At 45.6% G+C, this 144,179-nt stretch overlaps 1 long non-coding RNA gene across 1 annotated transcript; it reads right to left on the bottom strand.

Annotated features, from left to right (window-relative positions):
* Positions 1-80,967: 80,967 nt before the first annotated feature.
* Positions 80,968-143,118, bottom strand: LOC144500000 (uncharacterized). The gene is made up of 3 exons (XR_013498912.1): positions 142,986-143,118; positions 82,218-82,296; positions 80,968-81,191 (listed from the first exon to the last, which is right to left on the bottom strand). It is a non-coding gene; the product is annotated as an uncharacterized LOC144500000 (long non-coding RNA).
* Positions 143,119-144,179: the final 1,061 nt, after the last annotated feature.

Here is a 144,179-nt window from a genome sequence, read left to right as displayed (position 1 = left end):
ATCAGAAGTTCGAGTCTCACCCCTGGACTTGATGGCCAAGGAAGGCGCATTCATAACACGGCCAAACTGGGTGAGTATCAATCTGCAAAATCCTTCCACCACGCCAATAACTTGCGGTAAGACTGGGAGGAATTCTGGGTCAGCCATACATAGAACATAGAACATAGAACATTACAGCGCAGAACAGGCCCTTCGGCCCACGATGTTGCACCGACCAGTTAAAAAAAAAAAAAACTGTGACCCTCCAACCTAAACCAATTTCTTTTCGTCCATGAACCTATCTACGGATCTCTTAAACGCCCCCAAACTAGGCGCATTTACAACTGATGCTGGCAGGGCATTCCAATCCCTCACCACCCTCTGGGTAAAGAACCTACCCCTGACATCGGTTCTATAACTACCCCCCCTCAATTTAAAGCCATGCCCCCTCGTGCTGGATTTCTCCATCAGAGGAAAAAGGCTATCACTATCCACCCTATCTAAACCTCTAATCATCTTATATGTTTCAATAAGATCCCCTCTTAGCCGCCGCCTTTCCAGCGAAATACGGTAGAAAGGAAATTAAAACCTTGACCTTCACTGTTATATTTGTAATACTTGTTGCAGGATATAAGAATAGAAAGTGATGGCACATGGGTTTTGCGTGTAACAACAGAACAGGTTATTGGGTAGCTGTTTACTCCACAGTGGCTGGGTGTAGACTGAGTAAAGTCTGCAAAATAGCCAATGACATCATGGACTGACCATGTGACCAAACCCTTAAAGGGACCATGCAACAACAATAACTCTAATAAAGAACAATCACTATTCATATCTCCAGACTATAACCAGTATGTAAAAGTGCATGTTGCCACAGCAACTCGGACTCTTCCTTGGGAGAGAGGGGGGCGGGGGGGCAGTTGGTTGATGTCCTGTGTGGATCAGATTGATGCCAACAGAACAGGGTTCAATCCCCATTCTGGCTGGGAAGGTTTGGGATCTGCCACTGCTGTGGTGAAGATTGCAATGCTGTGGGTCAGAACAGTCTTTAGGAAGAAGAAAGAAGAATACAGAACTTGAGTATCACTGAAAAGAGACATGTTGTTGAAGCTTTTCATCTTGCACTCATCAGAACTGATGCAAGAATACAAATTTCAAAGGGAACACCAATGGATAAAACTCAGAACACAGTATCTATCATTAGATATAACTCCACAATTGGACAGCACTTGCTGAACAATCCCAAATGTTTTAGGAATTACACTAACAATCAAGATTATTAGTTGGGCTTGCAATGTAGTTCAATTATGCTTGCTAGAAGCTTCATATATTCAAAAGCAAGGACCTATCCTCTGCAGGCAAAAGGAACATGTACAGCATTGCACCTTTATTGAATTAAACAAAAGCAAGAGGGACAATGGTGCCCTCTCCACGGCAATGCCTAAGCCAATCAGAGCCAACCTGCCAACCAAATCAGCACCCCTTTCTCATACAGTATAAACTTTTGCTCCTTTTAAAATTTGGCATTCTTGTGTCTGTCCTGATGAGTGCAAGACTAAAAGCTTGAACAGCATGTCTCCTTTTTTAGCAAGTCACTCTTGATGTGCAGAGAATATCTGCTCAGTGTTTCCTCCAGTTGAGGAGAGGGCTGCGGGTGATGGTTGGCGCAAGGGCACCTTAACTTTATTTAACTTGAAGCTACGAAAGCTCATGGGGTCAGGAGTCATTTAAAAAAAAATTCATTTGTGGGACATGGGCGTCACTGGCTGGCCAGCATTTATTGCCCATCCCTACTTGCCCTTGAGAAGGTGGTGGTGAGCTGCCTTCTTGAATCGCTGCAGTCCATGTTCTGTGGGTTGACCCACAAGGCCGTTAGGAAGGAAATTCCAGGATTTTGACCCAGCGACAGTGAAGGAACGGCGATATATTTTCAAGTCAGGATGGTGAGTGGCTTGGAGGGGAACTTGCAGGTGGTGGTGTTCCCATGTATATGCTGCCCTTGTCCTTTGAGATAGAAGTTGTCATGGGTTTGGAAGGTGCTGTCTAAGGATCTTTGGGGAATTGCTATAGTGCATCTTGTAGCTAGTACACACTGCTGCTACTGAGCATCGGTGGTGGGGGGAGTGGATGTTTGTGGATATGGTGCCAATCAAGCGAGCCTCTTTGTCCTGGATGGTGTCAAGCTTCTTCAGTGTTGTTGGAGCTGCACCCATCCAGGCAAGTAGGGAGTATTCCATTACATGCCTGACTTCTGCCTTGTGGATGGTGGATAGGCCTTGGGGAGTCAGGAGGTGAGTCATTCGCCGCAATATTTCTAGCCTCTGATCTGCTCTTGTAGCCACCGTGGTGAGTCCAGTTGAGTTTCTGGTCAATGGTAGCCACAAGGATGTTGACAGTGGGGGATTCAGTGTTGCTAATACCATTGAAAGGCAAGGGGCGGTGGTTAGATGGTTATTGGTGATGGTTATTGTCTGGCATTGTGGGACAATGCCACATTACTGTATAGCACTGTGACCACTTCTGGGAGCTCATACCCAGGGATAGTGATGAAGAAATCTAGTTAGTTGGCTGATGGATATGATGATGTACACATGATTACATCAGACGGTTCTTTGGCTTGTCTGAGGGACACCTTCCCTTGATGCAAATGAGGGAGAATTCGATCATTAAGGTTGAACCATGTTGGATCGGACTCATATTCAGGTTAGGTGAGTGGGGGGGAGGGAGGGGTGGGTAACAAATTATTTTCTTTGAAGCAGGGTTTTTATTGACAGTTTTATGATAAATTCCTCATGGTGTCCCGCATATATATTCAATTCAACCTCATAACATGCCATGGTGAGATTTGAAATCATAACCTTAGGCCTGCTAAATGGGCGGCAGGGATTAATTTTATATGGCCCTTAACCTTAATCTTCTTCAAGTGGATGTGATTCGTTCGTGAACTCAAGGCAGGATTTAGACTATGCGACAGTCAATGGAGAATACATAGTCGTGACTTGTACCATGGTGAATTTTCCCCTCTCAAATCAGGCTCTTTGAGAGCCATGATTGCATTCCTGAGTTGATGCGGCCAAGCTCAGCATAGAATGTGAGTTAAACCCTCACGCCTTCCTACTCAATGCTGCAATGTGTGGTGTATTTAATCACTGAGACATTCGGGTGGGGGGCATCCCATAAATGCAGGAACCTAATCACCATTTCACTCAGAACTCAAAAATTCTGAAGCTTTCTTGAAGATTCAAGTGAGAGAATGTTACTGTTGGCTCTTCTCATCTTCTAGAAATTTCATTAATTTGTTTCTGAATCTCTCGTAATCTTCCTTCCCGCCCACCTGTGCATGCCACCCTGCACCATCGCGCCCCGGGGCCTTCCCCTCTCAACACCGCACCCCTCTCCCGCCGCCACAGGACTATCCTGTGGCTTCCATGGGACACCCTCTGCCGAATCCCCCTTCATTCCTCTACTCAGTGCATCGTAGATTGTGAACAGTGGTGGAAAATAGTTCAGGGAAATAGTTTTAATTGGTTAATTGGGGTGGCACAGTGGCACAGTGGTTAGCACTGCTGCCTCACAGAGCCAGGGACTCGGGTTCAATTCCAGCCCCGGGTCACTGTCTGCATGGAGTTTGCACATTCTCCTCGTGCGTGCGTGGGTTTCCTCCAGGTGCTCCGGTTTCCTCCCACAGCCCAAAGATGTGCAGGTTAGGTTGATTTAGGCCGTGCTAAATTGACCCTTAGTGTCAGGGGGACTAGCTAGGGTAAATACATGGGGTTACAGGGACAGGGCCCGAGTGGGATATTTTTTGGTGCAGGCTCAATGGGCTGAATGGCCTCCTTCTGCATTGTCAGGATTCTGTGAAATACCAGCACTATCTCAATGGGCTGGCTAAAGTTCCTTGAGAAAACACCGCAGAAGATAGGTTTGTGATCAGAAAAGCTCAAGCAAGTTGACGTACATTGAACTCTTATAATGTGATGTTTGGGTACCATCCAAAATCCAAGTTATAACAAAGGATGTATTATAATCCAGATCTCCTTTTTTGTATATATCTGGCTTCTCCTCTTGCCAAGTCTATTGAGACATGACTTATCATTGTCCGTGGTGTATTTTGACTAATTTAGTTCCTCAAATCTCTGTCTGCTTCATAGACTTTCCATTCTGCTATTTGTAATTGCTTAATTTAGATACTGTTTTGAAAGAGAAAATGATAACCAGGGTGTTACTCATGCTCTTTGGTGTAGGTGGAAGGGTTCTCAGAAGTTAGAGAACAGTTCAGCCGGCTTCATCAAAACAATGTTACTTGAAGTGTTCTGTTCAGTGGAAAATCATTCCATTTTTAACCATGTTAAAATTGAGAGGGAAATAATTCCGTGGCACCAGAACTTCCACCTACCACTTTGACCTGGCACCTGACCTTGGAAGAAGGAGGATCATTTAAATTGCCATGTTTGCTGGTAGAATCAGAGTACCCACCCAGTATTGCCCCTGGAAGAGAGGTAGCCTATTACATTGGGGGAGGGGAAATAAGGCATCTTGGCCATAAGACCTCAGGCTGATAGAACCTACCTGGGGTGACACAGTGGCTAGCCTCACAGTGCCAGGCACCCAGGTTCAACTCCAGCCTTGGGTCACTGTGTGTGGAGTTTGCATATTCTCCCTGTGTCTGCTCCGGTTTCCTCCCACACTCCAAGATGTGCGGGTTAGGTTGACTGGCCATGCTAAATTGCCCCTTAGTGTCAGGGGGATTAGCAGGGTAAAGACGTAGGGTTACGGGAATAGGGTGAGATTGTGGTCAGTGCAGGCTCGATGGACCAAATGGTCTCCTTCTGCACTGGAAGGATTCTATATTTTGGTCAATTGTCGAACAGTAATGCCCCAACTTGAATGGAAATCAATCCTATTGAATGATGACCAGTGAATTTCCAGCAAAGTCCTCTCTTCCAACACACACAACCGCTACTTCTAAAGTTTCCAAAGATCTATCCTTGCTCAACATTCCCACCCTCTTCCTTGTCTACATGCTGCCGATTGCTCACAGTTTCCACACATGCACCGCCACTCTCCTGCTTTACCCATGCACACATCTCTCAAACTCATCATTAATTTGGTGCTTCGAGACTGCTTGTCCAACATTCTGGGGCAGGGGGGGAAGGGGAGAGAAACCAGACTTTAGGATCATGATGCACAATGAACCCATGCCTGCGCATTGCGATGCAGGTTGCTAGTAGCAGCATTAAGCCCAGCGGTAACCGTGCTGCTTAGCTACACACCTCAGCAGGTGGCCCAAGTTCATGTGAGACTATTCTAGGTCATTCAGCCCATCAAATTCATGTCAGCTCTCTGCAGGAGCAAGTCAGCTGGTCCCATCCCTCATTGCCCTGTAAGGTAAAGTGTGGCACTGTTGGTGAATGGGGGACTGGGGTTGTGTTCACAGGAACCATAGTCACATTCATGAGAGCAGATGACACAAAAATAGGTGGGACAGTAAGTTGAAATGAGGAAATAAGAACCTTACAAATGGATATAGATAGGATAGGAGAGTGGGCCAAAATGTGGCAGATGGGGTTTAACATGGATAAATGTGAGGTCATGCATTTTGGTCGGAAAAATGGGAAGGCGACTTATTGTTTAAATGGGGAGAGACTTTGGGATGATCCTCGTTCATGAGTCACAGTAAACTAGCATGCAGGTCCAGCAGATAATAAAGAAAGTGAATGGAATGTTGGCATTTATAGCTAAGAATAAAATATAAAGGTAAGGATGTATTGTTGCAACTTTACAAGACATTGGCGAGGCTGCACCAGGAGTATTGTGCATAGTCGAGTGAGGCAATCACAGACAGCAAAACTGGAAAGGGGGTGTGTTGGTTACCACTCCCCATCATTATGCTCTTCCTCTTGCCCCCCCACCCCCCCATATTCTCCTCCTCCTCTCTCTCCTCCCTCTCCCAGCCGTATCCCATGTAATAGGGACTGTGCTCTCATGATGGTGAGATCCTGCAGGATACAGCAGACCACAATCAATCATGACACATTTCAGGCAACTCCAGGATGGTCCAGGCAGCAGAATATGACCTGCATTCATCTGTACCATGTGCTGAGCCTGGGCCACACACTGTCTGCTCATTAAGGGAACAGAACCCTCTACAGCTGTGGTATAAGTCTATATTTAGGTGTGATACCCACAAAGTCATATGTGTGCAATGGATCCTGCACTTTAGGGAAGCTCATGCTCTTGGCAAAGCCATGTGCAAGCTGGCCTCCATCTCTCCTGGGCGGCATGGTGGCACAGTGGTTAGCACTGCTGCCTCACGGCACCAGGGATCTGGGTTCGATTCCCGGCTTGGGTCACTGTGTGGAGACATTCTCCCCGTGTCTGCGTGGGTTTCCTCCGGGTGCTCTGGATTCCTCCCATAATCCAAAGATGTGCAGATTAGTTTGATTATCCATGCTAAATTAGTGTCAGGGGGATTAGAAGGATAAATATATGGGATTACGGGGATAGGACCTGGCTGGAATTGTTGGTACAGGCTCGATGGGCCAAATGGCCTCCTTCTGCACTGTAGATTCTGTGATCCAGTTGGAAAGAGAGAATTACATTCACCTAGCACCTTCCATAACCCACAGAATGGCCCGCAGTGCTTGTTTTTATGGGCATGGGCGTCACTGGCTGGCCAGCGTTTATTGCCCATCCCTTGTTATCTAGGGCAGTTGAGAGCCACATTGCCATGGCTCTGGAGTCACATGTAGGCCCGACCAGGTAAGGACAGCAGATTTCCTTCCCTAAAGGACATTAGTGAACCAGATGGGTTTTTCTGGTGATCAACAATGGTTTCATGGTCATCAGTAGATCCTTAATTCCAGATATTTTTTATTGAATTCAAATTCCACCATCTACCGTGGTGGAATTTGAACCCGAGTCCTCAGAACATTAGCTGTGTTTCTGGATTAACAGTCTAGCGATAATACCACTAGGCCATTGCCTCCCCTCAAGCCAATTAAGTGCTTTTGAAGTGTAGTCATTGTTGTAATGCAAGAAACACCATAGCTGATTTGTACACAGTAAGGACCCACAAAACATCTGTGTGTTAATAACCCGATGATCTGTTTGTTTGTGACTCCGATTGAAAGGTAAAATAATAGCAAGAATGCCGTGTACTTTCCTGGCAAAAAGAGTATCAGTGATCAACCCTGTGTTGCTGTAATCAGTGATTTGGGTGAATTTAGTGATGCCACTTGCTCGAGGTTGGAATGATTTCAAAGTGAAGAGATTCATGGTGGCTGTCACCTTCACAGCCACTGGCAGTGCCATCCTTGCCCAGACCTGTGGCACCTGTTGTGCCTGTAACAGCTGACAGATTTCTATGAGCACCTCCTTCATAAAATAGAAATGATGCACATACAGTTATTGAGGTAAGAAAAATGTTCCCTGAAGTCCCAAGGTGGGTAACGCAACCTACTGATAACCCTTCGCTCTCCCCTCCTCTGCCTTCTATGAGCAACTTATCCTTTTCTCTTTTGTTCCTGCTTAATTTTCCTTCCTCTCTGCAGGTCAAGAGGGCGTTGTAACCATAGCACCCATGGTCGGGATCAAATGGTCTGATCCAGACTCTTTAAGTTTATTTATTAGTGTCACAAGTAGGCTTACATTAACACTGCAAAGGAGTTACTGTGAAAATCCCCTAGTCGCCTCACTCCAGTGCCTGTTCGGATACACTGAGGGAGAATTTAGCATGGCCAATGCACCTAACCAGCATGTCTTTCGGACTGTGGAAGGAAACCAGAGAACCTGGAGGAAACCTACAGGGGGACACGGGGAGAACATGCATACTCCACACAGACAGTGACCCAAGCCGGGAATTGAACCCAGGTCCCTGGCGCTGTGAGGCAGCAGTTCTAACCACTGTGCCACCGTGCCACCCTAAAGTGAAAACCAAGGCTATGTCTAAGTCTATCACTCCCTGTCAACTTCATCAACATTAAACAGCAGTAGGAAACTCACAGCACATCAACACGTTCCCACGCACCCCAGACATTCTCTCTTCCACCTTCTTCCATCAGGAAAAAGATACAAAAGTCTGAGGTCACATACCAACCTACTCAAGAGCAGCTTCTTCTCTGCTGCCATCAGACTTTTGAGTGGACCAACCTTATATTAAGCTGATCTGTTGCTACACCCTAGCTATGACTGTAACACTACATTCTGCACTCTCTCCTTTCCTTCTCTATGAATGTATGCTTTGTCTGTATAGAGCACAAGAAACGATGCTTTTCACTGTATATTAATATGTGTGACAATAATAAATCAAATCAAATCAAATGAAAACAAACCTGGACTGGGCCAGTAGAAACCAACTAGAAATTAAATTGAAAGGACTTGATGATCCCTTTAAAAGAGAGCAATAACTGGGGGTCTTCCCTGCTGCTGAACGCATGGTGGGCTCTGTGTGTTTAAGAGAGAGCTTAACTAGAACTGTGAGGTCCAAAATGGCAGCTCTGGCACTAAGTCATCATTCTGTGCCAACTGGCATCACCATCTGCCTTTTCTGCACAACCCCAGCGCTGCCACTAATGCCCGTGCTAATGCCATTCCAAAATAGCGTCCAGTAATTGTTGTGCGGGAAGCGTGCGCATGCAGCTCAAACACCGTTCTGATACTAAAAACAGCACCCATAGCACTGAAACTACGATGTCATATTTTGTGGCCAGTAAATTATTAAACTTGAGTTGTGCTGAATATCATTTGCCTGCTATTTTCCACACTAATCTTACTTTTTCAATATTTTCCCATGATTTCCATCTATTATGTATTAATATGTTGCAAATATATGCACTTTTTGTTTGCAACACCTTACCATGGCTGTTAATTCCTACTGATCTATATATTCTATCATTAAATTTTTGTGTGCACAACTATTTCTTTCATCTCTTGTTGTTGCTAATTTTAGGATCAAGCTGACCTTACACCATTGGGTTGTTGTGATCTGATGAATGAAAGGGGAAGCAGACTCAATAGAAACTTTCAGAAGGGAATTGAAGCACATACATGAAACACATACATGAAACACATACACATATATGAAACACATACACATACATGAAATGCATACACATGCTCATACATGAAATGCATACCCATACATGAAACGCATACATAAAACACAAACACATATATGAAACACACACACATACCTGAAACATGCATACATGAAATGCATTCACATAAATGAAATGCATGCACATACATGAAATGCAGACATGTGTGAAACACATACGCATACATGAAACATGCATATATGAAATGCATACACATACACATACATGAAATGCATACACATGTATAAAATACATATATTATATACATGGAAAGAAACCATTTGCAGTGCTATGGGAAAGTGCAGGCGAGTGGAACCAATTAGCACATTATTTCAAAAAGTAGGCAAAGGTGTGATAAGCTGAATGGCGTTCTGTGCTGTATGAATTTGATTCATATATCAATTACTAGAGTTTTAAAATTTGAATACGTATCAGCTGGATTCAAAAGCACCAAATATTATGCACATTACGAAAGTTGTATCCATGGCATTTTTTTTGAATGCATGGATTGACTCTTCCCCCGAGCTAATATCAAAGATAACTGAACTTCCGTCCTTACAATATTTGAATCATGTTAGGCCATGGGCAAAGCTATCGAATATAACTAGTTTTAACTCTATGTATTGTGACTGAATCGCTGCCAAGCTAACCCAATACAAACATCTTGTTGCTGTTGATTATTATGTAATATAGGGGAATAGAATATACTGAATATAGTTATCAGGTTATTCAAGATTGCAACCAGAGACACAACCAACTTCCATAGAACCTCTACAGTGCAGAAGAGGCCATTCGGCCCACCAAGCCTGCACCGATTCCTAATCCTTATTTAGATCCATTACGTATTGCTCATACGTGATTGTTATCCCTCTGTTCATCTCCTATTCATATGACTATCAAGATATATCTTGAACTTTGCAAATGGGCCTGCTTCTACCACTTCCACTGGCAGTGTACTCCAGACACCCAACACCTTCTATGTGAAAAACATTCCCCGCATGTCACCTGTAAACTTTCCCCTTCTCACCTTAAACTGCGCCCTCTTGTAGTTGACCTTTCCACCCTGAGAAAGAGCCTCTGACTATCCACCCTATCTATGCCTCTTATAATTTTGTAAACCTCTATCAGGTCGCCCCTCAGCCTCTGTCTTTTCAGTGAATCTGAGTTTATCCAACCTCTCTTCATACCTAATCCCCCCTAACCTGCACAGCTTTGGACACTAAGGGGCAATTTAGCATGGCCAATCCACCTAACATGTACATCTTTGGAGTGTGGGAGGAAACCTGAGCACCCGGAGGAAACCCACGCAGACACGGGGAGAACGTGAAAACTCCACACATCCGAGGCCGGAATTGAACCTGGGTCCTTGGTGCTGTGAGGCAGCAGCGCTAACCACTCACCCTGAATATGAGTATTACATCAGTGCAAACTGGTCTTAACCTTTCAGAAGGATAGCATGGGATAGATTTCAAGATAAACAATGAGAGATTTACCCTTAGATTGAGTTTTCTGGCAGGGAACTGAAGGTGTTAACTTTAGATTTATTCAAGATACAGTCAGATAGTAAATCTGACCACCAGGAAGTGCAGCTGGGCGAGTTTCCCAAGTCTTCTGTTGGAAGCATTAAATTCAAGTGCCACATGTTGATAATGGTAACTGTTGCACTAATTACTGGTCTGTTGTCTTCATGATTGTGCTGCCTCCACTCAGCTTGGTCAAACGTCCGGAGCTTGCTGCTTCAGGGAACTGCGCTTCCATTTTCTACAATATTTACTTTTCAATTGACCTCAAGCCTTTGGGGGTTTAGAATCCCTCCCTGGCAACTCCAAAAAAAAGTGAGAAAATTGAAATGGTTTTTAATATTCAAATTTACAAGTGGCAGCAAGATGCAGAAGACTAAGGGCCCTATTTTACCATTTTGATTCTAAGTGCTGGGCGGACTTGAAACTGGGAGTGTTTCAGATCCGACTTTTAGACCCGTTCTCAGGCGCCCCCATACGCATTCTGCCTGAAAAAATATCAGCAATTCCGAATCACGGGGTTTAAGGGGCCTGAAATCCTGCAGCTCCGATCGGCGCCTCCAACTGCGCATGCACAGGAAGAAAAAATGATAGAATGCAGCTCCCCTGCCACATCCCTCCTGGGCCAGATAATGCCTCCCCCTGGCCCCCACAGACATTGCCCCATCCCCACAATATTACTGACCCCCTTATCCCCCACTCCGCCGCCACCCAGACCGATGGCAAGCCCCTCCCCCAATGATCTCAGGCAGAGTGGCAGCGGATCGCCCCCCCCCCTCACCCCCCCACCACCGATCTCAAGCAGAGAGCCGTTGGACGCTTGACACTTACCTCCTCACTAACTGGAGCGTCCGAATCAGACTTTTGTGGAGCATGTCTGTTTTCGTGCCAATTCTGGATGGGTGAACGCGGTGGTATAAGGGGAAGTACTGGTAAAGTTGGGCGTTCAGGCTATTAAGTCAATTTAAATGCATGCAAATGCATTTAAAATGGCCGTCGCGTCCGTTTTGGGCACGGTCCCGATCGCGGCCATTTTTGGGCCTTGGTAAAGGGGGGACCAGCACGGAGGTGGGCGTGGATCGCGCTACTCACCTCACGCCCAATTTTACCAAGTTTTCACACCTGAAAACGGGCACAACGCAATGGTAAAATCCGGCCCTAAAAAGGTCTGCAAGGTTTCTGTTGGACGGGTGAGCTAAGACAGGCTGACTGAGTTTCTCCCACTCAGATGCCAGCAAATTTACCAGGAACTGCGTCCATCCCTTGCCGCACTCTCATATCTCACAACCAGTACTGAACTTACTGAGCAGCAGAACAGGATGATGATAAACACTGCAAAGGATTTTCTGATGGGAAGTTGGCATGCCCTGTTTTGCCCGCTGCCTGATAGGGCTGCTGCTGACGTAAGCAGATGTTTCTGGGGTCAGGCAGAAGTGAATGCCTTTTCCAGACTTTCGATTGGGCTCCCACCCTCAGAAGGGAGTCTGGGTGGGAGGACTGACCATATCAGTGAGAGCGGCCAGGATGTCTGATGGAGCAGCTGATGAGGAATCCAGATGTTTACATCTGTGGACTTTTAACCAGATATGTTGCTGCTCAGGCTGACATGAACGATAGGAAAATGACAAATTTGGAGCAAATCATAAATAAGAAAAACATTGCAGTCAAAACATTTAATAGATAGGAAACTATATTAAAAAAACAGCAGAGAAAGAGGCCATTCAACCCATCGTGTATATGTCAGCCGCAAAGGATTTATCCAGTCTAATCCTGATTTCCAGCTCTTGTTCCATGATTCTGTAGGTTACGATACTTCAAGTACTGGCACGGTGGCACAGTAGTTAGCACTGCTGCCTCACAGTGCCAGGGGCCCGGATTTGATTCCAGCCTCAGGTCACTGTCAGTGCAGGGTTTGAACTTTCCCCCCATGTCAGCATGGGTTTCCTCTGGGTGGTCGGGTTTCCTATCACAATCCAAAGGTGTGCAGGTTATGTGGATTGGCCATGCTAAATTGACCCTAGTGTCAGGGGGGGTTAGCAGGGTAAATGTGTGGGGTTACGGGAATAGGGCCTGGGTGGGACTATGGTCAGTGCAGACTCGATGGGCTGAATGGTTTCCTTCTGCACTGTATGATTCTATTCTATGAATCTATGAAACTGGTTCTGCATCAAACTGGGCTTCACGGGCATAAACTGGTTCCAATCTGGAGCTGTGTTGGAGGTGACTGCAAAACTAGTGGATCCCCTGACTTCGACCCCATTGAAAACCAGCTCACACCCAGTTTCAAACAAAGAACAAAGAACAATACAGCACAGGAACAGGCCCTTCGGCCCTCCAAGCCCGCGCCGCTCCCCGGTCCAGGATTGAATCCTGAATCCAGGATCCCCGCCCAATTTTCCAGCCTATCTACATCCTAATATCCTATCCACCGAGCTGTCCCTCACAGCTACGATGCTTTGTTCATCACAACCTATTAACTCACCCCCACCCCCCCATTCCAGACCATGTGATCTCCAGGGAGAGGCGAAAACCCAGAGTGAAAACCCCAGGGCCAATATGGGGAAAAAAAATCTGGGAAATTCCTCTCCGACCCCCTGAGGCGATCGAAACGAGTCCAGGAGATCACACTGGCCCTGATCGGAAAATGCTTCCCTACCCTATTCATTTCCACTTCTGCTTTACGAACACCATCTGAATTCCCTGCCCCCGAGACAGGTTCCCAACTATCCGCAGTCTCGCTCTGTACTGGCACCAGCAAGATGATCATAGAATGAAGTCTTGAAACGAGAAACAAAGAACAATTAGCCCGCGCCGCTCCCTGGTCCAAACTAGACCACTCTTTTGTATCCCTCCATTCCCACTCCGTTCATATAGCTGTCTAGATAAGTCTGAAATGTTCCCAGTGTGTCCGCCTCCACCACCTTGCCCGGCAACACATTCCAGGCCCCCATGACCCTCTGTGTAAAATATGTCCTTCTGATATCTGTGTTAAACCTCCCCCCCTTCACCTTGAACCTATGACCCCTCGTGAACGTCACCACCGACCCGGGGAAAAGCTTCCCACCGTTCACCCTATCTATGCCTTTCATAATTTTATACACTGCTATTAAGTCTCCCCTCATCCTCCGTCTTTCCAAGGAGAACAACTCCAGTTTCCCCAATCTCTCCTCATAACCAAGCCCCTCCATACCAGGCAACATCCTGGTAAACCTCCTCTGTACTCTCTCCAAAGCCTCCACGTCCTTCTGGTAGTGTGGCGACCAGAACTGGACGCAGTATTCCAAATGCGGCCGAACCAACGTTCTATACATCTGCAACATCAGACCCCAACTTTTATACTCTATGCCCCGTCCTATAAAGGCAAGCATGCCATATGCCTTCTTCACCACCTTCTCCACCTGTGACGTCACCTTCAAAGATCTGTGGACTTGCACACCCAGGTCCCTCTGCGTCTCTACACCCTTTATGGTTCTTCCATTTATCGTGTAGCTCCTCCCTACATTATTCCCACCAAAATGCATCACTTCGCATTTATCAGGATTGAACTCCATCTGCCATTTCCTTGCCCAAATTTCCAGCCTATCTATATCCTTCTGTAGCCTCTGACAATGTTCCTCACTATCTGCAAGTCCTGCCAGTTTTGTGTCGTCCGCAAACTTACTGATCACCCCAGTTACTCCTTCTTCCAGATCATTTATATAAATCACAAACAGCAGAGGTCCCAATACAGAGCCCTGCGGTACACCACTAGTCACAGGTCTCCAGCCGGAAAAAGACCCTTCCACTACCACCCTTTGTCTTCTATGACCAAGCCAGTTCTCCACCCATCTAGCCACCTCCCCCTTTATCCCGTGAGATCCAACCTTTTTCACTAGCCTACCATGAGGGACTTTGTCAAACGCTTTACTAAAGTCCATCTTGACAACATCCACGGCCCTTCCTTCGTCAACCATTTTGGTCACTTCTTCAAAAAACACCACCAGGTTGGTGAGGCATGACCTCCCTCTCACAAAACCATGCTGACTATCGTTTATGAGTTTATTCCTTTCTAAATTCAGGTCCAGTTCATGAGGCCCACATACATCCTTTTGGGAGTAATGTCCAGATTCCCATCACCCTGTGTAAAAGAAGATTCCCCTCAAATCTTCCTGCCAAGTACTTTCAAATCTTTGCCTTTCATTGCTGTTGATTTCATAGAATCCCTACAGTCCAGAAAGAGGCCATTTGGCCCATCGAGTCTGTACTGACCACAATCCCACCCAGGCCCTATTCCCATAACCCCACACATTTACCCTGCTAATCCCCCTGACACTAGGGTCAATTTAGCATGGCCAATCCACCTAACTGGCATATTTTTGGACTGTGGGAGGAAACCGGAGCACCCGGAGGAAACCCACGCAGACACAGGGAGAACGTGCAAACTCCACACAGTCACCCGAGGCCGGAATTGATTCTTGGTCCCTGGCGCTGTGAGGTTGCAGTGCTAACCACTGTGCCACCGTTTTGCCCTCCTCAGCTAAAGAAAATAATTATTTTCTCATCCATTCTATCTAGGCCGCTCATCATTTTACACAACTCAATTAAATCTCCCTCGACAAAAGCAAATTACAGCAAATGATGGAAATCTGAAATCATAACAGAAAACATTGGAAAAACTCAGCTGGTCAGACAGCACCTGTGGAGAGAGAGACAGAATTAACGTTTTACATCAATGACCTTTCATCAGAACCTGATCAGCTTCCTCCATTCCGAAGAAAACAACTTCTATTCAATCTTTGAGTTAATTTTTTTTCAGTGCTTAAAGTTGTGAAGTTAGTGAAAAATGAACTACAAAGGCTGAACCAGAGCTACAGGGAGCAGAGGAATCGTAGAATCATAGAATCATACAACGCAGAAGAGGCCCTTCGACCCATCGAGTCCACACCGACACATTAGAAACACCTGAACTTTCACCTAATCCCATGTGCCAGCACTTGGCCCTGAATGTTATGATGTGCCAAGTGTTCATCCAGATACTTTTTAAAGGAGGTGAGGCAAATTTTTAAAGGATGTGAGGCAACCCACCTCTACCACTCTTCCAGGTAGCGCATTCCAGACCATCACCACCCTCTGGGTAAAAAAGTTTTGCCTCACATTCCCCCCAAACCTCCTGCCTTTCACCTTGAACCTATGTCCCCTCATGACTGACCCTTCAACTGAGGGGAATAGTTGCTCCTTATCCACTCTGTCCATGCCCCTCATAATCTTGTACACACTTCTTGGAAGTGCGGGCTGGTCAGGCATAGCTCTTTGACACTCTGCCTGATTTCCTTTTGCTTCAAACCTCTTCTGCCGCACTGCTGTTCCCATTTACACTGGTGCACCCAGAATTGTTGCAGTGTAAGGAGGCCATTCAGCCCATCGTGTCTGCACCAGCTCGCCGAATGAGCATTATGACTTAATGACATTTGCCTGGGTTTTCCCCATTCTACTGCACATTGTTTCTATTCAAATAATCATCTAATGCCCTCTTGAATGCTTGGATTGAACCTGCCTTCCAGGCAGTGTGTTCCAGACTTCAATCACTCGCTGGGTGAAAAGGTTTTCTCACATCGCATTTTCTTCTTTTTCAAATCACTTTAAATCTGTCCCCCCTCATTCTCGATCCTTTTGTGAGTGGGAACAATTTCTCCCTATCTACTCTGTCTAATCCCCTCATGGTGTTGAACAAATCTTCTCTCCAAGGAGAACTGTCCCAATTTCTCCAATCTATCTTCATGACTGAAGTTTCTCATCCCTGGGACCATTCTTGTAAACACTCTCTCCCCTTTCTCCAATGCATTCCTATCATGTGGCACCCAGAACTGTACACATTCCAGCTGGGGTCTAACTAGTCTCTTGTATAAGTTCAGCATTGTCTCCTTGCTCTTGTACTCTATCCCCTTATTAAGAAAGCCTGGGATACTACATGGTTTATTTACTGCTCTCCTCACCTGTCCTGCCACCTTCAATCATCTATGCACATAAACATCCCGGTCCCTCTGCTCCTGCGCCCCCTTTAGAATTCTATCCCTTTTTTCATATTTTTCTCTCTCCATGTTCTTCCTACCAAAATACATCACCTTAGAAAAGACCCACCCAGCTTTTGTTTTTTTCCTTGTCTCATTATCACCTCCTTGGACCGACATTCCTTTTGCCAATTAGTCACTCCTGTCCTCCATCCTTAGAGTCCAAAGATGCGCAGGTTAGGTGGACTAACCATGGTAAGTGCACAGGGTTATAGGATCAAGGCAGAGAGAAGGATCTGGGTGGGATGCTCTTTCGGAGAGTTGGTACAGACTTCTTAGGCTGAATGGCCTCTTTCTGCACTGTAGGGATTCTATGATCCTGCCTATGGATTCGATGCTCCTATTGGGGTAAAAGAGATCAAGGATTATGGGAGTAAGGGGGTATCAGGATATTGAATTGGATGATCAGCCATGACCAAAAAGAATGGCGGAGCAAGCTTGAAGGGTCGAAAGGCCTACTCCTGCTTCTAGTTTCTATATATATGTTTCTATTTTTCCTTTCCTGTCCCCTTTTCCCCTCTCCGTACTTGTTTAAAACCTGTTTGTCTCTACATTCTGATGGAGGATCAATAATCTGGGATTATGGGTTCTTTTCATTCTTTCCACAGATGCTGCAGAGTGTTTCCAGAACTCTCCACCCGTAGCGTTGTTCTGAGAAGTGGTCTTTTCTCTTCCTGAGATGTGTAAGAGGTTAATGTGGCAGTCCATGGGCTATCTTTCACTTTTCCCGCCCCTATGGAGTTGTGCTGAAAGTTCTGCCAAGAGTTCTAACCCCACCCTGACTCTGGCTCATTAATGTAGGCTCCGGCTGAGATCACTACCAATCAGGGGCCTGCAAAGGTTCGAAGCCTGCGAGTGGAGGCTCCTGAGGTATTGCAGGAAAAGACCATTTGTCCCGGCGTAACCTATTTTTGGTTGATGTCAGCTCTGCTACCATGAGGAAAAGATTTCCTCAGTGTATGACAAAACCATAAATCCTCACATATTAGTCAATTGTCTCCAGTGGCATGTCTAATCGCATGTTGAACTCATTTATCCCAGTTACTGCACAGCTTTTTCTGGTAACTAGCTCCATATGTTTCTCTTTGTGTGAAACTTTGTTTCCAGAGTTGGGGCGGAATTCTCCTGTTTTTACTCCAAGTGCTCCCGTTGCTGTGAAAATGGGAGCGTTTCTCGCTGGCGCTGGGAGCATCTGTCAGGTGGGGTTCACCTACTTGATTTATCCCGCGATTCACACCAGCCATCCAGCTGTTCAGAGGTTGCGTCACCTTTATTATGAAGTGCCCTGATCTCCACATTCACTGATAGGAATCCCACCCTCACCCACTGCTGACCAGGGAAACACCATCAACCCCTTGGCAAAGAGGGGCATCACCCCCCACCACTCGAATAACGGCTCACATTCACTCTCTCCAACATGCAGGCATGAGGGTGGCCCGACTCCCCATCCAAGGCCCATCCCTCAGCCCCCTCCCCCCTCAGACTCCCATTCAGCCCCATCCCCCCTCAGCACCCCACTCAGCCCCCCACTCCCAACTCAGAACTTGACTCAGCTCCCCACCTCAGACTGCCATTCCAGCCCCCCTTAGGGCCATGTGCCTCGGCTTTGCCAACGGTGCATTGCCCCCTGGCACCCTGGCACTGACAATCTGGCCTGGCACATTGGGCCCTGAGGGGGGTTAAGGAGGTCGGTCCAGTGGCCATTTGCTCTTTGACATGGCCAAGCTGCAGAAGAATGCTTCCCCAAGGGTCCTGGGAGTTGGGAGGGCTCGGGCCGGGGCAAGGGGTTGATGACAGCACTGTCCCCTGGGATAGGGGTCCCATGGTTGGACTGCCCCTTCCAGCCCTGGCAGAATGGAAGATCACCCCTGGCATTGGGATTTCAGGCCGCTCTCTCTTCAACATCTTCATTCCCACCTGTCGTCTGTGAAAGTTCTGAAGTGGCCTGGTGGCTTTGATCTCCATGCCCCCCAGTCACTTGGCAGGCTTTGAAATCACAGCAGCATTCCACTCAGCATCAGGGATATCCCTTTCTCTCTGTCAGAAGTTGCAGGTGTGAGCAGACCCCTTTGAAGTCCTCTAACAGAGGGGAGATGTCAATTTCATTGGGGGGGTCCCTTCTCCGCAGCTGTTCACTCAGTCCAAATCTATTTGCAAAGCTTTCATTTGAAGTCTCTGAGACTTTTTAGAAAGCTAAAATGTTTCAAAACACTTGATATTCTCTTTAAAATCATTGGTCTCTTTCACTTCCTCTTTTGTAAATCACTTATTGCCCTTTGAAGAAACCACATTTGTCAATCAGGCTTGGAATCTTTGTAAACATTAGTTAGAAACAGTGGGGGGGTACTTAAAGTGCATTCAAGCATGAAGGGAAAAGTAAATAAACACAACTGACTGGAGACTGAGTAGACAATCATTAAGCTGTCAATCAAAGCCTATTTCAAATCGCTGCATCATGAAATTGAAAGCAATCAAATGTTTTCAATGTAATAGAGAATATTTGAAAGCATTTGATCTTTCTGTGTCAATCGATTGGGGCTGAGTGAACAGCTGTGGAGAAGAGAACCCCTCCCCCCAAGTGAAATTGACATCTCCTCTCTGTCAGAGGACTTCAAAGAGGTCTGCTCACACCTCCAGCTTCTGACAGAGTGGAAAGGAAATCCCTGCTGCAGAATGGAGTGTCTACCAGCTGTCCAGTGGGCATGGAGATTAAAGTGACCAGACCACTTCAAAGTTTTCACAGATGACCGGCAGGAATGAAGATATTGAGCAAAGAGTTGTCTGAAATCACTAAGAGGCACCTGGATGGGTACATGAATAGGGAGGGAATAGAGGGATATGGACTGAATAAGGGCAGAAGGTTTTTTAAAATTTAGTTAGGACATCATGATCGGCACAGGCTTGTAGGGCCGAAGGTCTTGTCCTTGTGCTGCACTTTTCTTTGTTCTTTGCTTTGTTATTACAGAGGATTGTTGGATGGAGGAGATTACAGAGCTAATGAAATGTTGGAGATATGAATTCGAAGGAGGAAATTCAAAAATTGAAGGTTTGCTTAACCAGGAGTGCAGGGGCGATGGGCATTTGGGAAGCAGTGGCACAGTGGAATTATCACTGGACTAGCAATCCAGAGACTCAGGGTAATGCTCTCGGGACACGGGTTTAAATCCCATCACGGCAGACGGTGAAATTTGAATTCAATAAAAATCTGGAATTAAAAGTCTACTGATAACTATTGTAAATTGTCATAAAAACCCAACTGGTTCACTAATGTCCTTTAGGGAAGGAAATCTGCCATCCTTATCCTGTCTGGCCTACATGTGACTTCGAACCACAGCAATGTGGTTGACTTTCAAATGCCCTCTGAAATGGAGGGCAGTTAGGGATGGACAATAAAAGCTGGCCCAGCCAGTGATGCCCACATCCCGTAAAAATGAATAAGAAGAAAACTTGGTGGAAGTTAGGATAGGATAGGGTTTTAAATGACCTCAAGGCTACAGAGGATAAAGTATGGGGGATGGGCAATTCTGATTATTAAAAGAATCAAATCTAGCTGAATCTGGGAATATCGGAAATGGGCACAAAAGGGGAGTTGAGGCAGCTAAAAATAATTTACAATATCAGTGTGATGTTAGTGTACCTTTAAGAAAGTTTTTTTTAAAAAACCTGATATCTGCAGCTCATAGCTTCAGTGGTTGCTTAGCTCACAGCTTCAGTGATGTCATTGTTGCCAGCTTGACTGGAAGTGTATTTTTATTGCTACTGAAGTGGTTTAAATGGGGTTGTTTGTGTTTACTCTGGGATTAGTTTTACATTGTCAGGAGGATGGTCATGTGTTTTTGGACAGTTTCTTTCAGTTTCAGTTTGGAGCTGCAGGTTTGAGTTTTAGTTTTAGAAGGGACAGCAAGCTAAAAAGAAGCGTTTTCCCTCTCTCCCTGTTGTTTTGAAAATTCTGTTGGTTAGCTGGAAATAAGTTCTTGAAGGGTTGTTGGGGGATGGACTAGAGTCTCTCTGGTGTTTTGGGAAGCTGCCTTGTCTTCAAACTGTTTGGACTGAATCCAGAGAACTGCAGACTTCAACCAAAGGACTCAATTTCCATTATCACATGAGCAGTAGACTTTGCTGTATTGAACTTATTTAAAGGGTTGTTTACGGCAAAGGTTTTGGTTTGATGAGAACACATTAGATATCCTTGGTAAGGATGATACATTATAGTGGTGGTTTTGTTTTTTGCTTGTAATTGTAAAAATTCTTGCTAATTTTCTTACCATACATGTTAACTATATTCTTAAATAAACGTTGTTTGATAAAAGCTCTCTAGTGGGTCTTTTGAATCACACCTAAGTGGAACGTATGTTTATCCTAGCCAAATTCAAGATGCAAAACGTATGATTCAGTTGGGCTTCATAAAACAGTTTGGAGTTCCTAACCTGAACCATAACAATCAGCTAACATGGGGAGCAGGAAGGGAAACTGGGTGGTCAGCAGTTCAGTGGGACAAGGCTCGTAAGAGCAGGAGGTGGATCTCATGAACAAGTTGAAAAGACACGTGGGAGTTAAAGAAACTAAGCAAAGGTGTGAGTTCAGGGCTAGTGTAGGGACTTATCTGAGCAGAAGCTTGGTTTGGTATGATAGAAGGAAGGGACATGGCAGCTTATCAGATTGGGTCAATCTTAAAGTCTGTGAGGTCTTTGTACTTATTGTTGGAGTTCAGGATACAAGAGACGGGGAAAGAGATTTAAGAAAATGAATTACAGGAAAGAAAAGAATCCTGGGATTATTTTTGCATTCCCAAGATGATCCTGGAACAGTGAGTGATTTTAGCAGACAAGAGCAGGGCTCAATATTGCTTTGTGTGGTCCAGTCAGATCTGACAGTAAATGGTGAAACCAGTTGTCCACCATATGCTTTCAAGCCCATGTTCCTTGGATTTCTGGAAGTAGAGATGGTGGTTGTGCAGTCAGAATGGTTTTAATGGGTGCGACGGTGGTTAAAGAAACTGAAACTACAGAGACGTCAAAATTTATTTTATTCATGGGACATGGTCATCACTGGCTGACCAGCATTTATTGCCCATCTCCAGTTGCCCGAGGGCACTTGACAATCAACCACATTGCTGTGGCTCTGGAGTTACATGTAGGCCAGACAAGGTGAGGATAGCAGATTTCCTTCCCTAAAGGACGTTAGTGAATCAGATGGGTTTTTTCCAACAATCGACAATGATTTCATGGTCAACGGTAGATTCTTAATTCCAGACCTTTTAAAAATTGAATTTAAATTCCGCCACCTGCTGTGGCAGGACGCGAACCCAGATCCCCTGAATTTTAGCTGAGTTTCTGGATTAATAGTCTAGTGATAATACCACGAGGCCATCACCTTCCCTGGACATTTATGGAAAGTCTATGGACAGATTGAGACTTTGAAGATGTAGCTGTAAGTGAATTGGGAGCTTTTTTCCTCTTGCGATAGACACAGAATGAATTAGGGTTGGGAGAGAGAAGGTGTATGGACAGCAATACAAGGAATTGATCAGTGATAGCCTTATAGCTAAGAAAACTAATATCAATAAAAAATATGGGCTTAATTAAACTGTTGAGATAATGATGGGAGCAATCAGAAATCACAGCAACAAACTACCTAGCATTCAGTCCAAAGATGAGCGGGTTAGATTGATTGGCCATGCTAAATTGACAATAGTGTCAGGGGGATTAGCAGGGTAAATATCTGGGGTTATGGGAATAGGGCCTGGGTGGGATTGTGGTTGGTGCTGACTCTTGGGCCGAATGGCCTCTTTCTGCACTGTAGGGATTCTATGATTCAAAAATAAGTGTTCCCTCTTATAGTTATTCACTTATTTTCCAGTTCCCTCTTGACTTTAATATTATTCCCCAGTGTGCTGGAATGACTTTTCTTGGAATTTCTCTCTCTCTTCAACTTTTGTTGAACAGATTGAAGTCAGAGGGAATGAAAAATGAAGGGAGGTGGCAGAATCACGTGGCCTGTTTTGTACTCACAGACAAGTTAAGTCAAGATTACCCTAATAATCCAGGCCGCAGGAATTCCCATCCTATCAGATCATAACGCATATCTGCTTCCATTAGTCTGGGGGAGGAAATAGCATCATGGTAGGTGGATAGGTAATCAGGAGACCTAGATAAATTCGCTGGAATAAAAATGTGGAATTTTTCATGGAACATGTTGATTGTTGTTAAGAGTTCATCTGGTTCACTAATGTCCTTTAGGGAAGGAAATCTGCCAGCCTTACCTGGTCTGGCCTAAAGGGCGGCACAGTGGTTAACACCACTGCCTCATATCGTCACGGACCTGGGTTTGATTCCCGGCTTGGGTCACTGTCTGTGCGGAGTCTGCACGTTCTCCCTGTGTCTCCATGGGTTTCCTCCGGGTGCTCCGGTTTCCTCCCACAGTCCGAAAGGCGCGCTGATTAGGTGCATTGACCATGCTAAATTCTCCCTCAGTGTACCCGAACAGGCGCCAGTATGTGGCGACTAGGGGATTTTCACAGTAACTTCATTGCAGTGTTAATGTAAGTCTGCTTATGACACTAATAAATAAACTTTATATATGATTCCAGACTCTTAAATGGCCTCGCAAGCCACTCAGTATTAGGCCAATGATGCCTGCATCCTATGAACGAATTCCAAAAATGCAATTTTCCCATTAGTGGAAAATATTAGGGGAGTCTATCATAGATTCTATGATTTGCTTTTCTGACGCCTTATTCTGTATACAAATGCTGTCCCAGCCTCAGGAGAATTGTGATTGATTTATTTTTAAAAAACAACACTGGTTTTCTTGTTGGCAGATCTGTGTGCGGGATCTCCCTCACTTCCACACTAACACCACCGTTGGGGAGTATCCCTTTGCATCTTGGAGCTGATCCAGATGGTGTGCAACTCCGGAACCATCTGAACATGAGAAATTATACTTCTGGCTACCCTCCGTTGACAGCATGGTTTCCCAGGACACTGCAGCAAATCTCTGGTTGACTTGAAATCACAACTCTGGCTGGTTCCAATAGAACTGTTCCTGGCCACATGGGATCTTCCACATCTGGAACGGAATTGAAGTTCTGAAAGAAGTAATGTTAATCAAAAGTTGCCTGAGGTAACTATTTTCTTCTCCAAAATGAAGGATACATTGGACGCTTCATTAAATATTTGAATAAAGAGTCAACCTGATCTACCAGCTGTGTCTTATATATTGAGCAAAATCACTCATATCCATCATCACTTTTAATTTCCATCCATCACAAAAGTGGGCATGTTTGCTGATGATTGCACAATGTTCAGTACCATTTGCGACTTCGCAGATACTGAAGCAGTCCATGTCCAAATGCAGCAAGACCTGGACAAATTGGGCTGACATATGGCAAGTAACATCCACACCTCACAAGTGCCTGGCAATGACCATCTCCAACAAGAGTGGATTGAACCATCGCCCCTTGACGTTCAATGGCATTATCATCACTGAATCTGTCACTATCAACATCCTGGGAGTTACCATTGGCCAGGAACTGAACTGGACTAGCTGTATAATTACTGTGGCTATAATAGCAGGTCAAAGGTTGGGACTCCTACAGCGAGTAACTCACCTCCTGACTCTCCAAAGCCTGTCTACCATCCACAAGGCACAAGTCAGGAGTGTGATGGAATACTCCCCACTTGCCTGGATGGGTGCTGCCCGAACAACATTCAAGAAGCTTGACACCATCTAGGATGAAGCAGCCTACTAGGTTGGTACCCCTTTCACAATCACTGGGAGGGATTTTCCAATCCCCCCGCCCTGCCATTGGCCGATGGCAGGATCTCCTGATCTTCTGATCCCGCCATTGTCAACGGAGTTTCCCATTGTATGGACACCCTGTCGCTGGAAAATGCATGACAGGAGTTTGCTGTAGGCAGGACTGGAGAAGTCCGTTGGCAGAACAGCCGTTCCGGCCATTCACTCCCCACACCACTGACACACAATTGCAGCAGTGTGTACTACAAGATGCACGGCAGAAGCTCTCAAAGGTTCCTTGACTTTCCAAAACCATGACCACTACCATCTAGAAGGTCAAGAGCAGCAGATATCTGGGAACATCGCCATGTAGTCACTCACCACCCTGACATGGAAATATATCCTTCACTGCTTCTGGGTCAAAATCCTGGAATTCCCTCCCTAACAGCACTGTGGGTGTACCTGCACCTCAGAGACTGCAGCGATTCAAGAAGGCAGTTCACCATTACCTTCTCAAGGGTAACTAATGATGGGCAATAAATGTTGGACAGCCAGTGATGCTCACATTCCTGCAGATGAATTTTAAAAGTGTTACCACTACTCAACTCACCTCAGAACATTTCTCACCACCCAAAGTCTTGTACATCATTTGATTTCAATAAAGTTTTATATCAAACAATTTACTGACGTCTGGACCCCGAGTTTTCACCAACTGTTCTCAGTTCTGGTAGCTGCTAAGCATCTAATATGGTCGCAGCTTTAGCAAGTTACTTTGCACATCGAATTATGAAGCAGTTATTTTCAGAGACCCCAGTAGCCCAATAAACAGGGTGTCAGAAAGCCATGATCCTTGCTGACTCTCCATTCCGCAAGTACATTGATGTTACAATCTGCAGTTTAGATTCTCTAGCCGGAATTTTACTGCCACACCCGCCCCTGAATCGGGGCAGGCGATGCTCGCAAAACAGCATGCCCTGTTGGCCTCGGGCGAAATCTTATGAGCCTCAGGCGGGCGAGGCGGTAAAATTCCTGCATATATCTCTTTATAGGCTCATGCTACTTTCTACAAACTTCCCCAGCCCTGGGGAATGGAAAGGCGGCACAGTGGCACAGTGGTTAACACTGCTGCCTCACAGCACCAGGGACCCCGGTTCAATTCTGGCCTTGGGTCACTGTGTAGAGTTTGCACATTCTTCCCACGTCTGCGTGGGTTTCCTCCAGGTGCTCCAGTTTCCTTCCACACTCCAAAGATGTGCAGGTTAGATTGATTGGCCATGCTAAATTGACTCTAGTGTCAGGGTAAATACATGGGGTTACAGGGAGAGGGCCTAGGTGGGATTGTGGTCAGTGCAGACTCGATGGGCCAAATGACCTCCTTTTGCACTGTAGGGATTCTATGATTCTCTTCCCCCATTTGGATATTTCATGGTGTTGTCCATCCCTTTTCCGTACCATCAGCAGGAGAAACCTTTAGCCATCATGGGGGTGTCCAGAACCCAGGGGTCACAGTCTGAGGATACAGGGATGGAGATGAGGAGACATTTCTTCACCCAAAGAGTAGTAAGCCTATGGAATTCATGACCACAGGAAGTAGTTGATACCAAAACATTGAATATATTGAAGAGGCGGCTAGATTTAGCACTTGGGGCCAATGGGATCAAAGGAGAAAGCAGGATTAGGCTATTGAGTTGGCCGATCAGCCACGTTCGTGATGAATGGTGGAGCAGGCTCGAAGGGCCAAATGGCCTCCTCCTGCTCCAATCTTCCAAGTTTCTATGGTCGCTGCTTTAGTAACCTACTTTGCCCACTGAATTAGGAAGCAGTTATATCCAGAGACGCAATCAGCTCTGTAAATGGGGCGTCAGAAAAGAAGCTTAAATTGCAATCCTTGCGTTATTAAAATTATGGGCTTACAAAAAATATTGATTTTAAATCCACCAGACAGATCAGGATGTTGGAATTTTTAAAAATACAGTTTTTATTCAAACAGGAGACTGAGTCAGAGCAAGATTGCCAAATTTAATTAACACCTCCCCCATTCCGACCCTATGGAGGGGGGAGCGGCAAGTCTATCAATTTGATTACAGATAATAACTTCCCTGGGGATTTGTAACTTCATTGCAATATGAATGTAAGCCTACTTGTGACTAATAAATAACCTTTACTTTTTACTTTACTTTAGAAAAAGAACCCTTTTCCCATCTCGTCAAAGGTATCTATGGAAGTATTCATAATATTCAACCATGGAAGATAAACCATGAAAAGGTTCATGGCTTGGACAAGAGACCTTGGATGGGATTTTCCGGCTCCTCACGCTGTTGGGATCTTCCAGTCCCGCCAAAGAATGAATCGCCACACCCACCGTAGGAATTCTCACTGGAGTGGAGCCAGAAAATCACCAACAAAAACAGAAAGTGCTGGAGAATCTTAGCAGGCCTGACAGCGGCTGTGGAGAGAGAATAGAGCCAACATTTCGAGTCTGAATGACCCTTCAAAGGGTCATCCAGACTCGAAATGATCAGGCAGTGGGAAAAAAGGTCCTGGGGATTTCCTGATAGGGATGTTGGTGGGTAGGTTGTTGGTTGAAGGATGGTTTGTTGTCCTCCCCTGCCTTGGCACTTGCGTCTCCCGTGTGTGCCTGTTAAGGTGGGTGTGGTGAGGGGGCTCCCAGAGCTGGTGGTGTGGGGTGACTTTTTATTCTTAAAGGGTCATCCGGACTCGAAACGATGGCCCTATTCTCCCTCCACAGACGCTGTCAGATCTGCTGAGTTTCTCCAGCATTTTCTGTTTTTGTCTCAGATTCCAGCTTCTGCAGTATTTTGACTTTATCAGAAAGTCACGGAGTTTGATTTCTTTTTCTGATATAGCTGTCCTGATGAACTAATCAAGTTATCATTAGAAGGTAGAGTTATTTTTTTGAAATAACGGCAGTTAGAGGGAAGGAACATAGATTTTCTGTGTGTTTGAGGCCTGTGTTTACAGAATAACCTCAGGACCAGTCAAATGAAAAAAAGCCTCCAGCTTGCTCACTCTCTCACTCTCTCCGCCTAAAGTCTCATCCCTGTCCACTAAACCTGATTGTGTTTCTATTCTGTAGTAAAAAATATTTCAATATTACAGTGGCACAGTGGTTCGCACTGCTGCCTCACAGTGCCAGGGACCCAGGTTCAATTCCGACCTTGGGGTGACTGTCCGTATGGAGTTTGCAAGTTCTCCCCGTGGGTTTCCTCTGGATGCTCCGGTTTCCTCCCAAAGTACAAAGTTGTGCAGGTTAGGTTGATTGGCCATGCTAAATTGTCCCTTAGCATCAGGGGGGATTAGCAGGGTAAATATGTGGGGTTACGGGGGTAGAGCCTGGGTGGGATTGTTATTGGTACATGCCTGATGGGCCGAAAGGCCTCCTTTTGCACTGCAGGGATTCTATGATTACAGCAGTGTCACCAGAGAAGAAGGAAACACCAGGTATAACTTGAAACCTCCTCAGCTCTGAAAACAAGGCCTTTGGATCCCATCTGCAGCTGGACTAGACAGCAAGCCACAAACTGTGAACTTTGTTTACCTTGATATAAGCTCTAACTTGGCTAAATTTATCCTCCTTTACTCACAGTTTTTTTTCCCATCTCAAATATTTTTTGTATTTAGCAACCAAAGAGTTCAGAGAAAATGTTTGAGAAACAACACCGGCCTTTTTATCTCATTACGCTTGCTCAAAGCTGTGCGTTGGAAGTAAGTCATTAACTCTGGCAGGACTCCCAGCAAATATACTGGTCCTCTTTCCCCCACTGCACCTGGTATGAATCTGTTTCATAGAATCGTAGAATCCCTACAGTGCCGTTTGGCCTATCGAGTCTGCACCGACTCTCCGATCGCACATCTTACCCAGTCCCTATCCCACGTATTTACCCCGCTAATCCCCCTAACCTACACATCTTGAGACAATATTGGGCAATTTAGCATGGCCAATTGCTTAACCTGCACATCTTTGGACTGTGCGAGGAATCATAGAATCGCTACAGTGCAGAAGGAGGCCATTCGGCCCATCGAGCCTGCACCGACCACAATCCCACCCAGACCCTAGCCCACGTTTTTACCCCCTGACACTAAGGGGCAATTTAGCATGGCCAATCAACCGAGGCTGCACATCTTTAGACTATGGGAGAAAACCAGAGCACCCGGAGGAAACCCACGCAGACACGGGGAGAACATGCAGACTTCGCACAGACAGACACCCAAGTCTGGAATTGGACCCGGGTCCCTGGTCCTGTGAGGCAACAGTGCTAACCACTGGTACATTGCACAGCATTGGAATTCTATCCCTACATTATGGAATGACCTGGAAGTCACCAGTGCCAAGTGGGAAGTATGAGAGGGCAGCATTTTCTAACTGAAACGCACGATGCTCAAAAGTTTTATATTGATTGAAGAAATTTGCCTGTCATCACAGCTCAACTCCACCATCGGAATAGAATAGAGGCACGTGTGGCTGCATTAGTTTCAACAATTTAATAAGAAAAGTAAAATGGAATATAACCGTGCCGACCATAAAATCTGCTTTCATTATAATGTGCTTGTCCTGATACGGACGCTCACTGCAGAATTAACAATGCATTTTTTGGATTATCATGTCAGAGGCCTGAGCACACATTTAACACCAGTGTAAAACCAAATGAAAACTTGTGCGTAGCTGTTAATTTGGCACTGACACTGTGTGGCTGACCAGCTAGTGTTTCCTTTCTTCACCTGCAGTCACGTTGGCCTAGTGGTTTTATCGCCAGACTATTAATCCAGAAACTGAGCTAATGTTCTAGGGACCCGGGTTCGAATCCCGCTACGGCAGATGGTGGAATTTGAATTCAATAAAAAATATCGAGAATTAAGATTCTACTGATGACCATGAAGCCATAATTGATTGTCGGAAAAACCCATCTGGTTCACGAATGTCCTTTAGGGAAGGAAATCTGCCATCCTTACCTGATCTGGCCTACATGTGACTCCAGAGCCACAGCAATGTGGTTGATCCTCAACTGTTCTCGGGCAACTAGAGATGGGCAATAAATGCTGGCCAGCAAGCAATGCCCATGTCCCATAAATAGTCCCTCTCCCAAGAATCTGTTCAACCCTTTAACTGCACCAAGCCCCTCAATTAAAGAAGTCATGCCTTCAAATTGCCATCTAGGGTTTCCAGTTGTGATTAAATGTAGTCCTGGAGGCTTCATCACATGACTTGCCCCCCCATGGACCAGCCATTAGTTGGCCAACACATCCATCCTTGTGATGCACTGCCTTCCTACGACAATTTAAATGCAAAAAGATTTCTTACCCAATTGGATGGTGCTTGACTTGTCAACTAAACATCTTCTTTCCCCCCCCGACTTTCAACATTTTCATCACAACAAAAACAGAAAATGCGGGAAAGTCTCAGCAGGTCTGACAGCATCTGTGAAGAGAGAGTAGAGCCAACGTTTCGAGTCTGGATGATCCTTACTCAGAACATTAGCTCTATTCTCCCTTCACAGGTCCCTTGTCAGACCTGCTGAGACTTTCCCGCATTTTCTGTTTTTGTTTCAGATTCCAGCCTCCGCGGTATTTATTTCAATATTTTCATTTTTGGTGAAGAAAAATTTTCAAGGAAAATGACCAGAACAAGGCAATCTTTTTTTAATACCCTGATTATATTTTTCCAGGATTGTATACAGCAATATCCCGGAGATTGAGCTTCAATTCCTAGATTAATCTGTTTCCCTATTGCTGAGAGCAGATTTGAAGACACATTGCTCTGTAATACTCTGTACCTGGCTTGCACTATGTCTGAGGTGCAAGTGGTTAAAAATAGCACATAGCACACTTGCACCCTTCGTTGGTTCTAGGGATGTGATAGATTGCAAGTCAATAATCATAATAAGACAATAATCTCATCTCAACAAAACGAAGAAGATAGTCATCGACTTCTGGAAGTGTAGTGGAGGACATGCCCCTGTCTACATCAATGGGGACGAAGTAGAAATGGTCGAGAGCTTCAAGTTTTTAGGTGTCCAGATCATCAACAACCTGTCTTGGTCCCCCCATGCCGATACTATAGCTAAGAAAGATTTCTCAGAAATCTAAGGAAATTTGGTATGTCCACTATGACTCTCACCAACTTTTACAGATGCGCCATAGAAAGCATTCTTTCTGGTTATATCGCAGCTTGGTATGGCTCCTGCTCTGTCCAAGACTGCAAAAAACTACAAAGGGCCATGGACGAAGGCCAATCCATCACTCAAACCAGCCTCCCACCCATTGACGCTTCCCCCTGCCTCGGAAAAGCAGCCAACATAATTAAGGACCCACGCACACTGGACATATTCTCTTCCATCTTTGTCCGTCGGAAAAAAGATACAAAAGTCTGAGGACACGTACCAACCAACTCAAGGACAGCTTCTTCCCGGCAGCCATCATGAATGGACTTAACTCGCATTAAGTTTATCTTTCTCTACAGCCTAGCAATGACTGTAACATTACATTCTGCACTCTCCACTTTCCTTCTCTATGAAAGGTATGCTTTGTCTGTATAGCATGCAAGATGTGGAGATGCCGGCGTTGGACTGGGGTAAACACAGTAAGAAGTTTAACAACACCAGGTTAAAGTCCAACAGGTTTATTTGGTAGCAAAAGCCACACAAGCTTTCGAGGCTCTGAGCCCCTTCTTCAGGTGAGTGGGAATTCTGTTCACAAACAGAACTTATAAGACACAGACTCAATTTACATGAATAATGGTTGGAATGCGAATACTTACAACTAATCCAGTCTTTAAGAAACAAAACAATGGGAGTGGAGAGAGCATCAAGACAGGCTAAAAAGATGTGTATTGTCTCCAGACAAGACAGCCAGTGAAACTCTGCAGGTCCACGCAACTGTGGGAGTTACAAATAGTGTGACATAAATTCTGATTCTAGGATCGCATGATAAAGACTCAGGAGGAAAAAAGCAGAAATATTTATGTGAAATAGTGTGACATAAACCCAATATCCTGGTTGAGGCCGTCCTTGTGTGTGCGGAACCTGGCTATCAGTTTCTGCTCCGCGACTCTGCGCTGTCCCGAGGCATGGTACATTGGGGAAACTATGCAGACGCTGCGACAACGGATGAATGAACACCGCTCGACAATCACCAGGCAAGACTGTTCTCTTCCTGTTGGGGAGCACTTCAGCGGTCACGGGCATTCGGCCTCTGATATTCGGGTAAGCGTTCTCCAAGGCGGCCTTCGCGACACACGACAGCGCAGAGTCGCGGAGCAGAAACTGATAGCCAGGTTCCGCACACACAAGGACGGCCTCAACCGGGATATTGGGTTTATGTCACACTATTTCACATAAATATTTCTGCTTTTTTCCTCCTGAGTCTTTATCATGCGATCCTAGAATCAGAATTTATGTCACACTATTTGTAACTCCCACAGTTGCGTGGACCTGCAGAGTTTCACTGGCTGTCTTGTCTGGAGACAATACACATCTTTTTAGCCTGTCTTGATGCTCTCTCCACTCCCATTGTTTTGTTTCTTAAAGACTGGATTAGTTGTAAGTATTCGCATTCCAACCATTATTCATGTAAATTGAGTCTGTGTCTTATAAGTTCTGTTTGTGAACAGAATTCCCACTCACCTGAAGAAGGGGCTCAGAGCCTCGAAAGCTTGTGTGGCTTTTGCTACCAAATAAACCTGTTGGACTTTAACCTGGTGTTGTTAAACTTCTTAGCATGCAAGAAACAATACTTTTTACTGTATACCAATACATGTGACAATAATAAATCAAATCAAATCAAATCAAAATGTGTACCTGCAACCACTCAGGCCCCACAGTGCATCTCATAGCTCCTAAGTTTCCGATATTCTTCCTTTAAGCACAACTCTGCAACAAAATAGCTTCCCTCCTCCAGTTGATGGTCTAAGTGACTGCTAAGGCACTAGAAGTAGGGGAAGGGAGGACCCCAAGAGTCATAAACAGCATTTTAATCCTGAACCAATACTATATTTTTCTGGATCCCACAGATCTGCTGTACACATGATTCCCTCATGAATGCTCCTAGTGTGTTATAACCCCTGTCTCGGGAGCACATATTCATAAAATCTCCTGGGAGATTTCTGAAAAATCAAGATAATCAATATATTATTATGCAGTTGATGAGGAAATTTGCTTGTGACTAATACGGAACCTAACTATCAGCTCCCCATTTAATTTATTGTGTTCGTCTTCAAGAGATTTTAGCATGTCCAAACTATTCAACAGTTGCGGATGAGGATATTGCATGCCTAAACTATCCAATGAATATATTCTGGACGTTTTAAATTTCATTCACTGAGGGAACAACCAAGAGCTTTTCATTGAAATGATATGTGCTATTTTTAAATACTCACATATTAGACATGGAATAGGCCAGGTCAAAGCAATGCCTCTTCAAATCTTGCCTCTGCCAAAGGGTAATAAATACATCTATGAACAGAGGACTGAGGACGAAGGATCGAAGATTGAGGAGTTAGTATCCAAAGCACGATGTTACGTATTCAAAATTTTCACAGATTTGCCAAATCATGTACTGGCAATCTAAGTTCTTTGATTTTTGCTGAGATGTTATGTACGCAGGTATGCATATGTCAGGATATGTCCCCTTTAATATAATAGAATCCCTACAGTGCAGAAGGAGGCCATTCGACCTATCGAGGTTGGACTGACCACAATCCCACCCAGGCCCTATCCCCATAACCTCACATATTTACCCTGCTAATCCCCCTGACACCAGGGTCAATTTAGCATGGCCAATCAACCTAACCTGCACATCTTTGGACTGTGTGAGGACAGTAAGAAGTTTAACAACACCAGGTTAAAGTCCAACAGATTTATTTGGTAGCAAATACCATAAGCTTTCGGAGCAATGCTCCTTCGTCAGATGGAGTGGTCTCCGTTCTCAAACAGGGCACCTGTGTGAGGAAACAGAGCACTCGGAGGAAACCCACGCAGACATGAGGAGAATGTGCAAACTCCACACAGACAGTGACCCGAGGCTGGAATTGAACCCGGATCCCTGGCGCTGTGAGGCAGGAGTGCTAACCACTGTGCCACCGTGCCGCCCGGTGGTGATAGCATGGCTAAACAGACACAAGTGTTAAGTGGTGAAACTGCGCAATGTTGTGAAAGTGGAATTAAACAGTTCTATTAATGGATAGCATTTGAAGATTTAAAGCTCAGTTATGTCTTAAAGGCACCGAGGTAGTGCACTGCTGAGTGAGCCGATTGTGGGGGAGACAGGGGGGTGGCAGAACTGAGAGTAAGAATGCAGAGTTTTTGGTGGGAGCTGAACAAGGAGGCTTCATTCTTTCCAATACGAGATGGAGGAAATTTTTGACTGACCCATGATTTGATGCTGCACATTCATCTGATGACAATGATTATTGAGGGCTGTTAGTTACAAATCTATAGAGCTGGGCATCATTTGACTACATTTAGAAGTTAACTCCATGAGAAGAAACAACATGAAGGTGGCAAAGAATGGAACTTTAAGGTGCAGTGGAGCATACCATGTATTGCAGAAAGAAAATCTGAATGACGACGTATTATCTACAATGAACACAAAAATGTTCTAGCCCCAAAACATTGTGCAGTTCAATATCGTAAGAAGTCTCACAACACCAGGTTAAAGTCCAACAGGTTTATTTGGTAGCAAATACCATAAGCTTTTGGTGCGCTGCTCCTTCGTCAAACGAAGGATGACGAAGGAGCAGCGCTCCGAAAGCTTATGGTATTTGCTACCAAATAAACCTGTTGGACTTTAACCTGGTGTTGTGAGACTTCTTACTGTGTTTACCCCAGTCCAACGCCGGCATCTCCACATCAGCTCGATATCCACAGGGTTGGGCTACCTCCTCCGGTCATAAGCCCTGGTATATGTACAGCTAGTACAGTCAAGAGAGGTCCTTTAGTTTGCATGGCCCAGTTGAGTACACATACCACTATGAGCACATTTTAGGTGCAACCTTCACCCATACGATGGCAACTTGTGTTGGAAGTGTGCTGGTCCAGGAGTTGGGGGAAAGAATTTTGATCTGTTCTCTTTGTAAGCAGGTTTCCTTCCTACTTACTATAAACTATTCTCAGGCCTGTGATCTTGACACCATGGCCTGGATACTGCAGAGTGGCAGTCACAACCACTTAAACTTTCCCATGCCTTGCTGCTGCTCCGCATTTCTTGCCGGGTCTTCTGAGCCTGGCCTTTCCAGAAACGTGGAGTGCAACGTCCCTCGGAGAAACCCATCGCAGTGCCTGTAACGTGCGATGCGGGAAGTCAGTGACAATTCCAGGGTGACCACGTCTTCAGGGAGAGCCTCCGGCTGCAGCGAGGCAAAATCCGTGTTCCGGAGCCGGAATTGCTGTGGAGCAGCCGCAAGGATGGGATCTTCATCAACAGTGAAGTGGGCACACCAGGCAAAGAGTGCACAGACAGAAAGAGAATGGGTGACCGCCAGACAAAGCAAAAGCATGAAGCAGGTAGTGTAGGGGTCCATCTGGGTCCATCTCCATTTTGAATACTGTTGGGGGAGGGGGTTTCTCACGGGAATGCATGTCCGTGGCACCACGAGTGGCCCAGCTGCACAGACGGGGAGGAAATGGAGGAGAGCAACAGGATAGGGGATTCTAGCGTAAGGGAACAGATAGCTCTTTCTGCAGCCGCAGATGTGACACCAGAAGGGCATGATGCCTCCCTGATGCCAGGGTCGAGGTTGTCACTGTGCAGGTGCAGGACATTCAGAAAGGGCAGGGTGAACAGCCAGAGGTCTTAGTCCATCCTCGTGTCTGCGTGGGTTTCCTCTGGGTGCTCCAGTTTCCTCCCACAGTGGTGAGGAGGATGTTAAGAGGCTTCAAGGTGATTTGGGTGAGTGGGCAAATACATGGCAGATGCTGTATAATGTGGGTAAATATGAAGTTATCCACTTCGGATGGAGAAATGGAACAGCAGGGTATTATTTAAATGGTGATAGATTGGGAAATGCTCATGTACAAAAATACCTGGGTGTCCTAGTACATCAGTTATTGAAAGCATGCAGTAATAGCAAGCAGTTAGAAAGACAGATGGTATGTTGGCCTTCATTGCAAGAGGACTTGAGTACAGGAGCAAGGATGTCTTATTGCAGCTGTACAGGGCCCCGGTGAGACCTCACCTGGAGTTTTGTGTGCAGTCTTGGTCTCCTTATTTTTGCCATAGAGGGCGTGCAGCGAAGGTTCACGAGACTCATTCCTGGGATGGCAGGATTGTTGTATGAGGAGAGATTGGCTGACTGGGCCTGTATTCATTGGAATTTTGAAGAATGCGAGGGCATCTAATTGAAACGTACAAAATTCTGACATTGCTGGATAGTTTGAATGCAGCGATTTTGTTTCCTCTGGCTGGGGGGTGTCTAGAACAAGGGGTCACAGTCTCAGGATATGGAGTAGGCTATTTGGTACTGAGGTGAGGAGAAATTTCTTCACTCAGAGGGTGGTGAACTGTGGAATTCTCTAACACAGAAGGCTGTGGAGGCCAAGTCACTGAATAAGAAGGAAATAAATAGATTTCTACACTCTAAAGGTGTCAAGAGGTATGGGGAGAGAGCAGAAGTATGGTATTGAGATATAGGATCAGTCATGATCATATTGAATGATGGACCAGGGTCAAAGGGCTGAATGGTCTATTCCTGCTTCTAGTTTCTATGTTTTTATGTCAGGAGGGAAGATAGGACACACCCCTTTTTACGGAACTAACTGCCATATGGTAAGTTTAAATGCCCAGTGTCAATGATAGTGAATGGGTGAATGAATGAATGTTAGTTTGTGGGTGAATGGGTGCTTGGAAGAATGAGTAATGAAGGGGTGACACAGTGGCATTGGGGCAGCATGGTGGCACAGGGGTTAGCAGTGATTAGCTGCCACACAGTGCCAGGGACCTGGGTTCAATTCCTGCCTTGGGTGACCGTCTGTGTGGAGTTTGCACAGTCTCCCCATGTCTTCGTGGGTGGGAGCTCCGGAGTCCAAAGATGTGCAAGTTAATTGGAATGCTGAACTGTCCCTTAGTCCCAAGGTGTGTAGGTTAGATGGATTAGCCATGGGAAATGTGTGGGATTACAGAAATAGGGTGGGGGAGAGGACCTGGGTAAAATGCTCTGTCAGAGAGTAGGTACAGATTAGATGGGCCGAATGGGCTCCTTCTGCACTGTAGGATTTCTTTGATTCTATGAACATAATTAACATACCACTAAAAGGACCCCACACACCCTGGACATTCTCTCTTTCACCTTCTTCCGTCAGGAAAAAGATACAGAAGTCTGAAAATATGTACCAACTGACTCAAGAACAGCTTCTTCCCTGTTGTCATCAGACTTTTGAATGGACCTATCACATATTGAGCTGATCTTTCTCTTCATCCTACTTGTAACTGCAACACTATATTCTGCACCCTCTCCTTTCCTTCTCCATGAACAGTATGCTTTGTCTGCAAGAAACAATCCTTTTCACCGTATCCTAATACATGTAACAATAAGAAATCAAACCAAATCCCCTTTCCCTGTATCCGGGGAGTCAATTAGCTCAGCTGGCTGAACGGCTGATTTGTGCTGCAGGGTGACATCAACAGTGTGGGTTCAATTCCCGTACCGGCTGAAGTTATTCATGAAGGCCCCGCCTTCTCAACATTACCCCCTCACTTGAGGTGTGGTGATCCTCAGGTTAAAATCACCACCAGTCAGCTCTCCCCCTCAAAGCGGAGAGCAATTTACGGTCATCTGGGACTTTGGCGAGTTTATTCCATAAATTCCACCTTCCTATCTGTTCTGAGAATGTGCAACCTGTCTGGACCTTTCCTTCAAGGAGGAGGGCTCCTTGACAAAAGGGATATTGCTTCGCTGAGGCTGAATATGAAAACTTACCTTGAAATTGAAAAATAAATGTCTTCATCAGAGCCAGGAAGCCTTTGCCTGCATTATGTATTAGCACTGGGAAGCAATCTATTTCAACACAATTATTGAGCCATGATCTGACGGCTGCATTCCGAGATTCCCACTGGGAATCCCACTTTATGCGACCTGTCAGCTGGAAAGAAGAGGAGGGACAGCATCAGTGGAATTCTGAAAAGGAAACCAGATTAATAAGGTACAACTCGAGAGATGCCCAACCATCCCCGCAGTGCCCATTCAGCAGGACCTTTAGACATATGTACACTCTGAGGCCTCTAATGCAATGTGATGTCATCACAAACAGATTTACCCCTCCTCACTCCTCTCTGCCTTCCAAATGGGCCTTTGGCTCTGCAACATATTTCTCCATTCCTCAGTCACTCACCACATTCCGTGCCTTCCCATAGAAACCCTACAGTGCAGAAGGAGGCCATTCAGCCCATCGAGTCTGCACCGACAACAATCCCACCTAGGCCCTATCCCCGTAACCCCACATATTTACCCCTCTAATCTATGCATCCCAGGACACTAAGGGACAATTTAGCATGTCCAATGCACCTAACCCACACATCTTTGGACTGTGGAAGGAAACTGGAGCATCTGGAGGAAACCCACGTAGACACGGGGAGAATGTGCAAACTCCGCGAAGACAGTGACCCAAGCCGGGAATCGAACTCAGGTCCCTGGAGCTGTGAGTCAGCAGTGCTAACCACTGTGCCACTGCGCTGCCCAAGGCACCTTCCCATTCAAGCAGAGCAGATGCAACACCTGCCCTTTCCTTTCCTCAGTTCCCATCATCCAGAGCCCTAAACACTCTATCCAAGAGAAACAATAATTTACTTAAAGTTTTGCCCATTGTTTTTGCAGCGTGTGATGTAGCGAGTGCTCCACTGATGAGACCAAAGACAGATTGGCTGATTGCTTTGCTGACTGTCTCTGTTCAGTCCACAAGCATGACCCTGAGCTTCCATTTGCTTACCATTTTAATTCTCTGTCCCATCAGCTCTCTAACCTTTCTGCCCTTTGCTTCTTGCACAGTTCCAATGAAATTCAACAGAAACCTGGGAATGTCAGTCAGACACTTTACAATCTGCTGGGTTTATCATCAAGTTCAACAAATTATGATCATTTTAAAAAATGTATCAGTTTCACAAGTAGGCTTACATTAACACTGCAATGAAGTTACTGTGAAAATCCCCCAGTTGCCTCACTCCTGCCCCTGTTTGGGACACTGAGGGAGAATTTAGCATGGCCAATGCAGCTGACCAGCACGTCTTTTGGACTGGGGGAGGAAACCGGAGCACCCGGAGGAAACCCACGCAGACACGGGGAACACATGCAGACCCCGCATGGACAGTGACCCAAGCTGGGAATCGAACCCAGGTCCCTGACGCTCTGAGGCAGTAGGGCTAACCACTGTGCCGCCGTGCTGCCCTACAGCCGCTCATCCCAATTTGTTCGGGCAGTGGGTGCTTGTAATAATTCTGCTGTTCATTAAATCAATCCTACTTTCAGCCCTATCACAGATCTTTGTTTTGTTGTGTTCTTCCATCCCCCCTGTCTCTAGCGGCACCTTACTTGCTTAAACCTGTTACATCTCTAACTGTCAAAAAGGTACAGACCTGAAACATAAACGCAATTTGTCTCTCCACAGAGAGTTTCCAGCGTTTTCTGTTTATATTTCAGATTTCCAGTCTCCAAGGTATTTTGCTCTTGAAATAGAATCATGCTTTTGGTTATATCTTCTTCTCCCTCTCTTGCAGTAGGTGGTAATCAGTCGTGTAGCTGCCATTTTTACAAATTGGATTTTATGGCTTTGCTCGACCCAAGACCAGAAAATCCTGCCCAAGGTCAACAGACATCTCCATTGTCCACCCTTCACCCACTCTGATTCTGTGACAGGCGGGATGGCAGAATTCCAGACGGAGTGTGGGGAGTCAGTCGTGTGGAAGTCTTTCCCTTGATTGTAGCCTGTCCTTTCCCCCCCATCTCCACCCCCCTGCCCCTTCTCTTGCTTCCAGGCTCTAGACCTCAGGTCTTAGGTGGAGCTGAGAGGTTTTTTAGTAGATGCAGGGTCTTCCTGGAATCTTCCTGCAGAAAAATAGAAAAAGAGAACTGCTGCCCTGCAGGTTAAGTTGAAAGGGTTTCTCAACCCACCCAATGGATTGAAGCTACAGGCCGTGGAGGACAGAGATGTGACATGAGTCTATAACTCCTTCTCCCTCCTTGGAGCTACTGGACTTGTCCAGATGCACAGTTCTCCTCCAATTTAAACTAAATAGTGAGGGGGAGGGTTCAGTTGCATGGAGAATTAGAAAATCAAAGTTAAAGGAGACATGCAGGTTAATGGAGCTGGGGGCTCAGGAGAGGTTAGTAAAGTTTCCAGACCACGGAATAGAACAGAGAGTATAGAAGGTGGCAGGAATCTAACCTCAGGCAGAGTAAAAAAGGTGACAAGTATGAGAAAGGAGGTGGTCAATGCAGGACTGAGGGTGTTGTACCTAAATGCGCGCAGTATACAGAACAAGGTAAATGAGCTTGTTGCGCACATTGAAATTGGCCGGTACGATGTTGTGGGCATCACAGAGACGTGGCTGCAAGGGGATCAGGGCTGGGATCTAAATATCCATGGATATGTATTCTATCAAAAGGACAGGCAGATGGGCAAAGGGGGCGGGGTTGCATTGTTAGTAAGGAATGAAGTTAAATCGATAGCAAGAAGTGATATAAGATCAGAAGGCTTAGAATCTCTGTGGGCTACACCCCAGGGTTCTAAAAGAGATAGCAGAGGAAATTGTGGAGGCATTGATGGTGATCTTTCAGGATCACTGGAGACAGGGAGGGTACCAGAGACCTGGAAAGTAGCTAATGTAACTCTGCTGTTTAAGAAGAGAGGGAGGGAGCAGACAGGAAATTAGAGGCTGGTTAGCTTGACTTTGGTCGGCACGGTAGCACAAAGGGCGGCACGGTAGCACAGTGATTAGCACTGCTGTTTCACAGCTCCAGGGACCTGGGTTCGATTCCCGGCTTAGGTCACTGTCTGTGTGGAGTTTGCACATTCTCCTCGTGTCTGCGTGGGTTTCCTCCGGGTGCTCCGGTTTCCTCCCACATTCCAAAGATGTGCGGGTTAGGTTGATTGGCCATGCTTAAATTGCCCCTTAGTGTCCTGAGATGTGTAGGTTAGAGGGATTAGTGAGTAAAATATGTGGGGATATGGGGGTAGGGCCTGGGTGGGATTGTGGTCAGTGCAGACTCGATGGGGCCTGGGTGGGATTGTGGTCAGTGCAGACTCGATGGGCCGAATGGCCTCTTTCTGTGCTGTAGGGTTTCTATGATTTCTATGATGGTCATTGGCAAGATTTTAGAGTCCATTATTAAAGATGAGATCGCAGAGTACTTGGAAGTGCATGAGAAAGTAGGACCGAGTTAGGACGGCTTTGTCAAGGGGAGGTCATGTCTGACAAATCTGTTAGAGTTCTTTGAGGAGGTAACAAGGAAGTTAGATAAAGGAGAACCAGTGGACATGATTTATTTAGATTTCTAGATGGCCTTTGACAAGGTGCCGCATAGGATACTGTTAAATAAGTTAAGCGCCCATGGTGTTAAGGGTAAGATCCTGGCATGGATAGAGGATTGGCTGACTGGAAGAAGGCAGAGAGTGGGGATAAAGGGGCCTTTTCCAGAATGACAGCCGGTGACTAGTGGTATGCTTGGGGTCGGTGCTGGGACCACAACTTTTCACAATATACATTAACGATTTGGAGGAAGGAACTGAAGGCACTGTTGCTAAGTTTGCAGATGATACAAAAATATGTAGAGGGACAGGTAGTATTGAGGAAGCAGGGGGGTTGCAGAAGGATTGGACAGGTTAGGAGTGGCAGATGGAATACAATGTGGAAAAGTGTGAGATTATGCACTTTGGAAGGAGGAATGGAGGCATAGACTATTTTCTAAATGGGAAAATACTTAGGAAATCAGAAACACAAAGGGACATGGGAGTCTTTGTTCAAGATTCTCTTAAGGTTAAAGTGCAGGTTCAGTCGGCAGTTAGGAAGGCAAATGCAATGTTAGCATTCATGTCGAGAGGGCTAGAATACAAGAGCAGGGATGTACTGCTGAGGCTGTATAAGGCTCTGGTCAGACCCCAATTGGAGTATTGTGAGCAGTTTTGGGCCCTGTATCTAAGGAAGGATGTGCTGGCCTTGGAAAGGGTCCAGAGGAGGTTCACAAGAATGATCCCTGGAATGAAGAGCTTGTCGTTTGAGGAATGGTTGAGGACTCTGGGTCTGTACTTGGAGTTTAGAACGATGCGGGGAGGTGGGGGGGGCGGCGCGGGGTCCTACTGAAACTTACAGGATACTGCGAGGCCTGGATAGAGTGGACGTGGAGAGGATGTTTCCACTAGTAGGAAAAACTAGAACTAGAGGGTACAACCTCAGGCTAAAGGGACAATCCTTTAAAACAGAGATGAAGAGGAATTTCGTCAGCCAGAGAGTGGTGAATCTGTGGAACTCTTTGCCGCAGAAGGCTGTGGAGGCCAGGTCATTGAGTGTCTTTAAGACAGAGATAGATAGGTTCTCGATTAATAAGGGGATCAGGGGTTATTGTGGAAAAGGCAGGAGAATGGGGATGAGAAAAATATCAGCCATGATTGAATGACGGAACAGACTCAATGGACCGAGTGGCCTAATTCTGCTCCTATGTCTTATGGTCTTATGGTCTTATGCTTCTGGTTATGTTGGTTTTCAGCCAATGTGGTTGTTAGTTACAGTGTAGATAACTATAATTGAGGCAGATAACCACATATTCAAAAGCCAACCTTTGCAGTCAGCACCTTTGCTAAAATTAATGAAGAACAAAATGGCAGTCCAACTTCCATGTTGAGTCCATATTCTTGGCACTGTTCTGGAGGATACATTTCTGCACATTGCAGACAACCTTCATGTTCATTGAATGAAACTTTCTAGCAATTAATGCCCACTTCAGGGCCTCACCCCACAGCTGCTCGTATTGGGCAGGAGGCTCGCCGTGTGGGGAGCATGACAACTAAACCTGTGTAGGGTTGCTTGTGGGCTTCTTGGGTGGGAGTTTATGTTCTACAAGAGTCAAACTGGCCTCAAAACCGTGTTATCTATTTATATTTTCGAATGAGGTACGCCAAGATTTTATACATTTTTTGTACTGAAAGGACTATTGTTCCGAATGAGTAAGTTGGCAGATCTGGGATACGGTCCATGACACACAAAGGAATCCATGGATAGCAGCTTGGAGGCCAACTGTTGGCCCTGCCATTGTGCCAGGACAATGTATCATTCACCTCCTGAGCATAGGTGGATATGGTGCACTGATTAATATCAACTAAATCGCATCTCAGTATCTGGAAAGAATCTCGGCAGAGAACTCTGTGGTTACTATCAAGTTATAGAGGAGTTTCAGATGAGTTTGAGATGTCCAAAATTAACTGAAACATCAACACAACACTAATCTGTGACTATAAAGTTACTGCTGCTTTGGGTCATCTGGAGAATTGAAAACAAAAAGTTCGGTGCACCTTTTTCAAAAGCACTCATTTCTGTTCGAGGGACCCGACATTGAGTAGTGGTGGCAGGAAAGCCTGCTGAGAGCCACCCATTGCCTTTGCTACTGGCCCATATCCTCCATCCTTCCTGCAACATCTAATCCACTATCTCCTCCCATTGATCACCTGTGACCTGGGATCCAGTGACAATCCTTGGCCTTGGGTGGGTGTAGTACCAGCAGTAGCCACGGTCTCCCCAGTGGCACTGCCCCTCAAATAACTGTCAAACTCTAAATGGATTGGCAATTCTTGTTGGGTGGGTCTTGTGCCCCCTCAGTCCTTGATCCTATGGAAAGAGCTGTCGCTAGTCTGCCAAGTGCCGGGGTGGCAGCAGGCCTTCGTTAAAAGTGATGGTGTGAGTCTCTCAGTGTCTCCCCTGGAGACAGCTGACATTCCTAGTGTCTGCCCAAGATTTTGCTCCCATATGCCTTTGTAACAGCCTTCTCAACTTGTTCTGCCACTTTCAGAGCCCAAAGAGTACAAAGGCTGGTTCCTGTATCCCTTTTATAAATGGTCCCGTTTTGTTTATATTGCCTCTCTCTATTCTTCCTGCCAAAAGGAATCACTTTGGAATTCTCTGCATTAAATTGAATCTGTCTGTGGAAGGCCCACTTCATCAGTCTCTGTCCTCTTAAAGTCTGTAACTCTCCTCCTCTTACATTTCCCAGGTTTGTGTCATTTGCAGACTTTGATATTATGCCATTTACCCAAGCCCAGGTCATCAATATGTATTAAAAAGAGCATTGTTTCAAACAATGACACCACTTCTCCCTCTCACATCGCTGTCTGTTTTCTGTCTCTTATCCATGCTGTTGCTACCCTTTTTTCCATTGGCTCCAATTTTGTTAACAAGTCTGTGAATGATACTTTATCAAACTCCTTTTGAATGACATGACATATAACAGAATACATGCCCCACCTGGGGCGTCAATGTTCCAAAAATACCAAGGCCAATGTTTATGTTCCACGAGAGTCAAACTGGCCTCAGAACCGTGTTATCTATTTATATTTTCAAATGAGGTAGGTCCAGATTTCATACATTTTTTGCACTGAAAGGACTATTGTTCCAAATGAGTGAGTTGGCAGGTCTGGGGTACTCCTGAGCATAGAAATTCTATATAGAATCATAGAAATCATATGGTGTGAAAGGGGGCCATTCAGCCCATTGAGCCTGCACCAACAACAATTCCACCCAAGTCTTATCCCTGTAACCCTACGTATCTACCCTACTAATCCCCCTGGCACTAAGGGACAATTTAGCATTGCCAGTCCACCTAACCCGCACATCTTTGGATTGTGGGAGGAAACCGGAGCAAAACCATGCAGACATGGGGAGAACGTGCAAACTCCACACAGACAGTCACCCAAGGTTGGAATTGAACCCGAGTCCCTGGCGCTGTGAGGCAGCAATGCTAACCACTATGCCACCGTGCCGCCCTTGAGGCTCTTGGGGCTAAAGGGATCAAAGCATATGGGGGAAGGTGGGACCAGGATATTGAATTTGATGATCAGCCACGGTCAAACTGAATAGGCTCAAAGGGCTGAATGGCCCACTCCTGCTTCTATTTTCTATGCTGCTATGTTTCTATCTCAGAAAGACACTCAGCAGAAACCTCTGTAGTTACTATCAAGTTATAGAGGAGTTGAGAAGAACTTGAGATGCTCAGAATTAACCGAAACATCAACGAGACACTAATCTGAATCTATGAAGTTATCACTGCTTTGGTTCATCTGGAGAATTAAAGACAAGAAGCTCGGTGCATCCTTTTCTCAGCGCACAGCTAAGTTCTGTTTCTTCTCCATTCGTTTGACTTTTTATCATAGATAGATAGAATCCTATAGTGCAGAAGGAGGCCATTCGGCCCATCGCGTCTGCACCGGCCACAACTCCACCCAGGCCCTATCCCCATAACATTTGCCTTAGCTAGTTCCCCTGACACTCGGGGGCAATTTAGCATGGCCAATCCACCTGACCCGCACATCTTTGGACTGTGGGAGGAAACTAGAGCACCCGGAGGAAACCCATGCTGACACGGGGAGAAAGTACAAACTCCACATAGACAGTGACCCAAGCCGGGAATTAAACCCCAGTCTCTGGCGCTGTGAGGCAGCAGTGCTTAACCACTGTGCCACCCATTGATGAAATAGATCCAAATATAAATTACATCCACTTTCAATTTGAATCAATAGACATTGGGCTGGAACAGTGGTACAACTTAGTAATGGAGCATAAAGGTAAGTAATAACTTAAAATGCAGCCTTGCTTAATTTAATTAGATCCATTTACCATCAAGTTAAATGCATATTGTATATCACAACAGTAATAGTGCCCATGTAAACATCAATGTTAAGTATTCCATTTTCTGATTGGCACTATATCTGTGTCAAACTTATTAACTGTCAAAATAAGGTTCTAATTTCCATTAATCTTTAAATTCTAATTAACTTGAGAAGGAAAGTTTAATATTCAGATTGTTGATTGTAAACATTATAATTTACCTAACTCCATTTAGTTTAGTAGCAGGAATGTACAGAAAGCGGTAGTAACTGAAATGTTTTACAATTAAAATTTTTCATTGTACAAGAATTCACTCGACAAAGGTCTCCACTACATGATGGATGATGTGCTAAAAAGTTATTTCGTGTTTTTGCCGTGGTTTCAGACGATGTTGTACAGATGTTGCATTACAAATATTAACAGCTCTGCAACTGCCATCTGTTTCTTCTGTAACAGAAATCCCTTTGTGCTTTAATTCTGAACAGAACAAAGGCGTTTTAATTCAACTGTGACGGGTACCTCTTGATTCCCTGCACCCTCTAAAAAATTGGGAAGTTTTAACCAAACAACCCCGAAGAGAGTCATGAGATTAAACTCTGAGAAAATAGGTTCAGTTCCTCTTTGTGCCATTACTACCTTTAAATGGTAAGCCATGATGTGGGGATTGGACTGGGGTAAACACAGTAAGAAGTCTCACAACACCAGGTTAAAGTCCAACAGGTTTATTTGGAATCATGAGCTTTTGGAACGCTGCTCCGAAATTACTCACCTGATGAAGGAGCAGTGCTCCGAAAGCTTGTGATTCCAAATAAACCTGTAGGACTTTAACCTGGTGTTGTGAGACTTCTTTAAATGGCTACAGTGCGATTAAAAAAACAGATTTTTTTACAGTAAAGGAATAAGTGAACTTTTTGGGGATTGTTGGAAGCCAGCAAGAGTTTCCATGGAAACGCAAGTCTGATGAAAGTGCGTTCCAGGTACTTTCCGTATATGTTGGAAGCATCTTCTGAGGTTTGAGAAATGAATAGAACTGCCGACTGACCTGGTCCCTGTCATGATTAATTAATGGAAAGTCAGATGCTGACTTAGTTAACAAACGCAAATGTGAAATATCAAAACGAATCATCTAATTCTGCCCTTTACCATCAATGACCCTGTGATTAAGTGAGCTGAGCCGACTTAAACAAGAGCAACAAACTCTTTGATAGGGGAAGTGCAGAAAATTGAACATTAGCTGCTGTGTGGTGCCTGCCCTTTGATGTACATTGAGCTAATAAGATCTGTAAACATATTTAGCCTTATTAAACAAATGCAAAACATGACACAAGCACCAAGCAACCAGCAGCACAGGAACACCATTTCATAATTATGCTCTGATCCTCATTTCCCTTGGCAGGGGTGAACAAGGGCTCATTTCAATCTTCTGTTTCATGGTAACACTGGGCACCTACAACCCAGAGACTCCCAAGGTGAAATTCTCCGGCCGCGCTGGTCTAAAAGCCGGAAATTCCCGCCCGACCGTCAATGGTGTTTCACATGCTCCACAACCCGCCCGCTAAAATTCCAGTGGTGGGTGGGATGGGAGAATTCCGGCCGCAGAATCCAGAACAAGGAAACTTAATATCAAAATGACAACTCCATTCAGAGGGATGTTCAAAAGCACACAAAAGGTCATGGAAATATGGCATTCTCACACTTGCCTTCATCGGCCAGAACATTCAGTACAAGAGTTGGGATGTTATGCTACAACTGTACAAGACATTGGTCAGGCCACATTTGGGATACTGCATATAATTCTGGTTGCCCTGGGATGTTATTAAACTGGAAAGGGTGCAAAAAACATTTACAAGGATGTTGCCGGGACTGGACGGTTTGATTTATAAGGAGAGGCTGGGACATTTTTTCCCTGGAGTGTAGGAGGATGAGACGTGACCTTATAATGGTTTGTAAAATCATGATGGGCATCGATAAGGTGAATAGCCAAGTTCTTTTCTCCAAGGTAGGGGAGTCCAAAACTAGAGGGTGTAGGTTTAGGGTGAGAGGGGAAAGATTTAAAAGGGACCTGAGGGCAACTTTTTCACACAGAGGGTGGTGCGTGTATGGAATGAGCTGCCAGAGGAGTTGATAGAGGTAGGTTCAATTACAACATTTAAAAGACGTTTGGACAAATACACGGATGGGAAAGGTTTAGAGGGATATGGGCCAAATGCAGGCAAATGGGACAAGTTCAGTTTAGGAAACCCAGTCAGCATGGACGAGTTGGGCCGAAGGGCCTGTTTCCATGCTGTATATTTCTGTGATTCTCTGATTCTCCCTCTAGAAAACTGTTGAGATGAGGCCAATTGGAAATTTCAAAACTATAAGACTTGTTGGATTTTTGTGAGGCAGTGTTAAGGGTTACTGCAGGTATTGTAGCAAAGGTAAGGCCCAAACTCCAGTCAGTGAACTAACATGTGAAAACCTCTCCAAGACTTCAAGTACCTTTTTCACTCACACCCACTTTGCTTCAAGAGCCTTTGCTTATCTTCAAGAATATTTCATTGAGGAGGACAAATCGCATTCAGGCTGCATCAATATGGCATGCATGAAGATATGGAGGAAATCTCCATTGTACTCACTGCTCTGTAATATTACCTTCCTCCACAGGAAATCATGCCAAATCAACAGAGGACAATGACCATCACTGAAGAGAGCATCCAGTCCATTGGATGTGGAGTGATTAAATTTAAAGGTACATGTACTTATTGGAGTGAGTAAATGATGGGAGTGATCTGAGAAAACAGGATTGATAGAGGCTGAGTGAGGCTCACCAGATGTAACTTCATGTATTCCCTCAAAGCATTGCAATACCCTTATTCACCCTTGCTACTTCTTAATGGGCAACTGTTACAATGGCCTTGGGGGATCGTCAATAGATCTTTCCGGGAGCCCCGTGGAATACGAGCTCCCCTATCAAGCTCAATAGGGAAGGAGCAGCGGCGGGTTCAAAACCAGCTGGCTTCACTCAGGCCGGCAGTTGAAGGACTCCGGGGCTTGACTTGTACACTGTAGCCGCAGAAAGGGTATTTTATGCACATTGTCAATAAAGGGTGTTGGTGAGGGGAGATCAGCCTCGGTGAGATTATTGCAGCAACCATCATTCTTCAAGTCTTTCACATCATAGGATTGTCTTGTAGAGAAAAAACAGCAACTCAAACCACAAGCTGACCTTTCCCGATTCAGTATTGTTGGCATGCCCTTGCCAACTTTACCCTGATGTGGAGATGCCGGTATTGGACTGGGGTGGGCACAGTAAGAAGTCTCACAGCACCACGTTGAAGGAGCAGTGCTCCGAAAGCTCGTGATTCCGAATAAACCTGTTGAACTTTAACCTGGTGTTGTGAGACTAGTTACTGTGCCCAACTTTACCCTGACAGCTTACTAGTAAAGGTATCAACACAGCCACCCACTTATGCCTTGAATAGTCAGAAGCAGAGGCGGACTTACACGTTTGGGGGCCCCATGCTCTGCTGTGTGGTCTTTCTTGATTTAACGAATTAATGTTCTGAAAGAGCAGGCTGTTTTTGCCCTCCTCAGCCCGGGTGCTCATGCTGCCCCCGTTCACTCACCAACCTCGCTGCTGTGCTGATCTCACTGGCTGCCTGGCTATGGAATGGCTACAGCCTCACCCTTGGTTGTCCAGTCCTCCTCAGTCTTGGCTGGGGTTTATGTTGCCCCTGCTCACTCAACAACCTCATTGCTCTGCCAGCTAATTCTTTGCTTACCTGGCTATCTGGCCTCTCTCCTCATCCTCAGCTCCTTGCCCAGCCCTCCGCAGCCTGTTCAAGGCTGCTCCCTTCAGCAACTGCGGGTGCCTCTTCAACCCTCACACCTCACTGCTGCTCAGAGACAACTGGTGTAAGATCAACAGTGCAGCCAAATCTGTCAGTTTACTGACTGGAGAGATATGGGTTACCCTCGCCCCTATTGCTCTGGGGATAAAATCGCTGTTTCACTTGCCCCTGTAGGTTTTCAACTTGCTGATTCCAACCCCCCCCCCCCCCCGCCCCCCCTCGCTGATTTTCCCTGATGGTTTCAGGGCAACTGCCACATTCCTCAGGCAGTCCTTTAACAATCTGCACCCCTGTCCTGCCATTCACACGTTCTTATCACTTAATGGACACTTTTAGCACCTTCTCAGCCTTCTGAATCCTCGTTCACATTCCCTTTATCCCATTCCACCCCCCTCCATTCCTCCCCAACCTCATAGAACAAAGAACAGTACGGCACAGGAACAGGACTTTCAGCCTCCAAGTCTACGCTGATCATTGTGTCTGCCTAAACTAAAACTGTATGCACTTACGGAGTCCGTATCCTTCCATTCCCATCCTATTCATGTATTCATCTAGTTGTCCCTTAAATGCTGCTATCATATCTGCTCCCACCACCTCCCCGGGCAGCACGTTCCAGGCATTCACCATCCTCTATGTAAAAAACGTGCCTCGCAAATCTTCTCTAAACTTTTCCTCACGCATCTTAAACCCGATGTCCCCTAGTACTTGACTTTTCTACCCAGGAAAGAACATCTGACTATCCACTGTCCATGCCACTCATAATCTTGTAAACCTCTATCAGGTCACCCCTCAACCTCCGTCGTTCCAATGAGAACAAACCAAGTTTATCCAACCTCTCCTCATAGCTAAACCCTCCAGACCAGGCAACATCCTGGTAAACCTCTTCTGTACCCGCTCCAAAGCATCCACATCCTTCTGGTAGTGTGGCAACCAAAATTGTACACAGTGTTCTAAATGAGGCCCAACTAAGGTTCTGTACAGCTGCAGCATGATCTACCAATTTTTATACTCAATGCCCTGACCAATGAAGGCAAGCATGCCAAATGTCTTCTTGACTACCTTAGCCACCTGCGTTGCTACTTTCAGTGATCGGTGGATATGTACGCCCAGATCCCTCTGTCTGTCAATGCTCCTAAGGGTTCTACCATTTACTGTATAATTCCTACATGCATTGGATCTTCCAAAATGCGTTACCTCACACTCGTATAAATCTCTGCTGATTCTTCTTGTTCTCAGCTCTGACAAAGAGTCATCCAGACTCGAAATGTTGGCTCTATTCTCTCCCCACAGATGCTGTCAGACCTGTTGAGATTTTCCAGCATTTTCTGTTTTTTGTGTGTTTTTTGTTACAAGAAAAAATCTTTCTTCGTTTATTTTTTCTTGTAACAGGCATTGACAATTATATCAATCTGCATTTCGCCATCAGCAAAACCTCAATATCATTCCTATAGTGCGGGGTCCAGTACTAAACCCAAAGGCAGTCATGGGCAACCTGCTGCCTAGAGACCACATGCAGTCCATCTGAATTCTGAGTGCAGCCCATGGGACATTTTGTTGACTGGTGACCATGCGCAGTGTTGCCACATTCCGCTGAACTCTGTCCACATCCTTTTCTTCCTACTGGTGTGACTGAAATAATTCGCACATAAAGCAAGGATAAGTGAAGTGAGGTACGTGCTGATTGCTCACAACATTGACTGTGAGAGCCGTGCGCTCCCGCTGTGTCCAAAATGTCAATATTTATTTTGTTTTACCATTTGAAGTTGATGATAGTTGTATTAATATATAAATGGTTAGCATTTCTATAACTCGTTATGACATTTTTGGCATGTATTAAATGTAGCTAATCTTATTCATGGGGTCATGGTTAATGAACAAGCCCGATTTCAATCTTATGGCCCTCTCACCATCCTAGGTTGCCCATCACTGCTGTCAGGGTGGGATTTTCTGTCCACGCTTCCCTGTCCACCCCCACCCTCCACTCCCACTTGGTGTGTTTTCTGGCGGTGGAATTGGTTCACCATTAGCCACCGGTGGGATCTTCCGGTCCTGCCAATGCCTACAGCAATTTGCGTGGCTTATCCATCCCAATGCCGGGGAAGACCATAAGAAATATGAACAGGAGTAGGCCATTCGGCCCCACAAGCCTGCTCAACCATTCAATAGCATCATGGGTGATCCGACATTCCTCACGTTCACTTTCCTGCCCTTTCCCTGTAACCCTTGGTTCCCTTACTGATCAAAAATCTCTCTCTCAGCCTTAAATATACACAAGGATTCTACTCCCCTCAGCTCTCTGTGGCAAGGAGTTCCAAAGACTCACAACCTTCAGAGAGAAGAAACTCCTTCTCATCTCAGTCTTAAATTGACATTCCTTTATTCTGAGACTGTGCCCTCTGGTCCTAGACTCTCCCATGAGGGGAAACATCCTCTCAGCATTCACCCTGTCAAGTCTCTGAAGAATGCTTCATACTTCAATGAGATCACCTCTCATTCTTCTAAATGCCAATGAGTAGAGTCCCAACCTGTTTAACCTTTCCTTAAAAGACAATCCCTCCACACCGGGAATCATCCTAGTGAACCTTCTCTGAACTGCCTCCAATAAAATAATATCTTTGCTTAAATAAGGGTATTAAAACTAACATCTACCATGGTTGGGGGGTGGGGGGGTGGGGGGGAGGGTGAGGGTTACCTTTGGCAGGACTGGAAAATCCTGAGTATGGACTCATTAAAGTTTTATATTGTGTCTCTGATACGTTTCTGTGGACTGGTCTCTCTATGAGACACGCAGTGAGAAAGAAGAAAGTTCTTCGTGCGGCCAACCCTCAGAATGAGGACAGGTGAATGACAAGAAAAGACAACACTATACCTTTTGATGATCTATGCCTCTGGTTAAAAAATCCTATTAGCTTTCTTTTAAAATATCTTAAATAGCCTCATCAAACTGAACTGGTTCCCTTAATATCCAAAACCTGTCCCAACCTGCACCACTATCCGCCCCCCTCCCCCCACCCCCCCCACCCCCGCATCCCCTTTGCTCCTCCACAGCATTGATATCTACTCCCTTTCTGAGGTAGGATTTTGGCCAGCTAGTAGTTTTATGCAGGTTGGACTCAGGAGAATGGACCATCATCACCTCGGTTTGTTTGCCAAGCAGTTAGGAATGGCCTGTTGTATAACTTCCACTCCTGTGACTGGCCAATGGATGTAGAAATTCTGTAACTGGCCCAACTGCTATGGCACTGGGTTGTTGTCCCTTTAAGGGCAACACAGCAGAGTAAGGGTCACCTGGCCTGGGGTGACCAATCGGGACTCAGACTGTGGATTCACCCCATGGTGGGAAAGGCTCTTAGGCAGAGAGGTTTTGGGAGCAACCTACAACCCTGCGGCTACTCTACAATTCTTATTAATAAATAAAATACCTTTTGTGTTTACTAATGAAGTCTGTGAAAGTGCATTCTTATAAGTACACAGATTCCAGCAGAATATGATGAAAGCTTCATAGTCGTAGTTCAATGTCTATACTGATTGTATCAGTATATGCATCCTCTATTAATAAAATGGTCAATTATCTTGCAAGTCTTATCTGTCCCTTCTTTTTGACTTTTAGTTAGGGAGAGGGGAGCACAGTGGAGGGAATACAAAAGTAACAGCAGCAATGATTAAAGCAAAAAAAAGTAATTGCAGGATATATTGCAGGAACAGAAGCAGACCATTCATCCCATCAAGCCTGTTCTGCCATTTACTGGGATCATGGCAGATCTGTGGCCTAACTCCATATACCTGCCTTTGGCCCACATCCCTTAATACCTTTGTTGAACAAAAATGTATCCATTTCAGATTTAAAGATAGCAACTGATCTAGCATCAACTGCTGCTTGTGGAAGAGAGTTCCAAAACTTTACCAATGTGTAGAAGTGCTTCCTAACATCTCACCTGACCAGTCAGGTCCTAATTTTTAGATATTCCCCCTAGTTCTAGAATCTCCAAACAGTGGAAAGAGTTTGGGATCTTACTGGCTCTCCGCGCTAGTTGATCAGCGTGGCGAGCCGGTAAGATAGGGCGAGAGGTGAAAAATCGGGTTTATGCCCGATTTCTCGCCCCTCATGATCTTGCCAGCCCTGTTCTGCTGGGGAAATTGGAAAGGTCGCGAGGCTGATTTAAATATAAATGACATGCTTAGCAATGGGAATCAGGTGTGATGGCCTCGCCGGTGGGGATGGTGGCTGGGTGTTGGGGACAGGGCCAGGCAGTGCCCCTTGGGCAGTGCCAGCAGGGCACCCTACACTGCCCACCGGGAACTAGGCAGTGCCAAGGAAGTGGGGTTGGAGAAGGTGAGGCCGAGGGGTGGGGCCTGATGAGAAGGGCCATGATATGGGAGGGAGATGGGAGGGAACTCCGTAGCCGGGTAGCAATGGCAGTTGACTGGCTGGGCAATAATCAAGGGGGGGGGGGAGGCGGCAATCGGCTGGGGTGGCGATCGATGGGGTGATCACCTGGGACCGTGATTGGGTGGGGGGGATCGCGATTGGCTGGGGCCACGATTGGGAGGAGGGCACGATTGGCCGGGGCTATGATCAGGAGGGGGGTCATGTCCGTTGGGAGGTTTGCGTGAGAATGACAGATCAAAATGTACTGTATGCACTGTGTGTACACAATATACTGGAAGATCAGGTCGCCTGCGCAATGGCATCTCTACAACTCAGCAGCCAACCTCACAAACGAGCTGAGACTCCATCCCCACCCCCGCCCCACACCCCCGCCTTACCGATGTGAGTTTCATTATGGCCTCTGTATTGCACAGAGTGCCATAAATTACCATTACTTACCTCGCTGAGAAAAACAGCGAGAATACTTTTCGTTTCCTCATCCAGTTTGCACTTCGAAATTTTTTGAGAAAATTCCCACTTTTTTCTTTATCTACCCGGTCTTTTCCCATTAATATCTTGAAGGCCTCAATCAGATCACCCTTTAACCTCTAAATTCGAGAGAAAACAGGTCAAATTTGTATATTCTTTCTTCATAATTAAACCCCTGAAGTCCAGGTATCATTGATGTAAACCTACGCTGCACTCCCTCCAAGGCCAATATGTCCTTCCTAAGGTGTGGTGCCCAGATCTGCTCACTGTACTCCAGGTATGGTCTAACCAAGGTTTTGCATTAATCGTGTGACTTTTTGGTCAATCTCAAACTAGATACGGTGAAGCTTTAGTCATGGGGTTAACTGAAGTCAAATATTTTTTGACGGTAGCACAGTGGTTAGCACTGCTGCTTCACAGCTCCTGGGACCTGGGTTCGATTCCCGGCTTGGGTCACTGTCTGTGTGGAATTTTCACATTCTCCTCATGTCTGCGTAGGTTTCGTCCAGGTGCTCCGGTTTCCTCCCACAGTCCAAAGATGTGTGGGTTAGGTGGATTGGCCATGGTAAAATTGCCCCTTAGTGTCCTGAGATGCGTAGGTTAGAGGGATTAGCAGGTAAATATGTGAGGGTAGGGCCTGGGTGGGATTGTGGTCGGTGCAGACTCGATGGGCCGAATGGCCTCTTCCTGCACTGCAGGGTTTCTATGATTCTATGATTTTCTCTCCAAATCTTGAATCTTTTGTCTTACTTTTTTCTCTCTATTTTCCTTTGCCAAAATAAATCAGTAGTTTTTCAGAGTCCTTGCATGTAAGCTACCTTACAAGCTAGAGGAAGGAATAGGAAAATCACACTCATGTGTGAGATATCTGGCCACAAGAAAGGAGGCAGAAAGTTCACACTTTGTAACATTACTGAGGTCTGACACACACACATGAAAATCTTTTTAAGACTGGCTTGGCAGCCAACAACTTTTCATGTTCAGAGAAGAATGTTGCTTGGATCTGTCAAACAATTCTCCTCAGAGGAAAAGGTTTGAAAGAATTGCAGACAGAATTCAGATTGCTGAAAACATAGAAATAATTTCTTAAACTATCCCCTGCACTAAATAGTCAAGGTGGAATAATAATGTTACAGTAAATGGTTTACCCAGTAAAAGGGACAGCTTTCCCCAGCTAAAAATGAAACTAATAACTGCTACAGTGCAATGCTGGGGTCATGCACAGGGAAAGGAAGGACAAGAACTGGCTGGAGGCCGGGGGGGGGAGAAACAGCACATGCGGTATTGAGTCAGGACTGAGTCAGCTGTATAATGCTAATGTACATATAACACACTCCTGCAACCCAATCTTGAATGACTCTCACCAACTTTTACAGATGTACCATAGAAAGCATTCTTTCTGGTTGTATCACAGCTTGGTATGGCTCCTGCTCTGCCCAAGACCACAAGGAACTACAAAGGGTCATGAATGAAGCCCAATCCATCAGGCAAACCAGCCTCTGACCCATTGACACTTCCTGCTGTCTCAGAATAGCAGCCAGCATATTTAAGGATCCCACGCGCCTCGGACATACTCTCTTCCATCTTCTTTTGTCGGGAAAAGGATACAAAGTCTGAGGTCACGTACCAACCGACTCAAGAATAGCTACTTCCCTGTTGCCATCAGACATTTGAATGGACTTACCTTGTATTAAGTTGATCTTTCTCTGCACCATAGCTATAACTATAACACTACATTCTGCACTCTCTCCTTTCCTTCTCTATGAACGGTATACTTTGTCTGTAGAGCACATAGGAAACAATACTTTTCACTGTGACATGTGACAATAATAAATCAAATCAAATCAACTCCACACGTATTTTGCACCTGTGAGCTGCACACCGGTTTTCTTGCCTCAGCCGACACTTGGTGCAAAGATGGGGGAATTCTGCCCAACATATAAACAACTTTGAGTTGAAGTGATTTTACTATTAATAGTGCAATATATAGGATTGTTTTTTTTCCCCAGAGTTCTCGCACACGTTGAGGTATCTCACGTGGTGCTTGCACACATTGGAAAATTAACAGTGGCACAATGATGAGCATTGCTGCCTCACAGCATGAGGGACCCCGGTTCGATTCCCGGCTTGGGTCACACTCTGTGCGGAGACTGCATGTTCTCCCCGTGTCTGCGTGGGTTTCCTCCGAGCACTCCAGTTTCCTCCCACAATGCGAAGAAAGGCATGCTGGAATGGTGCATGGGCCATGCTAAATTCTCCCTCAGTGTACCCAAACGGGTGCTGGAGTGTTGCGACTAGGGGATTTTCACAGTAACTTCATTGTAGTGTTAATGTAAGCCTTACTTGTGACACCAACAAATAAACCTGAAAATTATGAGCACAATGCCTGGAGGGTTTCTGATTAGTCAGTCGAGGCAGGTGAAGTACTTCACCCTGTGAGGACTACAAAAAACTACTCTTCCACCTTAATCATTGCAGCCTCACCTTAACCAATGAGAGGTGGTGTGGAATTCAGATGTGTTACAGATGTGCCGGTGGCCTACACATTTACAACATGCCACATGCAAACAAAGCCCGCAGCTCAGGCTTCATTTACATGTTGCAAACTCCCTTAGCCGGTGAAAACCATCAGAATGGAAAAATGTCATGCCTACCGTTTGCAATGCCAAGGCTTTGAATAGAATCCATAGAATCCCTATGGTGCAAAAGGAGGCCACTCGGCCCATCAAATCTGCACCGACCACAATCCCACCCAGGTCCTTTTCCCACAACTCCACGTATTTACCTCACTAATTCCCCTGTCACTAGGGTCAATTCACCATGGCCAATCACCCTAACCCGCACATCTTTGGACTGTGGGAGGAAACCGGAGCGCCTGGAGCAAATCCACGCAGACACGGGGAGAACGTGCAAACTCCACACAGACAGTGACCTGAGGCTAGAATCGAACCCGGGTCCCTGGCGCTGTGAGGCAGCAGTGCTAACCACTGTGTCGCCCCGAATATTGGCTCAAATACTTGGTCAATGCCCCGACTTCCTTCAAGGATTGGAGTGATTTCTATTTGCATAATATTTTGAAATTTACAAATGTGGGATATTGTTAAATGTTTAAAAATGTAAATGTCTCCCTGTCGCTCGAGAAATGAAGCAGGGCCAAATAGTTTCCTTCAAAAAAAACACACATGTCTGCCTTTTTCTCACTGGGACCATTTTAGCAGGAATCCTATTCAAAGTTCAGGAGGCACCAGAATAAACTGCAACATTAGAAGATGGAATGCAGCAGAACACAGCTGTATGTGGTTTAGAGTGCTCTGTTAAGGGTATGTTTGTGAAATTAATTTAAATAGGTTTGAAGCCGTTTTATAAAGATTTAAGAGCAAAACATTTTTTAAGAGATAAGCATTTGTGTAACTTCAAAAAAAATGTTTCTATCTTTATATTAAGTCTGAAAATCTGGATCATTTAGCTTTTTACACGCTACAAACTTCATTCATAGCATCTGTAAGTGATTACTATGACAATAAAGTACGCTGTAAGCATTACAACTGCTGCTTGTTTTTGCACAAGAGTTTTATTGGATTCATAAGTTTGGCATCTGTTTCTATTTTTCACTTCTCGCCTCTCCTCTCCTGAATGCAATGTTACAGGCTAGGACAGACCTCTGGGTCAAAATGCTGGAATTCCCTCCCTAACAGTACTGTGGGTGCATGTACACCACATGGACAGCAGCAGTTCAAGAAGGCGGCTTAATTAGCGACGGACAATAAACGCTGGCCTAGCCAGCGATGCAAACTTCCCATGAGATAATGTTGAAAAAAAGAGCGACAGCAGTTCTCTGATTCACTGTCCGAGTTACTGTATGTGCTATGAAACTTGATAGTGAAGTGTCAGCAAGTTATCAACTGTGGGCGCACCACATGAAAGCCCGATGCAATTCCTGCCCACTGCACAGTGGGCACTGCTGCCTCACAGCACCAGGGACCTGGGTTCAATTCCGGCCTCGGGTGACTGCCTGTGTGGAGTTTGCACATTCTCCCTGTGATTGCGTGGGTTTCCTCCGGGTACTGCGGTTTCCTCCCACAGTTCAAAGATGTGCAGGTTAGGTTGATTGGCCATGCTAAATTGTCCCTTAGTGTCAGGGGGATTAGCAGAGTAAATATGTGGGGTTACGGGAATAGGGCCTGGGTGGGATTGTGGTCGATGCAGACTCGATAGGCTGAATGGCCTCCTTCTGCACTGTAGGGATTCTATAATTCTATCACTTTTGTGCATCTATTCCAGCAGGATTAGAAACACAAAACCTGACCAATCTTCCCCCCTCACATCAGTCTATTATAGAGCCCTTACTTTATTCTGGCTGAGGCTGGGCAGCTCAGCCTAGATTGTTTCTGTAGTGTTGGGGTTATGACATTTGCCTAACATGTGAATGGTTCCTGGTTCGAGACCAGACAGAAACAGTATCAAAGTCATTTAATTCCAGAATGTGGAAAAGCAGCACAACAATAATTCATATTTGTTGGGGTGGCACAGTGGCAGAGTGGTTAGCACTGCCGCCTCACAGCACCAGGGACCTGGGTCACTGTCTGTGTGGAGTCTGCATGTTCTCCCCGTGTCTGCATGGGTTTCCTCCAGGTGCTTCGGTTTCCTCCCACAGTCCAAGGATGTGCAGGTTGGGCGGATTGACCATCTGAAATTGCCCCTTAGTGTCCAAAGATGTGTAGGTTAGGGGGATTAGCAGGGTAGAATACATGGGGTTATAGGGGATAGGGCCTGGTTGGGATGCTGTGTCGGAGGGTCAGTGCAGACCCAATGGGCTGAGTGGCCTCCTTTTGCACTGTAGGGATTCTATGATAGATGAGGCATCAAAGCTGGGATCGTCCTGTGCAGTATGGCTTAGTAGTTCTTACCTCACGGCATTAAAGCTTAAGGGAACAAGCTGCTATTTCACTGGAGAAAATAATCTCGTTCTATTGCGCAATCCTTTACAGTTTGTGTAATCTTACATTATCTTATGTCACAAATAGTTTCACCTTCGACTCACTGAGATTGTCAAAAAAGGCTCCAAGAAACTCCCTTAATTCAGCAAAGACGCAAACTTAATCATAAAGGGAAGAAAAATCGGACCAATGTTAGGGTGCTGGACTAGAACCTCAAATTACCTTTAGAAGCCAAACTAGATCCCAATCATTTTTCATCTTAGCGTTAATGTGAAGATAGGGTATTTCTCTCCAGGAGTGATTCCACTGACAAAATAGGAATTTAAAAAATATCCAAACAATATTTAATAACACAGCTTAAATATAACTCTAACAAATGAAGCAGCTTAACTATTAACAGTGGAACAGTGTTTAAAAATGAAAGGAAGCAACTTTACTTTCTAACTTATGACTGTTCCAGTTCCAAATAAGCCCCAACCATGCATAGATCAACACTACTTTTAAATAAATAGTTAGCAAACCCAGGCATACTTGCTATAAATTGTTTTAACAGTCTTGAAGCTTTATAAGAGATTTTGTGGAGAGAGACTGAGTTCTCAGGAATCGCATGCACACATCACTGATTTTAGCAGACCATCCACAGCAACTGCTTAGTTTTTCCCAGCCACAGACCTACTTCCTCCCATTTCCACATCGGCAACTGATTGATAAGTGATGACCTTTCAATCAACCTAATCAAAAACCACAGGGGAAATCTCCATCTATAAACAGAAGTCCATTAGCTCTATCCTAACTAAACACTACATGGATATAATGAGTAATAATCCTGCACCCCAGCATCTGAGCTGAAAGCCCGCTAAACATACCGACTGTCTGTAGAATAAAGCTGAATTTTTAAACATTCCCCGTAAACAAAAAAAACATATATAAGTTGCACTAATTTCACCACACCGAGCATATTTACTCTGGGTCCAATTGCTGATCTGTCCCCAAATTGCTCTCAAAATTGTGCAAGTTTTTGGAAGCACTGTTTTTGCACAAGGTTTTAAACTCATTTATATCGTACCAAACTCAAAATCTGTCATGGACCAGCACAATCAGGAGGCATTTCAGAATGTAATTTGAACACAAGGACTTGATTTGCAGTGAATATTTTCGCCCGACATATATTTTATTTTTATATATATCACATAATCTCATGGGATGGTAAATCAGATCCAACAGAACGTTGCCAGGTTTCCCAGTGCCTGATTCTGTCCTGTGAATCATGATCAAAGTACGACACAATTCTGGCAGAACATCTGAAAATGAAGAGATAAAATCTGTGACTACTTTGATGGTTTCCATGATTGCCAGATACAAGAGGCACTGCATTGTGCATTCAGGGAACTGAGGAGATGGATATATTTCAATAGAAGTAACAGAGAAGGAAAACAAAAGGATTTTACAAAACATCATATGACATCCGAGGTAATTCTCTCCTACATTTTGCCATATCAGTTCCACCCACTCCTCTTCCAAACACTTTATCTCAACAGTGAAAATGCTACATCAGTACTCTTGATGTTTCATCATTGAGTTCATCTTCAGAGGCAATTAAGAAAATTTACCAAACTCGGAGAAATTACTTGAATCCCCAAAGCTGACGTTCACTTAGATCGCCAGAAAATGTGACGACATTCCTTGTGCACTGTTTCGAAAGAGAAAATGGATCCATACAAAGCCAGGTTACTCATGAGAGGACACCGATACTATATCTTATTAATGTCACCATGGACAACATTCTCAACATACTCACCAATAAATCTTGAAGAAAGCAGATACACATTTTTATCACCAGGCTATTCAAGGATGAGATGCTCCCTACCAGCCAATCAAAAAATGGAGACAAATATTCAAGTGTGAAAGATCAAGTGCAATTTTCAACTTGGAGAGTCATATGACTTGAAGCTGTTCCTTAGGCCGTCCTGTAAAATGAGTTGGATCCCTTCATCTCTTCGTAGACAGAATGGACCAGGCAAACCCAAACCCATTCCTTGCTTGCTCCAAAAGCCAAATTCAAAATCCAATTGAATTCAAACTCCTCTTGAGAGAGACAAACAAGATCCAAGCTGGCATTGCATCCCATCTTGGGCTGGTTAGAGGCAGCCACAGTGGGCATTGGGTGCTGAGGGAGGCTATTTAAATGGCCAGGAAATCAAAATGAGGCTTGACTGAAAGAAAGCCGTTCGAGTTCTGGAACAGCTGCACCCAGGGAAAGCATTGCTTGATTGACAACTCTGATCTCTTCTGCCAATTGCACAAGTTTAGTTACACAAGATCAAAAGGTTTCAACTGCTTGCAGTTTCAGCTTTTGATACTTTAAAGGGTCTGGATATTGATATCTTTATTGCTTCTATTTATTGTATACTAAGTGAACAGACAGGGAAGTAATATCATATGGCACGGGGGAGGGGGTAAGGGGGCCCTTTGGGTGTGTAGGGGGGCATTCCGTGACATGGGGGCTTGAGGGATAATAGCAGGTGGTGGGAAGGTGGCCTACATTGGCATGGGAGGCACAAGGAGGACCTTTTGAACTTACCTTTTAAAAGATTTCCTCATGCAGTTTATGGTTCACAACGCTCCTGTGCAATGAACCACGGCTCCTTGAAAACTAGGCCGCACATCCTGAAAATTGCAGAAGACGGGAGCATGCCTATTCTCACCATTCTGTTGCACAGCATTGATCAGGAGTGCAGTGTCTGGGCTCATGACCCGAGCCAACCCGCACCCTTAAAAGACACCCTAAAAATTAGAAACCCTGGCCATGGGGTTGGAATCCTAGAATCAGGTCCTGGCCACCATTTCATAACCCCACAGAGTCTCCATGATTCCATGAAAACCCACTCCCTCATCCACAAGATAACACTTCAGACAGTGCAGCGTGTTAATTATATATTAATAGCATTGAATTGTATGCAGGCATTGGGCCTTAATGGATTCACGTGATCCCTTATAAAGAGACACAGTTGGGTTAGGAGATATATGCTTGCAATGTGTCTTCTTGTAAATAAATAACAAGGTATGTAAAGGTTGACTCCCATCCTACTCTTTACCGCCTGGCTTTCTGGAATAGAATAAACCAGTTCCACTGATCTACATTGTTAACATGTGCTCAAATCTCTGGAATGGGACTTCAACTGAAAACCTTCATGATAGAGAACAAGTGGGTCACCAAATCAACCACTCCCTGAAAATTAGTCATAGAGTCATAGAGGTTTACAGCATGGAAACAGGCCCTTTGGCCCAACTTGTCCATGCTGCCCTTTTTTAAAACCACTAAGCTAGTACCAATTGCCCACGCTGGGCCCATGCCCCTCGATAGCCATCTTACCCATGTAACTGTCTAAATAATTTTTTTAAGACAAGATTGTATCTGTCTCTACTGCTACCTCAGGCAGCTTGTTCCAGACACTCAGCACCCTCTCTGTGAGAGAATTGCCCCTCTGAATTCTTTTGTACCTCTCCCTTCTCACCTTAACCCATGTCCTTTAGTTTTAGACTCCCCTACCTTTGGAAAAAGATGTTGACTACCGAGCTGATCAATTGCGGAAGACCAGAACATGCCTATTCCCACAATTCTGTTGCACAGCATTGGTCAGGAGTGCAGTGTTTAGGTTCACGACCCAAGCCAGCCCATACCCTTAAAAGGCAATCCTGAATTGAGCTTGTGATGACTCCCTGAGAGAGTTCGCTCTTTTGTCTCATTTCCCTGTTCCTTCCTCACATCCTTCCAATTTTCCTTTTTCAAATATTTTTCCAATCCTCTTTTAAAAGCGATTCTTTCTCATACAAGGTCCCAACGTTCATCTGCAAAACAAGAATTCCTGCCACTCTGCTGTTAATGATCTTAATACACAAGCATTTCATAGAATCATAGAATCCCTACAGCTCGGAAGAAGGCCATTTCGCCCACCGAGCCTGCACTGACCACAATCCCACCCAGGCCCTATTCCCATAACCCCACTGATTTACCCTGCTAGTCCCCCTGATACTAAGGGGTAATTTAGTCAACCTAACCTGAAAAGAACAGAAGTTTCCAAAAGTAGGAACCTTTGTCAACAAGGTTCCTAAAAGGGATAGCACCTATTGAAATAGCAGTAAACAAATGGGGACACTCATGGAATTCTAATGATGTCCAGGCATGGTTTGTGCCATTTAATGCATACTGATTATCTTTCTAAAGAGTTTTATGCAAGGACCATCTGAGTTGATTGAAATTCAGGGGTGCAATAAGATGGTAAATCAGTTCAATGTGAATAGCTGCATCGCATTTATAGGTCTCAGTCCTGAGGCAATTTGTTTCCAGCTGCAGGTTGGCCACTTCCATGCAACATTTTACAGAGTGGTATAAACAAAATAAAAAGCAGTGAAGATCAGCATTCATAAATATGTCTTTCTGTACCGGAAAAATAGAATTATCCAATGACCTGAATTAAACAATTGGAATAAGATGGCGTGGGAGCCTCTTTATTCTGTTAAAAACAAAATCATATTTTCCAGCTCATTAAAATGTGAAGAGAGAGTGGAAAAGCTGGCTCTGGGAAGCAATCTGAAGCAGTCATTGAAGATGTTAGCTATTCCAGTGGCAGAGGGCTCATGACCCAGTGGGTAAATATGTAGGGATATGGGGGTAGGGCCTGGGTGGGTTTGTGGTCGGTGCAGACTCGATGGGCTGAATGGCCTCTTTCTGTACTGTAGGATTTCTATGTTTCTATGATAATGACCAGCAAAGCTTTAGGTTGAAATGATAGCTTTGATTTTCAAAACATTCACTGTCAATGGAAACTCTCTCTCCTTCTCTCTGGGATTGCTACATCCCCATGACTCTCCCTCCAAAGTTTCTCTAATAAGGTCATGCACATTTCTCAATGTTCTAAGTATATTTCATAGAATCAAAAAATTCATAGAATCCCTACAGCGTAGAAGGAGACCATTCAGCCCATCGAGTCTGCACTCACCAGAATCCCTCGCCAGGACCTATCCCCATAACCCCACATATTTACCCTGCTAATCGCCTGACACTAGGGACAACTTATCATGGCCAATCCACCATACCAGCATGGTGGCACAGTGGTTAGCACTGCTGTTGCATAGCTCCAGCGACCTGGGTTCGATTCCCGGCTTGGGTCACTGTCTGTATGGAGTTTGCACGTTCTCCACGTGTCTGTTTGGGTTTCCTCCGGGTGTCACCCATCACATAGCAATCGCTTCAAATGAAAATTCTGGATCCTGTCAAGGTGCCTTTGGGATAGTGATCAAGAGACTCAGCCAATTTTTCCCACAGAGCACGTGGTTAAAACTGACACCAAGGTTGCAGAGAAGCAGAGGGAATTATACTCTGTCTCGTACCTCGTTAGAGCTGTCTCGGGAGGACTGTTGATGCTTGGTGTGTAAGGGCTGGAGTTGGTGGGGGGTGGTGTATGGACATCTTTCATGGAGAATGCACGTCACTCAAAAGACTCGGGACGGGATTTTCTGGCCTCCTACGATGGGTTCTCTGGCGGTGGGGGCAGGTCGCCAGTTGGACGCCAAGTTCCCCGATGGTGCAGCTGGTGTACAGCGCAAATGGCTGGCTGGACTGGAAGATCCTGCCCGTTTATTTAAATTCATTTATTTATTAGTGTCACAAGTAGGCTTACATTAACACTGCAATGAAGTTACTGTGAAAATCCCCTCGTCGCCACACTCCGGCACCTGTTCAGGTGCACTGAGAGAGAATTTAGCACGGCCAATGCACCGAACCAGCACGCCTTTTGGACTGTGGGAGGAAACCAGAGCACCCAAAGGAAACCCACCCAGACACGGGCAGAACATGCAAACTCCACGCTGCCAGTGACCCACGCTAGGAATCTAACCCGGGTCCCTGACGCTGTGAGGCAGCGGTGCTAAGCACTATGCCACTGTGCAGCCCAGCTTGCCAGCAGCCAATGGCGAGGCACCTCCATTACCGAATAAACCATGTATGTGCTACCTCCAATAAGTGTCCGGCAGGCTATCCAATGACATGAGGGTGTAAGCTGTTGCCGGGGTAGGAGCACTGTTCACTTCCACCATCAGTGCTTTGGGCTGTAAAATTGCCCATTTGCTTGGAAAATCCACCAAACTTTAACTTGACCTGACCTCCAATTAAATTCAAATTAAAATTGGGTAGGTTCTGCACCAGGTGGGTGATCTGGTTCACCAGATCATCAGCCAAATTATAAGGTTCAAAAATGATCCCCCACTCCCATCTTCACCCCAGGCAACGAGTAACTAAGCTTACTGCAAAGCCTTCACCTGCTGTATCTGCAACTGGAAAGAGAAGCAAGGTGAAAAGCAGCAAGGGTATTTCTTTACTGGTCACCTACTTAATTGGAAGCCAATTAATTTCTCAAGCCTCCTTCAATTTATTGCTCTTTTCAGTTTAAAATTTTAATGATTGTTTTACGTAAGCTCAGACTTCTAAACGGCTTTTTGCCATTTGAGGATTTAATTATCTCCTTATGAAAGCTTGGGCTTTGCAATATACTTAGAAGAATGCTCAGCTTGCTGGGGGCTCCTCCTTCATGGAAGTTGCAAGTAAAAGCAATCTTTTGATTTGATTTGATTTATTATTGTCACATGTATTGGTATATAGTGAAAATTAATGTTTCTTGCATGCTATACAGACAAAACATACCCTTCATAGAGAAGGGAAGGAGAGAGTGCAGAATGTAGTGTTACAGTCATAGCTAGGGTGTAGAGAAAGATCAACTTAGTGTGAGGTACCTCACATATCATGATGATGGTGAGGAAATGGCCATCATATTCCCCAGCCATTTTGCACCTCCATGTTGTCCCAATCTCTCTCGTCCCATTCACCTCAGCCGCACCCCCATCGTAGACAAAATGAATGCTGCTGGCCGCTCTCACAATCGCGCGCACTGAATCCATCCCCTGCCTCCTGAACCAGCCCTCTAACCCCACTTGGATTCCAGAAGGACTCTCTTGATTTTGATTTGATTTATTATTGTCACATGTATTAGTATACACTGAAAAGTATTGTTTCTTGAGCGCTGTACAGACAAAGCATACCACTTATAGAGAAGGAAAGGAGAGTGTGCAGAATGTAGTGTAACAGTTATAGCTAGGGTGTAGAAAAAGATTAACCTAATGCAAGGTAGGTCCATTCAAAAGTCTGATGGCAGCAGGGAAGAAGCTGTTCTTGGCTTTGTCAATCCTTTGACATTTATGTGGAAATCAGCAAAGCATGGGAGGCAGACACTCACCCCTCTGCACTTGTGTTGTTCCTCACTCTTCAATTGAAGCTATGACTCTGATCTTATTTGATCTGATCTGATCTGGGCAGCATGGTGGCACAGTGGCTGCCTCACAGCGCCAGAAACCTGGGTTTGATTCCCAGCTTGCGTCACTGTCTGTGTGGAGTCTGCACATTCTCCCCGTGTCTGCGTGGGTTTCCTTCAGTTTCCTCCCTGAAAGATGTGCTGGTTAGGTGCATTGGCCATGCTAAATTCTCCCTCAGTGTACCCGAACATGCACTGGAGTGTGGCGACTCGGGGATTTTCACAGTAACTTCATTGCAGCGTTAATGTAAGCCGACTTGTGACACTAATAAATAAACTTAAACTTATTTCTCCACCATTTCTCCATATATGCACTTACATTCTTGCCCGTCAAATCCCTATCCACTTCCAGTTTCAATAATGTTACGCCTCAGTAACTATTTAGAATTCTATGTTTTAACAACCCTATGTGTGGAAAATATGCCTCTCAACTTCCTCCTTTGTTTTTCAGATGGTAATCTGGAGTTCCATCTCCTTTGTAATTTGCAAAGTGGAAACAGCCTTTCACTGTTAACACATCAAAAGTTTCCATAGTTTTGGAAATGGTCTGTGAAACGTTCCATTCCACCTTATCTTCCTCTTTTCCGTCAATAAAACTCCAGTTTTTCCCAAAGCTTCGACATAATTCCGGAGAGATCACTGTGCCATGGCTTTGCAACACCGACAGGGCCGACCTCAACTTTGAGGGCCCCGCCCCCATGGCGGGAATGCTTGTGATGTTTTTCCATTGACATGGAGAGGGAAGAAATGGGAAAAGGGAGCTTATAAACTGAGATCATGCACAACAGGTTGAGGGAAAGTTAGCTGGGTTTGCCAGCCCAGTAAATATCAGTGCACTGACAATTCACCATTGAGCGATCCACTGCGTGTGAGGGGATTATTCCAACAAGCATGTGGGTGAATGGAATCTCGAGTGAGTGACCTGAACTGCAAGTTAGAAAAATGGGGCCGATTCTCCCAAAAAATTTCCAAGTGTCGAATTCACGCAAAAGCTGGAGTAAATCCCACTGTTTTTTTCAGCGGGAGTTTAAAAGTGAATCTCCCACACTCTGTGCACTGCAGAGCGCACCAGTGTGATTCCCGTTAAAATGCTGGGTGGGGGGGGTGGCTATTCCCATTGGAGAGACCAGCAGTAAAGCGGGCCGCTGCGCATGCGCCGGTCTGTCAGCGCCGAGGTCAGCGCATGCATAGTGGCCCCGCACTGCCGGCCTTGCATTGCTGACCGTGTGACCCCTGCCACCCACACCCCCCCCCCCCCCCCCGCCCCTACACAGACCGATCGCTGGCCCCCAAATATGCCCGGGCCAGCCCCAACCCCCCCACTCCTTCTGCAGCCCCCATCTCCTGCCCCAATGCAGAGTGGCAGCTGGAACTCCCACTCCCACTGATCGTACCCCAGAGGCCCTCCATTAGGCCCCACCCTCCATTAGGCCCCGCACTCATCATGCCGCACCCCATTGGCACTGCCCCATGCCCAGGCTGGTACTGCCAAGGTGGTAATGCCCAGGGGCACCCCCCCCCCGGCGGCCGATCCTCTGGGGGGGCTTCGATTGTTCCCCCCTTCACTCCAGCAGGGTCAGGCCGCTAGCTCCCTGAACGTGGAGGCTACTGTAAACCCCGCTGGAGTGAACCACTCCTGGCGGGCGCGGGAGAGGCTGCGGGCCCGGAAATTTCGGTCCCAGGCCAGCTAATGCTATTTAAAATATATTTAAATTCGAAGCTGCATACATTAATGAGGGGCACGGTGGCACAGTGGTTAGCACTGCTGCCTCGCAGCGCCAGAGACCTGGGTTCGATTCCTGGCTTGGGTTGCTGTCTGTGTGGAGTTTGCACATTCTCCCCGTGTCTGCGTGGGTTTCCTCCGGGTGCTCTGGGTTCCTCCAACAGTCCAAAGATGTGCGGGTTAAGTTGATTGGCCATGATAAATTGCCCCTTAGTGTCAGGGGGACTAGCTAGGGTAAATGTGTGAGATTATGGAGATAGGACCTGGGTGGGATTGGGGTTGGTGCAGACTCGATGGGCCGAATGGCCTCCTTCTGTACTGTAAGATTCTATGATTCTATGATTCTAAGCCCCAAGCCCGCTAATGCCATTTAAAATATATTTAAATTAGAAGCTGTATGTATTATGCAGCTCCGCGCCGATTGCCGGAGTGGAGCTGACGGCATCGGAAATCTGGCGCTGGGAGACGCACAGAGGCCCGGACGCCCAGCGCAAATGGCACGAATCGGCCACTGCTAGAGTCTCCCGGCCCTCTGCGCTAAAAAAGCAGCGCAGCGGGGCAGGAGAATCGCCCCCATGGTGATACATTTTGGCAGCCTGAACCTAAGTCCTAGACTATCATGGTCCGCAACACAAAACAATGTAAAATATTCCAGTCATTTCATACTCTCACTCTGAGAGCATCCAGAAAGAAGGGAATACCTGTGCTGCTAGGAAAGGGTTGCAGATATTGCTTCAAGGTACATTTATAAAGGACTGGATTTTACAGCCCCTCCGCTGGGCATGTTTTTGGCCTGGGGAGTGTGTAAAATCTGATGTGTGGTTCGCCCACTGACTCCCTGCCCACCCCAACACCTTCCCCATAATACAGTGGTTGGGTAAGGTGCTTACTTGGCTGCTAGCCCATAGGTCTATTGAGACCCTAAACTGCCCAATTAAGGGTCACAATCCACTTTCACAGCCATAATACACTGGGCAAGAGCGGGAAGGCCATTTTTTCACCCAAGTTGGTGAAAGGGCAGAAAGGAAGGGGGAACATGCCCCTCCCCTAAGTTCCTGCCCCCCCACTTTGTGCCTTTCCATCTGGCCTCCAACCCATGACCCCCACCACCCTGCCCTACATTTGCATTCCCCCCCAACACCTGAGAGTGCCCAAACCTTCGCTGCCTAAGAAGCGCCAGACCCATATTGACTGGTGTCCAACAGCGCCCCCTACCCTCTTCTGCTGCTGATCAGCCAATCAGATTGGCCAGCAGCTCATGTAGGTGGAATTCTCTTCTGCTGAGGGATAGAAGTCCCACTATCATCTTGTCAAGGCCACCTATAGCACATGACCACTGTGAGGCAGCGTCTTTCAATTTCTTCTAGAGTTGGGGATGGCGCTGGGGTAAAAAAAGCCCCCATCTTTCAGCCATTTCCCTTTATTCAACCTCTACCCTTGTGATGACATCACTAACATTTTTCACTAAACGATGGAGTGCAACTTGCTTAGTATATTTATTATTTCTTAAAACATCTGCTAACATCTCTCTGTTGCATTATCATAATGATATAATACATTGGGGCTTATTTACCTTACTATACAGAAGGCACCGTTCACTGATAAGAGATTGGGTAAACAGGTTGTGGTTTTATTTATTAAGACTAGGTGCATGAGAATAGTTATAAATTGGTATAATGCTTGAAGGCATCAGAGCTGTGTGCGTGTGCTCTGCTCAGAGCAAAAGTGGCACGAAGACTGGATCACATGACACTTCTCACCTAGTGTTGTTATGCTGATATCACTTAAAGACATATTACAACATTCTCTCTTTACATTTTATTCTTCAGGCTTATTTAGACGTATTGTGTAACTGGGCTAAATTTATCTTTTTTTCAACCTGGTCTGGATAGTCTACAAACTTGAGTCTACAAAGCCCGAAAGACATGCTGGTTAGGTGCATTGGCCATGCTAAAATTCTCCCTCAGTGTACTCGAACATGTGCCAGAGTGTGGTGACTAGGGGATTTTCACAGTAACTTCATTGCAGTGTTAATGTAAGCCTACTTGTGACACTAATAAATAAACTTTAAAAAAAACTTTAAACCCACCCGGTAGAATTTTCCAGTCCCACCCACTGCAGGAATCATCGCAGGCGGGGCATAAAATTTGATAGATGAATAAATCTATGATTCTATGAAAATGTTCGTTGAAATCATAGAAACCCTACAGTGCAGAAAGAGGCCATTCGGCCCATCGAGTCTGCACCGACCACAACCCCACCCAGGCCCTACCCCTACATATTTACCCGCTAATCCACGCATCTCAGGACTCTAAGGGGCAATTTTTAACCTGGCCAATCAACCTAACCCGCACATCTTTGGACTGTGGGAGGAAACCGGAGCACCCAGAGGAAACCCACGCAGACACGAGGAGAATGTGCAAACTCCACACAGACAGTGACCCGAGCCAGGAATCGAACCCGGGACCCTGGAGCTGTGAAGCAGCAGTGCTAACCACTGTGCTACCGTGCCGCTTTGGATGGGGACCATAAAAGCCCACGCACCATTTCCACATTCTTTCAAATCAAACAACGGGGAGAGGTATCTGGTGTAGAGTGCTGCTTATCCAACATTATCCACATTGCCTCATTTTGATGCAACATGGAATCCAGATTGTTTTCATGGTCTCCAAAAGCAAACTATATCTGAACCCAACAAGAAACAAAGCCAATATGGCCTATGATGTACGATCGATGTACACAAGAGAAAACCAAAAAACAAATCCATTCACCACACGATTTTTTAAAATTCCGAGATAGGGAGGGAGGAAATTGCGGGTCCCCTAGCCAAGATATTTGAATCATCGATAGTCACGGGTGAGGTGCCTGAAGATTGGAGAGTGGCAAATGTTGTGCCTTTGTTTAAAAATGATTGCAGGGAAAAGCCTGGAAACTACAGGCCAGTGAGCCTCACATCTGTGGTGGGTAAATTGTTGGAAGGTATTTTGAGAGACAGAATCTACAGGCATTTAGAGACGCAAGGACTGATTAGGGACAGTTAGCATGGCTTTGTGAGTGGAAAATCATGTCTCACAAATTTGACTGAGCTTTTCCGAACGCTGTGTTCCTGTGAATTGGGAATAACTTGGTTCATGTTTGGTCTCATAGTGCCGACGTACATTGTACTCCTTCAAAACTGCAACAGTTTTGTTGCATATGACACACAAGGCTTTATCACCTGCTTGTACAAAGAAGTACTTCACACCCCATTCTTCATTAAACAGGCGGCACTCACTGTCCACTTTTCTTTTCTTTTTCCTTCCATAACTGAATTGGTCTGAATTGCCGCCATCATTGTCATTGTTCTCGCTCATTTCAGACAGATTTAGCTTACGGATTGGATAAAGCAGCTGTCACTCAGTCAATGCAGAGCGGCAATTGGATAACAGATGTCTCAATTGCTGATTCATTTAATGAACTGTCAGTCACAGGACGGCAGCTCTGATTGGACAATAGGCCGGTAAAGAGGGCGGGGATTCCCATGGATCCATCAGACACCGCGCGGAGCGGCAGCAAATGTCCGGCCTGTGGCTTCCGTCCCCGTGTCTGGATCCTGAGTCAGCGGCGGAGTTCCGGACGTGGGAGTGTTTTCGGCAGCGGGAATCCCGTCCTGCCCCACTGGCTGCGGGCCAGATGTTAGCCCGCTGTGGGCCGGATGTGGCCCGCGGGCCGTAGTTTGGAGATCCCTGGTATAGAGGGATATGGGCCAAATGCGGGCAATTGGGATTAGCTTACAGGATTTTAAAAAAAAGGGCGGCATGGACAAGTGGGGCCGAAGGTCTTGTTTCCATGCTGTAAACCTCTATGACTCTATATCTTTACAATCGTTTAAAAACAAAAGCATATTTATAACAGTTGGATGCTACTCGAAAAACAATTACAGTTCTGTTTTTGGCTAATGTGTCAATCTGAGGGAGTGGTGCACTGGGGAGTTTTCCTGGAGCCTTGGCCAATATTTATCCCTCATCACTAAAAAACAGACTATCTGGCCATTATCACATTGCCGTTTGTGGGAGCTTGCTGTGTGCGAAACTGGGGGCTGTGTTTCCGATATTACAACCATGATTCCACTTCAAGAGTACTTCATTGACTGTAAAACGCTTTGGGACAGGAAAGGCACAGCTTGAATATCTCTACACAAAGATAATTTGGAAAACAATCTCCAGTCAGGACAGCTGGTCTCCCCCTCAATTCCCATTGTTCTGCTGTCTCCTCATTCCTGATTCAAGTCAGAGTTTGTGCCACAGAGCTGCGAGACCCCAAGCGGTGAGTCAACAGTTGAGGTCATGTTATTCTCTGGGCCCCACTCCCATTTAGCACACTGCGGTTGTTGCTGCTCTTAAATCTTCTGGAAATGCTGGACACCATGCCCACACATTCCCATTTCACTCCAAGGTTTTCTTCCCCCCCCACACCCCAATCTTCTGACCCCCAATTCCCTCATTCCCTCTCCAATCCCAAGCACCCCAGACATTCTCTCTTCCACCTTCTTTGTCAGGAGAAAGATACAAAAGTCTGCGATCATGTACTAACCGACTCAAGAGCAGCCTCTTCCCTGCTGCCATCAGACTTTTGAATGAACCTACCTTGCATTAAGTTAATCTTTCTCTACACCCCAGCTATGACTGTAACACTACATTCTGCACTCTCTTGTTTCCCTCTCTATGAACGGTATGCTTTGTCTATATAGCACGCAAGAAACTATACTTTTCAGTGTATATCAATACATGTGTTAATAATAAATCAAATCAAAATCAAGAGTGTCCTTCTGGTATCCAAGTGGGGTTAGAGAGCTGGTTCAGAAGGCAGGGGGTGGATTCAGTGCGTGCGATTGTGAGGGCGGCCAGCAGTATTCACTGTGTCTGCAGTGAGGGTGTGGCTGAGGTGAATGGAATGAGAGAGATTGGGACAACATGGAGGTTCAAAATGGCTGGAAGAAATGGCTGGGGGGAATGGCGGCCACTTCCTCACCATCATCATGATACGTGAGCTCAGTCTCCAAGAGATTTTCAGACAATTGTGAGCCTCTGTCTGCGGATGATCTTGGGCTTGCTGACTTGCATCTTTAGTGCAAATTGTACAGGACTTTTCTGACCTCGTGCTGTACTCTCAGCTCCAGTGAGTTGACAAGGAGCAGACACTGTGGGCATCCCCATGCACCACTGGTAAAATTCAATTGCCCTCAGAAAATGCCTACTGATTGCTTCATTCAACTACCTCAATTCTTCCACAAAGAGCAGGACAAATCCAACCCACATCAGTCTACTCTCAAACATCAGCAATGTGATGGAAGGAGTCATCAACAGTGCTATCAAGTGGCACTTACTCAGCAATAATATGCTTAGGGCGGTGTGGTGGCACAGTGATTAGCACTGCTGCCTCACAGTGCCAAGACCTGGGTTCAATTCCAGCCTTGCATGACTGTCTGTGTGGAGTTTGCACATGCTCCCCGTGGATTTCTTCCGGTGCTCTGGTTTCCTCCTATAGTCCGAAGGTGTTAGGTGGATTGGCCATGGTTAATGTGTGGGGTTATGGGTATAGAGTGTAGCTCTGGATAAGAGTTCTTTCGGAGAGTCAGCCCTGAGTCGATGGGCCAAATTGCCTCCTTCTGCACCATAGGGGTTCTATTGATGTTCAGTTTGGGCTCTGCGGGGGCTGCTCAGGTCACCTTGACTCCCCAAAGCCTGTCCACCTTCTACAAGGCACAAGATAGGAGTGAGATGGAATACTCCACACTTGCCTGGAAGAGCACAGCTCCAACAAGGATCTTGACACTATCCAGGGCAAAGCAGATTGGCACTCCATCCACCACCTTGAAGTATTCACTCCCTCCACCACCGACGCAAATGGCAGCATTGTGTACTGTCCAAAAGATGCGCTGCAAGATGAAGGATAATTATTGGCCAAGGTTCCAGGAAAACTCCCCAGTGCAGCACTCCCTCAGACTGATATTAAAAAAACATAATTGTCAACATATTCCTGAACTCCTGACAGGCTTTGGCTCTGTCCGGGGCTCTCCAGTCTGGGAGTTAAAATTATATTGCAGCTGTATTTTAGGCCTGGCCTGGCTGCTGTCCCAACCCTGCTCTTTTCACAAAGTTATAGCAATGTCAGGAATGCAGTGCAATTCGTTTTGCTCCTCGTTTTCCCTCGGCGCCTCCTCCCACCTCACAGCAGCTCCCAAAGACGGTCTTGTTAAGATCAGAGGGGAATTCACTACCATATCTTTACAAGAGCGTAAACTGTCTCACCGACAACTGGCTTCCATCCCGAAACTTTGTGGGATTTTGTAAGCATGGATCAGACACCTCCCCAGAGAGACAGGGGCAATGAATGCATTGGGGTGAGAGAAATTAACAAATTAACCAATGTTATTTTGAGGCACATTACCAGGTAAAAAGGGAGAACGGTGCCAGTCTCAGGTGGAAGTGGGTAGGATGCCAACGTCAACTGATGGGGTTAGCAAAGACATTAATTAAGAGAGCAACAAAAGTGCCAGTTTGAGATAATGGGGGTAAGAGTTAAGAGCTCCAGCATGAACTGCAAACAGAAAGAAAGTACCAGCACTGGGGTGTGTGTGGGGTGGGGTGTGGGGGGCATTGTAGGGATGCACCTCAATGTAAATGATGGGGCAGGGGGTTGGGGGTAGCACAGGGGTATAGGACTAGTGTGAGCCAAGGTGGAGGACAGTATCAGCCTGAATGGGGAGACGAGAGAGTATGTTCAGTTGACAGGAAGAGATGGAGGAAAAGACTGAGTGTGGGGAGGGAATAGGGGGTGTTCTGGTTAATGTATTGTGGTGAACCATCGTTGGTTCCCACTGTGGGATTGTTCTAATGTTGTTGTTGGGTTGTTCTAATGTTGTTGTTGGGCTAGGGTGGGATTGATACACCTGTAGTTGTAACTGTTGTGGCACATCCCAGTCGGGCTCCGCCTCCTGGGGGAGGTATAAGACCCCCTGCTCGGGCGGGACCTCTTCAGTCTGGGATAGGGTGTTAAAGTTCTGATAGTTCCATTGTTAGTTAATAAACGCCTTCTTTTACCGAAGCTTTGTGCCTCGTGTCCAATTGATGCGCATCATATATAAACAATTGTACCCCCATGCCTTCAGTCTCACTGGCAGAACAGAAGCAACTCTGAGCAAATTCTGAGTGTTTCTCTCCCTGAGGGAGCGAGCAGCTAAAATGCTAAATGATGCTTGCAAACACAAAAACATACAAAGTGCTGCTAAAACATGACTGGATGTTGGCAATTGTCCAAAACAGCTTTGTTGACTTTAAAGTACATTAACTGTAAGGATAGCTTGTTAATAAAAAGACTGAGGCGTGAATGTATTGTGAGCAATTATATTTTATCTTGCTGAAAGATAGTCTCTGATTTGGAGTGAGGTGGCTGGGGAGGGAAATGGTTACTGAAGATAATGTAACATCAGTTCTTCGTCTGTTACAGAGCCACACACTGACAGTGTACATTTCAGTGCTCAGTATAGGAAATTGATATAATTATCTTTTTATGCCAGGAAATTATACCTATCATTGGCACATCAAAATTTTGTTTGAGTCATCAAAAAATCTGAAACAAGACATTTTCCACAATATGTCAGCAGATTAACAAAGTCATTTATAAATGCCTGAGCAAGCACAGACATGGACTAAACTGCACCTACTACGTGCAAACGTAAGGGTGGAAGAATGTACAGGTTTACATTCAAGTTCAAACACCACCTTGGTATTCATAGACAAAATCAAATGAACAGAATTGACTTGGCCATTGTGTTGCTATCCAATCCCTCCCAACAGCCTTGGCAGCCACTCAAAGGCTGGATTGATTGGCCACTGAGGACAATTGCAGCCAATCAGCAATGCACCTCCCCATCAAAAAGTGACAAGCTGAAACAAAGTCAGAGAAACAGGACGAGGCTGGAATGATTCAGATGCTGGAAACTGGAAATTCTGGAAATAATCTGCAGGGCACCATCTGGGGAGAGTGCTAATATTTCAGGTCGATGATCTATAAGGTCCGTTTGAGGTTATCGGATGGGATTTTATACTCTCGTTTTGGGCGGGTGGGAAAATCAGAGCAGGCGGAGTATCGAAAGGGGGGTCCCACAATGGTATTTACACCGATGGGATTTCCGTTCACAGTCCCCAAACCCCCCCCCGTCAATGACCTAATAGGGTTCCTGTCATGAAAGGTTGGGAACACCATTACCGTACATTTGAATGTCATTAGCGGGCCTCCCCACTGAATTATGCCCTTAAGTAAGGACCCCCCGCCCCCCCTTCCCCTCCACCCCCCCCCACCCCTCCCCCCCCCACCTCCCACCCCCCACCCACCTCCGCCCAGCCTGCGTGCTGTCACGTTGGCGATGATTGCAACAGGTCCTGATAAATGGAGGTCTGGGAAAAGTCCCCACCCGGGACAGACAACCAGGCACACACCCACCCTGGCCCTTGGTGGGGGGCGGGGGGGTGGGGGGGGGAGCGGTGGGGGGGAGGCGGTGGGGAGGTGGGGGGGGCGGTGGGGAGGTGAGGGGGGGGGGAGGTGGGGAGAGTCACACCCTAGCACTGTCCCCTGGCACTTCTTTCAGACACTGCCCCCTGGAAGTGCCAGGATGGAGAGCCATTGTGGTCTTGTCTTCTCGCTGGCTGGTGGGGTGTGCGGCATTTGCATTCATTTGCATATCATGAATGCTCATTAAAAGAGCTGCCCTGTCAGGCCTTTCAATCTTGCTTCATGTCAGTGGGAAATTACATTGGTCTAAAACCCAATGATAAGAATGTTGGCCCTCAGTTTGCCAGAGACTTTGAGGTTAGTTCAACAACTTTCTGCCATAATGCTGCGCTGCTCCTGGTGTGCTGTTCACTACTGTACCAGGGCAAACCGGTTCCTGCGCTCCATCTCCATGCCAAGCTGGTCTTCATGGACAGCACCGTGCTGCTGGACCCATGGGCCCTTCTGTGTCACTGTCTCAGATCAGTACTGAGCCTGGGGTTGGGGAGTACAGGAGTACCCTTTCCCCTTAATGCCACACATCAGTGTCTATCTGGACAGCACTGTACTGCGGGACTCATGCAACCACTGAGATAAAGGTCCAAAACTCGACTTGGGGTGGATTGCATGCTTAGGCTGGTGGGAAGCTGTAGCCTGATGAAGACGGTGGGTGCAGCACGGTGGCCCAGTGGCACTGCTGCCTCACAGCGCCAGAGACCCAAGTTCAATTCTGGCCTCTGGTCACTGTCTGTGTAGAGTTTGCATGTTCTCCTCATGTCTGCGTGGGTTTCCTCCGGATGCTCTGGTTTCCTCCCACAGTCCAAAGATGTGCGGGTTAGGTGCATTGGCTGTGCTAAACTGGCTCTTAGTGTCAGGGGGATTAGGAGGGTAAATATGTGGGGTTACGGGGATAGGGCCTGGGTGGGATTGTTGACGGTGCAGGCTTGATGGGCCAAATGGCCTCCTTCTGCACTGTAGATTCTATAAGTCTATGGAGGCTAGGAGGGCAATGTGGAAGGAGATCTGTATGAAGGGACATTGGGGTGGGGAAGGGTGAGGGCTCATGATGGCTGGCAGAGGGGCAAGGAATTGGATGAAGAAGACAAACAATGGAAAGCAGGAGGAAGACTGAGGGGAGGGAAACTGGATCTGGCCAAGACTGCATGAAGAACAAGGGGGTCAAAGAGATACCACATCATTTACTGGAAGAGGGTGTAGAAAGGGCAGATGTGGTGGGGAGAGGTCCAAATAGTGTATGGGCACCTCACAGGTGATGGGCTCAGGGGGAAGGCGTTGAATCAAGAAACAGTCTTCTTTTTGAGGCTGTTAGCCTTTTCCCTCTGGGTTGCTGACATCAAAGAACAAAGAACAAAGGACAATACAGCACAGGAACAGGCCCTTTGGCCCTCCAAGCCCGCGCCGCTCCCTGGTCCAAACTAGACCATTCTTTTGTATCCCTCCATTCTCACATCCTTCATGGTCTGGTGAAGACAGGTGGGTTGGAGAGAGTGATATGAGTGTGCTGGACTGGTGTTTAAATATGGCGCCGTGACCTTCGAACCTGCTAACTGAGAGTGAGCAAACAAATCAGCTGCCAGCCAGCCAACCAAGTAACTCGGAGGGGAATCCGTCTGTGCATAATTAATGAGGTTCCAGGCACAGAATCTGGCGCAGGATCCCAGTATTCTGGCCAATGAGAAAGGGGCTGCCAAAGCCACCCACCAACCGCACTCATTCTCAAAAATGGAGATCCCGTCTGTTAACTCTATTTCTCACATCACAGACATCACTTTAGTCGAGTATTTCTGTTTCTCTCTGAGTGAAATAATGCCTCCTGTGCCTATCTCGGGGCATCAAACAGACACAAAGTACAAAATTTAGATGCCTCCCGTGCCCAAAGTGATTCATGATGTGGGGATGCCGGCGTTGGACTGGGGTGGGCACAGTAAGAAGTCTCACAACACCAGGTTAAAGTCCAACAGGTTTATTTGGAATCATGAGCTTTCGGAGCGCTGCTCCTTGGAGCAGCGCTCCGAAAGCTCGTGATTCCAAATAAACCTGTTGAATTTTAACCTGGTGTTGTGAGACTGCAAAGTGATTCAGACCTTAACCTACACCAAATTCATTCCAGAATTGTGGAGACGGCCTCCTAAAGAATACATCAGCCCTCTTTAAAAACCTATAGTACCCCCACAGTGTGGAAGGAGGCCATTCGGTCCATCGAGTCTGCACCGGGTTTCTGACGGTTCGTCCCACCCAGGCCCTATCGCCACAGTCCCATGTACTTGCCCCACTCATTCCTCTAACCTACACATCCTGGGACACTAAGGGGCAATTTAGCATGGCGAATGCAGCTAACTTGCAGATCTTTGGAGCACCCAGTGGAAACTCACGCAGACACGGGGAGAACGTGCAAATTCCACACAGACAGTAATTGAACCTGGGTCCCTGGCACTGTGAGGCTGCAGTGCTAATCGCTGTGCCACCGTGCCGCCCCATGTGTTAATAATGGTCCAAAAGCCTCTTCTTGGACTCAAACTGGGAACTGTTTTACACTAAATGCTGCCTGTTGTGCTCAGGATTGCCAGATCTTCAGGCAGTTATCTTATCTTGCCAAGATAAGGTATGTTTATCTGCATGTAGAGCCATAAGGTGCTGTAACGTTGCCAGGCTCCACAATAAAATGACATGCAAGCTGTCGTTGTTCACCACTATTCTATGCCTGAGTGTCTCCCCGGTGACAGGCTGATTTTAGGTCCTCAGTTGGTGTCTAGGCTAGTCCATCCTGCTGCTCACTATGATGCTACTAAAGCGAACTATCTCGGCAGTCTAAACAGGAAATCTGACTGCGCTCAGCATGTGAGGAGGGCCGGCACTCTCTAAACATTCCAGCAGCTCTTTCTCCACAGGTTAAAATTCCTTCAGACATCGAAACAATTAACAAGCTAGTTGTGTTCCGTGCCATCTACGAGACTGAATCATAGAATCCCTACAGTACAGAAGGAGGCCATTCGGCCTATTGAGTCAGTACCGACTACTGTACTGACCACAATCCCACCCAGGCCCTATTTCCGTAACCCCACACATTTACCCTGCTAATCCACCTGACACAAAGAGCCCAATTTTACCATCAAGTTGCGCCCGTTTTCAGGCGCGGAAACTTGGTAAAGTCGGGCGTGAGGCGAGTTGCATGATCCGCGCCTGCCTCTGCGCCAGTTCCTCCTTTACCATGGGCCGAAAATGGCCGCCATCGGGACTGCATTCGAAACGGGCGCGACCTAATGGGTTGCACGGCCAAACTTACCGGCATTCCCCCTTTATCGCCACGTCCACCCGTCCAGGTTTGGCGCGAAACAGACATGGTCCACAAAAGATCCAATTCGGGCACTCCAGTTTCTGAGGAGGTAAGTTCAGAGCTTCCGGCGGCTCTCTGACTCAGATCGGTGGTGGGGTAGGGTGGTGAGGTTGGGTGGCGGGTGGGGTGGGGGGGGCAGGTTGGGAGGGAGGTGGGTCAGATGGCTCTCTAGTGGGGGGGATGGAGGCGAGTCCGATGGCTCTCTGGTGGGGGGGAAGGGAGGGGGTCAGATGGCTATCTGGTGGGGGGCGCGGAGGGGGACGGGGGGGTCCGCTGCCACTCTGTGTGTGATCGGTGGGGGAGAAGGAGGGGTCCACTGTCAGTCTGCGTGTGATCAGTGGCGGGGAGGGGGGTCCACTGCCACTCTGCGTGTGATCGGTGGAGGGGGGGATGAAGCGCAGTCTGGGTAGTTGGGGGGTGTAGGGATAAGGGGGTCAATTATGTTGTGGGGATGGGGCAATGTCTGTGGGGGCCAGGGGTAGGCATAATCCAGCCTGGGAGTGATGTGGCAGGGGAGGGGTTTTCTATTTTTTTTCCTGTGATGTGCAGTTGAAGGCTCCGATTTGAGCTGCATCGTTTCGGGCACGATAAGCCCCGCCCACAGGCTTCTGCAGCACCATTCAGAATTGCTGCTTTTTTTTCAGACAGATTGCATATGGGGGCGCCTGAGAACGGGTCTAAAAGTCAGATTGGAAACACTCCAGGATTCAAGTCCGCCCAGCACTCAGATTTAAAATGGTAAAATAGGGCCCTAAGAGTCAATTTAGCACGGCCAATCAACCTAAGTTGCTTTGGGAGGAAACCCATGCAGCAATGGGGAGAAAGTGCAAACTTCACACAGACAGTGAGCCAAGGCCGGAATTGAACCTGCATCCCTGGGTTGGGAGTCAGCAGTGCTAACCACTGTGCCACCTCGCCGTGCCATGTCCTCTGCAGAGATGGATGGGAGCAGTAGCTTTACCAAGCTTTCCTTTCAGAGTGGGGTCGGGATCTTTCGCCAGAGTTGTGCTGCCAATTTTGCAATGCTGCAGGTTCGAATAATCAGCTCAGTCATTTAAACAGGAGAAAATAACTGTGACTGCAGCCCACCTTGGAAACTCAACATGGGTAAAAAGTATTGAAAACCAATTTAATTTAATTGGGATGGAGCTTAAACTTTCTGCAGGTTCCACAGTACATATTGCTTGCATGAAGAGATGATAGCCTGTAAATTTCTGAGACTGGTTGAAGGGTTTTGGCATTGTGCCTGAAAAGTCTTCATACAGCAATCCCACATTCACACTGTCTTCAAACACCATCAATGTGATAACTTTGTTGTTCTGCTGTGACATTTTCCCACAGTCTTTAATATCTTCATCACGAACGTGGTAAGATTCCGCAAGTGCTATCATCCCAAGCTTAGTTTGGAATAAAATGTACATCACAGAGTAAATTCATTGTCAGTGATTTAAACTTTCACCTTTGACCTCTCCCCTTAAACCTCTCATATAATCTCCCTGATACAATGACAGCTATTTCTGCAATCCCATCATCTTCTATAGCCTCTCCAATCCCCTCTTCTTAATTGCCAGCTTGGCATTCCCCACCCTCTTTCTTTTTCCCTTGTGGGGGCTGGCACGGTGGCATAATGGTTAGCATTGCTGCCTCACAGCGCCAGGGACCCAGGTTCAATTCCAGCCTCGGGTCATTGTCTGTGCGGAGTTTGCACGTTCTCCCCATGTCTGCGTGGGTTTTCTTCGGGTGCTCTGGTTTCCTCCCACACTCAAAAGATGTGCAGGTTAGGTGGATTGGCTACGGAAAATTGGCCCTTCGTACACGAAGGGCCAATTTTCCGTAGCCAATCCACCTAACCAGGGGCTAGCAAAGTAAATATGTGGGGCTAAGGGGATAGCGTCTGGGAGTGATTGTGTTTGGTGCAGACTCGATGGACCAAATGGCCTCCTTCTGCACTGTAGAATTCTATGACTATCCACATCCCAACCCTTCTCTATCCATCCATGGATTCTGCCAAATTGTTTATTTCCTAGGATATCTTTGCAGCTATTGCCCACCTCCAACTCCATTGCCCTCATCTCCAAGGAAGCCTTCATTGTCTCCCATGCCAGATGGTTCTCCTGGAATGGAATCCATCTCTATTCTGTTAAGGTCAAGTGTAGCCAAACTTGACTGTTCTTGGCACACAATTGACTTCGCTGTCCACATTCCATTGGACCATATCACCCTCTATCAGCCATTGCCAAAACCTCCAAAGATTGGGATCACCCTGAATGTCAAAGTTAATACCAGGTTCCTATTATTCACTCCCAATTTCCTCTATAACCATATCCCCTCTGCCTATGTCACCATCGCCTCTATTAATGAGTGTAAAGGGAGCTCTTAAAGAAGCTCCTTTCTCAAAATAAAAACTACCGATTCAGATTTACCCATGTTGGCATGTTGCTACCACCAGACTTGAGTATTCCAACATTCAGTTAAAAGCAAAATACTGCAGATGCTGAAAATCTGAAACAAAAACAGAAATAGGAACAGAAGGCGGGTCATACGGATTGAAATGTTAACACTGTTTCTCTCTCTGTTAAATCTCTGAGTACTGAAGTGTCTCATCAAGAATTAGTCCATAGTCAGGCATCAGGGAACACAAATATTTACTCTGCTTACGCGCTCCACACCCCAAGCATTGACTGCCCACTCAGGGCAGTTTCCAGCCAGCTCACCCCACATACCTGGTCACATGACCCATTCTCTTAAAGGGTCTACGCCCCGACATACATAACATTCTCCACAGATTCTGTCAGTTTTGTGGAGTTTTTCCAGCATTTTCTCTTTTCATTTCAATAAAACATTTGTTACCTGGCTGGCCTGCCACCTTGTACACTTGATTATCCAAACTCACACCGAATTCTGGCCATCCATCATCTTGCAGTGCTCGCTGACCTTCATTGCCAGCACTGCCTCGATTTTATTCAATGGTTTATCAAGTCCCTCTCTGAGAATCAATTAAATGAAGCAATGAGGGGAACGTAAAAGAAACAGAAAATGCTGGAACTATGTATCAGGGGTTGGGGGGGCGGGGGGGAGAGGTGGGGGGGGAGCGCAAGGTGGGCGGAAATCATCTTGTAGTGATAATGTCACTGGGCTGGTACTCTAGCAACCCAGGTGAATTCTCTGGGGGTGTGGGTTCAAATCCCACCATTTCAGCTGGTGGAATTTAAATTCAATAAATAAAATCTGGAATCTAAAGTTATGGGCGGCACGGTGGCACAGTGGTTAGCACTGCTGCCTCACAGCTCCAGGGACCCGGGTTCAATTCCCGGCTTGGGTCACTGTCTGTGTGGAGTTTGCACATTCTCCCCATCCAAACATGTGCTGGTTAGGTGGATTGGCCATGCAAAATTGCCCTTAGTGTCAGAGGCGAAAGCTCGGGTAAATGCATGGGGTTATGGGGATAGGGCCTGGGTGGGATTGTGGTCGGTGCAGACTTGATGGGCCGAATGGCTTCCTTCTGCACTGCGTGACTCTATTCTATTCTTTTCTATTCTAGTCTTGGTGACCATGAAACCATCATTGATTGTCATAAATAGACATCTGGTCCACTGATGACCTTTAGGGAAGGAAACATGGGGCGGCATGGTGGCACAGTGATTAGCACTGCTGCCTCACAGTGCCAGAGATCTGGGTTCGATTCCCTGCTTGAGTCACTGTCTGTGCGGAGTCTGCACATTCTCCCCGTGTCTGCGTGGGTTTACATAGAAACATAAAAAACTACAGCACAAAACAGCCCCTTCGGCCCCACAAGTTGTGCCGAACATATCCCTACTTTTTAGGCCTACCTATAACCCTCCATCCTATTAAGTCCCATGTACTCATCCAGGAGTCTCTTAAAAGGCCCTATTGAGTTTGCCTCCACCACCACTGACGGCAGCCGATTCCACTCGCCCACCACCCTCTGTGTGAAAAACTTCTCCCTAACATTTCCCCTGTACCTACACCCCAGCACCTTAAACCTGAGTCCTCTCGTAGCAGCCATTTCCACCCTGGGAAAAAGCCTCTGAGAGTCCACCCGATCTATGCCTCTCAACATCTTATATACCTCTATTAGGTCTCCTCTCATCCTACATCTCTCCAAGGAGAAAAGACCGAGCTCCCTCAGCCTATCCTCATAAGGCATGCCACTCAATCCAGGCAACATCCTTGTAGGTCTCCTCTGCACCCTTTCAATCTTTTCCACATCCTTCCTGTAATGAGGTGACCAGAACTGAGCACAGTACTCCAAGTGGGGTCTGATGACTGTCTTATAAAGTCTTATATAGTTTCCTCTGGGTGCTCCGGTTTCCTCCCACAGTCTGAGAAATGAGCTGGTTTGGTGCATTGGCCATGCTAAATTCTCCCTCAGTGTATCCAAAAAGATGTCGGAATGTGACTCCAGTCCCATTTCTCTCCGAAATGGCCGAGTAAGCCATTCAGTTCAAGGGCAATTAGGGAGAGGCAACAAATGCTGGCCCAGCCAGCAATGCCCACATCCCATGAAAGAATCGAAAGGGAAAAGAAAAACATTCAGCAGGTCAGGTACAAACTGTGGAGAGAGATAATTTCAGGTTCATGATCCTTTGTTAGACCTGTGTGGTCAGATTTAACAGAGAGAGAAATAGTCACTTGCTCTCCTCACAGATGCTGCTTGACCTGCTGAATATTTCCAGCATTTTCTGTTCTTTGTTCTAAATTTTTAGCATCCAAAATATTTTAGTATTGAATGAGGGCTATTCCAGCTGGATGGAGTAAGATGGACACCGTGACCTTCCTCAAACATAAGGATCTTGTGATTTTATAAATTCAATTTCCAGTTGACCGGGAGCTAATTACAGATCAGAACAAAATAATACCATGATATTGACATGAAATAAGGTGGGCTCAGATCTGATTAATAAATGTATCAGTCATGTAACCAATTAAATAATAATATTCACTTGTTAAGAAAGCAATAAGAAATTATGCTCCATGGCTTGTGTGATTAAACCACAGGCTTTGATTAGTAAAGTTTAATAAAGGCACAATAAAATGAACTTATTCCCATTATGTTCATATAGAAACAAAGAAAATAGGAGCAGGACTAGGCCATTCGGCCCATCGAGCCTGCTGTGCCACTCATTATGATCATGGTTGATCATCCAACTTAGTAACTTGTTCCCACTTTCTCCCATGTCCTTTGATCCCCTTTGTCCCAAGAGCTATATCTAACTCTTTGAAAACAAACAATGTTTTGACTTCAACTGCTTTCTGTGGTAGAGAATTCCGTAGGCTCACCACTCCCTGGGTGAAGAAATTTCTCCTAATCTCAGTCCTAAAAGGTTTACTCTGTATCCTCAGACTGTTACCCATGGCTCTGGACTCTCCTACCATTGGGAAAGTCCTCCCTGCATCGACCCTGTCTAGTCCGGTTAGAATTTTATAGGTTTCTGTGAGACCCCCCTCATTCTTCTGAACTCCAGTTATATAGTTAGAGTCAGAGAGTCATAGAGGTTTACAGCATGGAAACAGGCCCTTCAGCCCAACTTGTCCATGCCGCCCTTTTTTTAAGCCCCTAAGCTAGTCCCAATTGCCTGCATTTGGCCCATATCCCTCTATACCCATTTTACCCACGTAACTGTCTAAATGCTTTTTAAAAGACAAAATTGTACCGCCTCTACTACTACCTCTGGCAGATTGTTCCAGACATTCACCACCCTCAGTGTGAAAAAAGTGCCCCTTTGGACACTTTTGTATCTCTCTCCTCTCATCTTAAACCTATGCCCTCTAGTTTTAGACTCCCCTACCTTTGGGAAAAGATATTGACTATCTAGCTGATCTATGCCCCTCATTTTTATAGACCTCTATAAGATCACTCCGAAGCCTTCTATACTCCAGACAAAAAAGTCCCAGTCTATCCAGCCTCTCCTTATAACTCAAACCATCATGTCCCGGTAGCATCCTAGTAAATCTTTTCTGCACTCTTTCTAGTTTAATAATATCCTTTCTACAAGAGGGTGACCAGAACTGTACACAGTATTCCAAGTGTGGCCTTACCAGTGCCTTGTACAACTTCAACAAGACGTCCCAACTCCTGTATTCAATGTTCTGACCAATGAAACCAAGCATGCTGAATGTCTCCTTCACCACTCTGTCCACCTGTGACTCCACTTTCAAGGAGCTATGAACTTGTACCCCTAGATCTCTTTGCTCTGTAACTCTCCCCAACACCCTACCATTAACTGAATAAGTCCTGCCCTGGTTCAATCTACCAAAATGCATCACCTCGCATTTATCTAAATTAAACTCTGCCATTTGTCAGCTCACTGGCCCAATTGATCAAGATCCCATTGCAGTTCTCAATAACCTTCTTCACTGTCCACTGTACCACCAATCTTGGTGTCATCTGCAAACTTACTAACCATACCTCCTATATTCTCATCCAAATCATTAATATAAGTGACAAATAACAGTGGACCCAGCATTGATCCCTGAGGCACAACGCTGGTCACAGGCCTCCAGTTTGAAAAACAACCCTCTACAACCCCCCTCTAACTGACTCAATCTCTCCTCATACATCAGTCTCACCATCCCAGGAATCAGTCTGGTAAACCTTCGCGGCACTCCCTTCATAGGAAGAACATCCTTCCTCAGAAAAGGAAACCAATACTGCACACAATAATCCAGGTGTGGTCTCACAAAGGCCCTGTGCAATTGTAGCAAGACATCTCTTGACTCCTCTCGCTATGAAGGACAACACACAATTTGCCTTCTTCACTGCCTGCTACACCTGCATGCTTACTTTCAGCAACTGGTATACAAGGACAACAAGGTTCCCCCCCCCCCACCCACCCCCCCACCCACCCCAACCCCCCACCCACCCCCCCACCACCCCACCCTCCCCCCCACCCCCACCACCCTCTACGCACCTCAGTTTTAAGTGACAGGCAATTTATCTTGTAGCTATGTCCCCTTGTTTGAGACACTCCACTAGTGAAAACATTTCACCATCTACCCTGTCAGACCCCCTCAGGATTTTATGAGGGGTTACCGTTATACTTGTATCATAATTGCATTCAGTACGGGCTAAATTGGCCAAATTTCTTTCTCTCCATTGCAAGATTTTGCAACTTTTGTTGACAATAAAGGAGGAATTTAACTCCCCCTGATTGGCAGTTAAAGGAACCAGGAGGGAGGGAGCAGTTGGAGTCATAGAGGTTTACAGGATGGAAATAGGCCCTTCAGCCCAACTTGTCCATGCTGCCCCTTTTTTAACCACTAAGCTAGTCCCAATTGCTTGCGTTTGGCCCATATCACTCTATACCCATCTTATCCATGTAACTGTCTAAATGGAGTGGTTCCATTTCCTGGTCTTTTTCCACTGTTTCCTTATTTTAATTTAAATTGCAGCTTGCTGCTGTGCAGAGGGACCTGGGTGTCCTTGTGCAGGAATCTCAAGGAGTTGATTTGCAGGTGCAGCAGGTAATTAAGAAGGCAAATGGAATTTTGTTCTTTATTGCTAGAGGGATGGAGTTTAAAAACAGCGAGGTTATGTTGTAGCTGTATAAGGTGCTGGTGAGGCCACACCTGGAGCACTGTGTACAGTTTTGGTCTCCTTACTTGAGAAAGGATATACTGGCACTGGAGGGGTTGCAGAGGAGATTCACTAGGTTGATTCAGAGTTGAGAGGGTTGGCTTATGAGGAGAGACTGAATAGACTGGGGCTATACTCATTGGAATTCAGAAGAATGAGGGGAGATCTTATAGAAACATATGAGATTATGAAGGGAATAGATAAGATAGAAGCAGGGAAGTTGTTTCCACTGGTGGGTGAAACTAGAACTAGGGGGCATAGTCTCAAAATAAGGGGAAGGAGATTTAGGACTGAGTTGAGGAGGAACTTCTTCACACAAAGGGTTGTGAATCTGTTGAATTCCCTGCCCAGTGAAGCAGTTGAGGCTACCTCATTGAATGTTTTTAAGGCAAGGATAGATAAATTTTTGAACAGTAAAGGAATTAAGGGTTATGGTGAGTGGGCGGGTAAGTGAAGCTGAGTCCACAAAAAGATCACCCATGATCTTATTGAATGGCGGAGCAGGCTCGAGGGGCCAGATGGCCTACTCCTGCTCCTAGTTCTTATGTTCTTGTGTTAAATGGTTTGGAGGAACATTTAGACTCATCCTTTACTTTTCGCCAAGTTCTTCCCTCCAACCAGCCACCATTTACTTCCCGAAATGAGCAAGTGGCTCACAGCAAACAGTTAAAATCTTCCATCCAAATCCTGCTGGAGTCCTGACCGGGGTTAAAATTGTCGCTTCAGATTTGGGAAAACAGCTGGTGATGAAAGAATATTCTAAAATCCATTTAAAGTGCAAATAATATTTACATATAGCTGCAGCAAAGTATCTGAGGCCATTTGTACATTTAACTTCTCTGTTTTGTTAGAAAATGACGTCTTTCTAAAGTGCTACATTTGTCAGACATGCCACCACAAGAGCAGATACCATCATTTGTCTTACCTTAAATATTTCAATGCCTTGCAATTACTTACTCACCAACAATGGTGGGAAGTGACGGTAATGAAAGCAAGCCATTGAATTGTCACTTTGAGAGAAGTAACCTTTAGTGCAGAGAAGCGCAGTTTGCTTACTTCTATTGTTTTTCTTAAAGAGGAAGATAAGAGACATGTCCAGGTGGCTTATGAATTCAGCAGTGGTGCTTGTCAGGAGTACATTAGTCAGCAAGAAACTGGACTGGCGTAAGAACAGGCGACATTATTCTGCCTCTGATTAGTTTTGGACATGTCTTACACATTGTCCCCCTGGTGTCTGTTTTTTACTCTTTGAGTCCTGCAGATTTGTCAGAATTGGGGAGAAATTGGAAGCCATGTTTAAAGCCCACAGCTGGGATTCTCCGGTCCCGCTGGAGTGAATGGAGATTTGGCTGAGCACCAAATTCTCTGTTCTTGCTGGCAACAGTGGTGAGGCTTCCAAGACCAGAGAATTCCGGCCAATATTTTGATTTGATTTATTGTCACATGTATTGGGATATAGTGTAAAGTATTGCTTCTTGCGCGCTATACAGATAAAACATACTGTTCATAGATTACATAGGAGAGAAGGAAAGGAGAGGGTGCAGAATATAGTGTAACAGTCAGAGCTAGTGTAGTGTTGCAGTCATATCATTTTCATAATGAGCAGTGTAACTGTTATCCATATGTTAAGATTAAACATATGGATACTCTACGGCGAGCGACTCATCTCCTGACTCTCCAGAGCCTGACCCCCATCTGCAAGTCACAAGTCAGGAACGTGATGGAACATGTGCACTTGTGCAACTCCAGCTTGATGCCATCTAGGACAAAGCAGTGTGCTTGATCGGTATGCCATCTACCAGTTTAAGCATTCAGCCCCTCTGCCAACATAGTACCATCTACGAGACGCAGTTTAGCAAATCACCAAGCTTCTCCAATATAATCTCTCAAATCCATGACCTTTAAGCAGAGAAGGACAAGGGCAGAGGATGCATGGGAACACCACTCCAAGGCCCTCTCCAAGCCCCACACCATCCTGACTTTGAATTATATCGCTGTTCTCCATTATCGTTGCTGGATCCAACACTGGAACCCCCACCCGAACTGCACTGTGGATGTATCTACACCACACGGATAGCAGTGGTTAAAGAAGAGGACTCACCATCACCTTCTCAAGGGCAATTAAGGATGGGTAATGATACCCATATCCCATGGATGAACAAATAAAAGAAAAGAAATTCTCCTGCTGCACATCAGTAGAAAAAAAGCGCAAACTGGCGAAGACAGATGCAATTTCACATCTATGGGCTTTCCTCCAATTGATAAAATAATGAGAGGATGATGACAAAAATGACAAGAAAGAGTACTTATGAAGGGATTGCTAATGATATTTTCAGTCATATAATGTACAATATCTTTATAGGGTCATTGATTTTTGGTTGAATAAGCACAATGGTATTTTTATTACAAAGAATCCTGGAAATTTTAGTGTAGGTTTATTATGAGATAGTGTCGCCAATTTAATAGGAATTGGAAATGAATGACCTTTACTGTTCGTACTATGTCTGCTTAGCCAGATACTCAATCTTTTACCTTTTCCAATTTTTAAAATTCAGCATCCACAGGAAGAAGGCAAGGAAGAAAAATCTAGACATAGATAGGAAGCATGTAGGAGTACTGAAGAAGGCAATGTTGTGGTTGGATAGTATTGGGATGGGGTGTTGGGTGAAGTGGAAGGAAATATTGGGGTCTGGGAGCATTGGTGTGGGTAATTCCTTGGGCTTCAAAGCAGCGAGAGTGCGTCTGAAATCTGGACTATTGCGCACAGTTCTGGGCGCCACACTGTGGAAAGGATATGAATGCATTGGAGAGAATGCAGAAGAGGTTTACAAGAATAGTTCCAGGGATGAGAAACTTCAGTTATGAGGATAGATTGGAGAGATTGGGACTGTCAGATAGTCAGATGCTCTTTCCTAGGGTAGAAAAGTCAAGTACTAGGGGACATAGGTTTAAGGTGCATGGGGAAAAGTTTAGAGGAAATGTGCGAGGCAAGCTTTTACACGGAGGGTGGTGAATGTCTCGAACGCATTGCCCGGGGAGGTGGTGGGAGCAGGTGCGATAGCGACATTTAAGGGGCAACTAGACGAATACGTGAATAGGATGGGAATGGGAGGATACGGACTCCGTAAGTGCATATGGTTTTAGTTTAGGCAGGCATCATGATCAGTGCAGGTTTGGTGGGCCGAAGGGCCTGTTCCTGTGCTGTACTTTTCTTTGTTCTCCTTGGAGAGGAGAAGGCCAAGAGGAGATTTGATAGAGATATTCAAAATCATGAGGAGGTTGGGCAAAGTAGATAGGAAAAACCTGTTCCCACTCATAAAAGGGTGGAGAACGAGAGGGGACAGATTTAAAGGAATTTGCAAAAGAAGCAAATGTGATGTGAGAAAAAACCTTTTCAGACAACTTGTTCAAGTTTGGAATGCACTGCCTCGAAGTGTGGCGGAGGCAGGTTCATTGGAGGCATTCCAGAGGATGTTAGATGATTATTTAAATCGAAACAATGTGCAGGGATACAGGAAAATGGGGAATGGCACTCGGCCATAATGCTCATTTGGAGAGCAGGTGTAGACACTATGGGCTGAATGGCCTCCTTCTGCACCGTAACCCTTCTGTGATTCTGCAAAGGCCCCATTAGTGGTGTTTGTGAACTTGGAAGTGGTGGGATATGACATTAGATAGATGGTGGTCTTCAGACGGGACTGCACTGTGTAATAGAGTTCATGGGCATGAGAATTCTGGGGAATGAGGAGGGAATGAAGAAACACTGCAGAAAACAGTTCTATTCTTGACTGCAACTACGAATTGGCTATAAAATCTTTCAAGCCCAGGTATGTCCTACACACAAAATGCAGGACAAATCCAACCCAGCCACATACTGCCCCATCAGTCTTCTCTCGATTCTCTCGAAGTGGTTCAAGGTTCTATCAAGCAGCACTTGCTTAGCAATACCTTGTGCATTGATGCTTAGTTTGGGTTCCACCAGGGTAACTAAGTGCCTAATCCTCATTACTGTCTTGGATCAAACATGGGACAAAAGAGCTGAACTCCAGAAGTGAGGTGAGAATGACCGCCCTCGACATCAAGGCAGCATCTAACCGAGTGTGGCATCAAGGAGCAAAACTGAGATCAATGGGAATCAGAGGAAAACTCTCCGATAATTGGAGTCATGCCTGGCACAAAGGAAGATGATTGTGGTTTTTCGAGGTCAATCATCTGAATTCCAGGGCATCACTGCAGGAGTTCCTCCAGTTAGTGTCTGAGGCCTAACCATCTTCAGCTGCTTCATCAATGACCTTCCTGCCATCATTAGGTCAGAAGTAGGGATGTTTGCTGATGACTGTACAATCTTCAGCAACATCCATTACTCCTCGCATACTGAAGCAGTCAATGTCCAAATGCAGCAAGACCTGAACCAAAATCCAGCCTTGGGTTTACAAATGACAAGTAACATTCATGCCACACAAGTGTCAGATGATGACCCTATCCAACAAGAGAGGATCTAATCATCACCCCTTGACATTCAATAGCATTACCATCATTGAAGCCCCCACTATCAACATCCTGGGAGGTACCATTGGCCAGAAACTCAATGGGACTAGCCATATAAATACTGCAGCTACAAGAGCAGGTCAGAAGTTAGAGATCTTGCGGTGAATAACTCACCTCCTGACTCCCAAAATCCTGTCTACTATCTACAAGGCATAAGTCAGGAATGTGATGGAATACTCTCCACGGATGGGTGCAGCTCCAACAACACTCAAGAAGCTCAACACTACCCACCGACACCCACATCCCGTCAATGAACACAAAAAATGGTATGTAACTGCAGATTTGTTTTCTGACAGAAAAGAACACCAAGTCTTTTAAAAATGTAAAACTGGGGTTCTGGTGTTTGATTCTATGTTCCTAGTTCATATGTTCAAATGTCCTAATCAGGGACTGTTATGTTTGAATGGGATGGGAGAATAGGAAAGAAGGACTTGCATTTATATAGCACCTTTTATAACCACAAAACGTCTAAAAGCAGTTGACAGCCAGTGAAGTACTTTAGAGCTGTCGTCACTGTTGTAATGTATGACACATGGCACTGGGGAGATCGTGGTTGTTGGTGGATTAGTAATTCAATGGGCATAGGCTCAAATCCACCACAGGAGCTGGTGGAAATTAAACCAGTTAGATGGCGACCATGATAGCCATCGTTGGAAAAGCCCACCCGGTTCACTTGTATCCTTCAAGGAAGGAAATCTGCCGTCCTTACCTGGTCTGGCCTACACGTGACTCTGAACTCACAGCAATGCGGTTGATTTCTAACTGCGCCTGAAAGAGCCGAATAAGTCACTCAGTTCCAGGGCAACTAAGGATGGGCAACAAATGCTGACCATGCCAATGATGCCCACAATGAAGACCATCCCCCCCAAAAAAAGCCAATTTGTGCACAGCAAGATCCCACAGATACCAATGTGATAATGGTCAAAGAACTTTTCATGTGATGTCGATTGGGAGATTAGAAGTTGTGAGAAGAGTAGAAGGAGCTGTAAAGAGGCAAGATGATTATATTAGGAAAGTGGTGGAGTGTAGTTGAAGTTTCTGTTTCTCCATCAGTTCCACTCCTGATATGGTTGGTAATCTAAGGCCTCAGAAAAGGCTCGGAGGTAGACCAGTCGTTTGATACCTAGCCTTAAAAACCCTTAGTTATCAAAGTGGAGAACACAGTCTTCTCACCTTAAAAAAGAATAGATTTTATATGGGCAGCACAGTGGCACAGTGATTAGCACTGCTGCCTCACAACGGCAGGGACCCCGGTACAATTCTGGCCTCGGGTCACTGTCCGTGTGAAGTTCGCACGTTCTCCCCATGTCTGCATGTGTTTCCTCCGGGTGCTCCGGTTTCCTCCCACAGTGCAAGGATGTGTGGGTCAGGTTGATTGACCGTGCTAAGTTGACCCTAGTGTGAGGGGGATTGGCAGGGTGGATGTGTGGGCTTGCGAGAGTGGGGCCTGGGTGGGATTGCAGACTTGATGGGCCGAATGGCCTCCTTCTGTAGTGTAGGGATTCTGTGGAGAGTTAAGGCCTAAATTTTAAGGTGTAGACTAAACTGTTCTTGGGAGAGATAAATGAATTAGTCAGATTAGGACGAAGCAGTGGACATTGCATAAGCACAGAACTAGATGAGATGTTAGAAGTTTCTGCTTTCGCAGAGGGCCAGAAACGTTTGGAACAAGTTGCTTCATACAGTGACTGCAATTCTCCACACGGCTTCTAAATGGAACTGGAGGACTTCTTGGCTGCGACAGAAGATGACTGAACACCTTCCAGGAGACCACAGTGGCAATGATTCATGTGAGACAATACTCCATCTACTTCTTGCAAGGGATGATTTGCAAATTGGGAAATGAAAGACAAGTGCTCTGTGATGTGCTGCCCATTATAGTTACACACGGAGTGATGTCTGAGGGCTCCTGCAGCACTGCTGTCACTGACACTGGCTGGGCTTTGGTGAGCATCCAGCAACGCTGGAAGCTGAAAGAATGAATAGTGCCCCCCCCCCCCCCCCACCCCTGCTATTTTTTTGACTGGCACAATCCAACAATGTAATTCCCATTTGAACACCTCTAGAAACACATTTCAGTCAACAGCTCCATGACCTGAAATGAAAGTCTCAACTCAATTGTCTGCCAGTACAGGAGCATCCTGCTGCAATGAGAATAGATACAATCCAACATCACAAAACACTCTGCTTGAAGTCGCACTGCACGCGGTGAAAAATTCTTGCATGTTTATTAGTTTTTTTTGTGTACCCTATTATGTATGTATTAAAATTACTTAATGCTTCAGTTGCCTTACAGTGATCAAAATTTGAGTGCATGAGATCTGTTTGCTATTTTGTCAGGAGCGCTTTTAAAAGGGATTACAGATTCTAGAATAATAGTACCGCATGAGCATTTTCCTCAGGCTATTTGCATCAAGTGTAATAAAGCTTACAAATCAGCCTTTTCTCTTCTCAGCTACTAATATGCATATTATCACAGTTGGCATCGACTAACGAGGCACGAGTCTGGACTGATTTGGAATTGTGAAATGTAACTGTAATTTACGGTTCATGGAATCATTGACTCTTACAACACAGGAGGAGACCGTTCAGTTTTGTTGTGTCTGTGGTGACCCTTTGAAAGCGTTATCCAGTTAGTTCCATGCTCCAGCTACAGACACGCCAACTGACACCCCCCTCATAAACCAAGAGGCAGTCTCTTATTCATGATGATATAAAAATCATGAATTGCTATTTTTTTCCCCAAAATGAATATAGATTGACAGTTGATTTACCAACCTCGCCAGCAGAATGTTTAATCTCTGCCAGGTCAGAGCTCCTTACAAAGACTAAGGCCGGGATTCTCCCAAAAAAATTCTAAGGGTCGGGTTTGCGTGAAAACTGGAGTAAATGGGGGTGGAATGGACTGCCTGCAGTGTTGGTGGAGTCAGACACTTTAGGAACATTTAAGCGGTTATTGGATAGGCACATGGAGCACACCAGGATGATAGGGAGTGGGATAGCTTGATCTTGGTTTCAGATAAAGCTCGGCACAACATCGTGGGCCGAAGGGCCTGTTCTGTGCTGTATTGTTCTATGTTCTATGTTCTAAATCATGCTGGGTTTTTCAGCGGAGGTTTCAAAATGAAACCTGTGCACTGCAGAGGTCACTAAGTGTGAATCACTCCAGAAGTCCGAGAGCAGGGCCTATTCCCGCTGAAGATGGTGAAATCGGCGCGTTGAGCGGGTCACTGCGCATGCGCTCATTTCAGGGAGATCGCTAAACAAGGACTCCCAGCCTTGAAATGGCTGGCCTCATCACTGATCTCTCACTCCCCCCAGCGGACATTGCTGACCTGATTTCTGGCCTCTCACCCCCTCACCCTTCCAGACATCGCTGGCCTCCCCATTCCCTACTCACCCAGACATCACTGACTTCCCCATCCCCCAGTGCCCAATGACCCCGGACATCACTTGCCTCCCTCCCCCATTGATCCCAACTGCAGAGTGGCAGCAGGACCCCCCACTCCCATCAGGTCTTGCCTCCATTAGGGCCTGCCCCCATTAGGCCCCAACCCCATCAGGTCCTGCCCCCATGACACTGCCCAATGCCTGATGGGCAGTGCCAAGGTGCCTCCTGGGCATTGGCACTTTGTCCCTTGGGCAGTGCCAGGGGGCCAGGCTGGCACTGCCAAGGCGCTAATGCCCAGGCAGCACTCCCCCCCAGCACCCAACCCTCTGGGGAGCCTCGATTGCCCCCCTGTACTCCAGCGGGGTCGAGCCACCAGCTCCCCGCAAGTGGGGAGCCATTGTAAACCCCGCTGGAGTGAAACAGTCCTGGTTGGGGACGGGACGGAGAAGAGGCTAGCAGACCCAGAGACTCCAGTCCCAGGCCCGCTAATGCCATTTGCATTCAAATTCCCCCCTGCATATCTAATGAAGATTTCTGGCATGGAGCTGACAGTGCCGGAAATCCACTGGGTGGCCAGTGCGAATCCCGCGAATCGGGCACTGCTTAAATCACCCAGCCTGCTATGCTAAAAAATCAGCACAGTGGGATGGGAGAATCGCCCCTTGTATTACCTCTGAAAATTCTGTACAAAATGTTTCGAAAATCCTACCTATTATCCAAATCTGGGCATGGCCCCCACCTTGAAGGGGAGGGAGCCAATGCCCACAGTCGCTTATCAGAGGTCAACCTGCCTGTAGCAAAAGGCTGTGGATGCAGAGGTTAGGCCTCACAGGAGACTGAGTAGCTGACAGGAAAAGGAAAGGGTTCATTGTCATTAGGACAACGTGATACAAAGCAGGAGAACAGTCACGGAATTCAAGGAGGGCCTAAGGAGAGGGATATTTTACTCTGGCCACCCCGACGCCCATTCCCGATGTGATGAGGCACTCAGTGTAAAGATCAGGATATTTTCACCATGGCCTGGAGTGCAGGAAGCCAGGGCCCCGGTGAACAGGACTTTAGTCTCCTCAACTGCTCCCACTCTAGAATCCATATGCACCATGTTTACCTGACCCGCTCACAAACCAGGAATCCTGTGCAGTTGGGTTTCCAGTAAAGGATGACTTATATGAAGGTGCCATCTACGGTACTCTGTCTCCATCAATACAAACCATCCTGGCAGCAGAAAGGTCATGATGTGGAGATGCCAACGCCGGCATCTCCACATCATGACTACCATCGACACCGCAAACTGCCGGCTCCAAGTGGAGAGGATCTCCAAGAAGATCGCGCATATCGACACCGACATCAAGTTTCTACAAACATGCAAGAAAGCAGACAAGATACCGAAAGGACTACAGATCACGAACCCACTCAGGTCAACCTATAACACAGACTACGCTGAGAGATTTTGCCGTCGCACCTCTCTCACACTCCTCAACCACCTCATACGCCAGCTCTACAGCAAACGCCACATCCTGGAAACCAAGATAGAGTCCATATTCTCAACCTGCGCTCAGGACGCAGACCAGCTGTGAAACTCTGCCAAGCTGATGCGACAACGGAACTACGCCATCTACATGCACACCAAGAACAGCAGAAAGGTGTTCAGGCAGATTGAAATAACATTGGCATGGCCACATTTAGTCATCTGGACACGAAAATGATTATTCCCTTGTGTTTAGATGAACACTTTGGTCGGAAAATCATATTCAATTTTAAATCTTGAAAGTGGAATCTAATAAAATAAAAATAATCAGAATTAAAGATTAGAAATTGATTCATACCATAAAATCTAATCTTTTCTATGCTTTTACTGAGTATGAATGTTCAATGTGCTGCGATGTTACTCATAGAATCCCTACAGCGCAGAAGGAGGCCATTCAGCCCATTGAGTCTGCACGGACTCTTTCTGACAGAAGACCTTACCCAAGTCGTGACCCACCCCTTTACCATGGCCCATCCACCTAACTTGCAAACCTTTTGACTGTGGGAGGAAACTGTAGCCCCCAAAGGAAACCTATGCAGACACAAGGAGAACACGCAAACTCCACACAGAGAGTCGCCCAAGGCCGGAATTGAACCCGGGTCCCTGGTGCTGTGAGGCAGCAGTGCTAACCACATCATGCCACATGGTTTATGAAATATTTGTGTAGGAGAATGTACAGGAGGAGAGAAACATAGGAACAGGAGGAGGCATTCAGCCCCTTCAACCTATTCCATTCATTGACATCATGCCTGATCTATGACTTCATTCCATATTTGGCGAACAACAATCTATCAATCTCAGTTTGAAAATTAATTATCAATCTTGTTTCATTGTTATCTGTGGGAGAGAGTTCAAAACTCCTGCCATCCTTTTTGTGGAGACATGTTTTCTAATTTCCTGAAGTATCTGGTTCTAATTTATAGACTGCTTCTTCTAGTCCTAGATGCCTCAACAAGGGGAAACAGGTTCTCTCCACCCACCCTACTTGTTCCCCTTAGTAATTTGAATATTTTGATCAAATCTTCTAAATTCCAGAGAATTAATCTATCTTCGTAACATAAATCTGGGGTCCCAAGTGTCATTTTAGTAAATCTATGAGGCACTCCCTCCAAAGCCAATATATCCTTCTTAAAATGTAGTGTGCTTTGTATATCTGAAGACTTCAACCACCTTGTTTGCTCTTCCTCTCAATATGAAGGTCAGCATTCCATTAGCCTTTTTACATTTTCTTTTGTGAGTGTACCTGAAATGTTGATGATTTGTGTACTTGAAGCCTCCAAGGTTTTTTAGATATGGGTGGCACGGTGGCACAGTGGTTAGCACTGCTGCCTCACAGCATCAGGGACCCGAGTTCAAGTCTGGCCTCGGGTCACTGTCTGTGTGGAGTTTGCACATTCTCCCCGTGTCTGCGTGGGTTTCTTCCCGGTGCTCCGGTTTCCTCCCACACTCCAAAGATGTGTGGATTAGGTTGATTAGCCATGCTAAATTGACCCGGGTGTCAGGGGGATTAGTGGGGTAAATATGTGGGGTTACAGGAATAGGGTCTGGGTAGGATTGTTGTCGATGCAGACTCGATGGGCCAAATTCTGCACTGTAGGGATTCTATGACATGCACTCTTTCTGTATTGTCACCATTTAGAAAGTACCCTGTTGTCTCCATTTTAGCTCCAAAGAGGGTGACCTCACATTAGACTATACTGAAATTCAATTCCACAGGTCTGCTTCTACTTTGCTTTTACTTAATTCACGATATGACAAGTCACCTCCTACCAGTTGATACCTGTCCAATATTCATAGTCTTTGCCTCCTTCTGCTCATCCAATTTCCTTACCAGGTCAATAAGTTGCCTTTAATTCCAGAAGCTTCAACCTTAACTAACAGTCTCTTAAGAGGGACTTTATCAATGCCTTCTTGAAATCATATAAAATTGCATCTGTAGACATTCCCCTGTCTAGTACTACAGTCACCTCTTCTAGATTCATCAAGCATGACCTATCCTTTATAAACCCACGTTGATTCTCTCTGATCAGGTACCAAAAGACTCAAGAACAGCTTCTTCCCTGCTGCCATCAGACTTTTGAATGGACCCACCCTGCACTAAGTTGATCTTTCTCTGCACCCTAGCTAGGACTGCAACACTACATTCTGCAGTCTCTCCTTTCCTTCTCTATGAACAGTATGGTTTGTCTGCACAGCGCGCAAGAAACAATACTTTTCACTGTATATTAATACGTGACAATAATAAATCAAATCAAATCTATCCTTCATTACAGACTCGAGCAATTTCCTTACAACAAATTGCTGATCTATCTGTAATTCCCTGCTTTCTGTCTTTCCCCTTCCTTAAATAGCAGAGAGACATGAGCAATTTTCCAGTCCAAAGGAATGGTAGCTCAATCAAGTGTACTTTGGCAAGTATAGTTCAGACATGGTTATCACTGCTGCCTCACTGCGCCAGGGACCTGGGTTCAGTTCCGGCCTTGGGTGACTGTGGAGTTTGCACATTCTCCCCGCGTCTGTGAGGGTTTCCTCTGGGTGCTCTGGTTTCCTCCCACAGTCCAAAGATGTGCAGGTTAGGTGGATTGGCCATGCTAAATTTCCCCTTGGTGTCAGAAAGTTAGCAGGGTAAATACATGGGGTTATGGGGATAGGGCCTGGTTGGGATTGTTGTCAGTGCAGGCTCGATGGGCCGAATGGTCTCCTTCTGCACTGTATGATTCTATGATCCACAATATTCTCACTTACTTCTTCTGAAACCCTGAGATGGAATCCATTTGGTCCTGTGGTTTTGTCACACTTTAGCACCATTAATTCTCCCATTACTGTTATCCTTCTTCCATTAATCTTGTTGATTCTCTGGCCCTGTTTTAAGCTAATTAGCAATTATAATGCCACAATCCTTTATATGATTTTTCTGCCTTTAATAGTAGCTGCTACCTCTTTCAGAGAGAGGGTGTTGTTTCTTAGGAAGTGGTCCCTTGGTAACACTTCAAAGCTTTAATGTGAATTTCCGCACATTGTTAGATCTATGATAATGAAAAGGAAGTGTGTATTCTGGGGCTCGGTTGCAGAGCCATTCTCTGTAACCAACAACTCATCAGCAGACAGAGATTCAGAGCAGATTCAATACCACAGCCCAAGCAAAAACCAGCTGCAAAAAAAATCACAAATTTTCAGAGCATGTTTGCGAGATTACAGAGCCTGGCAATACGAGTAAAACTCCGTTGTCTCCTCTCCCAGTCATTTATATTTTTTCTAAAGTGTGGTGCCCATAATTAAATTCACCACTCTTGATGAGGCCTAACCAGTCTTTTAAGAAGGTTTAACATACCTTTAGCTTTGACAAAGGGTCATCTGGACTTGAAACATCAGCTCTTTTCTCTCCTTACAGATGCTGAGATTTTCCAGCATTTTCTCTTTTGGTTTCAGATTCCAGCATCTGCAGTAGATTGCTTTTATTTAGTATACCTCCATTTCTCTTTTGGTTTCAGATTCCAGCATCCGCAGTAAATTGCTTTTATTTAGCATACCTTTCTTGCTTCCGTAGTCTATACTTCTATTTATCAAGTCAAAGATCCCATACACTTTTTGAGCAGAGTTATTATCTTGTTCTCCCATCTTTAAAGATTTGTGTGTGTGTGTGCGTGTGTGCGTATGAAATTCCACGTCTCTCTGTTCCTGCAATGCCTTTACAATTGTGTGTTATGTTGCCTCCTCATTCTTTCTACAATGAATAATTGCCCATTTTGAGCCGTTCAATTTCATCGGGGTGGCACGGTGGCACAGTGGTTAGCCCTGCTGCCTCACAGCGCTAGCGATCCGAGTTCAATTCCGGCCTCGGGTGCCTGCCTGTGTGGAATTTGCACGTTCTCCTCCGTGTCTGCGTGGGTTTCCTCCAAGCGCTCCAGTTTCCTCCCACAGTCCAAAGATGTGTGGGTTAGGTGGATTGGTCATGCTTAAATTTTCCCTTAGTGTCAGGGAGATTAGCAGGGTAAATACATGTGGTTATGGGGAAAGGGCCTGGGTGAAATTGTTGCCAGTGCAGTGTCAATGGACCAAATGGTCTCCTTCTGCACTGTAGGGATTCTAGAATTCTATGATCTGTTATGTGCATGTGCCCATTTCACAAGTCTGTCCATGTTTTCCTGAAATCTGATCTTATTTTCCTTACCGTTTACTACTTTTCCAAGATTTTTGGAATTGAAAAACTTTGCCCTTAATACCCATTTCTAGGTCATTAATAGACATGAAAAACTGCAGGACTCCCAATACCGACACTAGGGTACAAAACTGTGGCTCAGACCCTCTGGTCCCCAGATAGTCAGTGACCAGACAGCGCTTCCCAAGATGAGCTACAGGACCCCTCAGAAGTGATTCCGGGGGCTTCCTGGGAAGTTTGCATCTGCGGTGGCAAATTCTCCACTCCCTGGGACCTTCTGAAAAAGTCTCCAGCTCTGAGTTTTTTTAAAATTGCGGGTCCCCTAGCAGAAATATTTGAATCATTGATAGCCACAGGTGAGGTGCCTGAAGATTGGAGGGTGGGAAATGTTGTGTCTTTGTTTAAGAAGGGCTGCAGGGGAAAGCCTGGGAACTACAGGCCAGTGAGCCTCACATCTGTGGTGGGTAAGTTGTTAGAAGGTATTCTGAGAGACAGGATTTACAGGCGTTGCAGAGGCAAATACTGATTAGGGACAGTAAGCATGGCTTTGTGACTGGAAGATCATATCTCATGAATTTGATTGAGTTTTTTGAAGGGGTAACCAAGAAGGTAGATGCGGGCAGTGCAGTCAACATTATCTACATGGACTTTAGCAAGACTTTTGACAAGGTACCGCATGGCAAGTTGTTGCATGAGGGATCCAGGCTGAGGTCGCCAAATGGATACAAAATTGGCTTGACAGAAGTGTTTGTAGAGGGTTGTTTTTCAAACTAGAGGCCTTTGACCAATGGTGTGCCTCAGGGGTCAGTGCTTGATCCACTGTTATTTGTCATTTATAGAACATAGAAAAGCCACAGCACAAACAGGCCCTTCGGCCCACAAGTTGCGCTGAACATGTCCCTACCTACTAGGCTTACCTATAACGTTCTATCTTACTAACTTCCATGAACTTATCCAAAAGTCTCTTAAAAGACCCTATTGAATCCGCCTCCACCACCACTACCGGCAGCCGATTCCACGCACCCACCACCCTCTGAGTGAAAAACTTACCCCTAACATCTCCTCTGTACCTACTCCCCAGCACCCTAAACCTGTGACCTCGTGTGGCAACCATTTCAGCCCTGGGTAAAAGCCTCTGAGAATCCACTCTATCAATACCCCATAACATCTTATACACCTCTGTCAGGTCACCTCTCATCCTTCGCCTCTCCAAGGAGAAAAGACCTGGCTCTCTCAACCTATCCTCATAAGGCATGCCATCTAATCCAGGCAACATCCTTGTAAATCTCCTCTGCACCCTTTCTATGGCTTCCACATCCTTTCTGTAATGAGGCGACCAGAACTGGGCACAGTACTCCAGGTGGGGTCTGACCAGGGTCCTATACAGCTGCAGCATTATCTCCCGATTTCTAAACTCAATTCCTCTATTGATGAAGGCCAGTATTCCATCTGCCTTCTTAACCACAGCCTCCACCTGCGACGCTGCTTTGAGCGTCCTATGAACCCGGACCCCAAGATGCTTCTGATTTTCCACACTGTCAAGCGTCTTACCCTTAATATTATATTCTTTCATCCTATTCAACTTGCCAATATTTATATTAATATTTATATTAATGATTTGGATGGGAATTTAGGAGGCATGGCTAGCAAGTTTACAGATGACACCAGGATGGATGGCAGAGTGGGCAGTGAAGAAGGTTATCGAGGATTGCAACAGGATCTTGATCAATTGGGCCAATGGGCTGATGAATGGCAGATGGAGTTTAATTTAGATAAATGTGAGGTGATGCATTTTGGTAGATCGAACCAAGGCAGGACTTACTCAGTTAATGGTAGGGCGTTGGGGAGAGTTATAGAACAAAGAGATCTAGGGGTGTATGTTCATAGCTCCTTGAAAGTGGAGTCGCAGGTGGACAGAGTGTTAAAGAAGGCATTTGGCTTGGTTCCATTGGTCAGAACATTGAATACAGGAGTTAGGACGTCTTGTTGAAGTTGTACAGGACATTGGTAAGGTCATACTTGGAATACTGTGTACAGTTCTGGTCACCCTATTATAGAGAGGATATTATTAAACTAGAAAGAATGCAGAAAAGATTTACTAGAATGCTACTGGGACTTGATGGTTTGAGTTATAAGGGGAGGCTGGATAGACTGGGACTTTTTCCCTGGAGCGTAGGAGGCTCTGATCTATGCCCCTCATTATTTTGTAGACCTCTATAAGATAATGAGGGGCATAGATCAGTTAGATAGTCAATATCTTTTCCCAAAGGTAGGGGAGTCTAAAACTAGAGGGCATAGCTTTACGATGAGAGAGGAGAGATACAAAAGTGTCCCGAGGGGCAATCTTTTTCACACAGAGGGTTGGGAGTGTCTGGAATGAGTTGCCAGAGGTCGTACTGGAGGCGGGTACAATTTTGTCTTTTAAAAAGCATTTAGACAGTTACATGGAAAAGATTGGTATAGAGGGATATGGGCCAAACGTGGACACTTGTGACTAGCTTAATGGTAAAAACTGGGTGGCATGGACAAGTTAGGCTGAAGGGCCTGTTTCCATGCTGTAAACCTCCATGATTCTATGAGTTAGAATTGAAGACTTTGGACAGCTCCGACTTCTCTACCTGATAGTTACCCAGGAAATGCTGGACAAAAAAATGAGTCCAGTTCCTGGGTAACTACACAACTGACCCTCCAAATCACTCACACTGACTTCGACAACTCTCCCCTCGACTATTCAACACCCCTGCCTCAATCACCCAACTCAACCTCACCACCTGACTCACCCATCTTGGCCCTCCCCGAAACACCTCCTGACCTGACTTGATCTGACTTAACACCTAACTCCCCCAAAACCATCCTTACCACCTGACTACTCCCTCCCCCTACACGCCAACACCCTACCCACCTCACCTCAACCTGACTAGCCCAACCAGCCAACTCTCCGCTGATCCCCCCCGACTCCACCCATCAGCCCGATCTGACTGATGTCACCACCCTTAGCAACCCTGCTTCTTTATCCACCCTAGCCCCTTACCCTCTTACCTCATCCACCTTACACACTGACCTTTGCTCCATAGCTTTTCAAAGAAGCTTTGGAGACATTTAGATCCTTTACTGACCACTGATGCATTTTGGTAGATTGAACAGGGCAGGACTTACTCAGTTAATGGTAGGGCATTGGGGAGAGTTACAGAACAAAGAGATCTAGGGGTACATGTTCATAGCTCCTTGAAAGTGAAGTCACAGGTGGACAGTGTGGTGAAGAAGGCATTTAGCATGCTTGGTTTCATTGATCAGAACATTGAACACAGGAGCTGGGACGTCTTGTTAAAGTTGTACAAGACATTGGTAAGGCCACACTTGGAGTACTGTGCGCAGTTCTGGTCACCCTATTATAGAAAGGATATTATTAAACTAGAAAGAGTGCAGAAAAGATTTACTAGGATGCTACCGGGACATGATGGTTTGAGTTATAAGGAGAGGCTGGATAGACTGAGACATTTTTCTCTGGAGCGTAGGAGGCTGAGGGGTGAACATAAAAACATAAGAACATAAGAAATAGGAGCAGGAGTAGGCCATCTAGCCCCTCGAGCCTGCCCCGCCATTCAATAAGATCATGGCTGATCTGATAGTGGTTTAGTTCCACTTACCCGCCTGCTCCCCATAACCTTTAATTCCCTTATTGATCAGAAATCTATCTACCTGTGACTTAAACATATTTAACGAGGTAGCCTCCACTATTTCAATGGGCAGAGAAGTCCAGAGATTCACTACCCTCTGAGATAAGATGTTCCTCCTCAACTCTGTTCTAAACTGACTCCCCCTTATTTTGAGGCTGTATCCTCTAGTTCTTGTTTCCTTTCTAAGTGGAAAGAATCTCTCTGCCTCTACCCTGTCCAGCCCCTTCATTATCTTATATGTCTCAATAAGATCTCCCCTCAGCCTTCTAAACTCCAACGAGTACAGGTCCAATCTACTCAATCTCTCCTCATAAGCTAACCCCCTCATCTCCAGTATCAACCTGGTGAACCTTCTCTGTACTCCCTCCAAGGCCAATATATCCTTTCGCAAATAAGGGGACCAAAATTGCACACAGTACTCTAGTTGCAGCCTCACCAGTACCTTGTACAATTGCAGCAAGACCTCCCTGCTTTTATACTCTATCCCCTTCGCGATAAAGGCCAACATTCCATTTGCCTTCTTGATCACCTGCTGCACCTGCAAACTGAGTTTTTGCGGCTCATGCACAAGGACCCCCAGGTCCCTCTGCACAGTAGCATGTTGTAATTTTTCGCCATTTAAATAATAGTCCATTTTACTATTATTCCTTCCAAAGTGGATAACCTCACACTTGTCAACGTTATACTCCATCTGCCAGATCCTCGCCCACTCACTTAGCCTATCCAAATCTCTCTGCAGACTTTCCGCATCCTCCACGCAATTCGCTTTCCCACTCATCTTTGTGTCATCCGCAAACTTTGTTACCCTACACTCGGTCCCCTCCTCCAGGTCGTCTATGTATATGGTAAACAGTTGAGGCCCCAGCACCGATCCCTGCGGCACGCCACTAGTCAACAACTGCCAACCAGAAAAGCATCCATTTATTCCAACTCTCTGCTTCCTGTTAGATAGCCAATCCTCAATCCACCTTACCCCCAACTCCATGTACCCTAATCTTCTGCAGCAAACTTTTGTGAGGCACCTTATCGAACGCCTTCTGGAAATCTAAAAACACCACATCCACCGGTTCCCCTCTGTCAACTGCACTCGTTACATCTTCATCAAAATCCAGTAAATTCGTCAAACACGACTTTCCCTTCATGAATCCATGCTGCGTCTGCTTGATCAAACCATTTTTTTCCAGGTGTCCTAACATCTTTAATGATGGATTCCAGCAATTTCCCAACTACGGACATTAAGCTAACCGGCCTGTAGTTACCCGCCTTTTGTCTACCTCCTTTTTTAAACAGTGGCATCACATTAGCTGTTTTCCAATCAGCCGGCACTTCCCCAGAGTCCAGCGAATTTTGATAAATTACAACCAACGCATCTGCTATTACTTCTGTCATTTCTTTCAGTACACTGGGATGCATTCCATCCGGGCCCGGGGACTTGTCTACCTTTAGTCCCATTAACCTACCAAGCACTACCTCCTTAGTAATAGTAATCGTTTTAAGGACCTCACCCCCTACAGTCCCACGACTGTCAATTTTCGGTAAGCTATTTGTGTCCTCTACCGTGAAGACCGGCACAAAAAACTTGTTTAACTTGTTTAAGGCCTCGGCCATTTCCTCGTTTCCCATTATTAAATCCCCCTTCTCGTCTTCTAAGGGTCCAACATTTACTTTTGCTACTCTTTTCCTTTTTATATCTTTGTAAAAAGTTTTACTGTCAGTTTTTATATTTTGTGCTAGTTTAGTTCATAATCTAACTTTCCTTTCTTTATTGCTTTCTTAGTAGTTCTTTGTTATTTTTTAAAGCTTTCCCAATCTTCTAATTCCCCACTAGTTTTGGCCACTCTGTACATATCGGTTTTTAATTTAATACTCTCCTTTATTTCCTTAGTTATCCACGGCTGGTTATCCCTTTTCTTACATTCCTTCTTTATCACAGGAATATATTTTTGCTGAGTACTGAGAAAAATCTCCTTAAAAATTCGCCGCTGTTGCTCAGCTGTCCTACCAACTAGTCTGCGCTCCCAGTCTACATTAGCCAATTCTGCCTACATCCTATTGTACTCCCCTCTGTTCAAGCAGAGAACACTGGTTTGGGACCCTACTTTCTCACCCTCCATTTGTATTAGAAATTCAACCATATTGTGATCACTCATTCCAAGAGGATCCCTCACAAGAAGATCATTAATTTTACCTGTCTCATTACACAGGACCAGATCCAAGATAACTCGCTCCCTCGTAGGTTCTGTAAGAGGTTATAGAGGTCTATAAAATAATGAGGGGCATAGATGAGTTAGATAGTCAATATCTTTTCCCAAAGGTAGGGGAGTCGAAAACTAGAGGGCATAGGTTTAAGGTGAGAGGGGAGAGATACACAAGTGTCCAGAGGGGCAATTTTTCACACAGAGGGTGGTGAATGTCTGGAACAAGCTGCCAGAGGTAGTAGTAGAGGCAGGTACAATTTTGTTTTTTAAAAAGCATTTAGACAGTTGCATGGGTAAGATGGGTATAGAGGGATATGGGCCAAATGTGGGCAACTGGGATTAGCTTAGGGGTTTGAAAAAAAGGGTGGCATGGACAAGTTGGGCCAAAGGGTCTGTTTCCATGCTGCAAGTCTCTATGACTCCATGACTCTATGACCACAATATGGCAGCTAGCGTTGGCTTGTCTTTCGCTGACAGTCCAGCGACAATGAGGAGCACTTCCATTTCAAGTACTCTCTGCATTTCTGGAGGGCTGCACAATGATCTGCACTGCTGTCTCAGTGCCAGGGACCCGGGTTCAATTCCGGCTCGGGTCACTGTCTGTGCGGAGTTTGTACGTTCTCCCTGTGTCTGCGTGGGTTTCGTCCGGGTGATCTGGTTTCCTCCCACAGTCCAAAGATGTGCAAGTTAGGTTGATTGGCCATGCTAAATTGATCCTTAGTGTCAGGGGGATTAACAGTGTAATTATGTGGGGTTGCTGGGAAAGGGCCTGGGTTGAATTATGGTTGGTGCAGGCTCGATGGGCCAAATGGTCTCCTTCTGCGCTGTAGGGATTCTATGATTCTAAGTTGGGGTTGGAAGTCCTGCCCAGAATCACAGAGTTCCGATAGGGTGCAGAAAAGCAAAAGCGGAGTGGAAATTCAACACTGATTGCAATCCTGAGAAGATTCGGGTCAGTATTATTTTCCACAGTCTGAAAATCAACCCTGCACCATTTTTCTCTGTTTTCTGTCCCATAGCCAATAATACTCTGCCCCTTTACTCCAATTGCATTTCCAATGGTTGAGTGCAACAAATATTTGGGTATTTTAAGCGGCAGTACATATTCTCACAGAGCCTGCTTGCAAGTAATCTCCTAAAAGCAGAGACTTTAAAAAATATATTTATTAGTGTCACAAGTAGACAATGAAGTTACTGTGAAAATCCCCTAGTCGCCACACCCCGGCACCTGTTCGGGTACACTGAGGGAAAATTTAGCACGGCCAATGCACCTAACCAGCATGTTTATCGGACTGTGGGCGGGAACCGGAGCACCCGGAGGAAACCCACGCAGACATGGGGACAAGGTGCAGGCTCCGCACAGACAGTGACCCAAGCCGAGAATTGAACCAGGGTCTCTGGCGCTGTAAGGCAGCAGTGCTAACCACTCTGCCAGTGTGCCGACTTTCACCCATGTGAATATCATAAGTGGAAGCATACGACCGGGGACTAACAATTACCCCATTTGATGCATGTTAGACTCCATCTAGCATCACCATCCAAAACATTTCTGAATTCCATCCCATCACATGATCTTTCAGCCACCCCAGTGAGCTACTTTGAAGAAATATCTTTCTCAGTGAGATTAAACCCGAAAGGGAAGCATATTTATGTTGTCACAAACAACGAAACCTAATCAAGGGATGTTGTCACGTTGCTTCATCTGGTATGAAATAATAACATAGACAAATCTGCCCTTGTGCAAAGAAATGGAACTTATTACAAATGAACAATCACAACTATTAAAAATGTTAAATAGATATCCCAAGAGGTTTTGTTTCGAGTCGTGTCTGCTAAATATTTTCCCAGAGGGGGAAGAGCTATTTTCTAACATCCTAATCGGTTGTGTCATAGAAATAATTGCTGTTATAATTACTGACCTATTGGGAAAAAGATAAAAGGTGGGGTTTTCCAGATGCACTTGCCGCAAAACCAGAAAATCCCGCCCCTGAGGTCAACGGACTTTTGCAAGGTCCGCCCTCCCCTCCCCCCCCCCCCCCCTCCTCCCACCCCCCGCCCCGCCTGTCTGCTACGATTCCTGTGGTGGGCAGGATGGGAAAATTCCGCTGAAAGGGCAGAATTCTCCGGTTTTGAGACTACGTGTGGTGGCAGGCATCTCTGAAGGCACCTTTCGCATTGGCCAAAATGCCCGGATTCTGCTCCAGATTCTGCGCTTGGAACCTCATTCTGTATGCACAGGTGAGTTCCCCTCTGAGTCACCTGGTGGGTCAGCAGCTGATTCGTCCACCCTGACGGGGTTGGAGGCCCCAGTTAAATGCCAGTCCAACATTACTCTCTCCGGCCCACCTGTCTTCACCAGAGTGTGCAGAATATCAGCAACCCAGGGGGGAAATGTTAGCAGCCTCAAGAAGAAGTCTGTTCCTCAATTCAACCACCCACCCTGAGCCTGTCCGTCACCTGTGAGGAGCCCGTGCTTCACTTGAACCTCTACCCACCGCCTCTGGTGTCTTCATGCATCCCCTTTGGTCAACAATGTGGTATCCTATGATCCCCTTGTTGTTGCCCCATGCAGCCTTGTCGGGATCCAGCTTCCCTCCCCTTGGTCTTCCCTCTGCCTTCCATTGTTTGTCTTCTTCACCCACATCCTTGCCCCTGTGCCTGACACTGTGAGACCCCACCCCCCTCAACACCCCCTTGCACAATCCTGCTTCCACACTGATCCCCTTGCCTTCGTCTGGTCATGCCCTCCCCCCTCACTTCGCACTCCATCCCCGGTCGAAATTTGTACCTTTGTTGCAGTGGCTGCATGAGTCCCACAGCACAGTGCTCTCCAGATAGACACTGGTGTGCGGCACTGGGGGAAATAAACCCTTGTATCCCCCAACCTCAGGCTCAGTACTGATCTGAGATGGTGACACAGGAGGGCCCATGGGTCCAACAGCACGGTGCTGTCCATCAAGACCAGCTCGGCATCGAGATGGAGGGCAGGAACCAGTCTGCCCTGGCAGAGTGGTGTACAGTGCCTCTGGAACAGTGGAGCACTATGGCAGAAAGATTTGCTGCACTCACCCTGAAGTCTCTGGCGAACGGAGGACCACCTTGTGCATGCCACTCTTTAGCAGTCGGGTTTGCGCCAACATAAATTCCTGCTGGCATGACGCAAGATCAAAAAGCCTAACGGGATGCCAGTGGGCTGCTGTTTTAATAAAAGGCCCAGTCCTGGGCCTGCCTTATAAAAGGCTCAGGTTATGAGTTCCAGCTGCGTAGGCCACTGCCAGTTACCAGGGGAACTCATAGTCAATGAGCCTCACAGGGAACTCAATCAGTGATTGCCCAGGAACATCGTGGGGGTTATCACAAGCACATGACCTCTCAAATATCTAACAGTTCAGTGTATGACCAGGTTGGGAGTATGTAAGATGTTTTTATAATATACATGTCTCTAGACTTACTTATCTTTTATAGCAAAAACACCAACCCAACCTTTTCATTTTCAAAATTTGACATACATATTGTGTAGCTCCTGCATTTCCTGTTTTACCAATCACCATTAAAAAGAAGTTTAAACTTTCAGTTACACATTGAAAGAATAACACAGCATGATTTCATATTTTAAAACTTTTACTGTAGCAAATGACTAAAGTACTTGTGACTAAACACTATATTCGTTTTGAAGGCAACTTATACTTTAAACTACAGAAAAGAACGCACGCCTTTTATACCTATCACACATTGTGCTCCCCGAAATCACAATATGTTGCTCCCAGCTTCCAATAGGTTCCCATATCCCCAGTTCACTGAGCAGTAACTTCCTGTGGCACTTTACTCAGTTTTCAGAACATCCTCACATTCACCACTAGCAGTAAAGCCTGTTTGATGAAAGTTCTGCACACTGATCATGCCAGGATAAAGTTCCTGAGATCCCTGGAAGGGAGTCTAATGACTTTACTCAGGCAATTGAGGTTGTCCTGCTTGAATATGAATTTAGGGCGGTTCGCCTCCTTTTGGGAGCTACCCCTTTTAATTTGCCCCTGAGTTAATTTGAGTTAGTTTAATTGTTTGGAGCATAAAAGAGGTCCCTGATTAAGGGCCAAATTGATGATCCAATCAGGGAGCCCAATGCTCTGTACTGAAACAGGCGTGTCAGTTCCTCTGGCACTCCGGATGTAGATTGCTCACTGAGAGCACTCTGTACAGTTGGATCTTGTAAATAAAGGAATTTTGGTGAAGGGACTTCCGCCTCTGAGGACTTATTGCAGGGAGCAAGATGCATCTCTTCAACCAGTGACCATCTCCCTCCCACATCCAGCTGTGGAAACTCAGTGAGCCAAGCAGCCTTTTCTTCCAGAGACAGAAACTCTGCCTGCCTGTGATAGGCATGGACTTGGAGGGAAACCTGTTCAAAAATGGTGCCTGCTGCCCTATGATAACACTGATATAATTTACAATATAACCATTTCTCATCCGTCACCTAGGCTTTCAATTCATTTTTAAAAAATTCATTCATGGGATAGGGGCTTCGCTGTGTGGGCAGCATTTATTGCCCATTAATTGCCCTTGAGAAGGTGGTGGTGAGCTGCCTTCTTCAATTTTTCATCATTTGAATTAAACAATCTTGACTTTCAGATTTTTTACATATTGTTTAGTCTAAATAACTGAAAAAAAAATCTTTTTCAGTATAAAAAGTGGCTTTAAGTTATCAGAAGAAGATAGGATTTTGGGTGGCAAAAATCATTTGATTACATAGCAATTATACTAAAATTATGTGAGACCTAAGTGTTCACTCAAATCGTTTCATTGTGCAATACATTTGTGGATTGGATTCTACTCTCGAAAATAAAGATTAAATAAATATCAGACCAATTTATTTTGCGACATTTGGGGAAACAAGCTATGCTTCTAGCATAAGTGTGATTGTCTAAATGTTGAAAGAAGTGCTTAACGTGGAGGATATAACTATAGTAGGGACTAAATGAAATTTATAAATTCTACAGGATCTCCTGTATCATTGATTTGGGATAATCCAGACCATGATTGTTATGTGATGGCCCTTCCTCAAGTACTCTGAATGGATTCTAGAACTGTGATCTGAACTCAAGGCAGGATTTGGGCAGGTAGGGGTGGTGCATCCCAGAAAATGTTAATTCCCACGTCTCATCTCCCTGTCCATGGGCAGCTTCTCAGCTGAACCCAGAGGGAAAGGACAGCAGGCAGATTGACAAGCGCACAATATCTAGTGGCAGGATGTCACAGCAGTGAGAACTAGAGGCGGTGGTGGTGGTGGGGGGGAGCAGAATCCCCCTTCGCACCCCACAGGAAAAGCGAGCGTCTTACCTCTTTGGGCCTCTCCTGGCCCCAGCTGTTTGTAGTGCTTGGTAGAACTGCCAAAACTCACTCAGCCCATCAATATGATGCCAGTCAGGCTATCAATGCCATTGGAAACCATATTAAAGATAGACCACACAAATATGCACTCCTGCCCCTTTCCAGCGCTGTTGGTACACCTACAGCACATGGACTGGAATGGTTCAAGAAACCAACTCTCCATCACCTTCTTAAATGCTCTGAGAGATGGGCAATAAATGCCAACCAGCAATGCCTGCTTCTTTCAGAAAAGATTGTTTTAATCTTACAGAGCTGGTATTGGCAGGTGAATCTCGCAGACAATTTTAACTGTTTGGCACTGTGGTTTTGTCAAGAGAGGAGGTTAAAATTTCTCTTTAGGTAATTGTAGTTGCTGGTAAACTTCCCAAATCAATCCAAGATTGGTTGTGATGGTATTGTACCTTTTAGAAATGTATTTTTTAAAATCATGTTCTCTGCAGCTTGTAAGCCAGCCTTTGATTTTTGTTGAACTTAGAAATCCTTTTATTGCTGTTTAAATGGTTTAAATGGGGTTTTGTTATTTTTACTCTGGGTCGAATGCACTTTCTGGCATTTTATAACCTTTGGAAGTTTTGTGGGAAAATTGATTGACACGTCAAAGTCAGGTGGTTCCTCCACAGAGGAATCTAAGGATTCACCTTCAGTTTTGGGTTAGAAGGTGTTTCACTTCAGGCTAGCTGCAGTGTTCTGTTTCTCTCTCCCTGGTGTTTTGGGAAGTGTTCTGACTTCAAGCTTGTCTATGTGTGTATGTGAGACAAGAAAGTTGCGGAACCCAGCGAAAGGACTAAATTCTACCATCACATGAGCATTCTTACTTTTTGTGCTAAACCTGTTTATGGGATTTGTTTGGATGGAACAGGATTTAGCTGTTAAGCTTTATACAATAACATATTTTTTTCATGTTTGGAATTGGTAAAAGTTATTGCTAATTTTGTCAACTATATTCTTAAAAAACGTTGTTTGATAAAAGCTTCCTAGTGGGTCATTTGAATTATACCTGAAGTGAAACATCTCATGCTTACCCTGGCCAAATTCAAATGACAAAACTTATGATCCAGGCAGACTTTATAAAACACTTTGGCGTTTCTGACCTGGATTATAACATGGTAAATTGCTCTGAAATTTCAGGCTTCATCTTTTTGTTTTGTGTCAGTAACAACAGATGATATTTAACATGTAATGCCTATATGGTTATCTAAAGACATTCCCGGATGCATTATAATGATTATAAGAACTGACTTATGGTGATTAAATAAGTAAAAATATACTTGAGCTACATAAGACTGTGGGAGGTTAAGTGCTTTCTCTAAGTTAAAATTCCATGATTGCTTGTGTTACTTTTTAACAGGGTATTCATTCACGGGATGTGGGCGTCGCTGCCCAGCGTTTAATGCCTGTCCCTAACAACCCTTGAGAAGGTGATGGAGAGTGAGATTCTTGAGCCACTCTGGTCCACATGGTGTAGGTACAACCACAGTGCTGTTAGGAAGGGCGTTCCAGGATTTTGGCCCAGCAACAGTGAAACGAATGGTGATATAGGGTCTGATTTTACCATTTTGAGTCTAAGTGCCGAATCTGGGCGTCAAATAGATCCGAGCCCGGAATCCTCTTTCCAGCGCGCCCATACCCGTTTTGCCGGCTCCGGTCTGATTCACGCTGTGGGCGGGGCTTAGCGCTGCCGGAACGATCGGAGCTCTGAACTGTGCATGCGCAGTTCGAAAAAAATCCGAAGCAGCGCGCCCGGGCGGGGAGGAAAAAGCAGAGAGCGGCCCTCTGACCCAGATCATCTGGGGGGGGTGAGGGGGGGGGGAGGAGCGGGGCGGGACCCAGATCACCCTCTGGGGCGGGGGTGGGAGGAGGAGAGGGGGCGGGACCCAGATCACCCTCTGAGGCGGGGGTGGGAGAAGGAGAGGGGGTGTGACGGGTCCATCTGGCTCACCAAGTCAGTTGCAATACTGCGTTCAGCATCTACTGAACCATCTTGGATACAAAGGATAATGGCATGAGAGTTCTGCCTGCCTCCCAGGGGGGTCTGATCCAGCGGTGGGGGGGGGGGGGGTCTGCCAGGGTGGTTAGCGGGGGGGTCCGCGAAGGATGGTCGAGGAGGATGGTGACTTCACAAGGGCAGAGAGGGCTTCGGAGGTTCCCCTGCAGAATAGAAATCCGCTTCGGACTTTTATTCTGCAGGTTGCTAAAAGCGCGGATTCGGAATGGGCCAGAAGACGGTAAAGTGGGATTTGGCGGTAGAGTTGGGCACGCAGTTCATTAAGTCAATTTAAATGTATGCTAATGCACTTAAATCGTCGGGCCGCCCGATTCGGGCGTGGGCCGAACCCGCGCCCAAATCGGGTGTCGGTAAAGCCGCGATCTGCTTGGAATCGGGTGCAGATCGCAGTATAGGCCCGACGCCCAACTTTACTGCGATTTCGTGCCCGAAAACAGGCGCGAAGCTTTGGTAAAATCGGGCCCATAGTTTCAAGTCAGGATGGTGTGTAGCTTGGAGGAGAACTTGAAGGTGCTGGTGTCCCAAAGCTGACCATGTCTGCCTAGATGGTAAAGGTTGTGGGTTTGAAAGGGGCTGCCAAAGTAGTCTTGTTGAATTGCTGTAGGCATCCTGTACATGGTACATACTGCTGCCACTGTGCATCAGTGGTGGAGAGAGTGAATGTTTAAGGTGGTGGATGAGGTGCTAATCTCATGGACTGCTTTGGTCCTGGATGGTACGGAGCTTCTTGAGTGTTGTTGGAGCTGAACTCATCCAGCCAAGTGAAGAATATTCCATCACACTCCTGACTTGTGCCTTTTTAGATGGCGGACAGACTTTAGGGAGTCAGGAGATGAGTTACTGGCCTCAGGATTCCAAGTCTCTGACCTAATCTTGTGGGTTCCATGATTTATTTGGCTGATCCAGTTCCGTTTCTGCTCACTGAAAACACCCTGAATGTTGCTAGCAGGGAATTTAGTGATGGTAATGTTATTGATTGTGTGCACATTCTGTACACAATAGTGGTAGCATTATGACTGCAATAGTGGTGGGTAATTTTAGTCCAGCAGTCATCCTTAGCCAACATTTATCAGTGGTCCAAAAATTGAGTTTAGCGAAAGCACTCCACCGTCAAGACAAAGTCGGCAAATTACCCTTGTTGTGTAATTGGATAAGATGAGGAAGATCAAATAAAGATATCCAAAGATGTGCAGATTAGCTGGATTGGCCACGCTAAATTACCCCTTATTTGTCCAAAATGTGTAGGTTAGATGGATTAGCCATGATAAATGTATAGGGTTACAGGGATAGAGCAGGGAAGAGGGACGGGGTAAGAGGCTGAATCAGAGGGCCCTACTTTACCATTTTGACTCTAAGTGCTGGGCGGACTTGAAACTGGGAGTGTTTCAGATCTGACTTTTAGACACATTCTCAGGTGCCCCCATACACACTCTGCCTGAAAAAATATCAGCGATTCCGAATCACGCTGCAGAAGCCTGTGGATGGGGCTTAATGCACCTGAACTCCTGCAGCTTCGAGCGGCGCCTCCAACTGCGCATGCGCAGGAAAAAAAAATGATAGAACGCGGCTCCCCTGCCACATCACTCCCGGGCTGGATAATGCCTCCCTCTGGCCCCCACAGACATTGCCCCACACACCCAACATTACTGAATCCCTTATCCCCCCGCCACCCCCCCACCACCCAGACTGATCACCGACCCCTCCCCCGCCTTCCCCTCCACCGATCTCATGCAGAGTGGCAGTGGACCCCCCCTTTCCCCCCACTAATCTCAGGCAGAGAGCCATCGGATGTTTGGCACCTACCTCCTCATTAACTGGAGCGTCCGAATTGGACTTTTATGGAGCATGTCTGTTTCGTGCCGATTCTGGATGGGCGAATGCAGTGGTAAAGAGGGAAGTGTTGGTAAATTTGGGCGTGCAGCCCATTGAGTCAATTTAAATGCATGCAAATGCATTTAAACCGCCATCGCACCCGTTTTGGGCATGGTCCCGATCGCATCCATTTTCGGGCCTTGGTAAAGGGGGAACTGGCACAGAGGTGGGCGCGGATCACACTACTTGCCTCACACCCGACTTTACCAAGTTTTCGTGCCTGTAATTGGGTGCAACGTGATGGTAAAATCGGGTCCCGAGAGTCAGTGCGGACTCAATGGGCCAAACAGCCTCTTCTGCACTATAGGGGTTCTATGATTCTAAAATTGGGAAATTATATTTTAGACGTTGCTGAGAGTAGTGAAAATGTTAAAACTGAAGGCATGGATGCAAAGTGATGTACATGAAGGAGAAAAAATATATGGAAAGTCAAATAAAAATAATCAATGTAATGGAAAACAGAAGATAAAATTGCAGTGTTGAAGATTTTATTATTATTGCAGAGATGTATGCATCGAGAGATTGGAAGTTAAAATAAATTGTCACATGAGATAAATTGAAATGTTTTTATATTCATGTTGAATATGTATGAGAGTGTTTTCCAAATTTGTACTTGTTAAAGTTTATTCATTAGTATCACAAGTTGGTTTACATTAACACTACAAAGAAGTTCCTGTGAAAATCCCCTAGCCACCACACTCCGACGCCTGTCCAGGTACACTGAGGGAGAATTCATAGAACATAGAACATAGAACATTACAGCGCAGAACAGGCCCTTCGGCCCACGATGTTGCACCGACCAGTTAAAAAAAAACTGTGACCCTCCAACCTAAACCAATTTCTTTTCGTCCATGAACCTATCTACGGATCTCTTAAACGCCCCCAAACTAGGCGCATTTACTACTGATGCTGGCAGGGCATTCCAATCCCTCACCACCCTCTGGGTAAAGAACCTACCCCTGACATCGGTTCTATAACTACCCCCCCTCAATTTAAAGCCATGCCCCCTCGTGCTGGATTTCTCCATCAGAGGAAAAAGGCTATCACTATCCACCCTATCTAAACCTCTAATCATCTTATATGTTTCAATAAGATCCCCTCTTAGCCGCCGCCTTTCCAGCGAAAACAATCCCAAATCCCTCAGCCTCTCCTCATAGGATCTCCCCTCCATACCAGGCAACATCCTGGTAAACCTCCTCTGCACCCTCTCCAAAGCCTCCACATCCTTCCTGTAATGTGGGGACCAGAACTGCACACAGTACTCCAAGTGCGGCCGCACCAGAGTTGTGTACAGTTGCAACATAACGCTACGACTCCTAAATTCAATCCCCCTACCAATAAACGCCAAGACACCATATGCCTTCTTAACAACCTTATCTACTTGATTCCCAACTTTCAGGGATCTATGCACACATACACCTAGATCCCTCTGCTCCTCCACACTATTCAAAGTCCTCCCGTTAGCCCTATACTCAACACAACTGTTATTCCTACCAAAGTGAATTACCTCACACTTCTCCGCATTAAACTCCATCCGCCACCTCTCGGCCCAACTTTGCAACCTGTCTAAGTCTTCCTGCAGACTACGACACCCTTCCTCACTGTCTACCACACCACCGACTTTGGTGTCATCAGCAAATTTGCTAATCCACCCAACTATACCCTCATCCAGATCATTAATAAATATTACAAACAGCAGTGGCCCCAAAACAGATCCCTGAGGTACACCACTTGTAACCGCACTCCATGATGAATATTTACTATCAACCACCACCCTCTGTTTCCTATCCGCTAGCCAATTCCTGATCCAATTTCCTAGATCACCCCCAATCCCATACATCTGCATTTTCTGCAGAAGCCTACCATGGTGAACCTTATCAAACGCCTTACTAAAATCCATATATACCACGTCCACTGCCTTGCCCCCATCCACCTCCTTGGTCACTTTCTCAAAAAACTCAATAAGGTTAGTAAGGCACGACCTACCTGCCACAAAACCATGCTGACTATCACCTATCAATTCATTACTCTCCAAATAACTATAAATCCTATCCCTTATAATTTTTTCCAACATCTTGCCGACAACAGAAGTGAGACTCACCGGTCTATAATTCCCGGGGAAGTCTCTGTTCCCCTTCTTAAACAATGGGACAACATTCGCTAACCTCCAATCTTCTGGTACTATACCAGAGGCCAACGACGACCTGAAGATCAGAGCCAGAGGCGCTGCAATCACTTCTCTTGCCTCCCAGAGAATCCTTGGATAAATCCCATCCGGACCAGGGGATTTATCTATTTTCAGACCCTCCAGAATATCCTGCACATCCTCCTTATCAACTGTAATACTGTCTATTCTACTCCCTTGCAACCCAGTGTCCTCCTCAGCTATATTCATGTCCCCTTGCGTGAACACCGAAGAGAAATATTGGTTCAATGCTTCACCAATCTCCTCCGGTTCCACACATAACTTCCCTCTGCCATCTATAACTGGCCCTAAACTTGCCCTAACCAACCTTCTGTTCTTGACATACCTATAGAACGCCTTAGGATTCTCTTTAACCCTATCCGCCAAAGTCTTCTCATGTCCCCTTTTAGCCCTTCTAAGCTCGCTCTTCAACTCCCTCTTAGCCAATCTAAAGCTTTCTAGTGCACTACCCGAGTGCTCACGTCTCATCCGAACATAAGCCTGACCAATCCACCTAACCAGCACATCTTTTGGACTGTGGGAGGAAACCCACGCAGACAAGGGGAGAACCTGCAAACTCCACCCAAGCCAAGAATCGAACCCAAGTCCCTGGCACTGTGAGGCAGCAGTGCTAACCACTGTGCCACACCGTGCTGCCTCAGTGAAAGCCTCAGCATTTTGGATTAGATAATGCAAATTTACATATAGGTGGCACATAATTTTCAGACCATTAATTTAAATGGTTAGAGAATCACATGTATTACTCACTAACATTTCCAATATTGTTGAGGGATGTGTTGACTGGGAGTGTCTCGGAGGGGAGTGTTGACCCGTTAGAGAAAATCTCCATTACAAGGGAGGAAGTGTTAGGTTTTTTAGGGAATATAAAGACTGACAAATCCCCAGGGCCTGATGGAATCTATCCAAGGCTGCTCAGGGAGACGAGAGATGAAATCGCTGGGCCTCTGACGCAAATCATTGTCTCGTCACTGGACACAGGTGAGGTCCCAGAGGATTGGAGGATAGCTAATGTGGTCCCGTTATTTAACAAGCGTAGGAAGGATAACCCGGGTAATTATAGGCCGGTGAGCTTGATGTCCGTGGTGGGGAAGTTGTTGGAGAGGATTCTTAGAGATAGGATGTATGCGCATTTAGAAAGGAATAAACTCATTAACGATAGTCAGCATGGTTTTGTGAGAGGGAGGTCATGCCTCACTAACCTGGTGGAGTTTTTTGAAGAAGTGACTAGAATGGTTGACGAGGGAAGGGCCGTGGATGTCGTCTATATGGACTTTAGTAAAGCGTTTGACAAAGTCCCTCATGGTAGGTTGGTGCAAAAGGTTGGATCTCATGGGATAAATGGCTAAATGGGTGGAGAACTGGCTTGGTCACAGAAGACAGAGGGTGGTAGTGGAGGGGTCTTGTTCCGGCTGGATGCCTGTAACTAGTGGTGTTCCGCAGGGCTCTGTATTGGGACCTCTGCTGTTTGTGATTTATATAAACGATCTGGAAGAAGGTGTAACTGGGGTTATCAGTAAGTTTGTAGACGACACGAAAATGGCTGGACTTGCAGATAGTGAGGAACATTGTCAGAGGCTACAGAAGGATATAGATAGGCTGGAAATCTGGGCAAAGAAATGGCAGATGGAGTTCAATCCAGATAAATGCGAAGTGATGCATTTTGGTAGAACTAACGTAGGGGGGAGCTATACGATAAATGGGAGAACCATAAAGGGTGTAGATACGCTGAGGGGCCTGGGTGTGCAAGTCCACAGATCCTTGAAGGCGATGTCACAGGTGGAGAAGGTAGTGAATAAGGCATATGGCATGCTTGCCTTTATAGGATGGGGCATAGAGTATAAAAGTTGGGGTCTGATGTTGCAGTTGTATAGAACGTTGGTTCGGCCGCATTTGGAATACTGCACCCAGTTCTGGTCGCCACACTACCAGAAGGACGCGGAGGCTTTAGAGAGAGTGCAAAGGAGGTTTACCAGGATGTTGCCTGGTATGGAAGGGCTTAGTTATGAGGAGAGATTGGGTAAACTGGGGTTGTTCTCACTGGAAAGACGGAGGATGAGGGGTGACCTAATAGAGGTGTATAAAATTATGAAAGGCATAGATAGGGTGAACGGTGGGAAGCTTTTTCCCAGGTCGATGGTGACATTCACGAGGGGTCATAGGTTCAAGGTGAGGGGGGGGAGGTTTAACACAGATATCAGAAGCTCGTATTTTACACAGAGGGTGGTGGGGGCCTGGAATGCACTGCCAGGCAAGGTGGTGGAGGTGGACACACTGGGAATGTTTAAGACTCATCTAGATAGCCATATGAACGGAATGGGAACGGAGGGATACAAAAGAATGGTCTAGTTTGGACCAGGGAGTGGCACGGGCTTGGAGGGCCGAAGGGCCTGTTCCTGTGCTGTACTGTTCTTTGTTCTTTGTTTTTTGTTCTCGCAGACACAAAAAACAGGAAATCACATCAATCATATGTCCATATCTATTATTAGAAAATCTTGAGTTGCGTATACTTCCTGTTTACAGACCATGCTTTCTGCTGTCAAAAGTGTTGATGATGCTTTTGCTGCAATCTCCGCCTTAGTAAATCTGCCATGTCAACTTTACCTATCAAATTTTGTCATGTTAATTGTCACATGTATTCACAGGCTGTGACCACAATGTAGCTTCCTGAAATGAGAATCTAAAGTCCCTGGGTGGAATTTTCCCGTCCCGCCCGCCACAGGAATCTTGGGGCAAGCGTGCCCGGAAAATCCCGCCCTCTGAATCAGTGCCATCCAGACTCGAAGCGTTCGTTGAAGACCTCTGACCTCGCCCATGACCGTGATTTTCCAGTGCCGCTGCAGTGAATGGAGTTTTGGCTGAGTGCCAAATTCTCCATTCTCACTGGCAGTGGGGTGGGACAAAGGAGATTGGAGAACGCCACTCGTTAATTCTATTTTCTCTCTCCCCAGCTGCCGCCAGATCTGCTGAGTTTTTCCAGCATCCTCTCTTTTTGCCTCTGAAGTCCCTCTATCACCATCTAGTGTTGCACAGAGTACGTACTTCGGAAAAACATCATGATACTTCTGTGTCAAAATAGGTGCTGACTTGGGAGAGAAAAAAGGGGTTAATGTTGGTTGGGGGGGGAGGGTGTGGATACCTCCTACTGAGGTTGCATTTGCTTTGTTAATGAGAACTCACTGAGTCATTGTTGAAACTAACTGGCCGGCAGATAAAACTTGCCTATCTGCATAATCCTGTCTGCATTTAAATTAATGTATTCAAATTTTGTCCACTCCAGGAGGTTGCCCTATCTGTCAAAGCAGCTCCCCGGAGTGCAGGAGAAGATATGCTGATGTTAATGCATGCATGCACTGCTGCCACTGCTAACTAACTGTATAAGAGTCACGCTCACTTGTTTTCCTTGATGCTGCAGTGTCCCTGTTCTCTGTTTTGATTTATCAGGCATGTTGCGGAATAATTGTAAAAGGAACACAACCGCCACAGCATTTGCTTTGAGATCCAGCTCCCTAATCAGAATCCTAACTGTTCAACAACCCACAATAAAATCAACGGCATCCAAATCATTGTGAATGCCTTGGCGTCCGGACAGGAAGTCATACAAAAGTGGAGAGTTTGGTGCAACTTAATCCCATGATATATTTAGTGACACCGGAAATCTGGAGAAGTGAGTTAAGAAGTTGAGAACAAATATTTAACTTAACTATTCCGAGGGCATGGTCACCATTACTGAGCCTTCGGATTTCTTCTGAAACATGTGGTCCAGAATATAAATGAAGCCTGGCAATACTGACCCCCGGAACTTTGTCTATTTTTCTCGAGTTTGAATTATTTTCCGAATTTGAATAATTTGTAAAGAGCAGCACTCTTTTGGCTTTTCAAAACGTCGTCGTGCTGAGTTTGGACTTTGACCTCTGGAAATCCTGCAAATATAAAGTGAGACTTGGGCTTGTTGAGAGTCCACTGCAGCAACTTGTCGCTCCCACGCGGCAAGTTAAGGTGCTTGCAGCAGCCAAAATGGAGTCTGTTTAACTTCTGCACTGAGTTCAAATGGGCCTGCTGAGCTCATATATCCTTTTGATTAACCAAAGATGTGCGGGTTACGTGGATTGGCCATACTAAATTGACCCTAGTATTAGGGGAATTAGCAGAGGAAATGTGTGGGGTTGTGGGGATAGGGCCTGGATGGGATTGTGGTCGGTGCAGACTCAATGGGCCAAATGACCTCTTTGTGCGGTGTAGGGATTCTATGATTCTGTAATAGTCCCAGAAGCATGAAGATTCAGGAAGATTGTAGACTTTTAAAAATGGCGGGTGGGACCTGAATGGAGAAGTCCCGCCCCCATTTCCAGCAGATCCAATTGGTGCTAACACTGGGAAGGGGGTCGGGGTGTGATTATTGCCCCCGACCCCCTTCCCAGTGTTAGCACCAATTGGATCTGCTGGAAATGGGGGCGGGACTTCTACATCCAGGTCCCACCCGCCATTTTTAAAAGTCTACAATCTTCCTGAATCTTCATGCTTCTGGGACTATTACAGAATCATAGAATCCCTACAGCGCACAAAAAGGCCATTTGGCCCATTGAGTCTGCACCGACCACAATCCCATCCAGGCCCTATCCCCACAACCCCACACATTTCCCCTGCTAATTCCCCTAATACTAGGGTCAATTTAGTATGGCCAATCCACGTAACCCGCACATCTTTGGTTTATCAAAAGGATATTATTAAACTTGAAGGAGTGCAGAAAATATCTACTAGGGTGCCACCGGGACTTGATGGCTTGAGTTATAAGGAGAGGCTGGATAGACTGGGACTTTTTTCCCTGGAGCATAGGAGGTTTAGGGGTGATCTTACAGTGGTCTATGAAATAATGAGGGGCATAGATCTGCTGGATAGTCAACATCTTTTCCCAAAGGTAAGGGAGTCTAAAACTAGAGGGCATAGATTTAAGGTGAGAGGGGAGAGGTACAAAAGGGTCCAGAGGGGCAATTTTTTCACATAGAGGGTGGTGAATGTCTGGAACGAGCTGACAGAGGTAATAGTAGAGATGGGTACAAATTTGTCTTTTAAAAAGCTTTTAGACAGTTACATGGAAAGTAAGATGGGTATAGAAGGATATGGGCCAAATGCAGGCAATTGGGAATATCTTAGTGGTAAAAACTGGGTGGCATGGACAAGTTGGACTGAAGGGCTTGTTTCCATGCTGTAAACCTTTATGACTCTATGACTGCTCCTCCTTCTTTTGTGTCCACAGGAAGGTCAACAAACATTGAAAGGTTTGAGACCCCTTGCTATGGTGAAAAAGCTATCGGTTCTTTCCCGCTCAAGTTCACAGTTAGAACAGCAGCTGGGACCCACCTGGAGTATTATGTGCAGATTTGGTGTCCTTATCTGAGGAAGGATGTCCTTGCTATAGAGGGACTGCAACAAAGGTTTACCAGGCTGATTCCTGGGCTGTCACATGAGGAGAGACCAAGTCAGGTAGGATTATATTCACTGGAGTTTAGAAGAGTGAGAGGGGAAACATATAAAATTCTAACAGAGTTAGACAGCTTAGGTTCAGAAAGAATGTTCCTAATGGCGAGGGTGTCCAGAACTAAGGGTCATAGTTTGAGGATAAGGGACAAACCTTTTGCAACCGAGGTGAGGAGAAACCTCTTCACCCAGAGAGTGATGAATGAGTGGAATTCATTACCACAGAATGTAGTTGAAGCCAAAACGTTGTGTAATTTCAAGAAGAAATTAGATATAGCTCTTGGGGTCAAAGGGAACAAGGGAAATAGGGGGAAGGGGGGATCAGGTTATTGAATTTGATGATCAATCATGATCATAATGAATGGTGCAGCAGGCTCGAAGGGCCGAATGGCCTACTCCTGCTTTTAGTTTCTATGTTTCTATCACTGGATCCAATCTGTACATCTAAGAAAGCGCCTCACATTTTCTGGTCGGTTACCCTTTCGCTTACTCACAAGAGTGGGCGATGCAGGATTGTTGTGGGATGTTGGCCGGTGAGATTGCTGACAAATCTTCCCTGAGTGGGCAGGCTTAAAATTACCCTAAAAATGTACATTTTCTTGACATGTATGTTTGCTTTCTTTTCTGTGAGAATCTGTGATAGGACAACATTCTATCGGCAGATGCAATACAGTTGAGGTTCTTGTGAGAAACCTGTGCCAGTCACTTGGTAAAATGTCTTCCCCTGAATTTTTGGTGAGAATCCCTATATAGGCGCTGGAGAAGATTTGCTGTTGTGTAAGGTACCAGCGTAAATAGAGATGTCCCAAATCAAAAGGGATGTACACACTGAAAGGAAATGTTTGTGGGGACATTACTAATTTCCATTTTCACTAAGTCTCAGATTAATTTCAGATATTTTCAACCTTGGTGAAAACAACAGAAATGCTGAAAAATGGGAGTAGGTGGGGAGTCGGGGGGGGGGGGGGGGGGGGGAGCGGTGGAGGTGTGGGGGCGGGGTAAGGGGGTGCGAGGATGGGGTTGAGGTGGGGGGGGGTTCGAAACCCTTAATGTGGAGGTACAAGTCTCTATGGGCAGGTCACCGAGTAGCACAGCACCTGACTCCCTGTCAGACGAATAATTAAGAACAAAATAAAAATGTAAGAAATACAGCAACTCATGTTCAGTTATTGCCAGGGCTCCTCGACGTCATGCTCGGTCAAATGCTACCTTGATGTCGAGGGCAGTCGGACACAGCGGTTGGTGCTGCTGCCTTGCAGCGTCGGGGGCTCAGGTTCAATCCAAACCTTGGGTGACTGTCTGTGTGGAGTTTGCACATTCTCCCCGTGTCTGTGTGCGTTTCCTCCGGGTGCTCCAGTTTCCTCCCACAGTCCAAAGATGTTAGGTTGATTGTCCATGTTAAATTGCCCCTTTGCATCACGGGGATTAGCAGGGTAAATATGTGGAGTTACTGGGATAGGGCCCGGTGGGATTGTTTCAGTGCAACAGTGGGCCAAATGGCCTCTGTGAGTAGAACCCCCTAGTGGGGTGGTAAACCATTAGACATTAAGGCACTGGCAGAGCTAGAAGCATTCATGAGCTAACAAGAAGCAATTTACAGATACGAGATGCAGTCATTGATTGAAATGAGTGATTATAATTGTAAAACACATATGTTGATATTTTGAATGTATTATTATTGATTCTAAGGAATATTTTTCGCTTTGGCCAAGAGCAATTTACTGTCAGGCAACACGGTAAAAAGACATTAAGATGAAGCCATATTTTGAGAGAATAATTGAACCTTGGAAATATGCAAGATTTATCAGTTAAACTTGCGGTTGGAAAGAATGCTTCGAACACTTAATCATATTTCATGAATAGAGTTTATTCACTGTCCGGATGAGATGGACTGGTGCCCAGATGTGGCATCATGAGTTAGTCTGGTTAGTCAGTGACCTTTAAGGGAACACATTAAAACATTTATTTAAACTCTGAGCTGAGCATCTTAGGCTACTAGGCAACCGGGCAGTGGGCTCAGCCAAGACAGGAGTTAGCTTCCGGATTTCACGGACTAAAAATGTACCATTATGCTGAACAGTGGAATGCGTTTGGCTAAAGTATTTGAAAGGTATCATTGTTGATTTGTGTATCCTGAGGATGATTGATCTAAAGTTACTAAAAGGCGGCAATAATTGACAAGAAAACCTATAATTGATCTGTTTTGAATTGTATATGTCAGATTTTCATCGGAGAGGTCTGGTAGCTCCATTTCAGAGCTTTCCTGACCCTTTGATGGTCTTCTGGCAACTGCTGGTTTAAATAAAGTTATGTCTTTATATAGAGATACCTGCCTCATGAGTCTTGTGTTGTCTAAACTTTAGGCAGTACCGGTCACCTCGGTTACCCCACCAACAGCCTCCTTCTGCACTGTAGGGATTCTATGATTCTATGAAATAGGAGCAGGGGTAAATTTTCAGTGCCATTCATTAAAATCATGGCTAATCTTCTACCTTAACTCCATCTTCCCACACTCTCCTTGTTAAGGTGTTTGTGAGGAGAGCTAACTAATTGACATTCCAGAGAGCTATTTTGGAGAATACCAGTGCAGTCCCCACCACTTTCACTGTCCATACAAAACATCTATAAAATGACAAAGTAACACCAGCCATGTACCCGTACCCCAAGAGTCAATTTGAATGCTGTTGCTTGTAACATGTTAAGTAATTTTGGGAAGATCAAGCTCCTGTACGTCCTGATTTGGAAATAACCTTTTATTAAGGTTAAATAATCTTTGCTATTTAGTTCCCCTGGCTCGTCCCAACATAACCCTACCTCTTCCCCACATGGCCACTGTCCCTTGTTATTCAGCTTTGCTCCCATTGAACACTGACCATGTTCTCCTATTAGCACATTCTGCTATCCTACCTTTACCTCGATTAACACTCTTCAATCCGTAATAGCACCATCAACAGCCCCACTTGTACCTCAAGTTATTCTTCTTAACTTTACAAAGAGTCGGTACTTAGATCATAAAAGCAAAATACTGTGGATGCTGGAATCTGAAACAAAAACAGAAAATGCTGGAAAATCTCGGCAGGTTTGACAGCATCTGTGGAGAGAGAATAGAGCCAATGTTTCGAGTTTTGATGATCCTTCGTCAGACCTGATGACATTTTCCAGCAATTTCTGTTTCAGTAGTTAGATCATGTTTTACATAACACATGTTATTATAGAATCTCTACAGTGTGGCAGGAGGCCATTCGGCCCATCGTATCTGCACTGACCACAATCCCACCCAGGTCCTATTTCCGTAACCCCACATATTTACCCTGCTAATCCCCCTGACACGGGGGGTCAATTTAGCATGGCCAATCAACCTAACCGGCACATATTTGGAGTGTGGGAGGAAGCCGGAGCACCCGGAGGAAACCCACGCAGACACGGGGAGAAACTCCACACAGGTCAAGGGTGGGTACCGGTAGACAGGAAGATGGGTTGAAGTGTGTCTACTTCAATGCAAGGAGCATCCGGAACAAGGTGGATGAACTTGGGGCGTGGATTGCTACTTGGGACTACGATGTTGTGGCCATTACGGAGACGTGGGTAGAACAAGGACAGGAATGGTTGTTGGACGTTCCGGGGTATAGATGTTTCAGTAAGTGTAGGGAAGCTGGTAAAAGAGGTGGAGGAGTAGCATTGTTAATCAAGGATAGTTTAACGGCTGCGGAAAAGCACTTTGAGGGGGATATGCACACTGAGGTAATATGGGCTGCAGTTAGAAACAGGAAAGGAGCGGTCACGTTGCTAGGAGTTTACTATAGGCCCCCAAATAGTAATAGAGATGTGGAGGAAGAAATTGCTAAGCAGATTATGGATACGTGTGGGGGTCACAGGGTAGTTGTCATGGGGGACTTTAACTTTCCAAATATTGATTGGAACCTTTGTAGGTCAAATAGTTTGGATGGGGCACTTTTTGTGCAGTGTGTGCAGGAGGGTTTCCTGACACAATATGTGGATAGGCCGACAAGGGGTGAGGCCACATTGGATTTGGTACTGGGAAATGAACCGGGCCAAGTGTTAGATTTGGTTGTGGGAGAGAACTTTGGAGATAGTGACCACAATTCGGTGTCTTTTGTTATTGCAATGGAGAGGGATAGGGCCGGACGGCAGGGCAAGGCTTACAATTGGGGGAGAGGTAATTATGATGCGATTAGGCAAGAATTAGGGGGCATAAGATGGGAACAGAAACTGTCAGGGAAAGGCACTGATGAAAAGTGGAACTTTTTCAAGGAACAAATACTGGGTGTCCTTGATAGGTATGTCCCTGTCAGGCAGGGAGGAAATGGCCGAGTGAGGGAACCGTGGTTCACAAAAGAGGTGGAATATCTTGTGAAAAGGAAGAGGGAAGCTTATGTAGGGATGAGGAAACAAGGTTCAGATGGCTCGATTGAGGGTTACAAGTTAGCAAGGAACGAGCTGAAAAAGGGGCTGAGGAGAGCTAGGAGGGGACATGAGAAGTCCTTGGCGGGTCGGATCAAGGAAAACCCCAAGGCTTTTTACTCTTATGTGAGGAATAAAAGAATGACCAGGGTGAGGTTAGGGCCGGTCAAGGACAGTGGTGGGAACTTGTGCATGGAATCAGTAGAGATAGGCGAGGTGATGAATGAATACTTTTCTTCAGTGTTCACCAAGGAGAGGGGCCATGTTTTTCAGGAAGAGAAGGTGTTACAGGCTAATAGGCTGGAGGAAATAGATGTTCGGAGGGAGGATGTATTGGCAGTTTTGAATAAACTGAAGGTCGATAAGTCCCCTGGGCCTGATGAAATGTATCCTAGGATTCTTTGGGAGGCGAGGGATGAGATTGCAGAGCCTTTGGCTTTGATCTTTGGGTCCTCGCTGTCCACGGGGATGGTGCCAGAGGACTGGAGAGTGGCAAATGTTGTTCCTCTGTTTAAGAAAGGGAATAGAAATGACCCTGGTAATTATAGACCGGTTAGTCTGACTTCGGTGGTTGGTAAATTGATGGAAAAGGTCCTTAGGGATGGGATTTACGACCATTTAGAAAGATGCGGATTAATCCGGGATAGTCAGCACGGATTTGTGAAGGGCAAATCGTGCCTCACAAATTTGATAGAATTTTTTGAGGAGGTAACTAGGTGTGTTGATGAAGGTAGGGCGGTTGATGTCATATACATGGATTTTAGTAAGGCGTTTGATAAGGTCCCCCATGGTCGGCTTATGATGAAAATAAGGAGGTGTGGGATAGAGGGAAAGTTGGCCGATTGGATAGGTAACTGGCTGTCTGATCGAAGACAGAGGGTGGTGGTGGATGGAAAATTTTCGGACTGGAGGCAGGTTGCTAGCGGAGTGCCGCAGGGATCGGTGCTTGGTCCTCTGCTCTTTGTGATTTTTATTAATGACTTAGAGGAGGGGGCTGAAGGGTGGATCAGTAAATTTGCTGATGACACCAAGATTGGTGGAGTAGTGGATGAGGTGGAGGGGTGTTGTAGGCTGCAAAGAGACATAGATAGGATGCAAAGCTGGGCTGAAAAATGGCAAATGGAGTTTAACCCTGATAAATGTGAGGTGATTCATTTTGGTCGGACAAATTTAAATGTGGATTACAGGGTCAAAGGTAGGGTTCTGAAGACTGTGGAGGAACAGAGAGATCTTGGGGTCCATATCCACAGATCTCTAAAGGTTGCCACTCAAGTGGATAGAGCTGTGAAGAAGGCATATAGTGTGTTAGCTTTTATTAACAGGGGGTTGGAGTTTAAGAGCCGTGGGGTTATGCTGCAACTGTACAGGACCTTGGTGAGACCGCATTTGGAATATTGCGTGCAGTTCTGGTCACCTCACTATAAGAAGGATGTGGAAGCGCTGGAGAGAGTGCAGAGGAGATTTACCAGGATGCTGCCTGGTTTGGAGTGTCGGTCTTATGAGGAAAGGTTGAGGGAGCTGGGGCTGTTCTCTCTGGAGCGGAGGAGATTGAGGGGAGACTTAATAGAGGTTTATAAAATGATGAAGGGGATAGATCGAGTGAACGTTCAAAGACTATTTCCTCGGGTGGATGGAGCTATTACAAGGGGGCATAACTATAGGGTTCATGGTGGGAGATATAGGAAGGATATCAGAGGTAGGTTCTTCACGCAGAGAGTGGTTGGGGTGTGGAATGGACTGCCTGCAGTGATAGTGGAGTCAGACACTTTAGGAACATTTAAGCGGTTATTGGATAGGCACATGGAGCACACCAGGATGGTAGGGAGTGGGATAGCTTGATCTTGGTTTCAGATGAAGGTCGGCACAACATCGTGGGCCGAAGGGCCTGTTCTGTGCTGTACTGTTCTATGTTCTATGTTCTATAGACAGCGACCCGAGGCTAGATTTGAACCTGGGTCCCTGGCGCTATGAGGCAGCAGTGCTAACCACTGTGCCACCGTGCACAATGTTGTGATTGGATTACCGGAAGAATAATACAAAAGAACATATCAAGCTGAAGAAGTGGAGTAAGGAATTCCACAAAAGTCTAAAACATATCAAAAATTCAGCAGCAAGTTTTTATCATTATAAGATTCACAGAGCCAACAGTCTTTTGTGTATTTTCAACTTTGCAGACTTGTATTATTTTAGCTTCTTGCTGCTGTTGGTGCAAAATGTCCCCCACTGCTTCATTTCACTCTGATCCACCGGCTTCTCTCCCTTAAGGTACTGCAGCAGTTTCATGATGATTGGCTGGTTTGGTTGGATTTCCCGCCCTTTCAACTGGTTAGTTCTTGATTAAGTGGCACGGTTGCCAAGGGCAGCTCACCTAGTCCATGCAATTCACGCCCGGCCGTAGAAATTAACCTCCTGATTTACATTCCACATGAAGAGATAGCTCTGCAAGTCACACTTTACAATGAAAAGGACTATTGGGAAATGATTCAGACAGATCGGAATTGGATACAGATGAGATGTGTGTTGTGAATCAGTTAAATTATATTTATGGGTTACCAAGGGATAAAGGAACATTCCAAAGCTCAGGACTACGTGCTGAGGGCTGCTCTTAAAGCCAGCACAATGGGGAAAGGTCACTATTTTTGAACTTAATGTTCCTCTCTAAAACCCTCACAGCGCCAGGGACCCGGGTTCAATTTCCTGCTCAGGTCACTGTCTGTGCAGAGTCTGCTCGTTCTCTCCGTGTCTGTGTGGGTTTCCTCCGGGTGCTCCAGTTTCCTACCACAGTCCGAAAGACGTGCTGGTTTGGTGCATTGGCCATGCTAAATTCTTCCTCAGTGTACCCGAACAGGCACCAGAGTGTGGCGACTAGGGGATTTTCACAGTAACTTCATTGCAGTGTTAATGTAAGCCTACTTGTGACTACTGAATAAACTTTAACTTAATAGTGCACCAGGGGGAGGGGAATTTTATCAAACCCCATGGACCATGTGATTCACATTGAACGTATATAGTGAAAATTTCATGTACCACAATTGAATTGAAGCAACTCAAGGTGCAACATGATCTATGTAGAAAACCTGAATATCATTGCACTTTCTATGATGTTTGTAATGTTCTTCCAGACATTTCATGAATAAAGTATATTTTTGCAACAAACAAAAAGGGATGAAGAAACATTAGACCAGCAAATTAATAACTAAATAATGGAAATAGATGGGGATCAAGCATAGCTGAGTTGAAGACTTCAATTTACCAAGAGTGAATTGGGAGGATTATATTAGTAGTGACAGGAGAGAAGACATATTTCTGGGCATGAAAAGATTGTTAATGACCCAAATAACTAAAGAATTGACAAGAGTAGAGGCTAAAGTGCTGTGTAAAAACATATACGCTGGAACTCTACTGTCTCACCCACCACAGAAGGGGCGGACAACAGAAATGTCTGTTGGCTTCGGACACGAATTTCCGGTCTCACTCGAGCAAGGCCGTAAAATCACACCCATAGTTTTCCATCTGTTTAAACTGATGGACAAAAAAAATCGGACAGCCTGTGGAATGGGTGAAGGATAAATGTACCTAATATTCTGATTAGCATAGGAAATGACCTCTCGATTCAAAATGAGTCTAGAATTTGTGTGGGGTGTACATCTTTTTGTAGATTTGACTCCAGCATCTGCCTGTTGTGGGTACCCGGTATCACTGAGTTACTTGGAAAGATAGTTTTTTGCATTTTATATTGCCTACCACGACCACGAGATGTTCTGATGCTCCTTGCAGTCAAGAAAATGCTTTCTCACTGTTGTAATGTAGGAAACGCAGCAGCCTATTTGCCCACAGCAAACCCCATAAACAGCAATGTGACAACGAACAGATAATCTATTTTTGTGATGTTGCTAGTGGAATAAAAATTGACACGAGGGAAAGCTGCCTTCTTTCAATGCCCACCTGGGAGAGCAGGCAGGGCCACCTCATTTTAGCATCTCAACTAAAAGATAACACCCTCAGGGTTGACATGCCCTGATCTAGATGAATGTATTCAAGCCCTGGAGGAGGACTTGAACCCACAACTTACCGACTCAAAGGCCAAGAGCACTCGCAGCTGACATTCTGAATTATGGACTCATGCCAGAAGCATAATTATAACCCCGATCGAAACTTTCGACTTGTCACAGTTGGGTCTCAACTTCTTGTTGTTTGAGTACAAAGGAGCACTTTTAATTGGAAAATAATTACAAGAGTTCTTCTGAGGCTGTTCATCAGTAATTTAATTAGGTTGAAGATTAGATAGGGAACGTTGGGGGAAATTACGTTAGACGCATTTAGCTTCATTTTCCTTAGTGTATGATTGGGATGCACCATGTGCAAATACGCATTTATAAGAAAAACCACATGACTGTCCTGAAATAACTATGCTCTGAATCAAGCCTTTATGAACCAGCCCCAAATGGGCAAATGTAGAACTGTGTGCTATAATGCCGCACTTTCCTGGGAGAGAGGAACATTAAGTTCAAAAATAGGCCATTCAACCCCTTCAAGCCTACTCTACAGTTCAATCACTTAATGGCTGATCTGCATGCCAATTCCATTTACCCACATTTGCTCCACATGACTTAATGACCATACTTAACAAAAACACTCAGGGTGGGATCTTGGCACAGTGGTTAGCACTGCTGCCTCACAGCGCCAGAGACCCGGTTCGATTCCCGGCTTGGATCACTGTCTGTGCAGAGTTCTCCCCATGTCTACATGGGTTTCTTCTGGGTGCCCTGATTTCCTCCCACAGTCTGAAAGACGTGCATAGGCCATGCTAAATTTTCCCTCAGTGTACCGGAACAGGCGCCGGAGTGTGGCGACTAGGGGATTTTCACAGTAACTTCATTGTGATGTTAATGTAAGCCATTTTATGACTAATAAATAAAAACTTAAACTAAAACTTATCCCCACAATGTATCTCAGCTGGAATTTCCAAGGAAAGATCTCCTGCGCTCCGTTTTCATCACCTCATCAGAATTCCTGAAGAAATAACATGAACAATGCGAGTACAAACTCTTTCATGCATTGGGTAGAATCTTGTGCCCCCCCCCCTCCCTCCCTTAGTGGTGTGTTTTGCAGCGATACACCCGCTAACATAAATGAGTTTTCCCAGTGATTGCAAATTCCGCCACTGATTCGCTGGTGGCGAAGTTGGGGTGGGGGGAGTGGCTGCTGCCGACGGAACTGAAAGATCCAGCCAGTGGGAATGGCCAATGTCTAAATAAATGTTCCCCCTGTGAGTTGTCCAGTTTGTAGACCAACCATGTGTACAACAGCAGAAATGACAGGAAATATCAATAACGTGTCGAACCCACTGTCATTCAAACACTTTCAATGTTCTTTGTCACTCCAGTTTGATGATTCAAATATCAGCAAATTTCCAAATTGGGAAATTAAGAGAAAATTCCTCTGTTTGTTTTTTCCACATTGGTATATTTAACTTCCAATACTGAAGAAATTATCGCCGGAATTCTACCGCCCCCGCCCACCACAGGAGTCAGAGTGGGCGAGGAGCGGACAATAGGAAGCTCCGTTGAACGCGGGTGGGATTTTCTGGTCTCGGGCCGAGCGAGACCACAAAATCCCACCCACTTAATCAGTCATTGAAGGCTGATAGCATTGAATGGGGCGGCATGGTGGCACGGTGATTAGTACTGCTGCCTCACAGCTCCAGGGACCTGGGTTCGATTTCCGGCTTGGGTGACTGTCATTATGTTTCACTTCATTGTCTGTGTGTGTTTGCATGTTCTCCCCATGTCTGTGTGGATCTCCTCCGGGTGCTCCAGTTTCCTCCCACACTCCAAAAATTTTTGCATTAGGTTGATTGGCCATGCTAAATTATCCCTTAATGTCCCGGGGTGTGTAGGTTAGAGGGATTAGCAGGGTAAATGTGTGGGATGATGGGGATAGGGCCTGGGTGGGGTTGTTGTCGGTGTTGACTCGATGGCCAAATGGCCTCCTTCTGCACTGTAGCGATTCTATGATTGTACGAATGCAAGATAATTCATGGTATTTAGATTTTGGACATACCTAACATTTCCTTTGAATTCTTGAACTTTTCCTTATTCTCACAGAGCACACCGGCAGTCTGCAAGAGAGATCTCCAGCACTCCATCAATGATAATCCCTATTAATCCCTACTCTCTACAGGTGTGCCAGAGCTAATGAAGTGAAACATAATGAGATGATTTTAGAAGTGAATTGACCCAGTTTGTTAATATGTAAAGGCTGCGCACAATTGTTCATGGGATTACTGGATACAGCTGCACTGGGAATGTGAAAATCAGCGAGTCCTTTCACCATATTTAAGGCCACTCAATATCATTGGTGTCTTCAGAAACGTACTGTAGGGTAGGTTGTTTCAGAGTGGGTAATTGGGTGGGATTCACTGTGTATAATTAGGTTCTTCCTCCTCGCTAGACAGTAATATAATGGAATTAGTGCTCAAACACAGCTGTCGGGACATCTGGCAGGAAGTCCCTTGGGATAAGTGTTTAATAAATGTTAAACGAAATGGAAAAGCGTGGTTCAAACTTTAAAATATTGTTGCAAGTGGCCTGCAATTAGAGGTCATCTCTGATTTCAAAATAAATCATAGGCCAGAATTTTACCCTCCCCGGTGGGTATTTTAGGCAGGATGGGGGTGGATGGGCGGTGGCTGGAGAGGAGGTGGTATGGTGTCCTGGGCATGGCCTCGAACGGGAAACCTGCCCTTGACCCAATTGAGGCCCTTAAGTGGTCCAACACTATCCTTGACCCCGGCCTTGATCATAGAAAACCCTTATCTAACAGCTAACAGGGACCAAAACTTAGATTCCTTCTCATCAGCTGACTTTTGACATTTTACTAGCAACACCCAGTAATGAGAGAGCCTCAGGCCTCGCCATTCAGATGGGAGGTTTTTGAACTGTCCCTCCCCCATGAGCCCAAAAATGGTCACAACCCAATTTTTAAGCCACAGTCTAGGAATCCATAGGAAATACAATAAGTCCCAGCCACATTGAGTGCACTGGTTAAGGGGAGGCAGTGGCATAATGGTATTTTTGCTGGACTAGTAATCCAGAGACCCAGGGTAATCTCACTACGGCAGATGATGACATCTGAATTCAGTATAAATCTGGAATTAAAAGTTTAATGATGACCATGAAACCATTGTGTATTGTCATAAAAATCCATCTGTCCTTTAGGGAAGGAAATAGAGTTAGAGAGTCGTAGAGATATACAATGTAGAAACTGGCCCTTTGGTCCAACCTGTCCATGCTGACTAGGTTTCCTAAACTGAACTAGTTCCATTTGCCTGCGTTTGGTCCATTTCCTTCCAAACCTTGCCATCCATGAACCTGTCCAAATGTCTTTTAAATGCTGTAATTCTGTTGTCCTTATCTGGTCTCGCCTTTACTACAGGTCCACAGCAAATGGTTGACTCTTAAATGCCCTCAAGGATGGCAATAAATGCTGGCCCAGACAATAACACCCACATCCCATGAACAAATTAAAGAGACACAAAATAAATTAGCTATGTGGGATGATGGAGGAGTACTCAGGGTGAATAAAGAAGTGCCTGAGGTGCATCAGCTGGGCCAACAAGACCTGAGGAGACAGTCGATCATCTATTATACACCATCAATGGCAATGCAGTTAATCAGTATTTTATTCATTGCTCTACATTGGGGAGACAAACCAGTGACTTGCGGAGCACCTTTGCTCAATCCAAAAGTGTAAAACCTGTCACATTTCTACTGCTCTCCAGTTCCAAAGAAGAATCATATTGGACTCAAAATGTGGACACTCTCTCTCTCTCTCTCCCCACAGAAGCTGCCAGACTTGCTGAGTTTCTCCAGCATTTTCTGTTGGTTATTTGGGACACACATTCCTCTGTTCATAATTTTAAGTGTAAAGTATCTCATCTTGTATTCACACTGATCTCTTCATTCAAATTCTCAACAGAAAGTAGCTCGCCCATCTAATTTGCTACCTAGCTCACTAAAAAGGAACAAAAATGCCTGCAAAAATTAGAAGATAACGGGCCAATAAAATATCACATGGCTCACAAAAAATTATAATTTAAAAAATGATTAAAGGTAATGAGTGGGAATCGATTTGTGGTAAATAACAAATAGAGCTTGGGGTATTTATGGTTTCAAAGCTTATCTTTTTTAAAAACAGACCCCAATTTAAAAGGGAAACGGAGAAAGGAAACTAACTCCTCCAAGGAGGTTAACGCTGAAACGGAAATTGGAAAGCAAACCTTCTGGGGAGTGTGACAATACTGTGCCTTTAAGAAATGTATTTGTGTCATGTTTCTTGTGCAAGATCTGTTTTAGCAGATTTTTTTTATCGGTGCTTTTTTGTCTGCATCTGGCAGCGCTGTTGTTATGGCAGCAGCATAATTGGTCTTAATTGCTACAATGTTTGTTTTAATCTGGACTAATGCAGGATTGTTATTTTAGTGTTTTCCCCTGGGGTTTTTCTGAGTGGGGCTTGATTAGGTTGACAGACAACTAAGGTCATGTGACTGGGCTGGAGGGCTAGGCTCACAGAGAGAAACTGTGTTCAGTTGGAACCTGCAGAGCGAAATAGCCTTTTCTCTCTCAGACATTTAGGAACTGGCATCTGCCAGAGACCAGGTTTATTTCTCTGAAGTTCTGCTGCTTGAGGATATATCTTTCTCTGGAAATTGCTCTATGGGAATCAGAAGGCAGGTGTCATCCTGTATCTGTCCAGAGGGGTTAAAAGACTGGAAATCCACATGAGCATCTCTGTTTTATGCTGATTCTGAAGATGGATTGCTGTCTATGGGGATACTGCTTACATTGGAACTATAGAAATAGATAGTTTTAAGAATTATATCTTGTCACGTTTAATTATTTTAATTGGTAAAAGTTATGCTAACTCTTTTTGTTATAATCTAACTGTATTCTTAAATAAAATTTATTTTAATAAAAGCTTCCTCGTGGGCCAATTGAGTCATACCTGGATGGAAATATCTTATGCTCACCTTAATGCCAAAATCAAAAAAAGTTGGGGTCGAGGCCAACTTCATAATATACCTTGGAGTTTCTGATCTGATCCTAACGGGAAACTGAAACTGATTGAAACCACATGAATGGCAACAGAGCCATCAGAATGCAATAGATGATGATGGTCCATCATAGGCAAAGTTGAGGAGTTCTGCAGACATTTTTGGTAAAGACCATGGCTGGAATTTTCCAGCCATCCGCATCAGTGGGATCATCCGGTCCTGCCGATCGCATGCCTCCACTGTGGGTTCCATGACGGTGAGGGGTTCATTCAATGGGAAACCCTGTCAACAATGGCAGGAGCAGAAGATCCTGCTGCCAGCCAACGTCAGGCCACCTCTGCAAAACATGCAGCAGGCTGCGTGGAAAATCCCACCCCATGGCAGCGAATCCCATTGATGATCAGGCTAAATCCTACAAGAGGGACTGAAATTCTTCATGCGGACCACAGTTCTGAAGGACTTTGTGGGTGAGACTGACAACGTAATTCTGGATAGACTACTGAGCTGATTCACAGGGTATGTTTTAGTTTTATCTGCCATTTACTTTGCAATTTACAGTTTATAATCAACTCCAATTGCCTGTTAATTCATTTTTAGCCGATGTTGATTTGAGGTTTTGAGATTATATGGGTTAGCTAAGACAGTATCAAGTGTTTGCTTTGTTTGTACAGTAACAATTCCTTTGTTTAAACTGTGGAATCTTGTGGCTTTATTCTTTCAGTAAATAACTGAGGTTGTGGATTTCTTCCCGAAAAATCGTTATTGATCTTGACTGAGGTTGTAACAATGAGAAGTAAGCTGGTAAATTGCAACACCAATGGTCCAAAATGTCCGTTTTGGTAGTGTCGATATTATGTTTCTGGGTTAACAGCCCCGCATTCTGGAATTTTAATCTTCTCATTTGTGAATTAAATTCAATTAATCTGATCATTGAGGGGGCAGCATCAGAAGGCATGGTAAAATCTCAACTGGGTCATTAAACTCCCACCTGATCTGACCTCCAGATGATACTAGGCCCACATTAGATGGCTAACTCTTCATGCTTTCTGACCCAACCCAGTAGCAGTTCAGTTGTCAGGGCCACAGAGAGTAAATAATTCAAACAAAATTGATTGAAGGGAACCAGTTCATTAATGTACTGCCTGAAATTAAACGCACACCCTTTTAAACCGGATTGTATTTAAATGGGAATTATGCTGAACTGTAACCACTTGCTCGGTAACCCATTGACCACTTTATACATTCACTCTTGTCACTAGTAGCACGCCCTGGCTATTGAGTGTGCCATCTTAAGGATGTATGGCAGCTTGTCAGGGAACCCAAAACACAAGGGCACAGTCTCAGGATAAGGGGGCGATCATAGGATTGAGAAGAGGAGAAATTACTTCACTCAAAGAGCTGCGAATCTTCTCTGCCCAGGGGATTGTGGGTGCTCCATCATTGAATAGATTTAAGGCTGGGAATGACAGAGTTTTGGTCTCAGGGAAATAAGGGATATGGTAGGGCATCATGATCGGCATGGGCTGGAGCGCCAAAGGGCCTGTTTCTGTGCTGTACTTTCCTTTGATGAAGGGTCTGACAAAGGGTCATCCAGAATCAAAATGGTGTCTCCATACTGTCTCCAAAGAAGCCGTCAGACCTGCTGAGATTTTGCAGCATTTTCTGTTTCTGTACTTTTCTTTGGTCTTTGTTCTTTATGGAGAGTCAGCAGAAAAATGGAGTTGAAGCCCAGGGTCAGTACTGAGTGATGGAAAAGGCTCCATGGGCCTTGTGGCCTACTCCTGCTCCTACTTCCAATGCTCATATTCCTAATCGGTAATGTTCCATCACTTAAACTAATTCCTAGTAACTTAATTTTAGTCTATTGGATATAAATGCACAATTGCCACTTTCATCGCATTACCTTAATGAGCTGGTATTGAAAGAAAAATTTGCATAGAAAATAAATTTGAAATCTTGCCCTTCACATGGGGTGGGGGGTGGGGTTAGCTAGGGGAACATAGGAACAGGAGTAGGCTATTCAGCCCTTCGAGCCTGTTCTGCACACAACTCAACAAGATCATGGCTAATCTGTGGCCTAACTCCATATAGCTGCCTTTGGCCCATATCTTTTATTACTTTTGCTGAACACAATTTTTATCTACCCCAGATTTAAAATTAGCAACTGATGTTGCATCAACTGCCATTTGTGGAAGAGCTTTTCAAACTTCTTTGTGTGTAGAAGTGCTTCCTAACATCTCTCCTCAACGGTCTGCCCCTAATTTTTAGACCATGTCCCCTAGTTCTAGAATCTCCAACCAGTGGAAACGGTTTATCTTTATCTACCTTGCCTTTTCCTGTTAGCATCTTGACGACTTCGATCAGATCACCCCTTAACCTTCTAAATTCTAGAGAAAACTGTCTACGACTCACCCTCCCACCAGCCAGCCTCCTCCTTACATACAACGGGCGAGATTCTCTGGCCTCCCAGCCGGAATTCCCATTGATGTCACCCCATGCCAATGGGAAAGCCGCGGGCTGGGGTGCGCTGCCGGCTGGACCGGAGAATCTTGCTGGCATGAACAGCTGGAGAATTCTGGCCAACAACTTAGACTTGCAATAGCAGAAGTAGCTCAAACTTACATTGCCTGTAACCCTGGCGAGCATAATAAGTTTGCCTGATGCAAATATACAAGTAAAAATAATTGGCAACATTTTGAATGAACTGTATTTTAAACCATGTTTGGGGAAACATTAGGAACATGCTCTCTTGAATTCAAGTTATTAATCTCTTGGCTCATTTCATTTTATAGGTTGAAAAGCTAATTGCATAAAATTGTACAAACATATTGCATTATTGAAAATAAAACAATTAAATAATGCATTGAAATTGTATGATTTGAATGAATTGAAAAGGGTGAAAATAATAACAATATTTCAAATGCTTAATCAAAAATTGAGTTATGTATTTGTTCCTCATTTTCATTTAATCTGAATTGCAAGATTAGTGTTGATGTGACTCACTTACAGTATTTTCTCATCATTAAGGGTGGCACGGTAGCACAGTGGTTAGCACTGCTGCTTCACAGCTCCAGGGTCCCGGGTTCGATTCCCGGCTCGGGTCACTGTCTGTGTGGAGTTTGCACATTCTCCTCGTGTCTGCGTGGGTTTCCTCCGGGTGCTCTGGTTTCCTCCCACAGTCCAAAGATGTGCGGGTTAGGTTGATTGGCCAGGTTACAAAAATTGCCCCTTAGAGTCCTGGGATGTGTAGGTTAGAGGGATTAGTGGGTAAAATATGTGGGGGTAGGGCCTGGGTGGGATTGTGGTCGGTGCAGACTCGATGGGCCGAATGGCCTCCTTCTGCACTGTAGGGTTTCTATGATTAATATGTTCAGGGGGCTTAAGGCCTGCTTTATGTTACCAGTCTAAGACCAACAACCTAACCAGAGATGCAGGGTCGTGGTCTGGGGACTCGAGCTTGAATCCCACCACGGTAGATGGTGGCATTTGAATTCAGTTTTTAAAATATGGAATTAAAATTCTACTGATGACCATGAATCCATTGCTGATTGTCGGAGAAACCCATCTGGTTTACGAATGCCTTTTAGGGAAGGAAATCTGCCATCTGGTCTACGTGTGACTCCAGACTCACAGCAACGTGTTTGACCTGTGAATGCCCTCAGGGATGGGCAACAAATGCTGGCCCAGCCAGTGACGCCCACATCTCATGAACGAATGAGAAAAAAAATGCAACCTATACCATTAAGGTGATGTCTATAATGCAGTGCACTAATCAGGTTTGGGCAAAGGTACAGTACCCTGCATCCCTGAGCAAAGCAGGTCCATATAAAAAGGGTGCAAGGGATAAGCTAGAAAACCATAAGCCAGCTAGTCTGACTTCAGTGGTGGGAAAACTATTGGGAACAATTCTGAGAGCCAGGATAAAATGTCACTCAGAAAATCACGGATTGATCAGGGACAGTCAGCAGGGTTTTGTTAGAGGAAGATTGTGTATTACTAATTTAACAGAATTCTTTGAGGAAGTAACATGAAGGGTTGAAGAGGGTGGTGCTGTGGATATCAGTCAGGCATTTGACAAGGTCTCATATGGTCAGAAAAGTGAGATCTCATGGGATACAGGGGAAGGTGTCAGGTTGGAGCCAACATTGGTTCAGTGACAGGAAACAAAGGGTAATGGTCAATGGATGTTTATGCAAATGGAAAACAGTTTCCAGTGGTGTTCCGCAGGGTTCAGTTTTGGGGCCTTGCTGTTTGTTGTATATATTAATGTTTTAGACTTAAATGTGAGTGGCATGAATAGGGAATTTGCAGATGATACAAAATTGGCCGTGTAGTTGATAGTGAAGGGGACAGTTGTCGATTCCAAAAATGATATCAATGGTTTGGTTGAGTGCACCCAAGCTTTCGGAGCCCCAAACCCCTTCTTCAGGTGAGGTACTCACCTGAAGAAGAGGCTTGGGGCTCCGAAAGCTTGTGTGGCTTTTGCTACCAAATAAACGTGTTGGACTTTAACCTGGTGTTGTTAAACTTCTTACTGTGTTTACCCCAGTCCAACGCCGGCATCTCCACATCTTGGTTGAGTGGACAGAGAAGTGGCAAATGGAATTCAATCCAGAAAAGTGTGAGGTAATGCATTTGGAGAGGACAAACAAAGCAAGGGAATATTCAATAGACAGGCAGATATCGAGAGGGGTTGAGGAAACACAACATCTTGGAGGTGGCAGGATAGATGGACAAGTGGTTCAAGAAAGAATATAGAATACTTTCCTTTATGGGGTGAGGTATTGAATACAAAAGCAGGGATGTAATGATGAAATTGTATAACATGCTGTTTAGGCTGCAGCTGAATGCATACACCACATTACAGGAAGGTCACAATTGCTTTGGAGAGAGTGCAGAGGAGATTTACGAGAATGTTGCCTGGGCTTGAAGGAGGAGAAATTGGAAAGGCGAGGGCTGTTTTCTTTGGGAGGAATGACCTAATTGAGGTGCACAAAATTATGGAGGACCTTGATAGGATAGACAGGAAAGACTTGTTTCCCCTAACTGAGGGGCTCAATTACCAGTGGATAGATTTAAGGTGGTGGAAGGGATAGAAGGGACATGAGGAAAGATTTTTTCACCCAGAGGGTGGTAAGTGTCTGGAATTCACTGCCCAAGTTGGTGGTTGAAGCTGAAATGCTCAACTCATTTCAAAGGTATCTGGATCTGCATCTGAAATGCTGTAACCTACAAGGACACGGACAAGGTGCTGGACAGTGAGATTAAAATGAGCGACTGGTTTCTTTTCTCTTTTTTTTGGCTGGGGCAGACATAATGGGCTCAATGGTCTTTTTCTGCACCATAACTCTTCGTTGGTTCTGTGGCTCTATAGATGACAAACTCAAGGTTAATTGATTTGACTTGATTTGATTTGATTTATTATTGTCACATGTATTAGTATACAGTGAAAAGTATTGTTTCTTGCGTGCTATACAGACAAAGCATACCGTACATAGGGAAGGAAAGGAGAGAGTGCAGAATGTGGTGTTAGTCATAAAATTGGAGAAGTGGATAGCAACGTAAATGTTTACTCCACAACTATGCAAACAAAAAAGCAAAGTTGAAATAATTTTGATGATGTTTAGAAAAGGTTGCCAAGAATGCCAAGCAGCAGAAACCCCAAACACTTACCTCATAGAGCCATTCCATTAAAACATTGCGTTTCTGCATAATTACGCAATCTTCACTTGACAGATGATTGACGGAACTCTCGTTTATCCTACCTAATAAGAGTTAGAGATTAACTGTTCCATGAGAATTTACCCTCCAATATTCTGTTCTCCCAGTCACAGACCAAACCCAGGTCCCAGAGGAATAAACGTTTAACCATCACGCAGACATTTCAGGCCCAGACACAAGGCCATGCAGACAGCACATCACCCTAACCAAGAGGCCTTGACTTGAGTTGTCAATGCCAGTCACAAACAACTCGGGCATTTCAAGCGCTGAATGTTGGCTGTTTGCCTCAGTGGCAATGATCCAAAGTTAAGTAACAAAGGTAAGGGAACTCCAGGACAGTGGGGCATAGGATTAATTAACGTGGAACGCAGCGCTGGAGCTGTCTCAGTGACCACACAATCCAGAAATAGGGCATTTTATTCTTTACATTGCATTTGGCTGGTCACATATTAGTCATTTTTCAATAGTCCTGATTTTATTCAATTAATTGTAAGTTGTCATATGTTAGGACCATATGTTCTAGAGCAATATATTCTTTTAAAACATGGAAAGTCATGACCTCATCTGGATTCTTGGAAGTTGAATTGATTTTTTAAAAAATGGTCATAGTTCCACGTTTGGACTGGGGGGCAACCCTGTCCCAAGAATTCACCCAACCAGCATAGTACTTGAGGGGGAAGAGCTGTTTGCTTGTTTGCATTGCAATTGTTTACATGGATGGGGGACAAAAATTCATTTAAAGGCAAAGGCTAGTGATTTACCAGAAATCGCAACGCAGAGATGAGCTTTAAGTTTTGAACTTGGTTTTTGAATACAGTCAGCGGGAAAGAAAGAAGCTGCCCAGGCTCGCATTCTCTTTGTCTTGTCCAAAACCGTGTGAACGTCAGAATCCAGCTCAGAATCCTCAACTCAGTAGAACCTGTCTGTCTTTGGAAACCCAAGAGGCTGAGACATGAAGGATTGATTTGGTTATATTTTCCTCTCAATCGAGCCTCCAGCCCTCTATCGGGACCTGACGATCTGACTGCACACAAAGGTGTCCCAGATCAACAGTTTCTAAACTCTGCAAACTGTATCCTTTGCCTCACAGCGCCAGGGACCCGGGTTCGATTCCTGGCTTGGGTCACTGTCTGTGTGGAGTTTGCA

Source organism: Mustelus asterias, chromosome 10 (genome assembly GCF_964213995.1).
Source record: "Mustelus asterias chromosome 10, sMusAst1.hap1.1, whole genome shotgun sequence".
In the NCBI taxonomy this organism is placed as follows: domain Eukaryota; kingdom Metazoa; phylum Chordata; class Chondrichthyes; order Carcharhiniformes; family Triakidae; genus Mustelus; species Mustelus asterias.
The sequence above is the reverse complement of the archived record's forward strand: the minus strand, read 5'-3'. Positions and strand labels throughout refer to the sequence as shown.